Here is a 144,179-nt window from a genome sequence, read left to right as displayed (position 1 = left end):
CATATCAATAAATTTCATCATTTCTTCAGAAATCAGCTGAGTTCCGTTGTCTGTTATTAATCTCACAGGATAACCCTCCTCTCTGAAAATATCAGTCAACAAGTTGATCGTGGATTTAGTAGTTATCTCTAGTAAATTTCACCACCAACCACTTTGAAGTTACATCAACTAAGACAAGCCCAAATCTCATTTCTTGACCCAAAGAATTAAAAGGACCAATAAAATCTAGACACACAGTATGCCAAGCTATATCTGGATCATCAATTTTCCCCACGTTCCCCTGACTACCAACCTTTAACCTTTTCTCGCTCTCAAAGCACTCTGCACACCTCTCAACCCATTCTGAAATGTGTTGGTCCATGCCCGGCCACCAGAAAAATTCCCTAATTCTTCTCTTCGTAAGGGATTGTCCCAGGTGTCCCACGTGTGCTAACTTAAACAGGATGAATCTTAATTCTTGAGGTGGAATACATTTATCATCTTTCATAATGATATTCCCATCATCATCCAGAATTGACAAATCCTCCAAAATCTTCACGTATGGACGTACGGCCATGGGCAAGGTACTCTCCCTTCTGGGGCCTTTTACAATCAAGTCTCTCACTCCTTTCAAAACTTCATCATTCGCCATACATGAGTTCCACCTGTTCCTATTAATCGCCCCGGAACACATGTCCACCAACTCATCAATTGCTGCCACAGATCCTTCAGAATGTAAAGATTCCACTCCTGATTTATCCACCACATCCCACGGTAACGGAAGTCTTGATAACCCATCAGCCTGACCATTCTTCCACCCTGGAATATACTCAACCCTATACAAAAACTCCTGGAGTCTAGCGGCTAACCTTGCCAACCTCGCCGAACCTTTTCCTGCACCACCAGGTGACAATATTTTCACCAATGGTTTATGATCTGTCAACATCTTGAACTCAAATCCCCACAAGTACATTCTAAAGTACTCACAACCCCAAGCAGCTGCCAACGCCTCGCGTTCAATAATGGAATAATTCCTCTCTGAGGTTGTGAGTGTCCGTGAAGCGAAAGCAACCGTTTTCAACCCAGAATCATGTTCTTGCGCGAACACCGCTCCAATGCCTACGGCACTTGCGTCAACTGTCAACACTGACTTCAGCTTGGTATCAAATGGAGACAAGATTTTCGCCTCACAAATCTCCCTCTTAATGTTATCAAAGCACTCATCTTGCTCAATACCCCACACAAACCTACAGCCTTTCCTTAATAACAATCTAATCTTTTCCGTCTTTCCCGCAAAATTCTCCACAAATTGTGCGTAATATTCTATTAATCCAAGGAACGACCTCAATTGATCCTTGTCACCAGGTACAGGCGCTTTCCTAATTGACTCCAAAAGATCCCTTTTTGGTCGCACCCCCTTAGAAGAAAGAGTGTAGCCCAAGTATTCTACTTCCTCCACTGCAAACTTGCACTTCTCTTTCTTTAAAGTTAACCCCGCTTGCTCCATTCTGTTCAAAACCTCCTTCAAGGGGGGCGTGTCCAAGATGGCGGCCTGAACAGACGCAGGTCTCCGGAGCTCCCTGCCCTGATCCCTCCTAACAGCCCCTAATAGCGCCGCCCGATCTCCCTAGAGCACAAAACCCCGGGAGCGGAGACCAGGAAATAGCTGCGGCCCCGGAGAGCTGTCACTGCACCCGCACCCCCCGGGGGAAGCTTTGGACGGCGGAGGAGATTCAGCCGCGACCCTGTAATGGCGGCCGCTCCGGAGCGGTGCCGGCCCGGGTGCTCCCTACCCCTACCCTATTCAGCTGCGGGGCCGCCTGCTCAACTGCGGGGACTGCGAGGATAGCCTGCTGCCTCCGGCCTTTGAGGTAGGACCCCTGCTCGGCGCTGGACGCCGCCACCGCGACCAAGCCGGTGGTGAGGAACAGGACGGCCGGGTGTCGCGAAAATTGAGGCCCCGGCTTAGGGCCTGCTGACTGAGGAACTTGTGGCGTCCTACGGAGCCTTACCGGCCCGCCCCTACTTGCTTGCTTGCTGAACACGCCCCAATCACACGCATTGGGCTGGGCGTGGTGCAGAAACCCAGATTTCGACCTGCACGACCGCAGGACCGAAAAGAAGACGGTGCTGCTGCTCCCCCTGCGGGCCTCGAGGTTGCCGGGGGCCGATCTGCCGGAGTGGTGGACGGAGCCGGAGGGCCGGAGTTGCAGCGGAGGAGGCCTGAGCACCAGCCCGGTGAGTGGAGGTGAGGAGCGTGGAGGTGGGCACTGCGGAGAGGGCTCGGGGGGCACTATCGAGCTCCCGGCGTGGGGACTGCCTGGGCCTACAGGCCGAGCTGCATCGTCGACCGGGTGGCAAGACAGCACGCTTCCCAACACAGCCACTGGGTGCGGTTGCTTGGGTGGAGAAACTCACCTTGTTACGCAGCTTCGCCTAGGCGCTGCTGACTGCCTCTTGGGGTCCCCGGGCCCGGGCTGAGAGACACGGGAAGCCCCCAAGAAATCTTCTGTTGTCTGGGTGCCCCCTGGTGCTGTTAGGCCCGCTGCCACACTGTGGGCCCTTGAACCCTAACTGCTCCACAAAGATTGGCTTAGATATAGCCAGGAGAGATAACACCCGACCCACCAGCTGCGCAGCAGCGGATCGCCTCGTTCCCCATCGAGTCCCCGCACAGGACAGTGAAAGCGCCAACTCTTGGACTGAACAATTCACCTTCATCTTAGGGCCGTCGGACTCCTGCGCTTGCCTCTGGCCCCTGGAGATCGCCGACCGGGCCATCTTGGTGGCTGGACACGACATGGCAAGTCTCAGGGGGAAAAATGGGCCCCAGACAGTCCCCGAAATGCTGGCCAGGTCCCAACCTAAGCCTAGCAAGGATCCACCCTCCCCGGTGACCACAAAACCATCGCCGGAATCGTCCAGTGACCATGTGCCCATCACCAGATCCTTTCTAGAGACATTGTTTAATTCCCTCAGGGATGATTTCAAGTCCCTGAAGCAAGAGGTGGCAGGTGAGGTCCGAGAGCTTCGGCGGGACGTGGAGGGTCTTGGAGAGAGGGTGGTCGCCATCGAAGAAGCTGACCAGGCCAGGAGCGACGAAATTGAGCAGCTCCGGCAGGAGGTTTTGCGACACACGGAACAGCAGGTGGACCTTCAGGCCCACGCGGAGGACCTTGAAAACCGTCCCCGTCGCAACAACATACGGGTCCAGGGGGTCTCTCAGAAGGCAGAGGGGACTGATGTCACGGGCTACCTGCAAACCCTTTTCAGGAACATTTTGGGGGAACCTGCAGACTTAGATAGATAGATGAAGGGGGCCTTGGAGTCCCCAATATACTGCAATATTTCCAAGCGGCTCAACTTTGCTACCTAGTGGAATGGTACAGGCCTGAATCCGAAAAGAGATGGCTCTTCCAGGATAGGGCTATGGCTCAGATGCCCCTCTGGAGGGTTCCTTTCCTTGCCCGAAAGCACCGGCCGCGGTACATTTCAAATTCACCCATCACCGCACCGTTATGCGGTGATGGGTGTTCCGCAAGCCATTTTGCTGCGCCGCGCTGAGTCACTTTCAAAGCACAGGGATGTGGCATCTGGCGCACAAACTGCTGCCTGCATCATGGGGAGATTGTTTTTGCTCAGGAAGGGTTCCCTTGCTGCACAAAAACAATCTGTAAAATGCCTCTTTTCAACTTCTATGTGTGCTGCGTTAGCACACATAAAAGTTGCAAAACGTCATTGTTTCAATGATTGTTTTTGTTCAGGAAGGGAACCCTTCCTGATCACAAACAATCATTAGAGGTGATTTCCTTTTTAGGTCTCCGCCTGCGAAGGCTTCGCTTGCGCAGTCTTGCAGGGGAGATGTTATGTTTTTCAGTAAGGGGCTTAAACCCGCCCCTCTTCTTCATTGACTGGCTTCCTAAACGGAGGCCAGTCATTGGAGGAGAGGGGCATCACTCCGTTGAAGCCCTGTCTTTTGGGGATTCGGGGGGGTGGTTTTTGCGTTCTTTCTCTTTTCTTTCTCTCCTATTCCCATTGGCTGGAATGTTACGTTCCAGCCAATGGGAAGAGGAGAGAAAGAAAACCATGCCCCCAGAATTCGAAAATAACGATGCTTTCTCCGAGGCATTTCTGCTTCGCCTCGGAGAAAGATGGTAGTGTCATGGCGTTGTCTGGCCGCGCAACAGACAGAGATTCCCCCCCCCCCCCGGACCCCCCCCCAAGCAGGTATGTTTTTTGGAGTCTGCTCCCTCGTTGTGCGTCTGTTCCCTCGTGCTTTCCGCCCCCCCTCGTTGTGCTTGCTTTCCGCCTCCCCTCGTTGTGCTTGCTTTCCGCCACCCACTCGTTGTGCGTTACTTACCGGTGGCACCGGGCGGACATCGGCTGTTCACAGCTTCAAAGCCCAGCCCATCTGATTACGTTTTCCGGTCTGGTTGCACAACTTTGTTGTTGAAGACCTGGAAGAGAAACCTCAGCTTCATGGCGAGCGCTTGTTTTTAAACAGCAGTTTGCTAAATACTCTAGGAAGAATCTCAGTCATGCATCAAGCACCTAACTCCTCCGAAGCACCAAATACTCAACAGGGGCACCTATACACCAGCTGGGTGGCACAATGTAGGCAGCGCAGCAGGCTCCCCCTCCTCACCTCAGAGCCGCCCCCTGCAGCAGAGAGGTAAACACACCTCTCCTCTATCGGCATGGGCGGCCATGAGTTGCTGCACGCGCCACGGGCTGTAGTGTGTTCTTGACTCGCTCTGTGCAACAGATGCCTGTGGTGTCATCTGAGCTCCTGTTTAAAGGAAACCTGTGTCATCCTCCTCCTCCACTTTGCTTCATCTTACGAAGCACACATGAGCTGGCTAAGATATTTCCTGCCTCGCCGCTGATTCCCGTTCTGGCAGATTAACAACATCCGTCCGAGCACAGTTCTAAAGGCTCTCGAGTGACTGATTCGGGCATTAGATATGATCGTGTTAGACTGAGCTCCCCGACGCCAGCCGTCAGATGAGTGTGCGCCCTTTTCAGGTTGTCTCACTCTAGCGCTTTCTACAGGCTCAGGGCGGACGGAGGGTGTCCCTTCATAAACTTTCATCTAGCGTGTCTCACTTGAGTGCTTGTTTTTTAAGCTCAGGAAAAAAAACACAGTCGGCTCCTTCTGATCTGGCAGTCGGTGGCCGTACTAATGTGATTGCTGCTTCCTTGTTTGTGAGGAAAAGGTGCAAACGTTGTTGCTCCATCCTTTTACCTTCCAACGAGGAGCCTGTCGTTTTCCACTCCCTGTTGTTTCTTCCGGTTTGAAGGTTATGAAACCCTGCGCTAACAGGCAGCAAGGCAGAGCTTGTGCGTTATACCTACCGTAATTGCTTCAATAAGGAAAGGGGCATGAGAGGCGTTGGATTGTGAACTAAAGCCATCCATATTTCTCCCAAAGTTCAAGTCGACCGGTGCATTGTTTAGTCATTTAAATTAAAAAAATGTTGTGTTTTATTTTTCAGTTTTTAACTTCTTAAATGTATTTTTCCGATTTGGTTCACTGAGGTGGGTCAATAGATACCAGCTGCAGGCTCCGCAACATTTAAGATTTAATTGTGTCATTTCTACCCGCAGTGGCACAACTTAAAATGACAGATCCCTTGCGAAATACACCGAGGTGTCCCTAAGATTCCTGTATGTCACTTACTTAGGTCTTGCGTACACACCAACATTTGAAAGCAGGGAACAGGAATATTTTGAAAAAATTATTGGGGGGGGGGGGCAATTGACTTGTATTGAAGTGTGTGTTTGTGTGAGGTGGGTGGGTAGCTTCAATTTGAATCTGCCAGTCTTCATATATGATCTTAGTTTGGGTGAGGGCTGTCAGGGCCTTTGTTATACATCTGCTTGTTCAGAATCACTTCTCATCCACCACCACATCCACCACCACCACATCCACCACCACATCCACCACATCCACCACCACATCCACCACCACCACATCCACCACCACCACATCCACCACCACCACCACCACATCCACCACCACCACCACATCCACCACCACATCCACCACCACCACCACATCCACCACCACATCCACCACCACCAAATCCACCACCACATCATCCACCACCACATCCACTACAACATCCACCACCACCACCACATCCACCACCACACCACATCCACCACCACCACATCCACCACCACATCCACCACATCCACCACCACCACATCCACCACCACCACATCCACCACCACCACCACATCCACCACCACCACCACATCCACCACCACCACCAGATCCACCGCCGCCACATCCACCACCGCCACATCCACCACCACCGCCACATCCACCACCGCCACCACATCCACCACCACCACCACCACCTCATCCACCAGCACCACCACCACCACATCCACCAGCATCACCACATCCACCACCACATCCACCACCACCACATCCACCAGATCCACCACCACCACCACATCCACCACATCTATGTGTGTGTGTGTGTGTGTGTGGCTCTGTGTGTGTGTGTGTGTGTGTGGCTCTCTGTGTGTGTGCGTGTGGGTGCAAATGCAATAGGTCTCACATTTGCGAGAGATTAAACTATTGGCATTGTAAATGACAATACAATTTATTTATCTGTTTTCAAAACCAAGACAAATAAAAAAATTGTCATTTACAATGCCAATAGCTCTAAATTTGCAAAGGCGAGACCGTTGCATTATAAATGCTTGTTCTATATGTGCTGTAGAATGCAGCACGCATGGAAAGAGAAAAAGAAAACACGGAGAAATGAATACATTTCTCCTCGTTGCTCCTCCCTATGCCTCCCCTGGGGTGGCATAGCATTCACACGCATTTCCAGATTTACGATTCGTCGTAAATCTGGAAATGTGTCTGGTTCCATGTGTGTTACACCCACAACAACACCCATGGATCACCCCTTTCACACAAAGTGCTGCATGCAAAGGGGCCATATTTACAAGGACAGGAAAAGTCATGTAGGGTGGCTTTTCCTGTACTTGTAAATATAGAGCAGTTAAATGCGCCACCAGTATGACTCAAAAAGTGACGCACAGGTGGCGCAAGGGGCTTGTAAATCTGCCCCATGGATGTTAGCCATAGCATGCACCCTAACACCATTGTGTAAAGTGGAGTCTTTTCAGTCTAAAACACTAGAGGTATATGCTCCAGTACAAACTCATGTGAAGCCTACATAAGAAAGGTCATAAGTGTAAGATATATGCTTTGCTTCCAGCACACATGCTACATATTATGATTTTTTTTCCCTTCTCATTCAAAACCAAGATATCTGCTCCAGAACTGCTGGGCTATAGATAGATAAAGCTAAACCTGCCCTTTGCTGAAAATGTCGTGTTCTGAAGAAGTGGAGCTAAGCATAAAGCGAGTAAGGTATCTCTATACCTTACTCGCTGTTTATGATGTAGTCAGAGGACACAGTTCAGCCGCCAGGTGTTTCAGCGATTCCAACAGGCCACATTTTCATTTGCTCTACTTTTCATTTCAAGTTCGGCATAATAGAGAACTCTTGCAAACCGTCGCCTCAAGGGTGATGCAGATGGTTCGGTTCAGTATTTACATTTCATAGTCCTGGCTAAGAGTATCCAGTATAACATCAAAACATACAGTTATGGGGGACCCTAGGACCAGTTTAATGACCAAGCTCTAGATACGCGTCCTTCCAAACCTTTTTATCAACAAAAAGTATCAGAGGGTCAAGGAGAAATGACAAGGATTATCTGGATGTCGACTGGGAATGAGTACCACAGGCCAGATGATTTCAAAAACTGTCAGTAAATGATAAGAATGAGCCAAACATGGGTATGGTCTCGAACACCCATCAGTCACCACTCGGAACCGCCCTTCATCATTTGGGGTTCCAGAGACCCACACAGCAAGAAACTGCCTGATGACACACAGAGAAGGGCCTAGTGGATGGAAAAAGGTACCCTCCTGTGGGCAGTGTGGGGTCACTATTTTGTCAGAAGTAATAAGTTGTATATAAATGAGTGGTGTGACTCATGGGATAACTAGCTACGGTGCAGCGCGAAAAAGCTGTGATAGCAAAAAAAGAAAAGGAAGTGTAATTAAAATTGGTTTAGGAAGCATAAAACTATTTTAATCAGATGTAGCTTCCAATGCCAATGTTAAAAAATAGCAAAGACAGAGAAAATTTATGAACTGTCTAGGAGTAGAACGTGGTCAACATGTTTCAGCAAATGACGGCCATGTGGCCTTGCTTTCTTCAGGACCTAGTCAAGAACGACTACTGCTACTGCACAAACAAGTGAATCAAAATTAGAAGAAACAGTGTTCTAAAGAAATGATACACATTCAGATACTGGTATACAAGTCACCTGCAGCTCCTAGGTGGACCCTTCCGTATCTTCTTACAAATGCGGTTGTATGCTAAAAAAGTCAAAAATAAAGCATGAGTACATCGTACACACTCTATCTCCAAACATCCTCATCCAAATTGAAATGCATGACCTGCATCATCAATTGGGCCTATAAACGCATAAGGCCAATTGCACTGTGTGTACTAGTGACTGCTTATTTATATATACAGCACTTCAACATTTTCAAATTGCACATGATCCATCTTACCCGATGTGTAAGATGTGCTGACCTCACCCCACCTGGCTGCGGCTCAGGAAAGAAATGAAGCACCGCTCTGTTAGGGTGAATAAATGTAAAAACAATCACTCACCATAGAAGTATCAGCGCACAGCAAGGACAAAACTCACTCTCAAAAATTCTGACTAGAAGGTGGATGATTGTCATTGCCTTCTATTCATTTCTTATAGCGTGACCTTCTCAGAGAGTTCTAACGCTACATTGTTTAAACTAAAAACTGCCATGATAGAATCAGCAGTTTCTCTATGACTGCGGTCTATTCCTTGTGATTGTGTGAACCTCAACGTTTGTCAATACTCAAAACCGTGAGGTAGCATGGTAAAGTGCTGCCCTGTGCATGGCGGTCACCAAATCTCACTGATATGGTGAAGTGCTGCCCTACGCATGGCGGTCACCCGACCTCAATGATATTGAGCCATAAACCGTAACAACGAAGCAGCGCTGTCCATATGCTTCAAACGTTCTTACACCAATATCGCAAATATGCCTAAATCGATGTCATAAACATATTGTGCCTGAAATATCCTAGTCGAGCCTCAAATCCTCTCACGATAAGGAGTGGTATGCTATGAACGCCAGAGGAAAATTTAGTAAACAAAGTGAGACCCTACCTCTCCGTCGGTACTTCAAACCGGCATCTTTGCCGTCTGGGGAGGTGGCGCTCGCTCTACAGGAGAGTGTTTTTATTAGAACTTCTATGATAGGCCAAGTGGCCCACGTGATAGGTTCCCAGACAAAGCGTCAGGTCACTACTATACTGGCCGCGTAACGGGTGCTGTGATTGGTTCAGCACTCCATGCTGCAGCCAACCGCAAACGAGGTGTCTATTCGTCAAGATGAAATAAGTAAACAAACCTCGCTCGAACACCGGCCTTACATCAGGAAACGTCCCAGATACCCCCATGATATTATACACCTCCATTTATGCAGTAAATGTAAGATGTTGCGCAGCCTGTTTATAAAACCGAAATCAAAGTGGTTCGATGATCCATGTCTCTGCAGTATATGAAAATTACAAAAAAGTCAGACATGTAAACAAAGCCATGGATCGAGGCAAGAAAGGGCATCCAAGGGCAGAATGTTACCCTCATAGCGAGGACCAAGGTATGTCATCATTAAGCCCTGTCTCATGGGTGCCAAGTCTCAGCACCCATTTTTGTTCCTTGATTAACAGAAAATTGCTCAGATCAGTCACATGTGTGGGAATAAATGGTTTCTCTAGAACCGTCCACTTAAAAGAAGTGGGTGAGTGATTTGAGTTGATGAAGTGGGTAGTGAGTTTGGTCGCCTGGCGTTTACAGTTTATGGTACTTCTGTGTTCAGACAGCCTCACCCTGATCTTCCGGGTTGTCATTCCCACGTACCTTAGTCCGCAGGGGCAGGTGATCAGAAAAACAAGCTTATCACTGTTACAGTTCGTGAATTTTGTTTGCCTCCAAGGTCTCGAGGTGCCAATGTCAATTTCGGTGGTTTTGGAAGTTTGTGCACACGATTGACAGGTACCACATGGATGGTGGCCAGACACTGGAGGCATATCCCACAAAGTGCCTATTAGTCTGGTCGCTTCTTCGCGTGGTCTGGTATGGACCACTCTGTCCCTTAAATTAGGTCCTCTTTTAAAAGCAAACAAGGGCTGTTGGATAGATTGAGGTCCTGAGTTCAGAATGGGCCAACGTTTCTTCACAGCTTTTTTAATGCTGTTGGACAGTGTTCCAAAGGTGTGTACAAATGTGAGCCTTTCCAAAGGTTCCTTAGGAAGGGATGGTTCCAACAATGCCGCTCGGTTATTATTACTTGCTCGTTTCATAGCACGGCGTAGCAGGCGGGGAGGATACTTCCACTCCACCAACTGGTTGTTGAGGGCGGCAGAGTGAGTTTTAAAGGCCAAACTTGTGGAGCAATTTCTTCGAACACGTAAAAATTGTCCAAAGGGCAAATTGTCCCATAACGACTTAGGATGATGACTGTCGTACATCAAAAGGGAATTTCTGGACATGGGCTTTCTATACAGTTCAGATTGTAAACCGTTGGCAGTAGCTATGCTTAAGAGATCAAGAAAAGCCAGATTATCTCCACCAATCTCTATGGTAAACCGTAGGAAGGCATTCCTGCTGTTCATCCAACCTAGGAAGTCCTGGCAACTAGATCTTGAGCCCCGCCATATCACAAATATATCGTCGATATATCGTTTCCAGGTTCTTATCTGGCCGTTGTAGGGGTTGGACTCATTCAGGATGTATTTCTGTTCGAAGGCATGAACATATAGATTCGCCAGGCTGGGGGCATAAACACTCCCCATGCTGGTGCCCGACACTTGCAAGTACATGTCTCCCTCGAACTTAAAAAAGTTATTTTTCATGGCCAGAGTGGCACAGGCCATGATGAAGTGGACTGGAGTAATGGTATCCATTTTGTTAGTGTCCAGCAGGTAATGGATGACTTCCAGGGTTTCGTCCTGCGGTATGGAGGTGTAGAGGGCCTCCACATCGAATGAGACCAACAGGTCAGTTGTAGCGTCAAAGTCCAGGTCTGGCAGTAAACGCAGGACGTCGGTGGTGTCTTTCAGATACGTCGGCATCTTCTGGACCATTGGACGTAGAAAATAATCCACGAAGTCGATAATGGTTCCAGAATAGAGCCAATGCCCGAGATGATGGGTCTTCCAGGCGGAGGGCGTTGTTGCTTGTGCACCTTTGGTAAAATATAAAAATAAGGTGTCACCGGATGTTCTGTATTAAGGAAAAGAGCCTCGGACTCAGTTACCCAGCCCTCAGCTAGAGCTTCCTCAGTCATGTTATGGATTATCCCTTGTAGTTCCAAAGTCGGATCATAGTCCAACAAGCGATAAGATCTTCTGTCACTAAGTTGTCGTAGACACTCTGCTCGATATGTCTCAGTGTCAAGGAGGACTATGGCCCGCCCTTGTCCGCCGGCTTAATGGTTACAGATTTGTCTGTAGATAATGATTTCAAAGCCTGATGTTCGGCTCTCGGGAGATTGCAGAACGCTTTATTGTCCTGTCTGCACATTTCTTCTATATCGCGTTCAATAGCTTGTTCAAACGCCAACACATGGGCCGGCCTAAGATGGGTAGGTGGATTAAACGTCGATTTCCGTTTCAGGCCCGTGTTGGTCAACTGATCACCTTGTTCCGATCCCTGTTTCTCAGCAAAGAAAAAATGCAGTCTTATCTTCCTGATAAATCTAGCCAATTCCAGTCGGGTCTCAAAATGTTCATTCCGATGTGTCGGAACAAAGCCAAGTCCTTTGTCCAAGGCCGCTTGCTCCGTCTGAGTCAAAATATGTTTACTCAAGTTAATTACGATGCCACCTCCGTGTTGTTCTGTTCTTTGCTCTTGGCTGACGTGCTCCGTAGGTTCCTGGTCGAGCTCGATGTTGTTGGAGGGCTGAAATGTACTTGAGGTTGTGCTTGAGGGTGACCTCTCCTCCTGCCCCGTGATCTGCCGTGGCCATGTCCTAAAAAAGGCTGTCCATTAAAGTTGATGGGGAAATTAGGTGGATAGTTCGGAGGAAAGGGGCCCATTGGTGGTTGGAAGGGACCTTGTTGGTTAGGAAAAAACGCCGGACTTCCGAATTGCCAAGGATTTGGTGGCCACCATTGTTGGCCTTGATTTTGTTGATTACCTCTCCAGGACTGATTGAAATTTTTCTTTCCACGACCTCTGCCACGCCTACTTTGCTGATCACTGCCAGAGTCACTTCCAGATGTGCTACCATCTGAACCAGAAGTACCATAACTCGAACTAATGTTATGATTATTTGGACAGTCATCATCCTAAGTCGTTACGGGACAATTTGCCCTTTGGACAATTTTTACGTGTTCAAAGAAATTGCTCCACAACTTTGGCCTTTAAAACTCACTCTGCCGCCCTCAACAACCAGTTGGTGGAGAGGAAGTATCCTCCCCGCCTGATACGCCGTGCTATGAAACGAGCAAGTAATAATAACCGAGCGGCATTGTTGGAACCATCCCTTCCTAAGGAACCTTTGGAAAGGCTCACATTTGTACACACCTTTGGAACACTGTCCAACAGCATTAAAAAAGCTGTGAAGAAACGTTGGCCCATTCTGAACTCAGGACCTCAATCTATCCAACAGCCCTTGTTTGCTTTTAAAAGAGGACCTAATTTAAGGGACAGAGTGGTCCATACCAGACCACGCGAAGAAGCAACCAGACTAATAGGCACTTTGTGGGATATGCCTCCAGTGTCTGGCCACCATCCATGTGGTACCTGTCAATCGTGTGCACAAACTTCCAAAACCACCGAAATTGACATTGGCACCTCGAGACCTTGGAGGCAAACAAAATTCACGAACTGTAACAGTGATAAGCTTGTTTATCTGATCACCTGCCCCTGCGGACTAAGGTACGTGGGAATGACAACCCGGAAGATCAGGGTGAGCTGTCTGAACACAGAAGTACCATAAACTGTAAACGCCAGGCGACCAAACTCACTACTCACTTCATCAACTCAAATCACTCGCCCACTTCTTTTAAGTGGACGGTTCTAGAGAAACCATTTATTCCCACACATGTGACTGATCTGAGCAATTTTCTGTTAATCAAGGAACAAAAATGGGTGCTGAGACTTGGCACCCATGAGACAGGGCTTAATGATGACATACCTTGGTCCTCGCTATGAGGGTAACATTCTGCCCTTGGATGCCCTTTCTTGCCTCGATCCATGGCTTTGTTTACATGTCTGACTTTTTTGTAATTTTCATATACTGCAGAGACATGGATCATCGAACCACTTTGATTTCGGTTTTATAAACAGGCTGCGCAACATCTTACATTTACTGCATAAATGGAGGTGTATAATATCATGGGGGTATCTGGGACGTTTCCTGATGTAAGGCCGGTGTTCGAGCGAGGTTTGTTTACTTATTTCATCTTGACGAATAGACACCTCGTTTGCGATTGGCTGCAGCATGGAGTGCTGAACCAATCACAGCACCCGTTACGCGGCCAGTATAGTAGTGACCTGACGCTTTGTCTGGGAACCTATCACGTGGGCCACTTGGCCTATCATAGAAGTTCTAATAAAAACACTCTCCTGTAGAGCGAGCGCCACCTCCCCAGACGGCAAAGATGCCGGTTTGAAGTACCGACGGAGAGGTAGGGTCTCACTTTGTTTACTAAATTTTCCTCTGGCGTTCATAGCATACCACTCCTTATCGTGAGAGGATTTGAGGCTCGACTAGGATATTTCAGGCACAATATGTTTATGACATTGATTTAGGCATATTTGCGATATTGGTGTAAGAACGTTTGAAGCATATGGACAGTGCTGCTTCGTTGTTACGGTTTACGGCTCAATATCATTGAGGTCGGTGACCGCCATGCGTAGGGCAGCACTTCACCATATCAGTGAGATTTGGTGACCGCCATGCACAGGGCAGCACTTTACCATGCTACCTCACGGTTTTGAGTATTGACAAACGTTGAGGTTCACACAATCACAAGGAATAGACCGCAGTCATAGAGAAACTGCTGATTCTATCATGGCAGTTTTTTGTTTAAACAATGTAGCGTTAGAACTCTCTGAGAAGGTCACGCTATAAGTAATGAATAGAAGGCAATGACAATCATCCACCTTCTAGTCAGAATTTTTGAGAGTGAGTTTTGTCCTTGCTGTGCGCTGATACTTCTATGGTGAGTGATTGTTTTTACATTTATTCACCAGAGCGGTGCTTCATTTCTTTCCTGAGCCGCAGCCAGGTGGGGTGAGGTCAGCACATCTTACACATCGGGTAAGATGGATCATGTGCAATTTGAAAATGTTCAAGTGCTGTATATATAAATAAGTAGTCACTAGTACACACAGTGCAATTGGCCTTATGCGTTTATAGGCCCAATTGATGATGCAGGTCATGCATTTCAATTTGGATGAGGATGTTTGGAGATAGAGTGTGTACGATGTACTCATGCTTTATTTTTGACTTTTTTAGCATACAACCGCATTTGTAAGAAGATACGGAAGGGTCCACCTAGGAGCTGCAGGTGACTTGTATACCAGTATCTGAATGTGTATCATTTCTTTAGAACACTGTTTCTTCTAATTTTGATTCACTTGTTTGTGCAGTAGCAGTAGTCGTTCTTGACTAGGTCCTGAAGAAAGCAAGGCCACATGGCCGTCATTTGCTGAAACATGTTGACCACGTTCTACTCCTAGACAGTTCATAAATTTTCTCTGTCTTTGCTATTTTTTAACATTGGCATTGGAAGCTACATCTGATTAAAATAGTTTTATGCTTCCTAAACCAATTTTAATTACACTTCCTTTTCTTTTTTTGCTATCACAGCTTTTTCGCACTGCACCTTAGCTAGTTATCCCATGAGTCACACCACTCATTTATATACAACTTATTACTTCTGACAAAATAGTGACCCCACACTGCCCACAGGAGGGTACCTTTTTCCATCCACTAGGCCCTTCTCTGTGTGTCATCAGGCAGTTTCTTGCTGTGTGGGTCTCTGGAACCCCAAATGATGAAGGGCGGTTCCGAGTGGTGACTGATGGGTGTTCGAGACCATACCCATGTTTGGCTCATTCTTATCATTTACTGAAAGTTTTTGAAATCTGGCCTGTGGTACTCATTCCCAGTCGACATGCAGATAATCCTTGTCATTTATCCAGTATAACAGCAAGCCTCTGTCTACTCTAGGGGTTGCCAAGCGATACTTGGTGCGGAACTCAGTGGAATGTGGCTGAGTTTTTTGGTAACTCCACTGAATTCTGCAGAGTAAGTTCTGCCCTTCTCTTGTCCAATTCACATATGACGACTCAGGTGGAGATATCCATTCAATTCAATTCAATTCAATAAAGCTTTATTTGATTACTTTCAGGATAATCATAAAAGCAAATGATATCACACATCAGGAGAGCTTTAAGAACATCATTTAAAAATATATTTTTTTTAATTTAAACACCGCCCTGTGGCTAAATATTAATAAATAAGATGAAATTTCATATTATAAAAAAATCATAATGAAATAGTTTTCCTACATTTCACAACCAATTTTAAGAATACAGATAGTGACCTTGTAAAATGTTCGTTCCCTAGAAATTGCAATGATAAAAATGCAGGTCGACATTGTCTGAGGCCGAGTAACTTTAGGATTTGTAAGATCCACCTTTTTCTTTGTACATGATCAAATTTATAGAGCAAAAGAACGTGTAGTGTTGATTGTTGAGAAACATCGTCACATGGACACCTGCACATGTCTCGATCAGTCATTCGTAATAGGGAAACTTGTTAATCTGTGGAAGATACCAAATCTAAATCTGGTCAGTAAGAATATGTTGTATCCGCTGTGAGTATTCTTAAAATACGGCAGGATTCTATAGGTGGTTAATATCATTTAATTCGCCAATATCGTTGGCTTCACTTTTTCTGTGGGAAAACTAATTGTGTCCAAAAGCGCCATACAGTTTCCTTCAAGAACTTTTCTAGAGACAATAATCATGGTGCTGGGGTCATCATAATATTCAGGATGTCCAAGATCGTTCATAAAGTTTTTCACATATTTTAACAATGGTATGGTAGAGACCCGCGCTATCTTAAGACTATCAGTGAAAGTTTCCAGATTAAAAGTGGATTTTGTTGCAGTCCAAATCCTGTTCCACAGTAAAACAGGTTCTGTTTTTATAAGATAGGATATATGCAGCATCCCTAGCTCAGAATGACAAATATAAAAAGATGTACTGCTTGGGGCTGCCAGCAGAAATTTTGAAAAGGTGCTCTCGACGAGCTGTAGGGGCTGTGAATCTGCATAGCCCCAGACGCCTGCACCGTACATAGCAGTAGAGATACATTTTGCCTGGTAAATGTATAATAACTCTAATGTAGGTCGTCTACCAAGCTTTCTAGAGAAACTAGCTAATGCAGAAGTGGCTTTCATAAACATTATTTTCCTAGCTTGGACCGCCTGGTACCATGTCCCCTTCTGATCAAAGAGAATGTCTGAATAAGAAAATATTTTTGTAAATTTGACTTTTTTATTGTCAATTTAAATATCTCTACATTATTCACTACCTCACCGCATTTCATGAAAAACGTTTTTGAGGTATTTACTCTGAGACCCACATTTTGCATAAACGTAGAAAAGCTGGCCAGTACCCTTTGAAGCCCCAATTGCGTACGTGACATTAATACAGCGCTGTCCGCGTACAGCAGGGCAGGTATAGGATGTTTGCTAATTTATAGCAAGTCCTGACACTGATTTACCAGGAATTGACCTAATTCATTAATATAAAGTGTAAATAAAAAGGGAGCCAAGACACAGCCTTGTCCTACACCTCTCTGTATTTTAAACGTGCCGGTGCACTCCCCGCTAATCCCATAGCGCGTCCTTGCCTTTGCATTGCTGTATAATTGCCTTATAAAAAGTATAAGTGAGGTTTCCACACCCATGTCCTCCAAAATCTTCCATAACCTACTGTGTATGACACAAAGGCTGATGTAAGATCTACGAGTGCTAGGTATGGCCTACCCTGTTTAGCAAAGGTGTACTTCCCTAGTAAAATGCTTAGGTTTAGACCCTGCTCGACTGTGCTTAGGCCCTGGCGGAAACCAAATTGCAATTTTGATATAATACTATTATCTTCGGCCCAGTCCTGTAGCCTATTAAGTAAAACGCGCCCCACCACCTTGACCAGGGAGTCTAGCAATGATATGGGCCGGTAGCATGCAGGGTTCTGACAGTCGCCTTTTTTGAAGATTGGGACCAGTATTGATTCAGACCAAGTTGTATTAAAATGAGAAGAGCAGCATGCTGCTATTACTTGTGTTAGAAGCAGGCCTCATAATAGCAGATAAGATTCATAAAGATCTACACGGACACCGTCAGGCCCAGGGGCTTTCCCACCCATGCTTGCTATAATAGCGCAATTAACCTCTTCTAATGTAAACTAAGCATCTAATGGGCAGTAAACAGCTGGCAGTATTTTGTGTTGTGGTTGTTGTTTTTCCATGGATTTCTCATGGGTGGTACAGTTATACATGTTAGTGTAATGCTCCACCGCTTGGTCTTCAGCAATGGTTATCTCAATAGTGGGTATGTCTTGAGTAACAAGGACAGGGATATCCGTTCACATAGGCAGAGTCGGGCAGAGGATTCTGTTCACAGAGGCTGAGTCTGGTAGAGGTATCTGTTCACCCAGTACAAGTCGGTAGAGGATTCTGTTCACAGAGGCTGAGTCTGGTAGAGGTATCTGTTCACCCAGTACAAGTCGGTAGAGGATTCTGTTCACAGAGGCTGAGTCTGGTAGAGGTATCTGTTCACCCAGTACAAGTCGGTAGAGGATTCTGTTCACAGAGGCTGAGTCTGGCAGAGGTATCTGTTCACCCAGTACAAGTCGGTAGAGGATTCTGTTCACAGAGGCTGAGTCTGGTAGAGGTATCTGTTCACCCAGTACAAGTCGGTAGAGGATTCTGTTCACAGAGGCTGAGTCTGGTAGAGGTATCTGTTCACCCAGTACAAGTCGGTAGAGGATTCTGTTCACAGAGGCTGAGTCTGGTAGAGGTATCTGTTCACCCAGTACAAGTCGGTAGAGGATTCTGTTCACAGAGGCTGAGTCTGGTAGAGGTATCTGTTCACCCAGTACAAGTCGGTAGAGGATTCTGTTCACAGAGGCTGAGTCTGGCAGAGGTATCTGTTCACCCAGTACAAGTCGGTAGAGGATTCTGTTCACAGAGGCGGGTAGATGTATTTTTTCTTTATTTTCTTTATTTTAGGGGTTTTGTATAGCGCTTGCTGGACCCGAGGGTATCAGAGCGCTTCACAACAAGTAACTTATGTGCAAATGGGTAGTACAGAGAATACAGGGGAACATAGCAAAAAGGACATATAAGTAGTAGCAGGTACCTAGGCATGGAGACAACGAATACATAATACGTTCCTTTACAGAGACATAGAGCAATTGTCACCATACTGCTGTCGTAATGCACAGGAAGATAAAAGCCTAGTTTCAGCAAGGGTGACTTAGTAATGCAACCTGGTAAATCACAGTCTTTTGGTCGAGAGTCTAGAGGGTTTCTTGACACAACAATGAGTCGCTGGGAGGTTTTCTAGATCGGCCTCAGTGACGTTGGTCACCTAGTTAGGGTTGGCGGGGGTGCCTGTTAAATTACTTCCTCGTCTCCTTTCTGCTCGCTTGAGAACGATCCAGAAAGAGGATTTTGAGCAGGCTTTTGAATTTTGGAAACGAGGGGATCGTTCTGATGTGAGGGGGGATGGAGTTCCAGATTTTGGGAGCGTTTCCAGCAAACGATCTGGTCACTGGTTTTTGTTTGCGAGTTTTTAACGGGATGAGTAGAAGAGTATTGGTCCTTCTGAGGTTCCTGGACTGGCCGGCACTTTTGAGTTTGGTGGCTAGGTATTCTGGTTTGCCTGTGTGGAGGGCTTTGTGCATGAGGCAGGCGGTTCTGAAGTTGGCTCGTAACTCAATTGGTAGCCATTTGAGTTCTCTGAGTGCAGGGGAGATGTGTTTGAATTTGTTAGTTCCGGTGACCAATCTGGCTGCTGCATTGAAGGTTGTTTTCAAGGGGGCCAGGTGGGATTTTGCAGTGCCAGTCAGGGCTGCGATCCCGTAGTCGATTCTGGAGAGCACCAGTGCTTGGGTAGCTTGTTGAAGGTCCTTGGGAGGGAAGAAGGGTTTTATTTTGTACAGTAGTCTCAAGTTGAGAAAGGCGCTTTTAGCGGATCTAGAAATTTGATATTTCATATCCAGTTTTGGGTCAAGGCTGATTCCTAGAGATTTTACCGAGTACTCCAGTGAGATGTTGCCATTGAGGGAGTCGATAGCTTTGAGCCATTCTGTAATTTGGGGGTTATGATCTTTGTTGGAGATATGGAGTATTTCCGTTTTCTCTTGATTGAGTTTCAGGTAGTTACTTGAGAGACACTGTTGTACCTCTCTGAGCATGGCGTTGAGTCTCTGGATGTCCTCAATGGAGGTGGTTTCTAGATACAACTCTGTGTCGTCAGCATATGGGTGGAAAGGGATGTTGGATTTCCTCAGTAGAGAGGTGAGGGGTTCGATGTAAATGTTGAAAAGCTGAGGGGAGAGCACTGACCCTTGTGGAACACCCCTAGTAATGGGGTGGTGGTCGGATTCGAAATTTTTTAATTTTATTCTTTGTGATCGGTTGTGAAGGAAGGAGGAGAACCAGAGGAAGACTGTCTCTTTAATACCAGCCCTTTCTTGAAGAATCTTGAGGAGAAGCTTGTGATTTACTGTATTGAATGCAGCCGATAGGTCCAGGAGGATGAGAAGGCAGCATTGATCTGAGTCATGTGACTTGTGTAGGTCATCTATGACATTGAGGATTGCAGTTTCGGTGCTGCAGCCTTTTCTGAAGCCTGATTGATGGGGATCTAGAAGGTTAATGTTGTCCAGTTCTTGGGTCAGTTGGGGGAGTACACATCTTTCCATGAATTTGGACAGAGAGGTAAGTTCAAGACGGATCTGAAGTTGTTCAAATCCTCCGTATCTAATCCTGGATTTTTCAGCAGAGGTGTGACTTGACCAACTTTGAGGCAATCTGGTACGACACCTGATCTCATTGAGCTGTTATTGATCTTGCACCAAACTGGAGCTAGGACGAGCTTCAAGTCTTTGGTTAGTTGAGGGGGTAGGTAATCAAGGGCATGGGATGAGGGTTTTGCGTTGAAGATTAGTTAAACTATCTCTTCTTCTTGAATGGGAGTGAAGGAAGACCAGTGTTTGGGGGGATTCAAGGAAGCGCTATCGATGGTTCCGGCTGCCTGGATTTCCGTGGAGGGAGTGAGGTTGGAGCCAAGTGAGAGATAGATCTTTGCGAAGTTGTCACATCGTTCTTTGGATGCCTGAGTTGAGGCGGTCATTGGTTAAGAGGTTTGTTTCCTGATGATATTGAAAAGCTCTTTGGGTCTGTTTTTAGCGATGTCCAGCGCCAAGCTGAAGAAAGAAGTCTTTTTGTTCTTAATGTGTTTTTTGTAGTTCCTGCGGGCTGTTTGGAGTTGCTCGCGGTGCAGGGTGGAAGGATTGTTCCTCCGGATACTTTCTGAGGTATCTCTTCAGTGAATCAGATGCAGGATTCTGTTCACAGGGGTGGGTAGGGGTATCTCTTCAGTGAATTAGATGCAGGATTCTGTTCACAGAGGTTGAGTCCCAAACTCCTTCTTTGAGGGCCTGACCTTGGGAGATGGATGATTGAAGAAAGTGGGGTTCAGAGGTCCAGGCCTTGTTGAAGTGGGTTGGGAGCCGCCTCTCCGGTGCAGAGGGAATACAGCCTGGAGTTCTCATTTGTTTGTCTTTGGACAGTATATTTCCATGTTTTGTATCTGCTCCTTCTCTTTACTTGTTCCCAGTTCTTTGGTCCTATTACCCTTCTCACAAATGTTGGTTACATGTTGAATATCGATATGTAATTTACTTGTGTGACATATTTTATTTGTGTCTCCATCAGAATTCACCAGGAGTAATATGATAATATCCTGTGGAATTCTTCGAAGACTTCTTAAGACTTGACTATTTACTCAAGCTTATAACTAATTCCTAGCTCATGACAGATCAATAAGGCTCCAGAATTTCTTAGAATAAGTGCCAAGAAACCAATCGGTATGCATGCACTCTACAAGCAATGTTAACATAACATAACAATTCAGGAAGGACTCAGAGGTAAAAATCTGTAGAGAAGTGGTGTGGATTAAAGACCCTAGGTTGTGCCGTGAAGGCCAGAAAGCCAGGTCCTGCTCCTGAGATTTCCAATTTCAAGTGTGCAGGTGTATTAGTTGCCCAGGGTCACAGGGTCCAGAATTAGAAATGTGGTTATTGCACCTGTAGCTGAGTAAACATTTCAACCACAAAATAATGCAAATGAAATGAGGAGCCTTATAATCTGAGTTACTTGTCTAAAGTTGCCCCTATTACCACGGATGCCGGTACTGGACCTGAGCCCGGATGAAGTGACGTCATGAGCACGGCGTTGTGTTGTGAGAGTATTTTAATCTACCCAAGAAATCTATTTAGAAATCCAAGCCATGAAGCAAAAAGGAAAAAAGAGGCATTGGTATACATGCCAACAGCCCCTATTCACGCAAGAGACTGCCAATTTCTGAGCCCTAAATGGCCTTATTTCAGGTTTCTTCCACCTATAATCGCATCATCTTCAATGTACGTCAATGGGAAAAATCATTTCCCCCAAGTTTATTGTCAAATCTGCCCTTACCAGGTTCAAACTTTGGCATGTACGCATTTGCTTTGCACTTACAAAATTAGTATGGGATCGAAGCAACGTTACCTTAGAGATGAGTGACCATTTAGGAGGAGTTTGAACCGCAGGTGTCCTGTGGAGAGGCTCGTGCAGACTGAGCTAGATTATCAACTGCCCTGTCAGAAATCTACCGCTCCAATCTCAGTGTAAATACCAATAAATATCAATATGGATAAAACCCAGGGCCCTCCAATAGCACTGGACTGGGCCTTATGAGATAGTGGAGAGGATGGGGGAGGGGGAGGCCACCTACCTGGTGGATATCAAGACCCCCCAGACACCCCTTGAGTTCCTCCATATTAACAGTCTCAAGCCACCGAATGAGAGGTCTGAGGTCACTATGCTGTTGGTAACGGGTGATGGGGAGGAGGAGGAGAGTGACTGTCTCCCTGACCTCCTGTCATCAAAACAGAAGAATGGGACAGTGGAGGGTGTCAACCTCTCCCCTACGCTGATCCGGGAGCAGCAGCAGGAATCTTACCAGTTACTGGGAAGGGTCGCCTCTCTGTTTTCAATCACTCCTGTGCTCACACATCTGTGTACCCATGACATTGATACAAGAAAGAGCCCAGTGAAAAACAAAAGATACAGGCTGTCCGACAAAGTGAGGCCCAGCATCAAGGAGGAGGTCTCCAAGATTTTGGAGCTAGCCGTGATTGGGCAATCCAGTAGCCCCAGGTCCAGCCCAGTGGTACTGGTACCAAAGGTTGCCCACTGGGCACACCCCAGAATTCAGGTTCTGTGTGGACTACAGGGGGATCAAGTCAGTTATTAAAACTGATGCTCACCCAATCTCCAGAACTCATCTTATCAATAAGATAGGGGCAGCCAAGTTCCTAAGTACCTTTGACTTTACTTAAGGGTACTGTCAGATTGCTCTCACTAAAGGTGCTAAAGAAGTCAGCCTTTTCCACACCAGAGGGCCACTTTCAGTTTAAGGTGAGCGGATATAGCCTTACGGCTAGAGCGGTCGACGTTGAAGCTGTAGACCCAGGTACGAGTCTCGGCAATGACGCCCAACATTCTGTGATTCTGGGCAAATCGCTTAATCTCCCCGTAAAAAATTAATGTGTCCTTGTGTAATGAAACTGGTTCTATGTAAAGCGCTCTGATACCCGATATCTTTGGGTCTAGTTTGCGCTATATAAAACTCTAAAAAAAATATATTTTCAAAGGTGATGCCCTTTGGTCTGAGAAATGCACCTGCCACCTTCCATAAGCTGGTGAACCAGGTCCTTGCTGGTATGGAGGCCTTCAATGCTGCTTACTTGGATGGCATAGCTGTCTTTAGTAGCAGCTGGAAGGACAACCTCTTTCACCTGCAGGAAGTGCTTCAGGCCCTGTAAAATGCAGGCCTGACTATCAAAGCCAGTAAGTGCTAGATAGGGCAGGGGTCTGTTGTGTACTTGGGATACCTTGTGGGCGGGGGTAAGATGCCCTCCAGGCCTAAATAGAGACCATTTGGTCTGGGTGCGCACCCAAAACTCCAACTGAGGTAAGGTCCTTCCTGGGCCTCACAGGATATTACAGGTGTTTTGTCAAAGGGTATGGCACCATTATTGCCCCCTTGAATTATCTGAGTTCCAAGAAGCAGCCAAGGAAGGTGATCTGGACAGAGACTTGCCAGAAACCTTTGAATTCCTCAACAAGGCCATGTGCACAGCCCCTGTGCTCAATGACCCAGCCTTTTCCAAAGAATTTATAGTTCAAACAGGTGCCTCAGAGCATGGCATAGAGGCAGTCTTATCACAGCGCAATGATGAAAGGCTAGACCAAGTTGTTGCTTTCATCTGTAGGTGACTTCCCAGGGATCAGATGTGAAGCACTATTGAAAGAGAAGTCTTTGCTGTGGACTGAAGGCAATACGACCATATTTGTTTGGGACTCACTTTCGGGTTCAGACAGGCAACCAGCCCCTCAGGTGGCTAATGCAAATTAGGGTTGAACATCCAAAATTATTGCGGTGGTCCATCTCCCTACAGGAAAAAGACTTTATGGTGGAACACAGACCTGGTTTAGACCACTCCATTGCTGATGCTCTCACCAGGTTCTTCCACCTCAGTGATTAGAACTCCCAGAAGGTTGGGTAGTTCTCTCCAATTTCAGCTGCGAGGGCCATTTGTTAGACCTGTCAGCCTCAGGGTGGTCTTCCCCCAAACCTTTTGCCTACTTCCTTCCAATTTATACTAGATTTCGTTTTTGTTGGCCTTAGGACTGCTAACCAGTACTAAATTGCTTGTGCTCACTCCCCTAAACATGGTTTGATTGGCACATACCTAATTGGCATATTTAATTTACTTATAAGTTCTTGATAGAGTGGTGTACCATATACCTAGGGCCTGTAAATTAAATGCTACCAGTGGGCCTGCAGCACTTAAGTAGCCCTCCAAAACATGTCCCAGGCCTGCCATTGGAGCTGAATGCAGTATCATACTGCCATTTCTACTTATCATTTAAATCCCCTTGCCAAGCCTTAAACTCCCCTGTTATTACAAATATAACCCCAAAGGTAGGCTCTAGGTAGTCCATAGGGCAATGTGCTGTGTAAATAAAAGGTTGGATATGTAGTTTTAAGATTTACATGTTTTGGTAGTGAAAAACTCCCAAATTTGATTTTACACTACTGTGAGGCCTATTCTCCACTTATACAATAACATTGGGAATTCCTTATTACATTTAATATGCAGATATTCTTAATTGGGAGCAGGTAGATATTTCATGTCTGGTAGCTATGACATTTTAATGCTAAACCTTCTAAAATGAAATTTTTAGAAAGTTAAACGGGGAAATGGGCAACGCAATAAACCCTTGGAGGCTTAGGTAACACAAATTCAATATCGAGTAACAGTGCCTGCAAGGGATTTTTTTGATGTAGAAGTCATAGGTAGTCTCAGAAACAAATTAACTTAAGCCCTAATTAGTGGCATACTGCAAATGAATTTCAAAGTTAATTATTTTACTTCAAAGCAAATCTATCGCAAAACAGAAGGAAGCACAACAGAAATAAACAATACAATACAGGTGTATACTTTTAGAGTACAAATTTATGTAAAAAAACAGTGTTATACAAAAGGGTACAAAATACAATTCACATATAAACAAAATCGACTGAGATGGACATTCTTGACTGCAACTATTTTCTCATGAGCACTTTTGCCAAAACCCATTTCACATATTAAAAAAACAGGTAAATCATCATTGAGCCTTGAAGGCACTGTTACCCGACCTTTAGAAAGCTGGCATTTCCCTACCCTTTTGTGTCTGAAGCCTGACCTGGGTTACATGATTGGATGTAACTGACAGTTAGACTTTGTGAATTCCTCCTAAAAAGTCACACAATAGAGCAATTAGGTGTGCTTGAATGGGTTATCTGCTGGCAGGATGGGGGGGCTGAGCACAGCCCAACTTACATCTGAATAGCCTCTGCTCTGCCTTCACATAAAGGCCTTAATGACCCTGTATTGTCGCTACAGCCAGCTTGGAGCCAGAGGAGTCAGGAAATTTCATGCACTAGAAAGGACCTTTTCAGTAATGTTTCCCACCATTCAGAAGATGGGCACCAGGGTATAACAAGCATTTGCAATGCAATAGGTCTTGCATTTACACAAGTTTAAGCTATTGGCATTGTAAATGACAATGCATTTCATTTTTATTTTAAAAACCGTAACATAAATAAAAGGCATTGTCATTTACAATGCCAATAGCTTAAATTCGCTTAAATGCGAGACCTATTGCATTGTAAATGCAAGGCAACATGGACAACGGGCGGGCGGAAGAAGGGCGGGTGGGGTGACGAGGAGGGAGAAGGCACAGACGACGGGTGGGAGGGCCACTTGGTAAACAAGGCACTTCAATGGGAGTGAGGGGGGAGGTAAAGAAGGCACCCTAAGTCGGCAGGGTATGCTCAGACGGGGCTCCTTTGCTCACTTTGCCACTGGATTCAAGCTAGCCTGGCTAATGAAGGGTGTTACTCAGAAACCGGTCCCAGAATGGTCGTTTCCAGTTCAGGGAACACTTGGGCTTGGCAGTTCGGGCTGGACTGTTCCCATGAGGCACAGGGTCAAGACTGATTTGCAAATAGCTGGGTCTGAACTGAGGTGGCAAAGTGAGCTAAAGAATGATGATGGATTCAACTCAGATCTGTGACTGGGTTTGAGTGTTTGCATTGTTTCAGCGCTCCGTCGGTCATCTCCTTGTGTGTGCTTTGTTTGCTCTAAATTGGCAGGGTATGCCCAGACGTGGGTCCCTTGCTCACTTTGCCACTGGATTCAAGCTAGCCTGGCTGATGAAGGGTGTTACCCAGAAACCGGTCCCAGGATGCTTGTTTCTGGTTCAGGGAAGACCTAGCTTGGCAGTTCGGGCTGTAATGTTCCCATGAGGCACAGGGTCAAGACTGATTTGCATATAGCTGGGTCTGAACTGAGGTGGCGAAGTGAGCTAAGTAATGATGATGGATTAAACCCAGATCTGTGACTGGGTGTGAATGTCTGCATTGTTTCAGCGCTCCGTCCATCATCTCCTTGTGTTTACAAAAGCACGTTGTGCCTGCAGTAAAAGAAACTGAATAAAGGAAATAGTGCTCACAGTCTAAATAACACATACCATGTAACAACTGAAGTAAAGGGGCCAGTCGCCATGGGAGGTGACAAATGAAAAGGAGTAGGGACTAACATACCTATTTTCAAATTAGAAGCCAGCCTTTAGGATAGATAATGACCCAAGCCAATGGCAAATAAGGGTGGAGAGTGGGCGGGGCTTCTATTCGCTACTCCACCACAACAAGCCTCACAGAGCATCGCTTGCGCGCCGGCTCAGGCTCTTTTTTTGTTTTGTTTTAAAAAAAATTATTGAGCAGAGCATAGTAAGGGTACAATACATATATGAACAATTTGAGCAATGGAGAAGAATACAAAATATTTAAATGCTTCTTCTATTAAAAACTGAATGTAAGGGAGGATTTTTGAATACTTTAAAGCCGTAAGCAGTCAATGTTAATAAAACTATATATATAGATTTTCAAATACAAGCAATGTGCAATATCCGCAAAGTTCGGTCATAAAGTGCAAATGCAATACAGTACAATCAAACCAGAAATAAAGTGCTAGTGCTTAATAATTACTAGTAGTGCAAATACCACAGAAAAAAGTGCACTTGTGACATATTAATAAAACCTACCAACACTTCAAGACTGCTTAAGAATAATTTAGACCTATTATCAGTATTCAGTCCAATTTCTAGCTTAACCCCCCCTTATTTTCTCCAGATTCTCAAAATACTTCCGGTTCCTATGAAATCTCCTAACTGCTCCCACTCTACTAGCATAAGCTTTTTCAAAATTCCATGACCTCCACATTTTGTTAAGCCATTTCAAATGGGATGGAACTTCCTTTGATTTCCAATTTTGGAGTATTAGGGAACGGGCAACAGCGCAAGAAATAAATATAAACATTTCCTCAGCATCTTTAAGCAACCCTCTGTCATTACATATACCAAAGAGGGCCAATTCGGCCGAGGGCATAAGTGTTTTCCCTATAGCCGCCTCAATGTCTGAGAAAATAGCCTCCCAGAAAGGTTTCAGTTGAGTACAAGTGAAAAAGATATGAAGCCAACCACCCTGGCCGTCAGCTTGGCATCTGAAGCACTTATTCCCAACCTCCGGGAATCTTTTCCCAAGTGCCTCCGGAGTCCAATACGCTAGCCAGCGGGACAGGAAAGCCATCCTCTTAAAATTAGCGGCACGCAATGATTTATAGCCCAACAAGCTTACGGTTTCCCAATCTTTGCGTGTTAAATTACATTGTGTTAGGCTACTTATTTTATCTAGAGGGCGGTCTATCATAACTAATTGCCCATCACAATGGAGCCTCTTGTACCAATTTCCTATACCGCTGATTTTAGCTTCATACAGAAGTGTTACCATCTCACTCGTCGAGTCGAGAAGTCCACCTATATGTCTTCTTAGAAAGTGGACAATTTGTAAATATTCAAAAAACGTTGGTCGCCCGGAAGTACTTACTCTAGTCAGCACTTCTTGCCACGAGATAATTCTATTCTGAACAACGAAGTGCCTTAACTCTCGAAATCCCAAATTCTCACAGTTTATTATATGGCTGTTTCTAATTTGGAGGCCCAGACAAGAACATTCTCGTAGGCTTAAAAACTGGGAGGCTGAGGAGCTATGATTTTTCTTAAAAAAGGACTGCAATCTAGATAAATATTCTTTCAAAGTCTTATATCTTGTCCTTTTTGGGAACTTTGCAATCTTTAAAAATACCCGGACTTGAGAATCAGACTCTTGCATCATTTTTGCTAAGAAGAAGCTATCTCGATTATTTTTTTAACTTATCAGACCTGCCACTATATCAAGAAAGGCTGCCTCATAATATGTTTTAAAATGTGGCAGAGCCAGTCCCCCCTGTTCAGTTGGGAGTTGGATCATGGACAACTTAACCCTAGGTGCTTTCCCCCCCAAACAAAACTTCTTATCATAGTTTCCAAGTCTTTAAAAAAGGTAGAATTCAATTTGATTGGAACATTACAAAACAAGAATATTAACAAAGGTAGAACCAACATCTTAATCAAAGATACCCTCCCAATCAAGGTGAGAGGGAGTAAAAGCCATTGGGCGAGAAGACTCTTTTTTTTAATTTTATTTTTTTAATTGAAATATTAACAAGAAACACAACAAATATCACAAGGCTCAAAGACAATTAATCAGTTGGTCATGGGTCCGTGCAGAAGGCGCTCCAGCGTAACGGCATATGTCAAAAAGTCAGTATCCATAATGAGGGGGGGGCAGCGAGGAGACAAGCAATCATTCGTAAAATCAATACATGGAATGTCAATCACGGGGACAAGACAACCTCGGGAAGCAGAGCATGGGGGGGGTGCAAACATTCCCACAATAGGAGTTCCACTGTGACCAAATTCTACTCCATTTCTTGGGTCGACCCCGTGACAAGTAAACAGTTTTCTCCCGAAACATGCACCAGTCCATGTTTTCCTTCCATGACGATACAGTAGGCGGCCTATTGGAGCCCCACAGCTGTGCAATGTCTCGTTTCGCAATCATGTTGCCCAGGGTCGCCCAGGTGGTCTGAGCCGTATTGTAGTCGTTAGGTTCCCAGACATTAAGGAGACAACGCCTGGCTTCGGGCAGTAGTGCAACACCAGTCACCCTTTCCATTACAGCATTTACACGAGACCAAAACTCACACACCACCGGGCATTCCCACAGAATATGGAGGAAGGTGCCAGTCATGCCGCATTCACGCTTACATTGAGCATCCATAGAGTAACCCATGCGAACCAGACTCGGACCAGTGACGTATACACGATGGAGGATCTTAAGTTGAACGAATCGAAGGCGAGCTGGTATGGCGACCTCCTTAGGTTGAGGACAAGGTGGATTGCCAGTCCTCGTCGTCTAATTCTAGGCCATCAGCGGTCCGCAAAGCCCTGAGGCGCACAAGCAGATCAGCTCTATTATTTATTAGTTTCTTATAAATCAAAGAAATTGTGCTATCGGGTACATGTCCGTCAAGGATACGATCCTCAAAGGGAGAGGATTCAGGAATCTCAGTACCCACGGGGAAAACCGATAATAGGGCATGTCGGACCTGGGCATACCGGAAATATTCTCTATCCCCAAGTTCGTACTCAGCCTGTAGCACCGCAAAGGACTTAACGTTCCCTTTGGACCAGAGATCCCCCACCTTGCTGATCCCAATCATGTCCCATTTATCAAATCCTTTCGTCCGCCACAGATTACCCAAACATTCAGAGTCATACAGGGGGGTCGCACAGGTGAGTCTTTCATTCCATCCAAGACCCGCAATCGCATCACGCCACACTCGTACAGCAATCTTAGTGGGTCCTGTCAGCGATTTACAGAGCCTCCGGGAATAAAGCGCCCTGTTAAAATTACCCCCCGGACCGGGAGCATACGTTGCGTGGTTAACCGCACTCAGCTGAGAAGACCAATAGTAGCGCCTAATGTCAGGGAGGGCGATACCGCCGTCGTACCACGGCAATGTGAGTTTAGACAGTGCGATGCGCACACGCCGATCCCAGACTAGTCGCCTTTGTAGACCCTCCACCTCACGAAAGTAACTAGAGGGAACAGGATCAAATGAATTCTGGAGAGCGTACAGAAATCTGGGCAGCGACATCATTTTAAATAGAGCCGCACGTCCAAGCGGGGACAATGGCAACTGACGCCTGCGAGCGACATCCAACTTCAGTCTTTGAAGTGGTGGTAGCAAATTATGTTCATAACGAGCGGTGGCATCCAAGGAAACGTAGATCCCCAGGTATTTAAAGCCGGTCTCAGTCACTTGAATTGGAAATCTACGAGGCAATGGGGGGAGTCCTCCAGCCAAAACGTAGACACAAGATTTAGTCCAATTTATAACGAGACCCGAGTTCTTTCCGAAGGAGGTCAGAACATCGAAAAGCACATTAAGAGATTTCCGAGGGGAGGTAAGGTATAGGAGGATGTCATCCGCGTAGAGCGAGATACGATCCTCAAAATCGGGAGCCCACCGAATACCCCTCATGGAAGGTTCCCAACGGAGCCACTCAGCCAGCGGTTCCAAAGCGAGGGCGAAGAGCAACGGAGACAGCGGGCAACCCTGCCGGGTGCCCCGCCCGAACATAAAGGCTCCGGACACCTTACCATTAACCACCACCTGAGCCAGGGGCTTCTCATATAGAAGTTTAACCCAAGCGATGAATCCCGGTCCGAACCCAAACCTCGAGAGGGCCGCCCAAAGGTAGGGCCATTCTATGGTATCGAAAGCCATCGTAGCATCAAGGGAAACCAAAATGGCCGATTCAGTGAGAGTCGCAGCCCTCGCGAGAACGCCACGGAGCCTCCGTAGATTAAGGGCGGTGTTTCGATGAGGAATGAAACCGGACTGGTCAATGCAACAACACAATCGTTAGTAAAGAATTCAAGCATCCTCATACGGGTAAAGCGATCCAGTTGAAACATAGTGGAGATTGCAATACAACTGGAGTGATTTACGCTATACTATGTCCATGTGGACTCACCTATGTGGGAAGAACATCGCGCAAAATCAAAACCCGAATTATTGAGCATAAGAGCACCATACGTAATAAGTCAACAACATCTTGCTTAGCCACACACTGGAACAATTCCAGTCACACAATACCGCAACTGAGATTTACCATCTTAGAAGTGGTTGAGAAACACAAGGGTGTAGATCATAATATAGCCTTGGCACGAAGAGAGACAAGTTGGATAAAAAAGCTAGGAACACTGACACCAGGTGGGCTTAATGACCAATATGAGATGGCATGTTTTTTATAAATGGAATACATTAGGTGAAATGATCTGCTTATGACGTCATAATGTTCATTGCTTGCTCTCTGGATTACTATTGTACAGGATTGACAATCTATCCCATTCTTCATTAGGTTTTTGCTTTTTATACAGATGGCAATACGTAATCTCATTTGTATATGGTCACTTATGGTTGGTTTGACTGTTCTTCACGTTTTAAATCTTTTTTCTGCGTTTCCATTATGCTTTTATTATGCTTTTATTATTTGCTATCACACGTTTTATTTATTTGTTTTATTTATTTATTTTTTCGCACACGCATTTATTATTATTTTTTCGCACACGCATTTATAACACATATGCGATCTTCGTATTTTACACTACACGTAGTCATCCGCTCTAGGTATACTTAATGTTCACCATTCACTAGCACCGGCACTGTACATGTATATTCAGTAGGTCTTCTATTTCTACAGTGTCTACGTGACACGTAGAGCCACGTCGAGTTTTTACGTTGCGGTTCGGCATTTAATGCTCGTTGCTTTAACCGGATGTTTACACCGGAAGCTAATCAGGAGCCAGTGGCCGCAAATCGCTTGGGAGAGAAGGTAGGCGTTTGTCGAGTAATGGCGTTCGTTTAACAACTCAACTATAGTTCAGGTATCGGGTCTCAACCTTCTTTTCTTGTCCCTTTTAATAGATTGGCTAGCCTGCGGGCTCTGTCAGAACGGGGGAAGAGAGTTTTGGCATTCTGGCAAGAAAGATTTTTGCGGTGAGAACATTTACGTGTGACTTTGTCGGAGAAGGAATTTCATCAGTAATCGTGATTGTAGTCATCATAGCGTTTGTTATATATTTATTTTTTGTAGCGGTTGGATTTTATATCGGTCCCTTCAACACTCGGCTGAGCACTCGGCCATAGAGTAGCTGGTAAGATTAGTTCACCTTTCTGTTGATAATTTTCACAGCACGTTAGCTACACGTATTTTCATGACCACCCACATGATTTTTTCAGGACCGGTCTCGCACATATCCGCACTAAACTTGAGTGATCATCTCGAGGTCGCTGACAGGTATATCCCCCACAGCTTCTACGCATACCTCATGGGCACGTTTGAAATTATTTTTTCTAATCACTAGGGAGTGGTTTCTGTCTGTAAAAATCTTTTTCTTGTTTCTTTTATAATTATGATTTTTGTTGCATGGCACACTCGTTGGTTGTGAGCACGGACTTTCGGGCTGGGTGCCCCACTCACATTCTACTTCACTTGGTATTGGGTTCGGATTATATGAATACTTTTAATGTTTCTTTTTGGGAGTGATTGTTAATTCTAGAGTCATCTTTAAATTGTATAAGCTCATGCGTTTCATAAGCGAACCAACTATTTTTATTAACTTTGCAGTGCCTACCATCGGACTGATGTGCATGAAATTTTCTCGTAATTCACCTCCACAAGTGTAATTCCCCTGAAGAAGGGTCGAATCGACCCGAAATGCATTGGGAAATGTTGAAATTTTGTTTGTTATGTATTTTGCGAATGAGAACAATTTGAGTACTAAATTGATATTATTATTTTTTGTATGCAAACATATTTGTTTTCTTGACATGTTATGAATATAACCGAATCAATGGTTACTAAATAAGTCAATAAATTGGCTCAAATCGAGTCGACACAAATATTTATGTTGAATTTATGATTAAATGCTACTAATGTATTAACTTACCTGAAACCCTAGGGACAATAGGTGAGCTCCCGGTTCTCAGACCTAGCTTATGCTAGGCCTCTACATAGGTTCCCAACGGAGCCACTCAGCCAGCGGTTCCAAAGCGAGGGCGAAGAGCAACGGAGACAGCGGGCAACCCTGCCGGGTGCCCCGCCCGAACATAAAGGCTCCGGACACCTTACCATTAACCACCACCTGAGCCAGGGGCTTCTCATATAGAAGTTTAACCCAAGCGATGAATCCCGGTCCGAACCCAAACCTCGAGAGGGCCGCCCAAAGGTAGGGCCATTCTATGGTATCGAAAGCCATCGTAGCATCAAGGGAAACCAAAATGGCCGATTCAGTGAGAGTCGCAGCCCTCGCGAGAACGCCACGGAGCCTCCGTAGATTAAGGGCGGTGTTTCGATGAGGAATGAAACCGGACTGGTCCGGATGGACCAAGTCCCCGATCACCGTAATCAAACGATTAGCCAACAGTTTGGCGAGAATTTTGGGTTCGGCGTTAAGCAATGAAATGGGTCTATACGAGGCACAGCGATCACGAGGCTTACCCTCCTTGTGGAGAACCACAATGGTAGCAAGCCGCTGATCTGTGGGAAGGGAACCAGATTCCAGAGCCTCCAGGAACATCCCCTTTAGATAGGGCGCCATGTTATCGGGTCGTAGTTTATACAATTCAATGGGTAAACCATTGGGGCCCATTGCTTTGCCAGAGCGGAGGGAACGTATAGCACCCGCGATCTCGTCCACCGTGATGGGCGCATCCATGAGGTCTCTGTCATCCTCTGAAAGACAGGGCAACGCAATGTCCCGAAGAAGTAACCGAGAATCATCCTCGTTTCTGGCAGAGACCGAGGCATACACTGTTTGGAAGTGTTCAATGAAGCAATCAACAATCTCCACTGGATCAGTGACACGCTCACCATCCGGCCTCTCAATCACAGGGACAACACGATTCTCTCTCTCTTTCTTGTCCAGCCACGCAATCAATTTACCAGCCTTGTCCCCCACGTCATACAACCGGCCCCGTTGCTCACTGTACATCGCCTTTGCCGCATCGTTAACAAGGGCTCTGTAATCAGCCTGCTTCAAACTGAGGGAATGCGATGCTAGACGTGTTACTCCAGAACCGAGATCATTCTCAAGTGCAGTGATATCAGTTTCAATGCGTACAATTTCCCCATTTTTAGCCTTCTTTGCAGCAGCAATAAGTAACAGTGACTGCCCACAAATAACCGTCTTAAAAGCCTCCCACAGCGAAACAGAAGAAGAAACAGACCCCACATTGTCATTGAAATAGTGGTCAATAGCCTTCACAAGTTCAGAACGGGTCTTAGGATTACGTTAATACCAAGGGTTGATGGGGGCCACTCTACCCGCATTGCCTACTCCCACCCGAAACCGAAGCCACAAAGGAGAATGGTCTGATATACCCCTAGGCAAATGACGAACCTCATTAATGAAGGAGGATTGGGCTGATGGCATCAGGAAATAGTCCAGCCTAGAGAGACTACCATGTGCCCCGGAATGAAAGGTGTATTGAAGCTGTGTAGGATGCATCAGCCTCCACCTATCAATGAATCCAAAGGTCTCCAGTGGATCACTCAGCCACCTCTGAGATCTGACCAAATCCCGGGGGGGGGAACGATCAACAGTACCAGAGACAACGGAATTAAAGTCCCCACCAAGGATGAGAAGACCCTCAGGTAGCCCTAGTATAACCTTACCCAGATCAGCATAAGTAGAGGCCTGTAGGCCCGGAGGGACAAATATAGAGAGAATGGAGAGCGTCTTCCCCTCCCATCTACCCGTGAGGGCAGCATAGCACCCTCTATCGTCAAGTATCACCTCATCGATCTCGAAAGGGAGAGATGACCGGATGAGAATGCCCACCCCCCTAGAGCCAGAAGTGAAACCAGACTGAGCGACTAAGCGGTATCCACGCCTATTCAAGGCCTGACATACGTTACCAATCAGGTGCGTCTCCTGTAGGAGAACGATATCGGGAAAGTGGCGTCTGAGGAACTGCAAGACCACCCCCCGCTTTATTCTGTCTCCCAACCCATTAACATTCCAGGACAACAGTCTCAACTCACCACCCCCCACCCCCGAGAAGGAAGCAGGGCACCCCACACACGAACCCAATTGGCACGAGCAGGAAGAAACACCAAAATGAAGCCTTGTGACAAGAAACAAACACACACAGTCCCCCCCCACCATCCCCCAACTGATGCCCGTTACAACGCCCCACACCATGCACCCCTGCGTACGACTTAGAAGCCACCCCAGCTTGCAGTGTGCCTGTCGCCCCATAATGAAACTACTCTACACAAAGAACCCAGGAGGAGAAAGAGTCCCCAGTAACCCCTGCCACCCTCAGGCCCCATCATTAAAAGAAAAACAAAAGAACCAAAGTCCAGACTCAGCCGAGAAAGTAGAAAAGTTCAGACGCCAGGATCCACAGTATCATTCCTGCTCAGACAAGCCACCTTCAGCACCGCCGGGGTGCTCAGTTCGATCATCCATTTTAGACAAAGAGTCAAGCCAGTCACTGACACTGTCCGGGTGATCAAAGAAAAACGTTTGTTTCCCATGTTCCACACGAAGTCTGGCTGGGAACAGCATGGCATACTTGAGTCCCAGGTCCCGCAGCCGTCTCTTGACTCCCTAAAATCCCATCCTCTGCCGTTGAACAAATGGAGTAAAGTCGGGATAGAAGTTCACTGTAGAATTTTCTAACTTCACCGGGCCTTTGTCCCGGGAAGCTTGCAGGATAGCGTCCCTGTCCCTAAAGTGGAACAGTCTGGCAACAATGGGTCTCGGGGGGGCCCCCGGCTTACCCTTACCTCCAGGAACCCGATGGGCTCGCTCAACGGCAAAGAATTTGGTAAGCCCGGGGGGAGCAAGATGGTTCGAGACCAGATCTTCCACCAGGAGGTCAGTAGCAGAGATCTCGGAATTCTCAGGAACGCCAACAATGCGCACATTATTGCGACGGGACCGATTTTCATAATCCTCCAGACGACGTGCCATCATGTCGTGAGAGGAACGCAGGTTCCCGATCTCCGTTTGGACTTCTGTAACATCAGTAGTCAGGCTGGAAGCCTTCAAATTTAACTCCTTAACCCTCTCATTGGTCTTCGCCAAGTCCGCTCTGATTAGCGTAAAATCCACAGCCACCGTGTCTATCTTAGAGGCAAGCCCCTCATATTGCTGTCCCATGGAGGTCTTAAGACCGGTGATGGCACCCATGACATCCTGCAACGATAAGTCCGTCGCGGCAGAAACAGCCTTAGGATCGTCAGGCAATCGGCAAGCATTGCCGGGGGATCCCTTTAGTTGAGAATAATGGTCCATAATATTTGTCTGGGATGGGCCCCCACGGAGCGGTGCCTTGGTCTTACGTTTCTCCAGTTCGTGTCTAGCGGCCATATTGGAATAGGGACCCCGGAGGGGCCCGCGCGACCTGGTGAAAATGGCCGGACGTGATGAGGCCAACAAGCCACAAAACTGGACCAAATGAGCACAAACGTCCACAATGTTGAAGACACGGTGATCAAGTGGGATGGCAGGAAACAATGAAGCAAAGCCAGGCAGGAGTAGGAGTCGATCTGAGCCACAGTCCAGTCAATCCATGCCGGGAGTAGGAAGTGAAACCGAAAGTTAGACAGAGGCCGTCCAGGGGAAAACCCCTTTGGCCGATGTTGTTCAACTACTCCCCAGCCAGCAAATCAACCAAGCCCCCGGACTCTCCTCAGGGCGGGGCGTGAAAGTTCCAGACGATGTAAAAGTGGAGCCAAGCGTCCGATTTTGATTTTTCGAAGAATGTTGAAGTCAACCAAAGTTTGTCTTCAAAAGCCCATCGTTAAAGTCAGGATTAAGAAAGGATAAATGCGAAGGGCGGCGCGGCTCTCGGGAGCTCCTCACTCACACGACCATCTTAGATGCCCGCGAAGCTCCTCCTCGGCGAAAAGACTCTTAATTTTATTTTTCGTTCTCACATAATTGAGAGGGTAAAGCTGGTGATAATCGCAGGTCACATATATGCCTAAGTATCTAACAGGGTCCCGGCTTGCAGCCTGGACAAGTAAACATGATGGAGAAAAGGCTGGGGCTGGTGTTTAGAGCGAGAACCTCCGTCTTCTTAGCATTTATTTTGTAACCTCCTATTTGTTCGTATGCTTTAAATTCCCTTAATATGATTTCTATATTCTCTTTATTCAGCTTCAGATAAAGAATGATGTCATCCGCGAAAAGCTTGAGTTTCGCCATCCCAGGGATAGGGGAAAAATGACAGGATTGTTTCTAATTTTGATCACTAGGGGTTCGATAAAAAAAGTAAAAAGTAAAGGAGACAAAGGGCACCCCTGCCTAGTCCCTCGTTTGACTTTGATTGAACTGGCCTTATTCGAGTTTATTATGACCTGCGCCGAAGCACCTTGATAGATGTTCCGCAGCATCTTGATCACTTGCTCTGGAAACCCGAATTGGGCAAGGGAGTGAAACAGGGTTACCCAACTTACCAGGTTGAACGCTTTTTCCGCGTCGACCATTAAAATACAAGCAGGGGTTGAATTGATATTAAAATAATCCAGTGCCTGAATTAAAAATTCAGTGTTGGAAGCCATTGAGCGGCCTGCTATGAGTCCTGACTGATCGCTATGTATGACTTCTTGCGCAGAATACATAAAACGACGGGCCCAGATTTTCATTGGGATTTTGTAGTCTGAATTCAGAAGGCTAATAGGCCTATAAGAGTTAATATCTTCTGGATTTTTATCTTTTTTAACAAAAGATATTATTGTTGCTTATTTAAAGGACGCGGGTACCAATCCTCCTAATTTGATATAATTAAATAAATTCTTAAGAGGTGTCAATAGATCCTTTAGAAACATTTTATAAAATTCGATTGGAAACCCGTCTTGCCCACAAGCTTTCGCCCCTACTGTTGCTTTAATAGCATCTGCTATTTCCCCTGTACTAATTTCAAGCCCTAGTTGTGTAACCCGATAGGCTGTGATCTTTGGAATTTCTATGTTCGCGAAATAATCCTGTATCTGGTCATCCCCCACAAGGTATTCAGTAGTGTATATACGACCAAAGTGCTCCAGGAAGGCCCTTTGAATCAGGTAATTGTCCACTATCTCTTGGCCATTTACAGAACTCTTATTTTAACTATCGAGGCAGATTCCTGTCTTTTTCTCACAGAATTAGCCAGGAGCTTCCCTACCAACTGGCTATCCTCATAAACCCTTTGCTGAAAGGTTCTAGAGCTGTTGATCTCTTCCAGTGTAAAGAAATCTCTTAACTCCGCCTTTGCTTGCTCCAAATGATTCGGGCATAGACAGAACTGTAGGGCATATTCTTTATCTACAGCCTTTTGGAGCATAGATATTTTTTTGTCTCCTCTCTTTAGCCAGGACAGATGTATAGGATATTATCTGGCCACGAGCTTCTGCCTTAAATCCCTCCCAAATCGAAAATGGTTCTGCGTGTCATTATTGGTTTTAAAGTACTCCGTGATCCATTCTCCAAAACCAGCCACCCAGTCCTGATTCTGGAACAGGGTACGGTCCAGCTGCCACCTGGATTGGTTCCTGCCCCCTACTCCTAGATTAACTTCTAGCTCTACCTTCCCATGATTGGAAAAGGGATTACACCCTATAGATGAACCTAGGGTCTGAATAGATCTTGATATCAAGAAAAAAATCGATTCTGGATGCCGTCCAGAAGCGGTGCGAATAGCAGGTAAAGGATTCCCCATCTGGGTTCATAGAGCGCCATGGGTCTATGAGTTGGTATTCTGATATAAAAGCGCCCAAAACTTTTTTAGTATTGGGTTTTAGTTGCTTTTTATTTTTATTGGAGGTATCTTTTTTTAAATCTTGTATATAGTTGAAATCTCCTCCCAAGATAATCTGCCCAGGAGCCCCCCTCAGAAGATCATTGATTTCTAGGATGCTAGACACCTCATCAGATAGCGGATCCCTTCGAATCTTTAAGATTTCCCAAGGTAGTCTTCTGGAAAAGTAAATAGCAACACCTCTCTGGGCTACCCCAGCTGACGCAAAAAGCGCGTGAGAAAAATATTTCGGGATAAATAAATTAGGGGCGTTGGATTTTAGGTGTGTCTCTTGGAGAAATAACACATGGGGATTCTGAGAAATTGACCATTTTATAAGAGCGCCATATCTCTGTTTGTTTAAAACGCCATTGGCATTAACTGATAAGATACTACATTTATTCTACATCCAAAATTAGGTATAGACCCTGCCTAAGACTCCTGTTCTTTTTTACTGCATTCACCCCAACCCCCCCTCTCCTACCCCTGGTGAACCCCCACCCCTCCTGAAAGGTGGAACCTTCCATCCCCCCACGCAGACCACATTTCCCCCCTTCCTACAAAGCTGGGTGTCTTTTTGTCACACCCTGTGTGACCCTGTGGACCCCCAGCCCCCCGACAAAAAAGTGAAATTGATACTATTCCAATACCATTATGATATTAAAGCAGAGCAAGTAAATCACGTAATACATACATAAGTGGAGCCTTATCGCGACCCGAAGGGCCCGCTAGTTTCTATAGTGCCCCATGTTTCAAACATCTAGAGAACTTGCCCTATAGAGAAAGCAACCTGTTTCCCCACTTTTCTCGAACTCCACCATTATGTAACACACTGCTGCATACTGCGCAAACATTTGCCGCTGAAGAGATCTCTTTGAGGAGAGACTGTGCTTCCTCAAGGTCGAAAACATGTAAAACTTTCCCTTCACAAGGACTTTTAACTTTGATTGTTGAGCAATTGAGGCTTGTGCGCCATTTACTTTGAAGAGGTGGAGGATTTTAACGAATTCTTTCCTGCGACGCGCTGCTGTGGCAGTCATATCAGAAAAAATTCTACATTTGATTGTCTCAGTAACTGAAAATTGTCTCTGTTGGAACGCCTTGGATAGAATTTTTTCCTTGATCCTGTAATCCGCAAAGTTCATCAGGATAGTTCTGGGGAGGGTTGAGTTTTCGAATCTCTGTGCCGCAACCCGATGAACTCTCATAATAGTTAAGTCCCCCTCAAATTCTGGTAATACATTTTGATGGATAAAAGAGTTGACCCACTGAAGCGTGTTTGAGCCTTCAAGGCCTTCGGGAACCCCCACTATCCTTAAATTGGATCTCCGGGAGTGATTCTCAAGTTCCTTGAGCTTGTTTTCTAGTTTACTCTCCAGGAGGCTCTTTTTACTTGCTGCCTCTTTAGCTTCTATTCTTGCTTGATTTATGTGATCTTCAAGAGCCGAGATTCTTTCCTCTGCCTCATGTAATCTGATAAGGAGTCCTGACATCGACTCTTCAAATTTTTCCAGCCTGGAGTGCAGGGCGGCTATCTCGACTTTCTGGTTCACCTTTATCTCGCGGATCTCATTGAGGATTAGGTTTAACATCTCTCGAATGTCGATTTGGTAGCTCATTTCCTTTTCAGAGCTGTCATCTTTCCCCTTTTGAGATAACGGGTTTGCAGATGCCGAAATTGCAGATGTTGAGCCCCTTAAAGCCCCTTCATTAAGCAATATAACAGGTGGACGAGAGGGAGATTGCAGAACTGCCACTGATGATGGAATCTGCTTAGATAGTATCTCTATCCTTGATTCTTCGTTGGTTATGCTCAAACTCGCCTCCACTCCAGAAGCTGCACTATTTGATTCAGACCTGGCTGCCACCTCGAGCAATCTGTCCCAGGTAGTTGAGGAGCTTTTGATATAATTTGTATTATATTCTCAGGCAATTTCATGGGAGAGTCTAATTGTTCATGCACTACCACAGCTATTGGGGATGAGGCTAGAGTTACGGAGATCTTTTCGAGCGGGAATACTGGTGTTTGAGGAATATGAGCAATCTCTTTTTCAAATAGGGGAAAGTCTCTAATCTCTTTCACCCCGCTCATATTTTCCTCGCCCGGAGATGGCTCAACCTCTGCCACATTTTCTAAGAAAGCTGAGGTATTTTCCATTGCACCTTTTATGTGGCGCCCCCGTAGCTGCTTCTCCTGCCCCTTCATTTGGTGGAACGGTTAAAGTGACATAGAGTTCGTCTTCTGAGCTTTCCAGCGTTATATCCTTCCCCGGAGCAGGAGATGCCGAACTTCCTTCTCCCTTTTTGCCCTTCTCCCTTTCTTTGGCAGCTATCCTTGCAGCTTTTCTAGCTAGGGCAAGGCGAGTTTTACTCTTAATACGGGCAGTTGTTTCCATCTTGGCAGTATTGCTTGTCTCTTCACTATCTTCACTATCTTTCAGTTGTCTCCCCATTGTCCCAGCGGCAGGCTCGAGATTTTAAACTTAAGGGCAATAAGAACAAACTCTGTGTGTCAATAGTTCCGTCGATCAGCAAAACAGTCTATATGCCCCCTTTCTCTCCCCCTCGCCTCACCTTTCACCTTGCTGAATATCTGGACCGCCTATCTCTCATGAAGGGCTCTTGAGAGCTCGCAAGGACTTCTAGAAAGGAACGATATTTAGATACTGCTCCTGATCTTGCTCCTGTAGCCACGAGACTTCACTGCATACAAGCGCCGCAAAAACAGCACATCAAGGGCGGCAAGGGGCGTCCAAGTTTGCAGTTGCTCCAAGAAGCTCACAGCTCAAGACCGCAAACTTAATTCCCCCAAATTACCGAGCGGTAGCTCCAACACGCCGTTCGTTTATCGTACCGCTCCACTGCACGCCATTACCGCGCTGACTGCCGCTGTCGAGGGTGGGCGGGGCGATGAGTCATGACGGCTATCCGGAGGCGTGGAACTCCGGAGCCATCTCTCTGGGCAGGCTCGACCTAAAAAGCAGTAGTCACATAAACGAAAGGGCCGCTGTACTACTGCAAGGGCATAAATCAAACTTAGAATATGCATTTCTAGTCCCACTGAAACTGTAACTCGAAATAAAGGCAGAACAAGAAAGTGGTATGTCTACAGACCGCAGCCTATCTAAATTTGTCAGATTTGTCCAATCAGAAGTCAGGAATGAGAGAAATATCCAAGTCACACACAATCAACGAGGCAGAGTTTTCAGATAATAGACATTACTCGGTGAGGTAATACAAGCCAATGTATATGTATTGAACTGAAACAAATATCGGAAAAATATTTTTAAAAATGTTTTCACATTTCATCTGTTGTGCACTTAACAAAATTGCATCTCAATAGAGTGGCTTGACGCATGGACCGAGCTCGGATCTCTGACTTTAAACTACTCAATGTAAACATCTCACTCTACAACCAATGCCATATGAAGCTGTAACTACAACTTAGGGCTAAAGCAGTTTGTCCTTCTCCCTCCATGCCACCTTATCTGCGGACGACCCATACCTCACATCGCCCTAAGACACACGTCATCAAGATCAGGGTGTATATTACCTGCCCCAAACTGTCTAGCGATGGAGCACTCTGCATCCACAAGTAACCGACGAAGACACCTTCACCCATCTCCCCACAAACTTCTCCCTTCTATGGACCAATGAGAGTGAAAAGCAAGAGACCTCCTGGATCCATGGAGGGATGGAATTGTAACCATTTATTGGGGTAGTTTATTCCTAACGTCACTTTCAAGGGGCAGTAGTTCTTAGTTTCCACTGTCCACACCGGCCTCTGGATATTTGAAAATAGTAAAAAGACTTTACTTATTTATTTTTTATTTTTGTAGTTTTATATAGCGCTAGCCTGACCCGAGGGTATCGGAGCGCTTTACAGAGGATACATTGCAAAGAATAACAAAGTAAACAGGAGAAAGAGACAAAAGAATGCATGGCGAAGTTGAGGGGTCAGCTTCGTAGTCGAGGGAACATCTGTTTCGAAGTCTCCCTGATGATGGAGCGGAAATTAAGAGTCTGTTCCCCCACTCTGAGAGCTCCTACGACTCCCTGGAGCCCAGAAACCACAGAATCCTACTGGGTATTTAGGAGAACTACTGCAGAATCCTGCTGTCCACTTGTATTCATCTACAGAGTGTATTAGTGATCTAGGCTTCTAGTTCCGAAATAAAAACCCTGCCAAAAAACCCAGTTAAGCAGGTCTCTAGAAAACCCTACTCAGTTCCCTTTAATGTGCACTGGCTCTGGAGGTCACCCTCCAAGCTATTGATGCTTGGCCTTTGTGCTTGCCTCACAAGGACAGTGACCTTTGTGCTCAGGGGTCACTCGCCCTGTTGTATGTGAGCTGCACATCTGAACATGAATCACATGTGTAGGACAAACGCTTCAACTATTGACTCACTGGAAAGCTCCACGGGTTCCTTCAGTACCACTGATTGCACAACCTCAATGGTCAGTGAAGGATCATTATAAACATCTTGAAAATAGTGACAAGCTGCTACAATGCACCAGTCAGAGCTTCCCAAGATTGGTGCATCAGCGACAAACAAGGATGGTACATTTTGAGCTCTCCGCACCCGCACAGTTGGTGGATGACGCGCCCATGTCTATAAAGTGCATAAAAAACCCCTGCACACAGCAGTCTGCACTGAACCGGTCCAAGCATCCTTCCCAATGTCCACTCCTGACCACTGCTGCTGCCCCTAGCATTGCCATAATGCACCGCAGACTACTATAGATTCCTACCGGGAGGGCAAAGGTCGAGACGAGCCCCCTTCACATAGGACTGACAGCTCTCTCCTGAGGTTCGAAGTCGCCCCAGTCTGGGATACCTCTGTATTCAAGTTGGAGAGGGAGGTCTGTAGTGGCGGGTTTTACAGTCCCTTGTCTCCACCCAACGGATCTCATTAGTAGGCCGAGAGCACGAGGGGTTCACAGGGACAGAGATGAGCCCAACAGCCAGCCTTCATTGGGGCCTCTGCTGTTTAGAAGGGACTGCTGCTTTGGAAAAGTAAAATAAACGTGGTTTATTCTAGAGCCTCTACCCGCACGGCTCCAGCAGAGTGCAAGTCTCTGTTACTTTGGAACAGAAGGAAGTCCTGGAGCCCCCATTGTTTTTCTGCTAAGCGAGCAGGGGGTGCTGTGGGAGGGTATAGCATGTGAACAGGCCTTCCCGGCACAGGATGCCCCCGAGCCCAGCAGGATTCACATGCTCCCACCCTCAGCAGTGGGATTCGCAGCACCGGATTAAATCGAGGACCAGACGTAGGACATCAATAAACACTACTTAAAATATTTGATGCTGTACACAATATCATTTATCATGACCGTGGAAATGTAAACAATCAATATTGTTTGGAATGAACTAACTAGCCTTGAGAAAGCCCTGGCTTCACTCGCCAAACAGGGCGACTGTTCTTCTTTTATTTACTCTACAATTTCTATAGAAATTTAATAAAAAGTGAATTGGATTGGAACAAACAGTTAATAAAAAGAATCACCCTCACATGAATCTACCTGTATTTTATTTTATTGCGTCCAAATGAGGAATGATTCCGTGACTGGATGATATACCCTTTGCAAAAGGAGAAACTTCTGCTCACAACCCCTTTCTCACCGGTCCAGTGCACTGTTTGCGTGCCTGACCTGCAGATCAGGTGCAGCGTCTAATCCGCTTCCTGCTAATCCTGGTGGGTGGTTGAGAAGGAATGAGGTGGGCGGAGTCACCTGGAACCCGTCTCCAATGTGCAGGCTCCTTTTGAAACGACTGTAGAGAGCAGTCTATGCGGACACCTGCGGACACCTGCAGCTCAGGTCCGGATTACTAAATAGGCAAAGTAGGCACTGGCCTATGGGCCCCACTTCTTTTAGGGGACCCGTGACAACTCTGGAAAGAATATTACAATCAAGCTTTCTGAAATATTGTTTCCAAACGATATAAAAAAATGAATCACCACAAAGTAACAAAATCTTTACATTAACACAATATTTTTTCTGTAGTCTTTAACCCCTCCCACGCTTGTGACGGAACCGTTCCGTCACGCCCCTCGGGTGGGCTGTGCTGGTGACGGAACCGTTCCATCACGGCCCGCTCGCCCACTTCCAACCGGATCTCCACTACACTCTGCACAGGGCGACAATCAACAGATCTACCCAAGTATTGCCAGGTCTCGAAGAGAGAAAGTAGGCAGATTCCCAGGATGTGTGAGGGACGTCAAAGCTTCAGATCTGTTGTATAGCATTTTAGGACCCTAGTGTAATTTTCCCGATTCATGCCCTTATATAGGTACAAATCACCTTGCCCTTGTATAGGCATAGAAATCATAACCATATTCAGACATAGCCCATGCAGTCCAAATACATTCATGGATACTTCCACTAGTTCCGAAAAGCCACAACGATTTCGTGGAAAAACTCGCCTTCAGCAGTCAGGGACTTCCCCTTGCTTGAATATTGATTTGTCCAAGAACTCATGGAGTTTTCAAAGAACTGCCATTCTTTGATGACGTTATTATGTCCAACCTTACCTCAAACCCGGCACCTTCAAGGTAGAACGACGCAGCTTGGTCCTCCTTTGACACTTACACTGAAGAAGCTATTAGCAAAATCCTCAGTACCTTGAAGCTTGCCAATCACCTCATCGACCCCCTCCCCGCAAACGCGTTTAAAGACTGGTCCCAATTGCTTTTGCCACTCTGGACCAAAATCATTAATAGCTCCCTTCAACAAGGTTGCATCCCGGACACACTTAAAATAGGACAGGTGTCACCCATCCTAAAGAAACCCACAGCTGACCCTAAGGACTTAAACAACTATCATCCTATTTCTAACATTCCTACTTTGGCCATACTGTTTGAAAAATGTGTACACCACCAATTGACAAATCACATTGATCACTTTGACCTCCTTAACATACACCAATCAGGATTACGAGCAGGCCACAGCACAGAATCAGCTATGACTCACATAATTGATGCTGCGCTTCAAATACTTGATCAGAACGGTACATGCCTACTCATCCTCCTAGACCTCTCCTCAGCCTTTGATACGGTCAAACACGAGAACTTGATAGATCTATTGAACCACAGAATGGGGCTATCAGAGTCAGTGCTTAACTGGTTAACTTCTTTTCTTCAAAATCGGACTCAAAAATTCAAGGTCAACAACACCCTGTCCAAACCAGTTCCAGTAACATTGGACCGCAAGGGTCCTCTCTATCCCCGACTATGTTTAATTTATTCATGGAACCACTCACAGATCTCTTGCAATCGTCTAGCCTGCAATATCACATGTATGCTGACGATACCCAACTATACCTTAAGATACACTCCCCTGAAGGCATTCAATTGCTCAACTCAACACTCAGGAACACCCAGACATGGTTGTCAGAGAACCATCTCAATTTGAACACTCTAAAAACTGAATTCCTCTTATTAGCCCCACCCTCCAAAGTCCTCATGATGCAAGACTGGCTCAAACATCTGACTGCATTCAACGTTCAACCAACCCTGGTGGATTCAGAGAAATCACTAGGCATAACCCTCGATTGCAACCTCAATATGCAGAAACACATTAGCAACGCAACAAAGGGAGCAAACTTCCAGATAAATACACTCAGAAAGCTGAACCCCTTCTTGCCCGCCAATGACTTCAAGATGACGGTTCAAGATCTTGTTATCCCTCGGGTGGATTGTGGATTTACCTCGCTCTGCGGACTTCCCAAAACAACAACAGCACCCCTACGAGCCTCCACACTTAAGGCCATACACCACAAATCACCCAGATATCTCACACAGAAGCTGTCAATCGCCGGTGGTATAAGATCCACTAGAAGTGCAGAAAACCTACTACTGAAACCACAAAGATTCAACAAGAAAAAAACATGCAAACGATCCTTCTCAAGGAAGACGCCTAGGATATGGAATGCACTACCACCAGAAACCAGACTTAACTCCTCCACTGCATCGTTCAAAAAGGAAGTAAAATCGATCCTCATGGCTAAATTCACTTGAGCTTAGTCTAAGGAAACTCGGAAGATCAGTAGTACCCACACCAGTACTCGCTCTATGACAAGGGTCCACCTGACAATCTTGATATTATAATCGGCAGTGCACTGCCTTAACAAGACTTAATGTGATGACTTCCTCTTTGCTTTGTTGCACAAGTCGTTATGTATACCTGTTCTATATGCTTTATTTATAGCGCTCTGATATCCGCAAGGGCCTTGTTCGCGCTCTATAAAACTTTAAAAATACATAAATACATAAATAAATAAATAAATATGCTCACACTTGCCCTAGCAAACACACGGTGGTTTGGAGCAGTTCGACCATCTACTTGCCCGACGCAGCCTCAGGGGTACCTCACTTGTAACTGGGCCCTAGGCAGCTAGGATAACCATCACCGGTGGGCGTTTTACATTGCGCATAGTCATTGATTTGATGTGTTCTCAGCCCATTGAGACTGCTCTATAACAGAAGTCTTCCTTCCTAGGAAAGACTTTGAGAGGGAGGAAACCAAGAATCAGGACGAAGGTGAAGAGTCGGGCTCTGGAGGAAGATCTACAACCTGCTGAGCTAACAAGTGATGGAGCAGGGTTTTCACAATATTAAACCTGCTCGGATTGAACACCTTATTGTGTGAATCATTAATCTAATGGTGGGAAAATGAACAGGGAAAAACTAAAAATGGGAAAGATAAAAACTGTGCAAGCGTGTGCTGGGGGGAGTTAGTATAGGCCGCATATGCACACGATTAATGCAGAAAATAACAGCCAAAGGCTGCAAGTTTCTTTTCATTAACTGTTTGAAAATAATGTGCAGTGCGTAATAAAATGCAAACAAAAACATTCATAGAGCATTTAATTGTGGAGCCTTATAAAATATCAATCATAATCATGCTTGTATTTGGGTTTTTTAGAGCGTATTTTTCTACTTTGCAGAGAAGGCCTCAAGAGTCTTTTTAGCTTTCATTTGCTTATTAGAGCGTAGAGAGGGGAAATATGTAAACTGTCCTTCACAAGTTCCTGATGAAAGGCCAAGGTTGTGTAGAGGAGACAATGATTATGAATGGAACATCCTTGCCGAGCGGAATATGTGGACACAAGTGTAACAATATGGATACATTTGCGGGGTGGAGAAATGTACAAGCCGCGCAAGAGTGGTATCACAATTTCCTCTGCTGAAGGTTGATGACATGAGCTGTTAAAAACCAAGGAACTCTTGAAAAGTTAGACATGTCAAGAGTGGAGTGATTAGACACCTCTTGTTTTGAACCAATGAGAGTTAAGAATTCTATGTGTAATGATACATGAGGGTTGGACTTTTAGTAAATTTAGGGTATAACTATTAGTAGTAAGAGGGTGAGGGCTAGGCTCGTTTTCCTTACTTTGCGAGAGGAGAGAGCTGTGTTGCTGTTTCCTAATTCTATGGGCTGGCTGTTCTGCTGATCCTGAGTCTTTTGACTTAGCTCCTCAATTCTTTTTGGGGTGCCCCACCTTCCTCTCATGGCCAAAAGGTAGCTTTTCAGATTCCTAGAACTTTGCGTGATTGGTTAGTATGATATTCTGAATTTGCATAAATCTTATTTGCAAATGACTTTATCCTTTTGTCTCTACGCCTATCCACTCTCTCCTTGCGCTGATATTTGAGATGTGTAATATTGAAATGCTTTGCTATTGTTCTCCTGTGTGATGATCTATGATTCAACCTGTATTGTACTTGCTGAGCAGTCACATTATTTTAGACTAGCAGCCCGTCCCGACGTTGTCCGGGTATGAATTGCTGCTGGCCAGTAGTATATTGTTTTCTTGGATTTCGTTTTGATAGCATTTCTTATCTGTGACAGGCCTGTGAAACGCTCCGATTCACAGTGCACTGCTGATGCACTTAACCCCTTCGATGCTCATGACGGAACGGTTCCGTCATGAGCCCGTTGGCTCATTAGAACGCTCAGCACAGCGCAAAAATTCACGCCGTGCTGAAGCGGTTAAGAGTGCGCGTTCAGTAGTGTGTGTACTCGAGTTTCCCTACTTTATTTTTCCTTGCAATATTATATAGCGCGAACTCGACAACATGGCATGAGCACAATTTACATTACAGAAAAACGCATTCATTTGTGGTAGGCACGGGGAGACAAAGCGATTTGCCTGGAATCACAGGATGTTGAGCTGATGCTGAGATTCGAACGTAGCTCCCCATCTCTAAAGTTCGCAATTCTAGAACTTGTGGCGGGAGGTGTGTCTCAAAGTGTATGTCAGTGCTGCCCATCAATGAGAGAGACCTGTGCATTTTTCAAATGGATGGTTAAAAAATATGAGTATGTTGCTGGAGATGTGGGCCGCCGTGCCACCAATGTACTTAGCGGGGGAGGGTAAACACCCATTATTCCGCAACTTTCTTTCCGCATACCATCACTCCGCATACTTTCATTACGAAAGTACCATGACTCCGCAATGCCATTATAACGCATGGCATTACATTTTATATGCTTTCACCAACCATACATTTACAATGAAATTCGTTGTAAATGCATGAATGGTAAAGGCATTTTTTTTTCACATTTGGATCAGGTAAGTATGGGTATAGGGGTATATGTTTGGGGTACTGAGGTATATGTTTTGGGGTGTTTGGGTATTTTAAGGATTCAGATATAGTTTTGGGTTATGGGGTACAGGGGTAGTTTTAGGGTTTAGGGATAGGTATGGGTTTTGGGGTACAGGGGTATTTTTAGGGTCCAGGGCTGGGTTTTGGGGTATAGGGGTATTTTTAGGGTTATGGGGGTAGGTTTGGGTTTTGGGGTACAGGGGTATTTTAAGGGTTCAGGGCTAGGTTTGGGTTTTGGGGTACAGGGGTATTTTTAGGGTTCAGGGCTAGGTTTGGGTTTTGGGGTACAGTGGTATTTTAGGGTTCAGGGGTAGATTTGGGTTTTGGGGTACAGGGTTATTTTTATGGTTCAGGGCTAGGTTTGGGTTTTGGGGTACAGGGGTATTTTTAGGGTTCAGAGGTAGGTTTGGGTTTTGGGTTACAGGGGTACTTTTAAGGGTTCAGGGCTAGGTTTGGGTTTTGGGGTACAGGGGTATTTTTAGGGTTCAGGGCTAGGTTTGGGTTTTAGGGTACAGGGGTATTTTTAGGGCTATGGGGTAGGTTTGGGTTTTGAGGTACAGGGGTATTTATAGGGTTCAGGGCTAGGTTTGGGTTTTGGGTTACAGGGGTATTTTTAAAGTTTAGGAATAGGTTTGGGTTTTGGGGTACAGGGTATATTTATAGGGTTAAGATGGGTTAGTGTTTAAGGGTGCTGGGGTATTTTAAGGAGTAAGGGTGGGTTATGATTATGGGGTGCAGGAGTACCCGGACACCCGGACACCCGGAGCTGGAATGTACAGAACCTGGGAAGAAAAAACAATGAAACAATGGGCACAGTGCTCGCTTGTTTTTTTCCGTAATCCCGCGCCCCGCACACGCCCACACCCACAGCACACAATATGAGACATGGCATGAAGGGCGGAACGTACCACATGCCCCCAGCGTTTGTCACGCCCACAACGCAGACACGCCCACACGGGACTACTTTGCTGGCACGGTTCTTTTACCTTTTAAATGTATATGGTGGACTCTGCATAGCCTATGTCCTTCTGCTGAAACTGCCCTTTCCAACGCTGTATTGGGTGTTGTGATTGGTGCTGTGGTTCCTGAGATTATCCGCCTCAAAGGTTTGGGCTCTCTCTTTATTATATTAGTATGGATAAATAAACACTGCAAATGGTGTTCCTAATGGAGCACAAAGAACCAAACGATAAGAGGGATAGAGGAGGGCCAAGGAAGAGGAGGGCGGAGCAAGGAACCTTCAAGTGTGCGTGCGATAAAAGTGGCTCAATGAAGAAAAAGTTCACACACTGTGTAACAACCATGTAAAGGGGCCAGTAACCATGGGAGGATACAAATGACGACATGGCTCTACTAAGGAGGGACTAACAAGCCTATTAAGGAATCAAACGCCAGCATTTACGAAGGACAAAGACACAACCCAATGAAAAATATGGGCGGGGCTTCTCCTCGGTACAGTACCTACAACAGATCGCCAGAGCAGCGCTTCTGCATTGACTCAGGCTCGACCTAAAAATAGGACCTTCAGACCCACTCTTCAGTTCACTACTGGATCTGCGTGAGGACTCTCCGAGGACTGCCTGCTACTGTGCACTATGCCAGACTGCTGCTGTAGCTGAAAAGACTGCTTGGCTGCCTAGAGCCTGCGTCGAAAACTCACAGGTCAGTCCTGTTGGTCAGCCCGCATTTTCACTTGCACCCAGGACTACGAGAAGTGACTCTAAGGGCTAGTTTACTAACCTCCTGTTCAGAGCCACAGGGACATAAAAGGCTCCCACCATCTTTAACCTGCACCTGGGCCCAGCCTAAGTGAGCCCTAAACCCCCAAGTGGTGTCCCACCAGTCCTGGGCCCTTGGTTATGGTGTGAAAGGTGCCCAGAAAGCCAGTCGTCAAAACTGAGGACTTGTACTGGTCGGATATACTTAGCAGCTTCTCCCACTGCGTTCTTCTCCGCAGCAGCAAATTTGTTTCAGCGATCCTGCGCCACAGGGGTATCCGTGTAACTATCTTTGGATACAGCCATTCGTCACACTAGAAATGTTTCACTTCCATTTCAGCGACCAAGTCCGAACGTAGACATTTTCATTGCAGCTTCAACCTAAGGCTATCTGACGATGACGCTTCCTCCTCAAACACCTCCTGCAGCCTTGCCCTGCTGAAATGTACCTTCTCAGGCCTTTTTCTTCAAGAAGTTTTTAAAGTCAAAAGGTAAGCACTGACCAGGCCAATCCAATTGTTTTATCTGAGCAACACTGCATCGTAGTCGGCCTTAACTTTCGACTTTGATTCGGTCTCGCGTGGCTGTAAGTCCACAGTTGGCCCTTTAATCTTTTAGGCGCTATTTTGAACCTTAAACATTACAAATTAATAGCTCTGGTTCCACTGACTTGATTTTGTCATTTTGGTGTCAAATCATTTTTTTAAATATTTTCTATGTTAATAAACTGGTTTAGGACTTTTCTTCGGTTGGGTTTTCACTTTAATATTGTTTGTGTGCAACATAAATATTTTCCACATTGCCTCTAAGTAAAGCGTGACTGCTTTTTGTGCCAAGCTACACGAAGTTAAGCACAGCTTACTTTAGTGACTTTTTGTGGTTCACCCAGCAAGGGACTGTGGCTATTGCTTGCCCAGGGCTCCCACCCCAGTCAACCAACAACCACGTTTCTCACACAGGAGGTTTTCACTGTTGTTGCCCCATCTTATAAATACCAGGATATGTTGAATGCCCTTGCCTAACATGCTCCAATCAGCCAGAGCCTTTTATATGACCCTCGGCAAAACTAGCTGTGGGGCCGTGACCCAGAGACAATGGCTCAAATCACATCTTCCCAGCTTGGCCAAACTTTGTGACCTTGAGTAATTACTTTTCTTCCATCTGCCTCCTTTTGAATGATCATATTTTCAAGAGCACCTTGAAATAATTCAGTTCAAGAACTGCACTGTTCTAAATCCTTTCTCATATATGGTTTATCAGACAATAAAGTTGCTCCGTATATAGCAGTAATAAAGGCCTTTCATAGGAGACAAAAGACAACAGATTTGTGTCCGCGAGTCACTGATAAAATCAGTATTCCGAAAGTGTGATAGGTTTGTGCCAGAGGTAAGTACTTGAAAGGCTAAGGCAAGGAAATCCCAAATTCTGGATTGGCGTTGTGGATACAGGAAATGGAGTACTGTGTTTATAGTATTTTCTTCTTTATTCAAATGCAAGTGAACAAAAGAACAGCCAATATGTGTTTCACCCAAGAGGCCAGCGGGCCAAGGGCTTTTTCAAGGCAAGATACGACACTGTAACACAGTACTCCATTTCCTGTATCCACGCCAATCCAGAATTTAGGATTTTCTTACCCTAGGATTTTAAGTACTTGCCTCTGGCACAAACCTATCACACTTTCAGAATACTTATCTTACACCAGGTGGCCCCTGGGTGAAACCACCTGATGGGTATGTGCTATACAAATGATTGGGTCCAGTCCCATAGTGTGTGAACCCTGGCAGCACCCACAACCTGAATGCCCTAACTAATACAATCAGGGCTGAAGGGGAAAGAAGTTGATATCCACCCAGAATCTGGATTGCACATTGTCTTATCAGGAAACCTGGGGCCATATTACCCTGGGGCCAGATTATCGACATCAAACCTGGGCTTCTATTGGAATTCTATAGGGCAAATTATCAAGCCCCTTATTGCCGCTTTAGCTGCAGTTTCCTGCAACTAAAGTGGCGATAATGTTATCGCCCGTTCTTGATAATATGGCCGTAGTTTCAATCCCAGCTTCCCAGCTTAACCAAACAGTGTGTTGCTAGGCAATTACTTTTCTTCACAGTGCCTCCTTTTCATTGAACTGTCTTTAAGCATCTCTCGTTCCCTCTTTAATGTTTTAGCTCTCTGTGTTGTTCCTGTCCTGTATGGGTGACAGATTCATGTGATGTTCCTTCTCCTCCTGCCACTTGCCTGTAACGTATTATTTGTGTTTTGCGAAGGTTGTGCTGTGACTGTCTGTGTTGTACCTTTCTTGTGAAGTGAAGCTCGGCATTAAACCTTCAACCTAATATAGGAGAAAACATTGCACATTACCAATGCTTGTTTTAGTGTATGATGTGAGTGAAACATTGAACATATATGTGCAGTGTTTACTTTTGGTTTTAGATATAAAGCAAGTGATTTTTAAAAAGGACTACATGACTTTGTAAAGTTTTAAGACATAGTTGACATATAGCCAATTCTGTCATTTTAGCCAACAGCACCCTGAGTGCGGGGTTTGAGTCCATAATGAAACTTCTAAAAGCAAACTACAAGACCCACAATGCAACATTCTGTTGACTAAAAAGCCAGGGATGGCATCATGTGTCTTAGTGCCACTTGGTAGACTTGTGAAATGCAAAATAAGCCTTAACTCCTTCCTGTTTGCCTTTCTTCCTGCAGGCAATAATGGGTTAAACAGCCCAGAGATTGAGAGGGCACAGACCTCTTGTACATGTAAACAGCACCACCACCTCCGGCTAATGGGCAAACATTACTCCTCCTTGGGAAATAGACAGGAGACCTCGTTTGCCAGAACCAAGCGAGAAGCCACAGTTAGAAGTGTCTGTGACACAGAGAGAAACAGTAATGGCCTCTCACTGCCTCTTCATGGGCCCTCTTCGGGGGTTCGTGTTTTTGAGGGGGTGTGCACTGAAAACAGCCTTGTGATGTGCCCTGTGTTGAACAGGTGCAGCACGTGCCGTCCCGCGAGAGCCGCTGGTGGTAGTAAGTATATTGTGAGTGGTGAGGAAAGTGACACACCGCACTCTATCCTAACTTGTTCAACCCAAACAACTCTGGCCCCTTCTTTTTAATAACTCCCCCTCTCTGTGGGGCACGTGGCCCAGTCCACTTCCAGTCTAACTTCGGTCTGCTTTAGCGCCTCGCTGGCTGTCCGAAGCGCTATATTAATGCAATCTGAATACAATGTACTGTTTGGCAGTGACCATACCTCTCAGAAAAGACGGGCCTAGTGCCGGAACACTCTCTCGTCCATGCCCAGCGCCTCGCCAGCTGCGTTAGTGGGTATTGTGCTGTGGCATTGATACCAAGGAGAAAGGGGGCAAAGCACTGGCTTTCTACCTCTGTGTTTACTTCTCTGCAGCTAATCTTAAAGCTGCAACGCTGTAGAGGCAGGCACTTCTGTTCATTTGTTTCAAGTTGACCTGGAGATGGAGTCCACTCAAGCTTTTTGTGTCCTGTCTTGGCTTTTCCAATGCTTGTTTTGCTAATGTTGTCTTCATACTCTGGAGACCAAAACAGATTTTTCACGCTTAACTATGGGACATTTTATACTTTTTTTCTGTTCTTCCTTCTTCCCTTTAATGTTTCCATCTTTTAGTCTTTCTTTCTTTTGTTTATTCCCCATTTTGAATGTGTTTCTCCCATTGGTTGTGCAACAATGCATATAGTTCACATCTCTGTCCTCTGCCTGGGGTGTCCATGTTTGTTGTTTCTGTTGAGACCTTATTATTGGGCACCGACCCTACAGGCCTTTGATCACCAGCTTTCTTCTTCTATCGCACGACGCTGCCTCTTTCGATTAAATCCGATCCCCTCTGGATCCCCTCTGGATCCCCTCTGGATCCCCTCCGGATCCCCTCTGGATCCCCTCCGGATCCCCTCTGGATCCCCTCCGGATCCCCTCCGGATCCCCTCTGGATCCCCTCTGGATCCCCTCCGGATCCCCTCTGGATCCCCTCTGGATCCCCTCTGGACCCCCTTCGGATCCCCTCCGGATCCCCTCTGGATCCCCTCCGGATCCCCTCCGGATCCCCTCTGGACCCGCTCCGGATCCCCTCTGGATCCCCTCCGGCTCCCCTCTGGATCCCCTTCGGATCCCCTCGCCTCCTCCATTTTGTTGTCAAGAGAACAGGTAATCACAGGCAGTGGTTACAATCTTCCCTCAAACATAAACCAGTTCCTGTAAAGGCCTCAGCAAGTGAACCTTTACCCGGCCAGGTCATTGACTGGCCTGGCTAGTATTTGTATGCAGGGCTGGAACACATGTTAGAAATGCAGCAATAAAAGGTATTTGACAGGCTTTGAAACATGAACCTAAAATAGCAAATGCAGTGAGAAATTGCCCAAAAAGTTTTAAGCTGTCTGTGCAATTCTTAAACAATTATTATAATCAACATTTTTTTAAAAAGGAGTTTACAGAAAATCGTATTTAGGTGACAGCTTATGGCACACACAGAATCCCAAAACAAAACAAAGTTGACTTTATTTTAGCTGAGAAAGTGTCGAACCTATAAATAAAGCACAAGCAGCAGAGGAGTCAGTTCTCTGCCATGTGACTGTGGGCTGAACCCGGAAGTCCCAGCGCAGCCAGGGGGACAGACGCACAGACACACCCACTGCACACAGACAGGGACAGACGCACAGACACACCCACTGCACACAGAGAGGGGCAGACACACAGACACACCCACTTCACACAGAGAGGGACGGACGCACAGACACACCCACTGCACACAGGGAGGGACAGACGCTCAGACACACCCACTGCACACAGAGAGGGACAGACGCACAGACACACCCACTGCACACAGAGAGGGACAGACGCACAGACACTCCCACTGCACACAGAGAGGGGCAGACGCACAGACACACCCACTGCACACAGAGAGGGACAGACGCACAGACACTCCCACTGCACACAGAGAGGGGCAGACGCATAGACACACCCACTGCATACAGAGAGGGACAGACGCACAGACACACCCACTGCACACAGAGAGGGACAGACGCACAGACACACCCACTGCACACAGAGAGGGACAGACGCACAGACACACCCACTGCACACAGAGAGGGGCAGACGCACAGACACACCCACTGCACACAGAGAGAGAAATGAAACTTAACTTCACTTCCTGCATTTCTGAATCATGGCGGCAGCAGCTCAGCTCGGGAACCTCCAGGAAGAGGCCACTTGTTCCATCTGTCTGGAATATTTTACTGATCCAGTGATGATCGATTGTGGACACAACTTCTGCCGCTCCTGCATCACTCAGAGCTGGGAGGGAAGAGATGGAAACTTCCCCTGTCCACAGTGCAGGGAAATATCTTCTGGGAAAAGCCTCCGACCCAACAGGCAACTGGGGAACATGGTGGAAATGTTAAAACAGCTTCATCTGCCTCCCGTGAAGCCCCCAAAGGAGAATCTGTGTGAGAAACATGAAGAGAAACTGAGACTGTTCTGTGCAGAGGATCAGAGGATGATATGCTGGGTCTGCCAGGAGTCAAACGACCATAAAACTCACTCAGCAAGTCCTATAGAGGAGGCTGCAAAGGAGTACAAGGTATGTGTGTGGTTTCTCTGCAACTACAAGTGAAGATCACAGGGTTTGTCTGTGGAAAGTCAGGGATCACAAAGCCCTCTGTGAACCCCATCAAGGAGGCAGCCTGAGAACACGAGCTATGTGTGCACGTAAATGTGGCGGCAGTGGTATATTTTGGCCAGCACCTCAGCTATGTGTTTGCAAGGGAGTCAATTCGAATCTCTTCTCTTTGTCTGTGTGCTCAATGTCTTTATACTGTGCCACCCAACAGTAATCACTTATATATAGCGGGAACCCCCCTATATATTAATCAATTTTAACATTTAGACAGAGCACAACAACAGATGTTTTAAAGACTGGTTGAGCCCAACCTGTTAAAGTTTTTCCTATTTCAAAATATTTTTATTGAAAATAAATTTTTCATATCCAGAGCAACACATTCGTAATACTTGTACTGTTCTTGCAAGATTGCGGCCTGGCGGGGCCTGAGAGAGAGAGGAAAAGGAAGAGAGAAAGAAAAGAAAGGGGGGGGGGTTCAACGTTCCAAGTATGCGTCGAGAGCTTCCCACATGTTCTCCTTGGCAGTATGATCTGCCGCCTTTTGCTTGGCAGTGATATTGTCTGCCCCCCGGAGGAAGGTTACCCAGTTGAACCAGCGCTTAAAGGTGGCTTTGCTGGTGTCCTTCCAGTTACCCAAAATCGTTTTTACTGCAGCCGTCAGAAGTACATCGACCAGGTCTCGTACTTCTTTGGACTGGAGTTCTGTTGCTAGGAAGGCAGTGGCTATCCCCGCTAGTCCTCTTTGTATCTTACTTCCCGTTATTGTGTCTATGACGTTATAGACCTTGCTCCAGAATGTTTTGACTCTGGTGCATTCGTATAACATGTGAGATAGATCTCCCGTGGCCATCTGGCAGTTCCAACATGTGCTGCTTTCACTGGCTCCAACCCTCCCTAGTTTCGCTGGTGTCCAGTGCAACCTGTGGAGTAGCCAATATTTGGTTTGTGCTAGCTGTGGCGTGATTTTGTTTTTGGACGCTGCCGTCCATAGTTTGGCTCTTTCTACTTCGTTCAGCTGTCTCTGTATGGTCTCCTCCCAGAATGCCAGCGTCTTATTGTTTAGGGTTGTGGTGCGTGGTGTAATTAGCTTGTAGATTTGTGCTATTTGGTGGCCTGTCTTGTTTAAGTTTTGCGCGTATTGTATGATGGTGGGTGTCTGTTTCGTGAGTCCTGCTTTGGTGACAGCTGCTTTGATTTTGAGGAATTCGTAGAACTCCTTGTTAGGTAGGGAGGTTGTCTGCTGTAGTGCCGTGTAGGAGAGTGGGTTGTTCCCTGCCTCTAGTTGTGAAGGCGTTGTGATGCCTCTGCTTCGCCATTCCTTGCTGTCTAGTGTTTTCCCTTTGTATGTGACTTTGGTGTTATGCCACAGAGATTCCCATTTGGTGCCTTTGATACTTACTGCCATTTCCCTGTCTACTCTTAGCAGCGCTGTCTTTGTGTTGTGAATTATTGCGTTTTTGGCTTCTGGGTGCTTGTGAGCCGTGAGGGCCATAATTGGGTCTGCGCCACCCAGAATACACCTTTCCAGGTCTAGCCATACCGGCATGTAGTCTGGCGTGGGGGCTATCCAGTGTAGTCCCTGTTTGGCCAGGGATGCCGTCTGGAAGGCTTTGTAGTTTGTGAGGTTCAGTCCGCCTTGTTCTTTTTTGAGTCTGAGTTTCGCTAAGCTCATTCTTGGTTTTTTCCCTCCCCAGAGGAACATGTTGATGCTTTTGTCTAGGCGTTTGTGGAATTCGGATGTGAGTGTGAGAGGCAGCATGGAGAGCAGGTAGTTTAGCATGGGGGTGACCATCATCTTTATTGTCTCGATTCTTCCCCACCAGCTTATGAATTTGGGGCCCCACGTGTCTAGCTTGGACTTAATTTTTTTTAGCATCGCTTCCTCGTTATGGTCCAGTGTCGATCTTAAGTCCCTACCGAAGAGGAGGCCTAGGTATTTTAGGGGTTTCGTTTGCCATGCTAGGCCGGATGTCCCCAGGACAGTCTTGGTGGTGTGGCAGTTCATAGGTTTGCATTCAGATTTCTCCCTGTTGAGCTTGTAGCCTGAGACATGTGCATACTCCTCTATTGTTTGCACGAGTGCCTTAATTGACTCTTGTGGGTTGTTTGTGGTGATCAGAATATCGTCTGCGTATGCCGCTAGCTTGAAAGCTTGACCCTCTATCTGCACCCCCGTGATCCGGGGGTTTGACCTGATCATGTGGAGGAGTGGTTCCAGGGCAAGCAGGAATAGCCCCGGTGAGAGGGGGCAGCCTTGCCTTGTCCCTCTCCCTAGTGTGAGTGTGTCCGATGTGGCTGCGTTAACCACCACTCGTGCCCGGGGGTTCTTGTACAGGGACATGACCATGCCCCTGTACTTCTCGCCTAGTCCAAACTTGAGCATGCATTGGTTAAGGAAGGGCCATGAGACTCTGTCGAAAGCTTTTTCCGCATCCAATGCGATCATGACCGCCTTCTCCGCGCTGTTGGCCGTGCGGTTAATTAAATGGCATAGCAGTCTGGTGTTGTCTTGCGAGAGTCTGTTTTCCAGGTAGCCCACCTGAGATTTGTGTATGAGAGCGGGGAGAAGTGCATTTAGTCTGGCTGCCATGATTTTTGCATAGATTTTGCAGTCCACGTTAATTAGGGAGATTGGCCTATAGTTGTGTGGGAATTGGGGGTCTTTCCCTTCTTTGGGGATGACAATAATGTTTGCCTCAGCCATTGAGTCTGTCATATTGCCTTTTTCCGCACATGCTTGGAATACTCTGACAAGCGTGTCCTTGAGTAACGGTTGGAATTGTTTATAGAAGGTGGCTGTGAAGCCATCCGGTCCTGGGGCCTTGTTAGGTTTCAGTGAGTCTATGGCCATCCCAACTTCCGCTTTAGTTATGTTTTGGTCTAGGGCCTCTCTTTGTTCGTCGCTTATTCTGGGTAGGTCAAGCCTCTCCAGCAGGCTTGCCCCGCCGTCTGCATCTAGCGATGTGTCCGCGGTGTATAGTTCTTTGTAGAACTTCCTGAATGTTTCGAGGATATGTTTATTAGCTGTGTGTGTCTTGTTGTCTGCGTCTGTTATTGTGGCGACGCAATGCTGCCTTTGCTTGGCTTTCAGGTAGCCTGCCAAGGCTTTCCCTGCTTTATTGGCCGAGCATAAGTTTATGGATTTGTATTTGTTGATCCACGTGGATGCTCTCTCGCTTAGGATTCTGTTTAGCTCATATTTTTTTTTTGTTAGCGTTGTGAGTGTATTCCTGTCTGTTAAGTTGGCCGTGTGGTTCCTTTCTAACCCCTTGATCTGCTCCTCCAGTTCCTTAATTTTCTTGTTTCTGCCCCTGTTCATGCGTGCTTTGATGTTTATGAGTCTCCCTCTTATTGTTGCTTTAAGCGCGTCCCATAGTGTTGCTGCCCCTGTGTCTGCTGTGTCGTTATATTGGAGATATTCTTTGATCGCTTCCTCTATTTCGGTGATGTTGGCGGGGTTTTCGAGTATGTCACTGTTAAGGCGCCACCTCTTGCTAGGCGTTTCGTTATGCTTGCCACTCAGGGAAAGGGATATGTGTGCGTGGTCTGAAATTGTAATGGGTCCTATTTCCGTCGTGTCAGTCAGGTGTGTGTGTGTGTTGGACATGAGTATGTAGTCTATCCTGCTGTATGAGTTGTGGGGGTGCGAGTAGAAAATGTATTCTCTGTCACTTGGGTTTTGTAGCCTCCATGGGTCCGCTAGTGAGAGTTTGGCGCATAGGTTTTTAAGTATGTGCTGTTCTTGTGAGGTATGGCTAGGTCTGTGTGGGTGTCTGTCTGTGGCATTGTCCATCGCCTGGTTCATATCTCCTGCCACAATTAGTAGTTCGCCCAGTGGGATCTTGCTAAGTTCAGTTTCTAGATCCTCCCAGAATTTTTTGTCTCCCGTGTTTGGCCCGTATATGTTGGCTACGTGTACTTTCTCGTCACCTCTATTGATTGATGTAATCAGCCTCCTTCCCATGGTGTCTGTGGCATTGTTGTGAACCTGGAACTTCCCTTTCTTACTGATTAAAGTGATGACTCCTCCCTTTTTGTTGACTGCCGGTGAGCATAGTACCTCGCTTATCCAGCTGGCTTTCATCCTGTTCGCGTCCTCTAAGGACACTCTAGTTTCTTGAAGGACGTATATATCCGCCTTCAATCTGTTTAGGTAGTCTAGTGTTTTCCGTCGCTTGACGGGGTGGTTGAGTCCCTTGACGTTAAGTGACACTATTTTTATGTCCGAGGCTATCTGTGCCTGGCCCCTATTGTCGGGTAACATCATGGTGTGATATTTGTGTCGCTGTGTCTGAGTGCAACGGTTATGTAGCGCCTCTTTGCTCTATGCTTGCTAGCTAACAGCCACCACTCATAAGTCCCCCCCTGGGGTGATGGATGGGATGAGGTGTTGTGTGTGGGTATAGGAAAGAGGAGAAAGAAGAGAAAGAAAGAAGCGTACTTCCGCCAGGCACCGATTGTCCATGCTACAGGGCCTCCCCCCCAGCCCTCTCCCCCCCTCCGCCCCCCCTCCCCCCTCCCCCCTGTCAACGTACTGTAAACGTGAGACAGCAACGGTTCCCGCCCTCCGCTTCCCCGGTTCATTAAAAGTCAGAAAGACCCTCTCACCCCCCTCCCTGTCCCCGTGCTGCGCTTTTAGGCAAAGGATATGGTTGTCAAGTGTCCAAGGCCCTGTTATTCTCTATGTGTGGTAGTCCATGTTCCGCTGGGCTTGCTATGCCTAACAGGGTAGGAGAGTTCTGTGTTCCTACACATGTCCAAAGATCACATTCCCATTGTTGAGGTAGTTCCTTCTTCCGGTGCGGTAGCACCCTTTTATTTATTTGGTTTTTTTTTTTTCCTTGAGGTAGTTGTTGTTCGCCTTCCGCTGTGGAGTGTTATTTGCCGCCTGCTGCCCCCTTCTCTTCCGTCTCTGAGCTATCTGATGAGGCTCTTCTTTTTGCTGTCCCGGGCGTTGTTTGTTCCATCTCCTCCAGCTCTGGCTTCCTGAGGTACCTGCGTAGTTCCGCTGGGTCATCGAACATACGTGTGTCCTGCCCGTCTGTTATCCTCATTCTTGCTGGACCAACAAAGCTGAACGTTATCTTTGCTCTCTTCATAGTGTCTCTCAGCGCGAGGAACCCTTTCCTTGCTTCCACTGTGCCCCTTGAAAGGTCTTGGGTAAAGATTATCTTCTTGCCTTTCCAGATGGGGGTTTGACCTCTGCGGGCGAAGGCGAAGATCGCATCGGTGTGGCTCGATCTTAAGGGTTTGCAGATGATCGTTCTAGACCCTTTCGTGTGCGCTTGTTTTGTGGCAGGGATCCTGTAGGCTTTGTCGATCTCCAAGGCTCTTTCGAATTTTATGCCTGTCAGCTTGGGTATCAGTGTCTCGAGTAGTGCTGCGCATGATCCCAAACCCTCTTCCTCATCTTCTGGTATGCCTAGAATCCTGATGTTCCCCCTCCGGTTTTTGTCTTCTTGTTCTGCGAGCCTTTTCTGCAACTCACTGGAGACTTTGGAGATGTAGCAAATGTCTTTATCCATGATGCCTGATTTATCCTCTATGTCGCTGATCCTTCTCTCTGTCTCCGCTACTCTGCTTGCTGTTTTGTTCTGATCTGCTCGTATGGCTGTGAGCTCTAGCTGGACGTTGTCCATTGAGATCTTTGTGGCCTTAGCTAGGTCGTTGGCTTCAGTTATTTTTTTGGCGAGCTGGTCCATCGCAGACTCTGTGCCTTGCAGGTTTTTCATTTTGATCGGTGATTCCAGATCTTTCCTAATTTTTTTGTTGTCACCGTTCATTGTCTCTAGGCCTCTTCTTCCTTGATGTATGGACAGTCTCTCCTTCTTCTGCAGGTTATATTGTGCTTCCTTTGGTGGGGTGTTTTTGGCAGTCGTGACTGTGTCTGCTTTTGCAGTGCTACCGAAGGTGAACCTGCTTGGCCACCTTATCGACCTTGTCCTGGTTTTCCCGGACGCCAGGGCTACCGCTCAGAGCCAGGTGCTGATCCCTGGTATTTGGTCTTAGCGCTCCCTCCTCTCTGTCGCCGCTCGTTTGACTGTGCCTCCCCTGCGCCTCGCTCGCTTCGCTGTACCTAACCTGTGCCTCACCTAGGCAGGCGGCTAGGTGTGTCCCACTATGGCTAGGGAGCTGCACTGACGCGGTCTGGTGCTGGGTTGCTGTCTGGCTAGCTGTCGCACCGTGGCTGAGAAGCACCGAGGCTGATTGTACCGCTGTTTCTGCTGTCTCTGTCCGTTGTTTTGCTTCCTTGTGATGCCTCGCTGGGTCCCTTCCCGCCCTGGCCACCATAGACCATTTGCGCCCTGAGCCGCACCGTTCCTCTCTTGCGTTCGGCTTGTATTTCTTCTTGCTCCAGGCTTTGTGCGTGCTAGGACTGCCTTATATTGCGGTGTTTCGCGTTGGCACAGACTGTTCTTCCTTTTTTCTTTTTTTTTTTTCCCCCCGCTGTGGTGTGGTCTAGTGTGATGTTCCCCCTTCCAAGATGGCCGCCACCTTTGTTCGTCTTCCTATACGGGCCTTGGTTCTCCCCTATTTGGTGGACGATGGTCGGCGCTCGCAGAGGGCCGCCTGAATGGCGGATGGATGGCGCCGCCTTTGCGTTGGCTTACTTGCACGTCTGCGTCTCAGACCTCCGTGCTGTTGTGTGGTCCGCCCCTCTCAAGATGGCTGCCGCCTTGCTCACCTCTTCTCCGGGACCGTCACACTTTGTTCGCCGGCTGCCACTCTGGTGCTCCCTGGCTTCGGTGGACGGCGCTTTGTGAGAGACCTTTGTAGGAGGTACAACGATGCTGCGCTGCCCTCTGCCCTGGGCCTGCTTTGCAGCGCTGTGACTCTTGCCCTTCCCAAGATGGCCGCCGCCGTTGGTCCCCGGTTCCCGGTGGGCGCTGCTCAGAATACCGTCTGCCTCACCGGCGCCGCGTGGGATGAAACAGGCGTCGCTTCTACCTCTTGGGGGTTACACTCGTGCTTCTTTTACAGAGCAGGGTTCACCATACGATTCTGCCCCGCCTTGCTACCGCTCTGCTGCACCGCCCTCGTGGGTGATCGCTTGCTCCGCTAGCCCCGCTCTTACGCTTCCATGCGGCAGCTGGCTTCCTGGTGAGGGAGCCGGCGGGGGGGCCTGCTGGGCTGCTTGCCTTGCCTCCGTAGTTGCGCCTTCTTGTTGCGCTTCAGGATGTGGTCAAGATGGCCGCCTCTGTTTTGCCTTCACGCTCTGCTTGTGTCTCTTATGCGCGTATACAGCCTCCTCGCTCTCCGGTGCTGCCGTACTTTGCCTCCGCTGCGACTTGTTCTTCACCGTGTCCACCACGTGTGTCTTGCCTCCGGAGCACCTTACGGTCTTCACAGCGTTGTGGCGTCGCCTTGTCCTTTTTTATTGCCCCGCCATCTTGGGCTCGCCTTCGCTTCCCTCGCTTCCCTTAAATGTGGGCTTTTGATGCCTTTGTCTTTGTGCCGCTTGCTTCGGCTCCTCACCTCCGCTGCTCAGCACATTCCCCCACACTACCCTCCGTTTCGTGTGCGGGACCGAGGGCTATCGCTGGTTGTCTCGCCGTTCTTCTCCCCGGGGTCGCGGAGCTCTCGAACTTAGGCGACCGCCTTCGTTGCCATCCAAGCCACGCCCCAACCTGTTAAAGTTTTTAATACAAAAATTCTTCCAGGTACGAGGAACTCAGATTTTAATACAATGTCACAGCGTATATCTTCGGTTATGCTCCTTAATAAGTCGAAGGGAATCTACACGGGTTTTGCTCAACGTTATATCGATGTCCAAACGGCGGGACAAAATTTCAGTTCCGGCCCATGTTTCAAGTTCAGTCCTGGGCTCCAGTGTTAGTGGTAGTTCGGTCCACGCTGGTTCCCTTTCTGCTAGTAGCAGTCGCGCCGTTTGGACATCGATATAACGTTGAGCAAAACCCGTGTAGATTCCTTTCGACTTATTAAGGAGCATAACCGAAGATATACGCTGTGACATTGTATTAAAATCTGAGTTCCTCGTACCTGGAACCAGTAACTACTTCATTTTTTCGAACTTCAACAAAGATTTAAGAGTAATCCTTCACGGACGTGAAAACGCCAGATCGGTTCGTCTGGACTATTATATCCAGCTACATCATGTTGGACGAAACATTCCGGACACGTGATTTTGACATTAAAATTATAGATTTCTTTTGAAGCCTTGAGAAAGTTGCGGAACGCGACGAAACACGTGTCGGCTGTGGCTGCGTCAATATTGGGACTGTGTGTGCACGTGTTCAGAGGTGACCAGTCATTCTGTGTAGAGGAGGAGGAGCCTGCAGAAGAGCTCAAGCTATGTGGAGGGAGTTCAGAGTTCACTAATGAAGACACAATGAGTCCCACAAGGGAATGAAAGGTATTCAAGTCGGATTTTAGGGATCACCGGTTGTTCAAGCCTCATAGAAGGGGCTGGAAAAGAGGACAAGGTGCGCTGTGGGCATTCAGGGTTCACAAACTCACACAGTGAGCCCCACTGAGGAACCTGCAGAGGAGCACAAGGTGTGTGGGTGGGTGGGTGTTCTGGAACAGCAAGAGAAGTGCACAAGGTATATCTGTGAAAATTGAAAGATTTCAAATTCACTTGATAAGCCACATCATAGGGTAGTGGAAGAGTACACGCTATGTTCGTGAGGGTTTAGAGATCACGAGTCACCCTTTTATATGGTGACAAGATCGCTCCATGTCACTGGGAGACCGCTTTCCCATTCCTGGACTTTGCCTTCACATATCACAGGTGACCACAACTCCCAGAATGCACTGATATTTTCAATCAAAAGCGGATAACTGGAATAGTTGTGTCCACGTGGCATGGAGTCATCTGGTCACCCTACCTGTGTCAGGAGGCTGCAGAAGAGAACCGGGTGTGTCTGTAGATGTTCAGGGAATCAAAAGGCAAACCACGGAGAGTCCATAGACGCGGCTGATAATGAGTTCCAGGGATGTGTGAGGATGTTGTAGGATCATGGGCCGTTATAAGGAGTGTATGTGTGCAGGTTCCACAGAGGAAGAATCAACAGACGGGCGTTTCGGGACCACACGTGAATTCCCGCGTGAAATCTTTAGGAGGATACAAAGTATGCTTTGCGGCGTTATGGGATCAAACGTCACCCTGTACATCCCATAGAGAAGGGTGCCCAAAAGCACATGGTGGTTATGTGGGTGTCCAGGGTTGTCAAGAAAAGATACAGGTACATATGTCCACTTTCAGGGATCACAGGTTGTACACTATGGGCCTCATCGAAGAGGCTGCAGAAGAGCACAAGATGTGTCGGTGGGTATTGAGGGACCACTATGCAACCTGTGGAGCCAACCCAAACTCACAAAGTAAGTTTGTGGATGTTTAGGGATTATATAAGTGAATACACTCTGTGAGACCTATATAAGAATCTGCAAAAGAGCACAACGTGTGTCTGTTAGAGCGCTGAGATCACAAGCCACATGGTCCTGTTACACAGCAGAAGAGGTGCAGCAATGCAGGGTGTAGCACACAGGCTCACATGCTCTTCAACACAGCAGACGCAGTGCAGTAATGCAGGGTTTTGCACACGGGCTCATATACTCATCGAAGACAGTAGAAGGTGTTGCAGAAGAGCTGGATAGGTGCATTGTGGAGCACACGGGGTCACGAGGGGTTTGATGCTGATGACTCACCAGCAATGCAGGGTTTATCAGCTACAAAGGGAAGTGCAGGGTCCAGGCATGGCAGGCTTGCATCTTTATTAGGCCCAAAGTGCATTTCTCCTATAGCATTTGTTGCATAAAGTACACAGGCTTTGGGGATCCCTCAAAGGATGAATGAACGTCAGGCTGGCCTATGATCACAGGCTCAGAGTCTTCGGCCTCCTCACCTCCAGTTGCTGAACACTGAACCCTCTACTCGCATTCAGTCCATCTCCTGGGACCTTCGGTAGCAGTCCTTCCTCGGTCCTGGGGTTCACCGCCTCCTGTAGAAGGGAGACGGCCATCATTCCCGTCTCTGGTCTTCAGCGTTCTCTTCAGTAGAGGTCCTTCCTCGATCCTGGAGTCTAGCGCCTCTTGTAGAAGGGAGACGGCCATCATTCCCGTCTCTGGTCTTCAGCGTTCTCTTCAGTGCTGTGCAGAGCTCCATAAAGTTAAAAGGGGACAGTTTATATCCTGTCCTAGTATAGTTTGCTCCAATCCAACTGTCCGGCCAGAGTCATAACTAGCCCCAGACTTTTGGAGGGAACCAGTGAACTTGAGAGTGAACCACAAACCATCGCTCCTTCCATCAGGATAGACATTAAATCCAGACTGTTCACTTGACCTTAAAATATTCTATTGGAGGGCGGGGGGTGTGAGGAGCAGTGAAGGTGGACTGTAGGCACTGACTACAACTAAGACTGATTCACTCTACAACAGAAAGCGTTTCAAACACACCGAGGCCCCCATCGCTGCACTTGGAGACCTCAGCTCACATGGTTCCAAGCACAGCATCCTATAGACCTGGGCCTGAGGGTACCTGAGCCTGACAGCATTGTGAAGCCCTGATAATTGTAATACAACGCTACACACATTGTACCAAAACATGCATCCTGCACATACAATGAGATGGAACCCAGATATGACATACTACACCGAGTCAGAAGGTAGTGTCAGTAGGCGCTCTCCTCTCCGGGTTTATAAGTGATGCAAATGATCTTAAAGGTCATCTGGGCTGGAAGAGGGAGCCAGTGTGGGTCCTTTAATGCGCAGGTGATATGATTTCTTCGAGCCCTTGATGAGCTGCGCCGCTTCATGTATGCTCCCTTCCAGGGGTGCTAGGGTGGTGTTGGGGAGACCAGGGCCTTGTCTCTGCCCCCATGGAGAGAACTTTTACGTTTGTTCTGAAGTCGTCTTCCAGGAGAAACATCTTCACTTTCTTCAAGAGAACTGGAACCAGGCGTTCTTGGTCCTCTTTGCAATGTGTTGCTTGAATGAGAGGTCTGTGTCGCGGGTCGGGGTAAACAGGCTTGACTCTGGGGGTATTTTGAGCTGTTGGCATACAGGAAGTATTCAGTCTGTGGGGTTTAACTTTAGTAAATTAGTTGACAAGATTGCAGGATGTTGTTGATTAAAATTTTTCGCTAGAGTTGAGTATCATCTGCATATTGATGGGTCTTGATGCTGCTGTCTGTGAGGATGGATCAGAGAGATCCCTTGTAGAGGTTAAAGATGAAGAGAGAAAGGAAGGAGCCCTGGGGTACTCTGCAGGAGACGGGGAATGTTGATGATCTTGTAGAACCTATTTGCATGAACTGGTGTCAGTTAATGAGGTTGGATGTGAACCATTTCAAGACAGTGTCTTAGAATCCCATCGTGTTTTTTGTGCGTTGATCAGGGCCAGCTGGTCGCCTGTGTCGAAGGCTGCAGAGAGAACCAGGGAGTCAGGGGTCATTCTTGTAGTTAAGGAGGAGGGTGTTGTCGACTAGTTGGAGTGTGGCTGTGTCAGGCTCCATACAGTTATTGTGTTTATAAAACGTGCTAGCTTCGATATTTTCACTTGGTTCTGTGTTGTTTTCGAATGTTCGATAATGTCTCTAGGACAAACTTTCTTCTTTAGTGTCAAGTCTAAATGTGTACATGCTTTGGGCATAATGTGTGCACAATGTCCAGTCGCAGTAAGTGCCAGTGAGGAAGCTTGTTTCCATGGACCAGGGATTCTGATCCTTCTAGGCAAGAACCGGTACAAACAAGCATTGGCATAGCCAATAGGTCTCGCCTCTGGGACCTTAAGGATGTTTTGCCAGAGGTGTTTGGAAGTTTGGAAAGAGATGCAATTTAACATGAAGGGATCCCACACCTCATTGATACATTCAGTACCTGCAGTTTAATCAAACGAGAAGAGGGAATGTGGGAACCTCTAATAATATCTCAATCACTGGAAAAGGCACGCTTTACTGCAACTTGTGCGTGCTTTCACCTTATAAATATTTAACACACGATCCGAGGCAGTTGAATGCTAGAAGCGAGAAGTGAGGGAGAGAGGAAGAGATGGAGAGAGTAAGGGAAGGAGAGAGTGAGGGAAAGAGTGAGAGAGGAAGGGACAGAGAGAGGAAGGGACGGAGAGAGGGAGGGAGGGAGGGGGAGAGAAACGGAAGGAGAGAGTTTGAGGAAGGGATGGAGAGAGGGAGGGAGAGAGGGAAGAAGAGCAGAAGAGCGGAAGGGAGAGAGGGAGAGAGGAAGGGATGGAGAGAGGGAGAGAGTGAGGAAGAGAGGGAGGGAGGGAAGGAGAGTGGCAAGGAGGGAGAGAGGAAGGAATAGATGGAGGGAGAAAGGAAGGGATGGCGGGAGTAAGAGAGGTAGGGACAGAGGAAGGGAGGGAGAGCAGGAGAGAGGTGGAAAGGAGGGAGAGAGGAAGGGACGGAGGGAGGGAGAGGGGAAAGGCCGGAGGGAGAGTGAGTGAAAAAAAGAAAGAATGAGAAATAGCAATGAAGAGAGGGGTGAGAACGAGAAAGTAGACAAGAGTTAAAGAGAGAATAGAGAAATCAGAAGAGAAGAAATATGAGAGGAAGAGAGACACACATGTAGCGCAGGATCAAGACTATGTGAAAGAGAGAACGAGTGACCGAAAGAGAGGGAGTACGAGAGAGCGAGCGGGAAACAGGGTGAATAAGAGAGATGAATAGCTAGAGAGGGAGAGAGAGATGGGCAGAGACTGTGTGAGAGAGGCAGGTAGATGTCACCGGCAGCAGAGCTGTCGCTGTCCCCTTGGGTCAGTAAGTACTCACACAGGTCAGGGTGAGGGGCGAGCCTTTCAAGCGCTATGTTACACAGTCTAACTAAATGAAAACTAAACTGTTTAAGTAAAACAAATCGGACATTAAAATGAAGCGTAAATAAGAGAAACGAATGCTAATCCGAAATGCAGTTTTAGCAGGACCCCCTTGAAGCACTGACATTTTACTGTAGCGCGGACTGTGGCGCTGGTGTTTCAACCTCCTAATGTACAAATTGGCATGGTCATGATCTGCACTATAGAGCAGTTTGTAGCAGTGGCGCAATGAAACTTGAGGGCGGACCCCCCCTGCAAAATACTTTGAGAAGCCCCCCTCCGGACTCACTCAAGCTCTCAGGCCTGGGTGCCGGGCTGAGAGGGCTTCTGGCGCTTGGAGCCCCCATCCCCCGCGCTGCGGGGACTTTGTAGCCACCATTCAGAAGTTAACATAAAAGGCTGAAAACATCCCAAATACGCCTTTGTATCGAACCGGCAATTCAAAGCAGTAAAGATTTCACAACTAAGTAGCAGCAGCCACAGATTAGCAATATTTTCTCTAACATCATGTTAACAAATCCATGGACATACACATACATACATACATACATTCCTAAATCCAGTGTAGCATTTGCCGTTTATACTGAAGGTAGAAGCAAAGAGGGACCCGTTTATTAAAAGTTTGTAAATGTAAAAAAACACTAAACATTTTATCAATAGGAACAGTACAGATTTCCAGTATTTTTTTGATTCACACAAAAAAACAACAAACCAAGAGCACGCAAGCGCATCCATGATCGCAGTTTTCCATTCATACTCCTCGGAATGAGTGCGTGTGCACGTGATTTGCCCATTGCTGGTTAGCTACATATTTTTCAGACTTATAGACAATCCATATGAGAAACTTTGGCAAATGTACACAAATTGTTCCCCATGGAAAAATCCCATCCACTACACCCAATGACATAGGGGAGGTGTTCAATCCCAACAAAGCATATCACTTTCGTGAACCAGTAGTTATGTGCTTTGCAGGTTGTAAAACTGTGCACACAATAGATTAGACTACTAGCAAGATTTCAAGTTTGTGGGTGTTTTTGCACGTCCTTTGGTTACTCCTAGCCATAACTTTGAACACAGTCCACAGTACGAGTAGACTCTGCAGTCCAATGTAATCTACAAAAGTGACTGTCTGCAAATCTTGAATCCGTAGATCGAGTAATTTGTGTACACAGGAAAGCAAAGATGCAGAAGGGCGAAAAAGCAAACAAAAGGTAAGAGAAAAAAGTGAAAAGAGGCTCAGAGGGGATAGAAAAACGTAGAAAAGGAGCAGATGAGAGGCAAGAGTAACAAGCAGGAAGTGGAATAAGAGAGGGGGTGGCAAATGGTGAGCACTTTCGCGGCCTCTTTGATGAACTTCAAAGCGGCCGCGAAAGTGCTCCCAGAGGCTGCAGGCTGACAAATGGTGCGCGCGCCAGGCACACATGCACTGTACCTCATCCGCCTGCAGCCTTTGGGAGCACTTTTGAAAGCCCCTTACTTAACTCTCGCAGAGCAACGCATGCGCGTTGGCTCAGCGAGACCTAAAAAGGGACATCATTGTCTGTGATACTTGGGGCTGGTGCTCACAAAGCAGAAATACTTATTTTTAAAATTATGATCCAGTCATCTGTAATATGGACAGGGGCTATAGTTTACAGACCCCCAGGCCAAAAAAGCTAATTTTGTAAACCTTTTACTGGAACTCATTGCGCCTTATGTTCTAGGCGCAAATAATTTCATTCTCGTAGGAGATTTTAATTATCATGCGGATTTATCACAGGAGTTCGATACCGACCAATTGGTAACTTCACTGCAGACATTAGAACTGGAGCAATTGGTAGTAGGTCCTACCCATCAGGACAGACATACCTTGGATTTACTGTGCACCAACTCCACTAAACTCACAGTTGAGCAACCCCTACTTCTACTTTGGTCGGATTATCATCTGCTAAAATGTGGCTTTCATGTGGATGCTCCAATAACTAGCCAGGATAATAACTGTGCCTTAATTAGGCTCTGGCGAAAAGTCACCCCTACATCCTTTTCTACCCACTTTAATGCGTAAGCCTCACTACATACAGATAATGTAGATCAAGCAACAACGGCCTTTGAAGAGGCCATAACTTTTCTTTGAACACAGTAGCACCCATGTCAAGGGTCAAGACTAAAGGTAAAGTGTCTTCATGGTTTACATTTGCATTAAAAACCGAGAAATTGTCCAGTAGAACTGCCGAACGGCATTGGAGGAAAACCAAAACTACTATAGATCGAAACAAATATAAAGAAATCCACCGTACCTATTGAAATAATATTAAACAGGCTAAAAAGTCTTATTTAACAGAGAGGATAAATAATGCTGCTAATTCGAGCAAAGAGCTATATAAAATTCTGAAGGAGTTTACCACTCCTCAGGCCAACCAGCGCACCCTTCACCCCACACAATAATGGGTCGATAGAGTATCCTCCTATTTTGACGAAAAGGTTAAAGCTATTTATTGATCTTTTCCCCAGGACAATGCCAACAATATTGATGTGCACTCAGCTGCGAAGAGCCAACCATTGTTGCCTCTGCTGGTTTAATTTAAAACTGTGACCTGCGAACAGGTGTCAGAAGCTATTGCTAAGATCAAATCAGGCTCCCCAGCTGATCCTCTTTCCCCTCGCTTTTTCATGCAATTAGCACCCCTGTCGATCACAAAATTGACAGAGATTTTTAATATGTCATTAGACCAAGCGATGGTGCAGATAAGATGGAAAACAGCTCACATCAGACCTATCCTGAAGAAGCCCACCCTAGATTCCAGGGAACCAGGCAATTACCGTCCCATCTCGCTGCTGCCTTATTTCGGGAAGGCGCTTGAATCCTTGGTAAACAAACAACTTACTATCCGTTTGGAAAGTCCTGGACTTCTCGGCCCATCGCAATCAGGATTCCGGTCGGCGCAGAGCACCGAAACGGCAGTAGTAGAGATGGTTGATAACAACAGCTGGCTTTGGATAAAAGAGAATCAGCTATGCTGGTTCTCTTGGACCTGTCAGCCGCCTTCGACACCATCTCCCATGACATTTTAGAACAACGGCTCTGGGAGATGGGGGTCCGAGGGAAAGCTCTGGACTGGTTTAAAAACTATCTAAAGGACCGTTCTACGACTGTGCATTTAGGTTCCCTGGCCTCATGCAGCAGTGTAGAAAAATACAAACTGGGGGGCACTACCAACCAGAATATAAGATCCTTAATTATTGCCCGGCGGTGTCGCCTCTTGAACCCACAAAGAAGTTAAACTATTGAAGAGGCAGGCGCTGGAGACTGGAAGGCAGGAAACAAGGTTTTTATTCGCTCCGGAGGAGAACACAACGAAAACGGACAGAAGGTATCGTTCTGAGGTGCTCTAACTGCATCCCTGAGGCCTGGCCTCTTATACACACGTTTATCTGTTTATTGCATGTAACACATTCTCGTTGATACTTTGAAGTACGGAAAGACATCCTCAGAATCCCCCCCTTTCCCAGCCCGTTCCCACGCAAGGTTACAGTGGAAGTCCCCGCCCCGTTCACAACAGGTGATGATCATCGCGCAGCTGGATATTCCGTCGATTCACGGAGTGTGTGGGTTTCGATCGGATCTCGTGGGATGGGGGCTTTGATCATCTCGGGGGTCCTTTGAGGAGGGAAGCTTTCTATTGTATGGGGAGGGGCAAGGGATTGGTATCGGCAGAGCTAGGTGTCGGCCTGGGAACGGGGAAGACAAACGGGCACACGGGGAAAAGGGGTTTGCGTCAAAAGGGCCGGAGATCATGAAAGGGGAAGCAGGGAGGTGTCGCGCTGGGAACAGGATGAGGGCCTGGGGCAGAGCAGCGCCGAAGAGGGGTTTATGACTCAAGGCAGGTGCAAGCAGGGGGGGTTGCCAGCGAAGTTAGGAGAGAGAGAGAGAGAGACGCGCTGGCTCTCGGCGAGAGCAGGGAAGCCATGGTGTCCAAAATGGTGGCTGTTTTACGCGCACAAAAGGTTTAAGGAGAGCAAGAGGGCGCCGATAATGTTGACGGTTTTCAGCCTAACTTTTAACAGTCCTCCCTTTTCAACATATCTAGCCAACTTGCTTACTCAATGTCAATTTTCATCAAATTCCTAACTTCGGTATCATACAATGCCCTCATATGTTCGCTTCCAATGTCCACAGTTTTGGGAAAAATACAACTCGCACATAAAGAACACATAGGTGGCAAACATTGAATTCCTAAGCATAGGCCACATATTACAACTACGGGAATCAGGATAATGGTGAGCAGTCTCCAGCCCCAGCTTTTGACGGTGTCCCAGAACCAACCACCAAGCGACCATTCTTCTTGCTCTTGGTGAACTTCCGAAGAGAGTCTGTGAAGATGTTCGATGGCTTTGTACACTGAGGGTGAGTTGTCCGGTATGTATGTACAGCAGCTGGCCCCAATAATGCGGCATGCTCCTCCACGGTCCGCCAGAACCACATCTAGAACGAGGCGGTTCTGAAGAGCCACCAAACGGACCGCTTGGAGCTCGGCAGTGTTGTTGGCAAAGATGCCCGCTGTGATGTTCATGGTTGTCTCGACTGCCTGAGTCAAATGTCGGATGGCACGGCTGTTTGCCATCGGGCCCCAGAGGGGGACGAGTCCTTTCATAGCATCGAGGAACTGTGCTCCTGTTGAGTCGGCTTGCTCAACGTCTTTGGCTCGTTTTTGTCTGTGGTGATTCGCTGGGGCCACATAAGTTGGAGGAAGGACGAAGGAGATGTAGCAAGTGCCCCCCCAGCCTTTGGGGAGCCAGGTGTAGGCCTTCGTGCCACAGATGAAATACATGTTTGGGGATGACACGAAGGAAGGTGGATACGTGGAGTCCAAAGTTCTGGTAAAGTGGCAAGCGCTGTGACCCACCAGCTGTGTCCCAAGTCCTTCTACACACATGTGGCCTGTGACGTTGATGACCGTCAGGGCCACAGTCAGAGTGGCAGCCGTTCGTTTCCGCAGATAGGAGAAGGTGGGTCTGGTTGGATTGTTGAACACCTGCATTTCGATTCGTTCTTTGGCCGGAATGTCCATTTGGATTGAGTCGCTGGGGGTCAGCGGGCAGAAGTGTGTCTTTGTCTTGTTTCGCCCGGCCCCATGAGAAGAATGTGCTGCAGTTCTGCTGGAGGTGGCATTTCCCGTATAGCTCTCTTGCAGGAGGATCAGCCAGGCAAGGCAGGAGCCGTGGACGGAGAAGGGTGAAGGGATGAATGGTATTGAATGTCCAGTGGCGTGGGGTAGCAACCCACAGATCCAGCAGTTGGTGGCGTTGGTGGCAAGATTGTGCTGGTGAAGTAGCTGCACGAAAGAGTTGTTCCAAAACTCCTTTCGCCTCTCTCTTAGTTGAGGAGAGAGCGAAATTAGATAATGTTCCTTCATGGTGGTAGGCTGAGCAGTGGTTAGAAATGTTTCGTGAGCAGGTGCGTGTTCTTCCATAATCCAGAGCGTAGTCATGAGGAGAAAACAGAGGAGGATTACGATGAAGAGTGCAATTGTCCTTGAGCTATGGAGTCTGTCTGTTCTCGGATTTCTGTAGTGGGTATTTCCTGCTGTCTCCGTCGGCTTCTTGTTTGGCGCTTCCATCATCTTCTTATCTGGCGCTTCCATCATCTTCGTCTTCAAGGTGCTCGGTAGTGGGCAGGACCACAGACTTAGTTTTAGCTTCTCTCCAGGTAACCCGTGGTAGTTTGGGTCACCGTGCTGAGATTCTTTAACCTAGTCCGTGGCCTACTTAGCCGAAGCTCCCTCCTTTCGCCGCAGGAAATACCCTTCTCGAGATGGCACAGTGGGGTCAGGATGTTTTGAAAGTTCAAGTGTCTCTGTGTCAGGATAGCAGTTCAACGATGGTCGGTCCTGGTTCAGGAGCTCTTCTTGGGTGTTGACGGTGTCTGTCGTGGCCAGGGTTGGAGAGACCTTTTTGCAGTGATGGGCGTGCAGCCAATGTTTCTTCCCCTCCACTCGAAGTGCGGTCCGAGTGGTGATTAGCACTTGCCAGGGGCCCGTCCACCGGGGTTCCAAACTCTTTGATCGCTGAAAATTTCGGATCAGCACGAAGTCCCCCGGCTGGATGGCGTGGCCCGGACCCCTGGAAGCATCGGGGATGGCCTGCTGCACCTGCTGATGAAGGACAGACAAAGTTTCAGTCAATTTGTACAGATAATCAGACATTAGGACATCCGGAACGTCATGAATGGAAGTTGGTTTCGGGGCAGACCAGACGCTCATGGGTCGACCGAAGACAACTTCATAAGGGGTTAAGTGATGTCGGGTGGGGGTGGAGCGCATCGATAGCAATGCCAGTGGGAGGGCGTCTGGCCATTTCAGGCCCGTCGTAGCCACTATTTTGGCCAGTTTAAGCTTGAGTGTGGCGTTGTGTCGTTCGACAAGCCCAGCAGATTGAGGGTGGAAGACTGCGTGGAATTTCTGTTTAATACCCAGCCCATTTAGGATGAGCTGGATAACGTTGGCTACAAAGTGGGGGCCATTATCACTCCATAAAACACGACAGAGGCCATAACGGGGGAAAAACTCCTTTAACAGGACCTTTGCAGTGGCCATAGCGGTGTTGTCACGGGTTGGATATGCTTCCACCCATTTGCTAAATGCGCACACCACGACAAGTACATATTTCAGGCCTTGGCATCTGTCTAGCTGGATGTAGTCCATCTGCAGGACTTCAAATGGGTGGTTTGGGACCCCAAATCCCCCCCGGGGTACTACAGTTCCCTTCCCGGGGTTGTGTTGCAGGCATATTAAGCATTGTTGGACCAGGCGTTTGGCGGAATCTGGGATCTTGCCATTGTGCCAAACCCTGGAGACAAGTTCGATCATGGGGGCTGATCCTATGTGGGCAGGGGAGTGTGCCATGGTTAATATGGGAATCAAGTATGAATCAGGTAGCAACCATCTGTTCGTGTCTTTTGTCCGCCAGCAGCCTTCATCGTCTTTCAATCCCACCCGTGCCCATTCAGTCAATTCGTGTTGTGTGCTAGCCGTTTGTATGTCTCTAATTGTGTCCTTGGCGTCAGTCCAGTTTTCTGCTTGTGACCTGGTCACGTACATACGTGTTGTCGTTCTATTTTCAGCTGTCGTTCGGGCGGTGATGTCGGCTAGTGCATTTCCCTGTCCAATAATGTCTGTCACCTTCTTGTGTGCCTGACATTTGATAACGGCAAGTTTGTTGGGGAGGAGGACAGCTTCGATTAAGGCGGAGACTAAATCCCCGTGCAAAATGGGTGTGCCGTGTGAGGTCAAGTATCCTCTCTCCCTCCAGAGGAGCCCAAAATGGTGAACCACCCCGAAGGCATACTGGCTGTCGGTGTAAATGTTCGCCGTGGTTCCTGTTGCCAGGATGCAGGCTCTCGTCAAAGCAATCAGTTCCGCTGCCTGGGCAGATCGCTGGGTGATGCGGGCTGTTTCTACTACAGTTCGAGCCGTGGTGACTGCATAGGCAGCGGAAGTGGTACCATCGGAGAGTTTGATGCAAGAACCGTCCACCCACAACTCCCCGTCGGGGTCAGGGAAAGCTGTGTCTCTGAGATCGACCCTACTCCTGGTCTGTTCGTCCGTAAGAGTCACGCAGTCATGTACGGGGTGCACATTGGGGTCGTTCTCTGGCAAGGGTAACAGAGTTGCTGGGTTCAGTGTGGTGCATCTTTTCAGGGTGATATGGGGGGCAAGCAAGGTTAGTTCGTATCCAGTCAGTCGTGCACTCGTCAGATGTTGCGTCTTGGTTTGGTTCAGGAGGGTGTCGACTGCATGGGGTACCAGTACCGTGAGGGAATTCGAGAGTACAATCCCCTCACTCTGTCGGATAGAGACTGCAGCAGCAGCTACAGCTCGAAGGCAGGCAGGCAAGGCTCTGGCGACAGGGTCAAGAGTGGCAGAGAAGTAAGCGCACGGTCGTTGCTTAGGACCGATGGCCTGGGTCAGGACAGATAAAGCGCACCCCTCCCTTTCGTGAGTGTAAAGGGAGAAGGGCTTTCTGTAATCAGGGGTACCCAGGACAGGGGCTGAGCAAAGGGCATCTCGTAGTTCTGTGAAGGAAGTTTGACACTCAGGAGTCCAAGGGAGTGGGAAAGGGACGTCTTTGTTTAGGAGAGAGAGCAGTGGTTTTACAACGAGGCTGAAGTTTGGCAACCATTGTCGGCAGAAGGAGGTGAGGCCTAATAGGGAGCGAACCTGCTTCTGGGTTTTAGGGACAGGGGTGTCTAGAATGGTCTGGATTCGATCAGGGGTGAGTTTCCGTCCATCTTTGGACAGAAGGTGACCCAGGTAAGTGACCTGGGGTAGGCAGAATTGCAACTTCTTCTTGGAGACCTTGTGGCCATTTTCCGCAAGGAAGTGCAAGAGTTGAATGGTGGCGGTAACCGCTAGAGGGGTTGTGTCGGCTGCCAAAAGGATGTCATCGACATATTGTACCAACACCACCCCGTCGGGTAACCGGACTTGGTCTAGTTGCCTTTTGAGGGCCTGGCTGTAGATGCTAGGGCTCTCCGTGTAGCCTTGAGGGGCTCGGCAAAACCTATATGAGCGGGATTTTAGGGTAAAGCCGAAGAGATATCGGCTGTCTGGGTGGATGGGGATGGAGAAGAATGCGTTCTTGAGGTCGATGACGGAAAAGGTGGTGGCAGTGGATGGAATCAAGGTCAGGATGGTGGTGATGTCTGAGACCACAGGGTACTGGGGTACCACCACTTTGTTGATCTCTCGGAGGTCGATGATGAAACGGTATGCTTTCTCATCTCCCTCTCCCTGCTTCTTGATAATGGGCAAGATAGGGCTGTTGCAAACGTTGCTAACCACTTCCTCTACCACTCCTGCGTCTATCAGTGACTGGATAATCATTACCAATGCCTTCTCGCCCTCTGGCGATATCCGATATTGTGGGAGTTTTGGGAGTGTTGCGTCTGGTCGGACAGTAATGTGCACTGGGTCAATTAACATACGCCCTACGTCCGAATCCGCTTTGGCCCACAGATACGGAGGTAGGGTGTCAAGCAGGGACGCGTCGACGTCGGTGATGGAAAACATGTGTCGGGGGGAACAATGTTTAAGCAGAACGGGGTTGTCGTAAAGAAACACTCGAACTCCATCTTGAGAACACCTAATCGTCGCTCGGAAGTGTTTCAGTAAGTCAAGTCCCATAATGGCGTCAGGGCTATTGGAGGAAAGCAAGAACGTGGTGTCGGTGGTGTTGTTTTCTACGTCAAAGAGAATCGGGGCAGACAAAGGGTTGGTGGAGGGCGTTCCATCGAAACCTGTCGATGTTATGAGTGAGCCAGACAAGGGTGCCCTTGGAATCAGTCGTTTAGATAACGCACTACGTGTTGCGCCAGTGTCTACCAGAAATGGAGACTTGGTACCCAGGACCTTAGCAGTGACATAAGGGCCCTGCTGGTCAACATAGAGCTCGACTGGATCCCTCCCTCGCCCTTGGCTGTCCTATGCAAAGGTGTGAGTGTCGTCATAGTCAGATTGTTGATATTGGTTCTGTCTGGGTCGATCGAACGTATTCGGTCTGCTTGATCTGTCATTAGTCGCGTCATTTGGGGGCCCTCGTTGTGGTCCCTTAGGTCTCGGTCCGTTTGCTACATCCCTGGGGTCTCTGTTCCTGATCATTTCCAGGAGAACTGGGCACTGGGATTTCCAATGGCCAGTCCCTTTGCAGAAAGCGCACTGGTCATCTCTAAGGTCTGTGCGTCCACTGTAGGGAGTCAGAGTGCGGTCCTGGGGAAATGCAGTCTTAGGGACGTTTGTCTGGTAGTTTCCCCGGTATTGGTCTCGTCCTATAGTCACCCCTTGCAGTTTGGCAATCATCACCCTCTCTTTTAAGTCTTTCTTCTTTTTCTCTGTCGCCCTATCGTTTTCATTTTTCTGATGCTCATAATATTGGGCCATTTGGAGAATCGCCGTAGGTTTGGAGGCTGCCCAACTACTCTCGCTGGCCTGTAGTTTCTGGGAGATGTCCAATGATAGGCCCTTAACATAATTCTGGACAAACAGATGGTGTCCGGTTGCAGTGGTCATGTCCTGGCCGCTGTAATCGGAGAACACCGTTTCAAACCGGGAGAAGTATTCCGATACATCCTCCTGGGGTTTTTGGCGACAGGCTGTTACTATCGACCAGTCCACTTTCTTTTCTGGGATTAGGGTTTTTAATTTCTCTACAATTTTATCTGGGAGGTCTAGAATGGATTTCAACGGCTTTTGTCCTGGTCCCCGTTGTTTGTCCAAGTCATCGAGTTGTGACCAGGTATGTCCGAACAGCTCAAGGTGGTCGACTTTCCGGATTTGCTTCCACACATCAGCTGGTAGACATAACCCGAAGAACAAGTCGATGTCAGCCAGGGTCATGATAGTTGAACCCAGGGCTGTACCCAATTCAGTATAGAAGGCAGTGGGGTTTTTACGTAGGTCGGGTAGAGATTTCCGGAATGTCAGTATCTCTTGCCGGTCCCATGGCTGGTAGACCCAGTTGTATACTACCCTTCCCTTTGCATCTTGGTTGTTTGCATCATCGTGAGTCCCTGTACCTCGAGGGGGAACCCAGTAAGGGGCAGCCTCACGTATCGGCATCATGGTGTTAGATTGCTCGGTTGGTGGTTCGGTCACTACGGGGGCCGCGGATTTAGCTCCCGGCTTTCGTTCAGTGAGGTGGCGGAAAACCTCAAGCGTACGCGTAAGGAGGTCCGACACATCACACTCGCCCTCATCCCCGATATCGACCTTCCGGTACAGAGTCCTTAGGCTCTCGGGACCTTTGTCTCGATATCGGTCCTCGTATGCATTCAAGACATGATAACACAGTCGTACGGTAAAATGTCGTCTGTGACTCCCTGTATACGAGCTGAACATATCTGTGATGTACTCTTCATCATCCTTCCTTTCTACCAGTGTCCTTGCTATTTTGTCGATCCCCGCTCGCTCATCTTTGTCTAGCCTGTTTGTTCTTGCAAGGCCAGCCCCTCGAGTCTCATGCTCGTCTAACGTTGTCGTTGATGCGGGTTTTAATACAAGGGGTTCGGCTGGCACAGAGGCCATTGGGGCCGACGCTGTGGCGGTACCTTCGTTTGTACCTGGGGGTGGCGCGTGCTGCGCCAAGGGTTGAGAAGGGGCATATGGAGGGGGCATGTAGATGATAGGGGGACCTAACAGCAGGTCCTCATTGGCTTGTCGTTTCGAGGGTAAATCAGGGTAGAGCATGGAGGGGGTTCTAACCGGACACTGGCTTGGCGTTTCCCTTTCTAGTTTCTGTTTAGCTTTCTCTCTTTCCTCTATCTCCTTTTTTAGTTTCTGAGCAGCTAGGTGGGCTGCTTTTTGCAGCTCTTTTTCCAACCTACTCTCAGTTTTCTTTTTACGCTGTTCAGTTTCTTTTCGCCACATGCCGAAGCTATCAAGCATAGTAGGTGTTGTCTTGCTTTTACCTAGGGCAGTTTCTAGCGTTTTTATTTTATCATCATCGAAGGATCCTATCAGGGGCCATTGACTTTCTTGACCCTGTTTTGTATATTTATGCCATAGTTTACTATAGGCAATAGCGGTCAATCCATGCTTCATGAACATGTCCTTATTAGGGGTGCCTTCCAGTGGGGCTGGATGGTCCATCTCTAATAAGCGGTCCGGGCTAAACAGGCTACTAATCAGTGGGGAGAAGACAGACATGACGGCTCGTAACGAGGGACTAAAAAGTCAGCACTGCCTATCTTATCACTAGGTGCAAAGACTAGACAGAATATTTCTATTCTACGTTGTTTGCAGGCAGTGAATACCTCATGGATCACAATAACCAAAGACCGATAAATAACAATGGGGAGAATGAGTAGGTCCGCAAAGATCTGCGTTACCTACCTTTTTCACTATCTGCAAAAAGGGTGGTCTCTTCCCTGTTTGCAGACAGGGAATCTCCAGGAAACAATAATTTTGCGAACAACAGTTCAGTTTCAAGCAATTATAGGGTGGGGGAGAAAAAAATAAGCACGGCTGCTACCCTACCTATCCTCCACTGCTTGCAAAGGGAGAGACCTTTGTTTCTCCGTTTGCAGACAGTGAATCCCTCATAGATCAAGATAACAAAAGACCGACAAATAGCAATGGGGAGAATGAGTAGGTCCGCAAAGATTTGCGTTACCTACCTTTTTCACTATCTGCAAAAAGGGTGGTCTCTTCCCTGTTTGCAGACAGGGAATCTCCAGGAAACAATAGTTTGTGAACAACAGCTCAGTTTCAGGTGATTATTGAGTGGGGGAGAAAAATAAGCACGGTTGTCTGCCCTACCTATCCTCCACTGCTTGCAAAGAGAGAGCCTGTTGTTTCTCCGTTTGCAGACAGTGAATCTCCAAATAAACAAAAAGAGCAATACTAGTATTTAACAAACAAGCAATCAAGCAATTTTTTCGCAATTTGTCGTGGTAACACGACCTTACCCGGACCGCATGGACAGTTTCCTGACTTCCGAATCCAGCGCCCGATCGTCCTCTCTTCTTCGTTATCCTCACGGCACTCCTGATGGTTCCCAGTCAGGACCGTAGATCACTCGAGAGAGGTCTGTTCGGAACCAGTGAAGTTCGGATGATCGGCTGTCAGACGAGGGTCTATCGGACAGACGCGTTCCCGATCGTTGCAGTCGTTCACTTTGTCGTCAGGACCTCTCCCACTGGATCCATAGGTCGCTGATGGGCCCCACGCTTGGGACGCCAATTGTAGAAAAATACAAACTGGGGGGCACTACCAACCAGAATATAAGATCCTTAATTATTGCCCGGCGGTGTCGCCTCTTGAACCCACAAAGAAGTTAAACTATTGAAGAGGCAGGCGCTGGAGACTGGAAGGCAGGAAACAAGGTTTTTATTCGCTCCGGAGGAGAACACAACGAAAACGGACAGAAGGTATCGTTCTGAGGTGCTCTAACTGCATCCCTGAGGCCTGGCCTCTTATACACACGTTTATCTGTTTATTGCATGTAACACATTCTCGTTGATACTTTGAAGTACGGAAAGACATCCTCAGAATCCCCCCCTTTCCCAGCCCGTTCCCACGCAAGGTTACAGTGGAAGTCCCCGCCCCGTTCACAACAGGTGATGATCATCGCGCAGCTGGATATTCCGTCGATTCACGGAGTGTGTGGGTTTCGATCGGATCTCGTGGGATGGGGGCTTTGATCATCTCGGGGGTCCTTTGAGGAGGGAAGCTTTCTATTGTATGGGGAGGGGCAAGGGATTGGTATCGGCAGAGCTAGGTGTCGGCCTGGGAACGGGGAAGACAAACGGGCACACGGGGAAAAGGGGTTTGCGTCAAAAGGGCCGGAGATCATGAAAGGGGAAGCAGGGAGGTGTCGCGCTGGGAACAGGATGAGGGCCTGGGGCAGAGCAGCGCCGAAGAGGGGTTTATGACTCAAGGCAGGTGCAAGCAGGGGGGTTGCCAGCGAAGTTAGGAGAGAGAGAGAGAGAGACGCGCTGGCTCTCGGCGAGAGCAGGGAAGCCATGGTGTCCAAAATGGCGGCTGTTTTACGCGCACAAAAGGTTTAAGGAGAGCAAGAGGGCGCCGATAATGTTGACGGTTTTCAGCCTAACTTTTAACAGCAGACCAGTAAGCATTGGAGTTCCCCAGGGGTCAATCCTGAGCCCTATGCTTTTTAATCTTTATGTAACACCGCTGGCCAGGATAATCAGGTCTTATGGATTCGAGATAGTGTCATATGCTGATGACCCTCAGCTGTTGATCATATTTGGTCCTGACCCTACAGATACAATGATCCGGTTTAAAAACTGTCTGACCCACATTAACAGCTGGATGGGCGACAACAAATTACAGCTAAACAGCAGTAACACTGAGATTATTCTGTTCGGCAGGGCCGGAGAGTATTGGTCTAGCAGCTGGTGGCGTCAGGCATTGGGCCCATGCCCGTCCCCAAAACAAGCAGTCTGCAACCTTGGAATAACGATTGACAACAAGCTATCCATGACAAATCATGTCAATCTTGTGCTGGGTACTTTGTATGGAATCCTGCGGAAGATACGTAAGATCTTTAAATGGCTCCCTATTGAAGCCAGGAAGCCACTGGTCCAGGGCTTAATTGTAAGCCGCATGGATTACGGGAATGTCTTATTAGTCTCCCTAAATGAAGATATCTTTTCTAAACTGCCAATCTTGCAGAATACTGCGGCCAGATTGATCCTAAATCTACCTCCAAGATCTCCCTCAGTCCCTAGTCTGAGGTTTCTCCACTGGCTTCAAGAGGTCATTTTAAAATCTTGTGCCTAACTCATAGACGTATCTTTGGCACTGGGCCTGGTTATTTAGCGAACAAAACTCAAAAGATATCAGCCAAAAAGAACACTAAGGTCCAGTTCAAAATCTCTTCTTACCCCACTACGAGTCCGCACCGTACGCAATGGTCGATCTTTTTCTTTTCTCGCCCCTCATTTCTGGAACAAGCTGCTGTTTCATCTTCTGTCTATTGCGGATAACCAGCGTTTCCGCAAATAATTGAAAACGTGGTTGCTTGATCAGAAATAACGGAATTGGATATGACCCTCAGTCACTGGAATCTCCGCATGCGCCACGAGACCTACCGGTGATATGTGCGCTATATAAGATTCTCTGACTTGACAATCCCGATATGTGCGGCTGGTACTTACAATACTAATGTATGACTGTTAAGTACAGTCTGGACATGTGTGGCAGGTACTGTAGTGACTCCTTTTTTTGTAATTAAGACCACACTCTACATATCTTTATTTGTTGCACTCTCATCCCTGCAGGTGAAACTTCAAGAGTGGCTGCTTGTCCTGAAGAAAGAGGAGGTATATTTTCTGGAGTCTAAACTCAAGGAAGAGGATCAATATAAAACCATGAGGGTGAGTGGCTGCAGTGAGTGCTGTCTCTGTACATGTCTGTGCCAATGTCTTTGTGTGGCCTCTTAAAGTTCAAGACACACAGAGGCTGATGAGTCACACTACAGACTGGGTCATGGTCCCCACCAAATAAATATACTGACCGGAGTCACTGCACCTGGATATTGGGGCTGAAATCAGACCAGGGCTCGTCCTAAAAAAACATAAAATCAAGTATTACTCTTCTGACCTTAATACTCACATGTGTATGGTGTGTGTTAGAGTATGTGTGCAGTGGTGTGGCAATATCTGTCTGTGAGTATGTGAGCATGTTCACGCTTAGGTGTACGTGTCTAAGTATGTGTTTATGTATGGATGGTCCTGGAGTTATCTTTGGGAGTACATGCATGTTTGCGCGTCCCTATATCTGTCTGTTTATTCTGCATGTGTGTGTGTCTGCATATTCATATCTAGATTTTGAGCCCGAGAGTCTACAAATACATGTCCTTATCTTTATGCATGCGTGTTTGAGGGTTGTGTTTGCTTAAGTCTGGATTTATTGGCTGTGAGTTTGTTCCTACATATGTGAATGTTTGCCTATGAGCTTGTATATCACAAGGTCTGGTGGCATTTGTGTGTGAGTATATATGGATGGATGTGTGTCTATGCATGCATGGACTGAAGATATCCATCTGTGAGTTTGTACAAGGTTTGTGTGTGAGTCTGCAAATCAATGTGTGCATCTGTATGAGTGTGTATCTCTGTGGGTGTGTGTATGCATGGATCTGGAGTTATCTATCCATCCATCAGACTGAGCAAGCCTGGTGTAAGCCCCTTCCTAAACCAAGGTTTTAGCAATGTAATCATTCTACGGTATTGTATATACAACATCAAACCACAGAACATCCAACAGAGTTCATCTAAGTGATAAAGCGAGCATGGAAGCTCCACCATTGTGCAGATGAGTTTTAACCTGCAAATAGTTCATCCTAACCAAATGCCCTCTAATCAATCTTAACACGTTTCAGGACATGTACAGTCCCTTCTTCAGAACAAATACATTTCTAATTCTAGAGATTACATGGGCACAGCTGAGCATCAGCCACTGACCTTGGGCATTCTCTGTTCTGCTCAAGCCTCGTTGCAAGGTTTCCCTGCAACAGTCTAATTAATCATCAATAACTAGTGCACTTTTATTGTTTTAATATCATTTATTGATTTTTCAGAGGTTTGTACATAGATCCTTGACAATAGTGAGTGTACATATTATCTTTCATACAGGTATATATAGAACATTGATGGGGTACAAGGATATAATAACAGCATTACAAATACTATAGAATTGTGGTTTGATGTCAATGTCCCAACGGGAACTCAAGATCATATTAATTGTGCAAATATATCACCATAAGCATTGTTAACAATAACAAAAACAACTGTCTGTAATTTACCATTCATCTTTGACGATTATCCATCTCGTGCGCAGGTCTGATCTTGATCGGGTGTGTATGCGTACTTAGCGACATGAGGTTTAGGTTATGTCTGCAGTGTGTGCGCCACAGTGTGCGACCTCATGAGTTGGGCCTGGAGATTCCTGTTACCACATGTGCTGGACATCCACCGTACCTACATGTACTGGGCATGCACACGGAAGGTTAGTGCAAGGGTCTGGGGCTCACACCAAAGCAGGACAGTAGACTGCACTCTCACCAAACACAGGAAAGAGGTCTGGGGGTACACTGCCTCCACCACTTTAGGTGGCTAACTTAGGACCCGGGAAGTAGTGTCATCTCGGTTATGAGGGCACGCTTGGTACGCCTTTCCAGGTCACCAAACAGGTACGGTTCTGGGCTTCAGGGAGCTATAACATTACAGTTTTGCACAACAAAGGAACACATTCCTTATTAACACTGGTGATACAAGGACACAACCCTGTACCAAGGAGAGAGCTAAAATGCGCAACCCTCTGCCAGGACTAGTGACACAATACAAGAGCACAACACTACCAGGACTGGTATCACATCACAGGAGCACAACGCTCTACCAGCAGTGGAGACATACCCGAATCCACAAAATGTCTGACTCCAGTCATTTTTGGTGATGCAAGAGAAACGCACCTCCCTCCACTGCTGAAACCTCCTATTCCTACTGGGACGAGACATGCCTTGCCTGATAACACACAGGATCCTGCTCTAAGCTACAGTGTGACATACCTCACCTGATTACTCACAGCCTCATATCTTAGGATAGGACAAGATGTCTAACCATTCTCATCACTCATCTTTTACAGAAATGCCTGAATTACCTTCAGAAACATTGATTTGTCTGGTAATTAATGATTCTGAACGTAAAATTCCCACATCAGTGAATCTCCTTCACACTGAATGAGGGCCATTGTAGGACACCCCCTCAGCGCCTCCGTCTGGGCAAACACATCCATTGTGCTGGCAGGACAGGGGCAGCCCGCACTCCCCAAATCGTATGTCTTCCATCCAAATGGGCTGAAACGTCCTGGCCCACCTATTACATCATCTTTTGACTTCAGCCCATGTCTGGGTCTTTGAGTGTCTCTGCCTGCGGTGGGTCCTCTTACTTGCACTCGCTCCATAGATCGAGCGTCCCTGCCTGCAGTGTGTTCTCTTCCTTGCACTCGCTCCATGAATCGAGCGTCTCTGCCTGCAGGGGGTTCGCTTCCTTGCACTCTCCGTGGAACGAGCTTCTCTGCAGCTTTACGACCTCTCTACAGTTCATGAAGTGCCTCAGGGAAGGGGGAGGGCAGGAGTGTGAAGAGGACAGAAGATGGTAGAATGGAAGGTAGTAAGAGGCTGCAGTTCAGAAATTAGGAAAAGCACATTAGTGGTCTGATTTTTGAAGGATCTATCAACCCCTCCAACCTCCTCCTGGACTTCGACTCTAAAGATGGCTTGTAGGAAGCTTTTTAATATCTAAACAGCTTTTCTTTGCTTCTGACAGAACAAGCTAAGAGCTGAGAAGAATAAAATTGAATCTGGGCTTGAAAAGCTGCGGCAGCTTCTGAAAGAAAATGAGCAAACACTGCACAGAAGACTGGAGGAGATGGAGAAGAAAATGACCATGATAGAAAATGCAAATATCACCAAACTGTCCAATCAAATCACCGCTCTCAAGGCCCTGATAACGGAGATAGAAAAGAAGTGTGAGGCACCGGCATGGGAACTCCTGAAGGTGAGATACTGCTTGGGAAATAAAACAGAAGGAAGAAGTGAAATATTCATATTCTGTGTGCATTAATAAATGTATGAGCGGAACACATATGATCTCCTGGCTGGGTCAATGCACAGTGACCCCACGCACTCTATACGCACAATATACAGACATTGATAATTTACATTGTCCCTCTTGATGCTGTGAGTCCAACTCAATATACAAACTGTGAAATGTACAGGGACCGGTTACAGCGTGATATACAAGTTAATAACCCATCTATATACAAAATATTTATTCATTTTATCTATTAGGGAGAATGCATTACACCAAGCAATTGAACTGACAGTAAATAATATATGAAGACCAAGGAGAAAAATGTGTTAAAAGTTAGATAGAAATGGAAAGCTTAATGAGAGATAACACCTGAGAGAATTGGAAAGAAATCACATTTCTCCATTTCTAAGAAATTTGAAAACATTTCTATTCTAATGCGGTTACTTTTCTCCTGATGTAGGTGGTCACCAAACCTCTTGTTTGGATGAACAGCTATATAACTAGGAATCTGGAATAGGTGATGGCAAGCTCACTGTTTTTTTTGTCACCCAAGGTAAAGATAGAGATTGCCACAGAAAACTATTTCGTTTGACGACTAGTGACAATTTAATATGACGGGTAACCCTTGGTTATATTAAAGAGTGTGCAAAATGAATGTCCGCAAATTGCTGCCCGCCAGCAAAAGAAATGTGATTTATGACTGTATTATCTTGACACCCTGAACGGCAAACAAATTCCTCACCAATATGGTTTAGGGAGGGATTAGAGGTATAAACCTCCTTATTGTGGTCATGCGCTGTCACTTTAACAGTGATGCTCTGCTCAGGTAGGTTGATTAGTTTACAGACAAGAAGCTTCCAAAGAAGTAGCTCCATGTAAAGCGCACTAGATGATGGTGACAGAGAACATACAGGACATCCCTCCCAGCGTGACAGAGAGCACCCCTCCCAGGGTGACAGAGAGCACCCCTCCCAGGGTGACAGAGAGCATCCCTCCCAGAGTGACAGAGAGCATCCCTCCCAGGGTGACAGAGAGCATCCCTGCGAGGGTGACAGAGAGCACCGCTCGCAGGGTGACAGAGAGCATCCCTCGCAGGGTGACAGAGAGCATCCCTCGCAGGGTGACAGAGAGCATCCCTCGCAGGGTGACAGAGAGCAGCCCTCTTAGTGTGACAGAGAGCATCCCTCCATCTCAGCCCCTTCAATCCACCAGCTCACCCCATGTTGGGATGAATGAATCCAGTAACTGGCCGGAGCTTCAAACAAGCAGATCCTTTAACCCCTTAATTGCTGCCGTCGGCCAACGGTCGTCACGGCCACTACCTCCCCAGTGCTGCGCACGACCGTTGGACGTCCATTCAGCACTAGTTCCAATGGACAGCGCAGCACTGGGGAGGGATTTACAACGCTTTAAAGGGGTTAAAAGTCCAGAACAGCACAAGAGGTGGTCACGGGTCTTTGTCCTTCCTGGGCAGCTGTGATCTCATTTCCTAGATGGCTTCCACTTACACAGACTCCTCTAGTACTCCTTCTGCCTGTACCTCCTTCCCCTACAGGGCACCTTCTAGCCTCCCTTCTACTCATACCTCCTCTTGCTGGGCGCTCTTCAAGTGCCTCTTCCTTGTACCTCCTCCTGCAGGGCACTCTTCTAGTACCCCTTCTTCTCGTACCTCCTCCTGCAGGGCACTCTTCTAGTGCCCCTTCCTTGTACCTCCTCCTGCAGGGCACTCTTCTAGTACCCCTTCTGCTAGTACCTCCTCCTGCAGGACACTCTTCTAGTACCCCTTCCTTGTACCTCCTCCCCTGCAGGGCACTCTTCTAGGACCCCTTCCTTGTACCTCCTCCTGCGGGGCGCTCTTCTAGTACCCCTTCCCTGTACCTCCTCCTGCAGGGCACTCTTCTAGTACCCCTTCCTTGTACCTCCTCCTGCAGGGCACTCTTCTAGTACCCCTTCCTTGTACGTCCTCCTGCGGGGCACTCTTCTAGTACCCCTTCTTTGTTCCTCATCCTGCAGGGCACTCTTCTAGTACCCCTTCTTCTCGTACCTCCGCCTGCAGGGCACTCTTCTAGTACCCCTTCCTTGTACCTCCTCCTGCAGGACACTCTTCTAGTACCCCTTCCTTGTACCTCCTCCTGCGGGGCACTCTTCTAGTACCCCTTCCTTGTACCTCCTCCTGCAGGGCACTCTTCTAGTACCCCTTCCTTGTACCTCCTCTTGCAGGGCACTCTTCTAGTACCCCTTCCTTGTACCTCCTCCTGCGGGGCACTCTTCTTGTACCTCCTCTAGAAGGGCACCCTTGTAGCCCCCCCTTGTACCTCCTTCTCGGCACTCTTCTAGCCCTTCTGCTCGTACCTCCTCCTGTAGGGGATTCTTCTGGTACCCCTTCCTTGTACCTCCTCCTGCAGGGCACTGTTCTAGTACCCCTTCCTTGTACCTCCTCCTGCGGGGCACTCTTCTAGTACCCCTTCCTTGTACCTCCTCCTGCGGGGCACTCTTCTAGTACCCCTTCCTTGTACCTCCTCTTGCGGGGCACTCTTTTAGTACCCCTTCCTTGTACCTCCTCCTGCAGGGCACTCTTCTAGTACCCCTTCCTTGTACGTCCTCCTGCGGGGCACTCTTCTAGTACCCCTTCCTTGTACCGCCTCCTGCAGGGCACTCTTCTAGTACCCCTTCCTTGTACCTCCTCCTGCGGGGCACTCTTCTAGTACCCCTTCCTTGTACCTCCTCCTGCGGGGCACTCTTCTAGTACCCCTTCCTTGTACCTCCTCTTGCGGGGCACTCTTCTAGTACCCCTTCCTTGTACCTCCTCCTGCAGGGCACTCTTCTAGTACCCCTTCCTTGTACCTCCTCCTGCAGGGCACTCTTCTAGTACCCCTTCTTCTTGTACCTCCTCCTCCGGGGCACTCTTCTAGTACCCCTTCCTTGTACCTCCTCCTGCAGGGCACTCTTCTAGTACCCCTTCCTTGTACCTCCTCCTGCGGGGCACTCTTCTAGTACCCCTTCCTTGTACCTCCTCCTGCAGGGCACTCCTCTAGTACCCCTTCTTCTTGTACCTCCTCCTCCGGGGCAGTCTTCTAGTACCCCTTCCTTGTACCTCCTCCTGCAGGGCACTCTTCTAGTACCCCTTCTTCTCGTAGCTCCTCCTGCAGGACACTCTTCTAGTACCCCTTCTTCTTGTACCTCCTCCTGCGGGGCACTCTTCTAGCCCCCCCTTCTTCTTGTACCTCCTCCTGTAGGGCACTGTTCTACCCCTTCGGCTCTTAACTACTCCTTCATGGCACTCTTTTAGTAATCCTTCTGTTCGTTCCTTACTCTTCTGAAGAACACTCTTCTAGTATCCCTGCTCTTCATACTTCCTCCTGCAACGCCTGTTACCTGTAATACTATTAGTATAATAAAACATGGCACACCAGGATCAACAACAAGGACTTCTGGCAGATTATTCACTGTTAATTTAATAAAAAAGTGGCAGAAAATGAAGGTGGAGCACAACTCTCATAAGGGCGAGCTGCCTCGGTCTTCTTGGCACTGATTTTACTACCTCTGAAGCCAGGGGTCGCACAAGCAGTGACAGGGCTGATTTGCATATGGCCATGTCTGAACTGGGGTGGTGTGGAGTGCAAAAAAACGATGGATTTAGGCCCAGATCTCTGTACTGGGGTGAACATTGTTCTGCATTCTGTCCATCAACTGTTTTTGCATCTGTCACCCCGAGTGGGATGGGTATGCTCAGATGTGAGTCCCATGCTCTCCACACCACTGGAGTCAGGCTATCCTGGCTGAAGACGGCTGATAGCCAGAAACCGGTCCTTGGATGCTTGATTCCGGTCCAGGAAAGACATGGCTTGGCAGTTCGGGCTGGACTGTTCCTATGAGGCACAGGGTCAAGGCTGATTTGCATATGGCCATGTCTGAACTGGGGTGGTGTGGAGTGCAAAAAAAACGATGTATTTAGGCCCAGATCTCTGAACTGGGGTGAATGAATGACATTGTTCTGCATTCTGTCCATCAACTGTTGTTTTTGCAGGGGTCACAAGGGGCAATCCAGGAGTCGCCGCTGCGTCCCCTGTCAATCCCTAAATGATGTCCATGCATGAGACCCTGTTGAGAACATGATACAATATGTCAAGTGACTCCATTCAGAATATCAGAATGTGCTGTGTTTTGTGACTCCATTCAGAATGACTCTGTGCTGTGTCATTACCATTCAGAATATCAGTTTCTGCTATGTGATTTGACGTCATTCTGAATGTCACATTTTGTGCTTGGTCATGCGATGCCGCAGAATGTGCTGTGTTACGTGGCCCCAGCCACTGTTTTCTAATCGTAGATAGATCGAAGTTTGTCACTCCTAAAAATACTGCCATAACTTTAACATCTTCTCTGGAAACTGATTTCTCTGTGTTTGTTTCTCTGTTTTGCAGGATCTCAGAGGCACTCTAAGCAGGTAAGGCTGGTTTATTATCCTCCTCTCAGTGTGTAATGAGCAGGTCTCATTACTGCAGTGTGTAAATTCCACTACTAAGCTCACACAAAGTGCTAGGAAGCTTTCAGATCCTCCTAAAATCACTTTGTTTCCTAAAAAAAACGTAAGTCCTCAGAAAATACCTTTGATTCTCCTGAAAACTTAAGTCCTCTGAAAACTCCCTTGTGTCATCAGGAAATGCTCTTAAATTGTCCTAAATCCCTGCGAGTCATCAGAAAACTCCTTTGAGTCTTGAGATATTTGCTACAGAAATGAGCTGCTGTCTTCACAAAACCTATTTGTATCAATAAAACCTACCTGAAGTCCTCAGAAGGGTTCCCTGAACACACAGAAAACTAATGCACATTCTGGAAACTTCCCCTCCGGTTTCTTCAATTAGGAGTTGTGGAAAATCTAATTCTAAGTTTCCCAACTACGATGCCAGTCTTCAAAACATCCCTTCTCTGCTTCCAAACAGCATTGAAATGTAATTAAAGCCATGTTCAGGCCTCATTCTTTAGTAAATTCCCTCCAATTAGAGGAGGTCTAGTCTAGTTCTCATAAACGTCACTGCAATCCTCAGATCTGCTCCTGGTCCTACGAAATCTCTCTCCAGTCTGCAGTGACCTCCCTCTAGTCCGTAGCATCCTCTTGAGTCTTCAGAAGCCTCATTTCAAACCTCAAACCTCTGCCCAGGTCCATGACCACTCATTCCAGACACCACATCCTTCTTCAAGTCCTCAGAGACTTCCTTGTGTGTCTTCCAAAGCCTCATTTCAATCATCCTTTTCTTTTACGGTCTTTATGTATCATTTTTGGTAGCAATACAGATTCAAACAATAAACATCAGTGGCTCAGCATCTTGTCGTACTTCATTGAAAACATGGGGTGTGGCTCGGGGGCCTCAGATCATTGTCATTTTTCATTTCTGAAATAAGATAAAGAGACAATTGTTTACAACTATTGCACCGTGGTCACACCATTGGCGAGGATGTCACTCAACACGTCTCCGTCCCTGTGGGATGAGGGGAGTGAGGCTGACCCTAGCTCTCTCAGCCACCTTCCCTCACCTGCAGAGACTGCCCCCACATCTAAATTTCCTGTGGAGTGTCTCCATTCCATTTCTGTGCCCTGCAAGAGTCCTTCCAGTTCTGACACATTGGGCTTATGAACAGATGAATCCAGAATAAACAAGAACAACCAAAACAATGACCTGCCCGTAGTAACATATCTCTTCATCTTCGGGCATAATTGCGTAATGTTTCCTTGCTGCTGTGTTACTCAACGTTCCCTTTGCGTAGTGTCCACGCTTATTCACATTCTTAAGTGGTCTGCGGACACCCATGGAATATCATGGTACGCCCGTTAGCGGTATGCATGATTTGCTACATCTATTCGCCCACGTCTCGACCAGGTGAATCCTCAGGGTCACCGCCCTCTATCTGTTGCAGCTCATTTAGGAGGTTGTCCCAACATGCTGCTATGGGTTCTCGACACAGTCCTAACATTTCTTCATGCTTGATGGAGATGCTTTCTGCCTGGGCCCATGCTAACAATGAGTGACGCCATGCCTGTACATGTGGTGGGTCTGCCACATTCCACCATCTAGCTAGGAGCCTTTTAGCTACTATTATCCCCAAGTCTAGGAACCTAGACACTACTTTGGTGGCAGGCGTCCTCCTGAATTGATGCAGGAGGTATATGGACCATTCAAAAGGTAGTGCTAGACCTGTGCATGTGTGTAATATCCTGGTTATCGTATTCCAGTACACCCCTATTCGGGGGCAGCTCCATAACGTGTACTGGTTCAGCTCCTGTGTTTGTTTCTTGGGGTTGGTAGGATTCCTCAGGGCGACTATATCAGCTCTTGCTGTGATGCATTTAGTGAAGTTGTCCACTGCTTGTTCCGTGTCCAGGTGGAGGTAGGTAGGTGAAAGTTGAGGGTGTTGATCCAGCGTTGTTCTGATGCTTTGGACCGTCTGTGGCATGTTTAGCTGGCAGTGGAGGTGGGTGTTTTGAGGGACTCTGAGATGATGAAGTGGACGCAGTGGTGGTCGGTCCAGGTAAGCTCTTCACTGTGGGTGTAAAGATAGGGTCAAGTGGGGTCGGTGACTAATTGCTCGAGTTTGAGGTTGGCCATACTTCCTAGGATGTCAGTCGTGTTGGTGTCATCAATGTTTCCAAGGTGAAAGTTGAGGTCTCCTAGGAAGATAGTTTCACCTCAATGGTGATAGGAGCTATGAAGTCGGAGACGGGGTTGCAGAAGGGAGGGCAGAGTACGCGCGGTCTGTAGGCGAGGGTTTATCCGATCGTGGGTTTGCTGTTCGTTTGGAGTTGGAAGTTGAAGTGCTCCATGAAGGGGGTGGTGTTGTCTGTGGTGGTTGCACATTTGAGAGTATCTATGTGGATTATGGCTGTGATGCTGCCGTTTCTATTGGAACTATTTGAACTTGCATCCGTTTGGTATGGCTGTGGCAATACTGGGTGCTTATGTGGGGTTCAGCCAGGTCTCTGTGATGAAGACGGTGTCTGGGATGGTGATGGTTTACCAGATCTCTGTGGCGTCTTTTCCAAGAGATCGTGCGTTGTTCAGCAGGCAGTTGATCTCTCTGAAGGGGTTGGCCACGGACCTGCTGTTAAGTGTGAGTGACTTGTTGTGGCTGATGGTGTCAGTTGTTTGTCTTCTGGTGAAGGTAAATCGGCAGTTCCGGCAGGAGAAAAGGCCATTTGTGGTCCTGGATGAGGCCTGGGCGCAGCAGTTGTTCTGGCATCCGGAGTCCAAGGCTCTAAGTGCGTCTGATGTGAAGCACAGGTAGTCCGTGGTGGGTGGAGACCTAGTGCAGAGCAAGGTCCATGCACGGCATACCCACTGTGCGCGTCTGCTGCATGAGTGCGCTGTGGTCTCCATGCCAGAGGACTGGATTACTGCCAATGGTACCCATAGGGGGAGATAGCAGGCACGACGCTGAGCAACGCAGGAGGCGAGGTGTAGGGAGCCGCAGGGCTGCAGACAGCAGAAGGGAGATCCCAGCAGAGCCTGGGGGCAAGGGATCGGTCGGGCAGGCAGGGAGAAAGGGAAGGGGAAGAAGCCAGACTGCAAGGTCAAGTGCAGCTGGCCCAGGCTACGAGGGGTGCAGCTGGACAGTAACTACTGGGAGTCTGGTGCAGGTTGGGCTGAGGGGAGAGCGCTGGGCATGGTGTCAGGGGGGACAATACCACAGAGCACTGTAACTGAAACTGTGGTCGTAAGAGGGGTGGCCCAGCCTCCTCCTGTTTCTGACGGGCTCACCCTTTGTCTAGTTATGCTCGGGCACTGATCGCACAACTCCCGCGAGGCGGTAGACGCAAAGGAATTAATCTGTTGCGGAGGTGCGAAAACGGGCCAGGCCCGCCTCCTTGAGGTTTCTGGGAACTTTAGTTCCCCGAGTCTGATGGGGATGCTTGCTTAGGCTCCCAAGTGGAGCTGGGAGAGTCGTGAGGCAGGAATCTGGGGCCTGGAGAAGCAGGTGAGGGAGCGGCAGATACTGCGGTGTCCCATCCTTGGTCTGTTGAAACTCTATCTACCCTCTATGACCATTGCTTGACATCAGTCTTTGTAAGTGCCTGGGTTAGATCCGTAAAGGCTATGAAGATCTTTGCTAACTTACCACAGTATGTCATCATGCCTAGGAAACGTCTTACTCCTGTCATGAAAGTTGCTTTGAGTACAGATTTCTTGTCTTTGACTTTGTTGGGATTCGGAATCACCATTTCTGCAGAAAATTTCTGTTTGAAGATACTGATGTGTTGCTTTAGAAAGTCACACTTGCAGGGTTTAGCCTGAGGCCGCTTGAAGGCACTGTAGGACTTTTTGGACACAATAATGACTGTCACATTGTGTGCCTACACCAAGATGTCAACTCTGATGTTAATTACTCCAGTCAAGCCGTATAGAACTTCTGGGATGGTGTTCTGAAAAACATCAGCGACACTGGAGATTCCGAAGTCTAATCTTGTGTATAGTCTCAGACCCAGGTGTGTGGAGAAGGCTGTTATATAAAATAAATGGGGTCTTGCGTCAGCAGTTGATACCATCACTTAAGATCTGTTGTGAAGAACAAGCTAGCTCCTTTGATCTCATTTATTAGTCCATCCTTTGTAGGCGTGATATGTTGTTCTCTTTGGCATGCCTGATTTAGGAGGTGCATGGCCACACACAGCCACACCTCTCCTGGCTGTTTGGGCTTCTGGGTGACAACAGTTGTGAAAACCCAGGGAGTGGCCCATAATCTCGCTCGATGATGTCAGCCTCTTCCAGCCTCATAGCTCCTCTTCCACTTTTGCCTGAAGATGAGTTGCTTAAACAAAAAATATATTCAGGCCTAAATACTTCAACATAGCTCTATAAAATTGACCCATTTAAGAGTTATCTAGCTCTCCAGCCAAGAGCCGGGAATTCTTGCACGGGAAAGCATAACAATGGGCTTGAAAATACAGCAGAGCCAGCCCCCCCTTGCTTTCGTCACCTCCAGATCTTGTTTCATGAGATCCTGCCTCCCCTGGATGCCCATTTAAAGCTGCTGACCCTCCCTTGTGATTTCTGCAAAAGCTTTTTGGGTAAAGGAAGTGGTTTAGTGTTAAACAAGACGATCACCTTATGAATAACCAGCATCTTAATGATGTTCACCCTCCCACAGATACCGAGGGGCAGATTTTCCCTCCATCTAGTAAGAATGGCATCCATATCATGGTGTTGCTTGAACATGAAAGATATTTGAAAAACAAGAGGCAAGAGGCGTTTGGCAAAACAGGTTCAGTTAGTTTGATTAAACATAGCGCCGGGAGAACAGTTACAAGCACATTGTCAAATTTCAATCGATTTGTAACAGTCTTATATAAAGTTCATTATTGGCAGAATTTTTTTTCTGGCGATCCTTTGATGATGAGGAATATAAATTGCTGCCTCTAGAGTCATTCATTATTATTAATGGATAATCCAGGTGAGCCTCGACCTTGCATGGGCACAATGCAGCCAGTGGGTAACGTGTCCAGATGTCCGGCATGGGGAGTGCCTGATCACTGCGTGTGCTGTGTTCTAATTTACTCTATGGTCCTAACTCATGTGGCATCTGACTTTATGGTGTTTTTGGAGTGCATGTACCCCCTCCGGTCATGCGTGCCACTCTCCCTTGACCATTGAAGTGTCCCTTCGCCTTTCTGTGGGATTGATCCAAGGTTTCCTGTCCATGCATTTGTCTGCCAGTTACGTGCCACCCCACCTGTGACCTGTCAATCAATAAACTCAGCCCTAGCTCTCAGTCCTTGCTTGACTACGTATTTGCGTGTCGGGTTGATGTGGAGTTCACAACTGGCAAATTCATTAATTAGGACACAATTTTGTTGGCACAAATGAATGTGTTGTTTCTCATATCAGCATTGATTTTTTTTCCATATTAACAATGGGATACCTTAGTTAGGTTTACAGCCAGTATTTCCTCCAAACTCTGGATTACCATGATCCTTAGATACCTAATCTGGTTTCTGGTTTGAAGCCCTCCTTTCTCTTTGGCCCAAGTCATAATCTCTGTCTTCCCCTTGTTGATTAGATACCCTGACAGACTCCCAAAATCTCCGGCATGCATCTGGAGCTGTGGAAAAGAGACCTCTGGGTTCAATGCATACAGAACTATGTCATCAGCATACAGTGCTATTCTGGTTGGTAACCCTGCAGCTTCAAAGGGAAGAATGGTCTTATCTTGCCGATTTCCTGGAAAAAGGGCTCAATATATAGATAGAACCAGAATTAGCGACAAAGGACACCCCTGCCTAGTTACCCTGCATATTTGAGACAAAACAGTAAGTTTGCCATAAACCAAAATCTTGCCTGCCGGCACCTTATATAAAATTTGAACAACTCCAGTAACATTGCTGCTGAAACCATAATTCTGCAATACCTCCCAAAGATAGATCCAAATACCGCTATCAAATGCTTTAGCAGCATCAGTTCTTGTGATTGTTAACAGGAGATTAAAGGCCTCGACCATATCATTTGCATTGATAATTCAATGGGTTAATTCGTACAGCTGTCTGTCAGGCACAAACCCCTTTTGATTGAAATAGATCAACGTTTGAAGGACATCTGACAACCTCTTATCCAAGATTCCTATGATCATTTTGTAATCACAGTTCTACAACAATATAGGTGTTTAGAAATCTGCCACCCTAGCATCTTTACCCGGCTTAATGATCATAACTACAGTTGCCTCATACCAGGAGGGTGGAATTTAACAGCTCTCCAGAGAGATCTCATTAAAACAAGACACCCAGAAAGGGACCAAAGAGTTTATCAATTTTTATAGTTTTCAGATGGGATCCCGTCTGGGCCCGCAGCTTTCCCTTTACTGAGCCTCCTAACCTGTTCTCTTATCTCTCCCTCTGTGATCCTTCCCCTAAGGCTTTAAATCTGCTGTTTCGTAAGATGTGGGAAATCTTTGTTTTGCAACTAATCTTTCATTTCTAAGGGGTCTGGGTTAAAATTTTCCTAATATATCTTACTAAGGCAACCCAACATCTTGGTTGTAGAGGATGTTGACACGGTTTACACTGGTAGGGGTTGGGTGTGGTAATGTTGTGTTGTGGGTACTGGTAGGAATGCACGTGGACCTCAGTTAAAAAGGTATTTATTAAGTATATACACAAGACTCCACCAGAAGCAGATGCAACCTGTCTCTGCCCACCTCTCACTGAGCTAACCGCCGCTCCTAGAAGTACCACGCCGAGGCACTCCATAGCATCACATGAAGCACGCTGGTCTCATTGAGCTATCTGCCTTAGAACACCCAGATCCTGTCATAAGATGTCAAAGGTACTTTTGGATATCGTTCGAGCTTTGACTGTTGTGTATGAACAGTAACTCACACTGAGCTCTAGTCCGCAGACGCTGCTCTTAATACTGAATCTTATTTCAAATACGGGTCTTATGTGATGTTCATCCTTTGTTCCTGTAGCTGTCATTGCTCTTTAATACAAAGATGATGTCTCTGTTATTACAGGTGTATTAATGTGAAGATTCAGAGCCCAGAGATGGCGGTGAAGAGTTATAAAGGTAAATATCATTGTGATGAGTAGCTCTGTATGTTACTGTTCATGAAAAGTGTGGTATGGTATGGTTTTGTGTGGTATGGTATGGAATGTTATGTTCGTATTGTATGGGACAGTGTGTATGTGATGGTATTGTATGGTTTGAAACGTTATGATTGGATGGGGTGGTGTGGTGTGCTATGGGTTGGCATCATGGTATAATATGGTATGATGGGATGGGATGGTGTGGGGTGGTATTAAATGGTCATTTGCTTTCAATGGGATGGCATGGATTGGTGTGGTGTGGAATGTTATGGTGGTATGGTATGGGGTAGGAAGGGATTAGATGTGATTGGATGATGTGTTATGGAGGTATGGTGTGGAACGTTATGATGGGATGGTGTGATGTGCTATGGGGTGGGATCATAATATAATATGGGATGACGTGGAATTGCACCTCAGAATTCTGACTTTACTGCATAACACATTCTGTGTTCCAGAGTTCGAGCTCCAACAGTGACCTAACACATGCTTCTGCAATGACCCAGCGCATGCACATACACATACCTAGCTCATGCACCTACACCGAGCTAGTGCATGCACTTACACTGACCCAGCGCGTGCACCTACACTGACCCAGCGCGTGCACCTACACTGACCTAGTGTATGCACCTACACTGACCCAGCACATGCACCTACACTGGCTCAGCGCATGCACCTACACTGACCTAGCACATGCACCTACACTGACCCAGCACATGCACCTACACTGGCTCAGCGCATGCACCTACACTGACCTAGCACATGCACCTACACTGACCCAGCGCATGCACCTACACTGGCTCAGCGCATGCACCTACACTGACCTAGCACATGCACCTACACTGACCCAGCACATGCACCTACACTGGCTCAGCGCATGCACCTACACTGACCCAGCGCATGCACCTACACTGACCCATCGCATGCACCTACACTGACCTAGCACATGCATCTACACTGACCTAGCACATGCATCTACACTGACCCAGTGCATGCACCTACACTGAGCTAGGGCATGCACCTACACTGACCTAGCACATGCATCTACAATGACCCAGCACATGCACCTACACTGAGCTAGGGAATGCACCTACACTGACCCAGCACATGCATCTACAATGACCAAGTGTATGCACCTACACTGGCCTAGCGCATGCACCTACACTGGCCTAGCGCATGCACCTACACTGGCCTAGCGCATGCACCTACACTGGCTTAGCACATGCACCTACACTGACCTAACGCATGCATCAACACTTACCTAGCACATGCATCTACACTGACCCAGCACATGTACCTACACTGACCCAGCGCATGCACCTACACTGACACAGCGCATGCACCTACACTGACCCAGCACATGTACCTACACTGACCCAGCGCATGCACCTACACTGACCCAGCACATGTACCTGCACTGACCCAGCGCATGCACCTACACTGACCCAGCACATGCACCTACACTGACCCAGCGCATGCACCTACACTGACCCAGCACATGTACCTGCACTGACCCAGCGCATGCACCCACACTGACCCAGCACATGTACCTACACTGACCTAGCACATGCACCTACACTGACCTAGGGCATGCACCTACACTGACCCAGCACATGCACCTACACTGACCTAGCACATGCCCCTACACTGACCCAGCGCATGCACCTACACTGACCCAGCACATGCATCTACAATGACCAAGTGTATGCACCTACACTGACCCAGCGCATGCACCTACACTTACCTAGGGCATGCACCAACACTGACCTAGTGGATGGACCTACACTAACCTAACGTATGCGCCTACACTGACCTAGCGCATGCATCCACACTGACCTAGCACATATACCTACGCTATTAATGCTTTCACCTACAATGCAGTGTAGTATGTGACTAGTACTCTATACCTTGGAGAAGATATGTTACTCTTCACCACCTAATACAGTGTACTGACTAGTATACCTTCTAATAGCTTTCCTACTCTGCACCATCCAATGCAGTTCATTGACTAGTACTGTATACCTTGGAGTATCTCTGTCACTCTGTGTCATCTAATGTAGTGTACTAACTAGTACTGTATACCTTCTAGTAGATCTCTTGCTCGGTATCATCTAATATAGAGTAATAACTAATACAGTAGGCCTTGGATTGACTTTGTTTTCTGTACAAGCTAATGCAGTGTACTGACTAGTAAAAGTACCTTCTAGTAGCTTTCTTACTCTTTTCCATCCAATGCAGTATACTGACTGCTGCTGCATACCTTCTAGTAGCTCTGCCTCAGATATAGAGTACTGATTAGTACAGCATACCTTGGAGTAGCTGTCTTACTGTGCCATCTAATGCAGTGTACTGACTAGTACAGTACACGTTCTAGTAGCTCTATCACTCTGTACCATCTAAAGCAGTGTACTGACTAGTACTGTATACCTTCTAATAACTCTTACTATGTACCATCTAACAGTGTACTGACTAGTACTGTATACCTTCCAGTAGCCCTGTCACTCTGTACCAACTAACACAGTGTACTGACTAGTACTGTATACCTTCTTATAACTCTTACTCTGTAACATCTAACACAGTGTACTGACTCGTACTGTATACCTTCCAGTAGCCCTGTCACTCTGTACCATGTAACGCAGTGTACTGACCAGCACTGTATACCTCCTAATAACTCTCTTACTCTGTACCATCTAAGGCAGTGTACTGACCAGTACTGTATACCTTCTAATAATTATTTTACTCTGTACTATCCAACGCAGTGTACTGACTAGTACTGTATACCTTCTAATAACTCCCTTACTCTGTACCATCTAACGCAGTGTACTGACTAGTACTGTATACCTTCTAATAACTCTTACTCTGTACCATCTAACAGAGTACTGACTAGTACTGTATACCTTCCAGTAACCATGTCACTCTGTACCAACTAACACAGTGTACTGACTAGTACTGTATACCTTCTTATAACTCTTACTCTGTAACAACTAACACAGTGTACTGACTCATACTGTATACCTTCCAGTAGCCCTGTCACTCTGTACCATGTAACGCAGTGTACTGACCAGTACTGTATACCTCCTAATAACTCTCTTACTCTGTACCATCTAAGGCAGTGTACTGACCAGTACTGCATACCTTCTAATAATTATTTTACTCTGTACTATATAACTCAGTGTCCTGACTAGTACTGTATACCTTCTAGTTGCTCACCTTCCCTGCACCATCCATTGTGGTGCACTGATTACTACTGTATACCTTTGAAGTAGCTTTGTCACTCTGTACCATCTAATCTAGTGTACTGACTAGTACAGATCACCTTCTAGTACCTCTGAGATGCACCCCCCCTTGCAGAACATTCGCCCCAAGATTTCTCATCCTTTTTTTACCTGAAGGAGAGCCGTCGAAGCCTGGTTTCTTTTTAAGAAGCAGCTTCACCACTTGTACGCCTATTGTTTCCTCCTAGTTCTTGCTTCTTCTGTACCTTTGCTGCTTTAAGACTCTTATTTTCCAGTAGCGCGGGAGCTTCCAGTAGCAAGCTTGGATCAAATTGTAGTAAGGATTCACTTATATTACTTGTGATGTCACTATTTACTCAACTGTGGTCCGCTTTGATCACTGTGTGAGTATCTGCTGCCTCGATATGGCCCGGCTCCTCTCCAAGCGTGTTAACTGATTCTGTTGTGTTAGTGGTTATTATTTTTAAATAGGGTAGACTTTACCAGACTGACCAGCATGTGATCCACTCCCAAATTGGACTTTTTGTTATGTGCTTTGCTAAGCCTTTTACGCTGTCTTCAAGTGGGTCTGACCATCGTGCCAGTACAGTCTGAGCTGCCACCACCCAGGGAACTACCAATCCCAGCCTGCTTGGCAGCTGCAACTGCGGCCTACGTCCCGTGACCATGCCAGGAGGCGCTTATAATCTGCTCAGGGCTCCCACGCCGCAGGAACCCCTCATCGAGCCAGTTCAGTCACCTCTACCACCACACAGGGGACTGCCAATCACAGCCTGCTTTGCAGCCAGAAGCGCCGCCAACGACCTGTGGCCGCACCAGGAGGCGCTTATGATCTGCTTGAGGATCCCGTGGCGTGCGGGTGTGCCAGGGCCAAGGGCGGTCCCGTCTGCGCCTGTCAGAGATCGGAGGAAACCGGGCTGAGCCAGGTCCCTAGGTTCCACGTTCCTGGCCGCTAAAACTAAGGTACTGTTTATGTAGTAATTTTTATACTCCTTCCCAGTTAGTAAGAACATATAATTGCTAATTATCCAATCATGGGAAAAAGAAAAAAAAACTGTTGGAGGAGTGGGGGCAACAATGCAACGACTATTGACACTTTTTTAACAAGGGCGGCCAGTGTTCTCTCCAAGGAGATAGCTCTTACTGAAGGAAAGCTATCGCTGGAGATAGGTAAATCAACCACTATACAACCACTATTGACAGCTGTGGAGCAGAAGCAGCCAATCCCGGACCAATGTCAGCTCCCGGGGCAAATATAATCATAATAGATCCTACGCTAGAGACGGCTATAAGATTGGTGGAGGATCCTTTGCCCAGCATCCCTACTAAGAGGAAGAAAATAGGCTGTAAAAGACCCATTCGTAACCCTCTGCCCAAAAGTCTCGCAACACCAACTGAGTCTGATCTAAAACATATCACTGACCTACTTTTACCTAAACTGAAATCCATAGTTGAAAATTTCTTAAGGCCTATACGGGAAAAGTTGGAGGGGTTGGTTGCAGTAATCAATGCCGCTCTCCCATTAATAGCCTCTCAACTCACTGTAGTGGAGTCAGTGGGGGTGGTCACTCTGGCCCTGTTGGGAACACCAAACGACAGATGCCGAGCAGTTATTGGCGCCCCTCCTGTTTTTCCTCATCCCTTAGTGGGACTATCAACCACGCTATTCTGAGTATCTAAATTGATGGAGTAAATATAATAGCTGTCATGTGGTGAGTACCTTCACGGGTTTTCCACTTCATGCGCTGTCAGGGGTTTAAAGATTGCAGTGTAAATGTAAATGTACATGTATGTGTCTTGTAAAGCGCACTGCTGCCCTGAGGCGTCGTGGCGCTGTAGACCGCTGGGGAACCCGTCCTGGCTATCCCTGTGAGATGGTCCCTACTGGGTATCTCCAAGGTGAAACCAGGCATCCCCGGCGAATGTGGGGGACCGTTGTAGAGATGAGGCAAGCTAATACCCAGAGTTGCCGAGTGTGATCCCTGGTTAGAGTAGGCACCGAGGCGAGAATTATCGAGTCCGCTGACCCTGGTCCACGACCCTGCCGCGTCGGGAATTGAACCCTGGTCCCGGGCCGTTCTCTGCTTCCGGGTCTGATGCCTCTAACCAGTGAGCCACACCACTCCACTGGTTACCCCACGTACTCACACAATGGTTACTTGAACGCGCAAAGTCACACACAAGTCTTTGCCACAGCAAGGCTATTAGTGGGAGATTTTTTTTTCTGGGCCACTGGCGTGTTGGACGGTCAGCTACAGGTGCGGACCTCTGAAGGAGCAACCTGCAACGGTCTTGTGCAAGCCTCTTCCGTGCCTTTCGGAAATTACCCGAGCACAAGCCTTACCTGCAACCAGTGGTGTAATGAAAGTTGAGGGGGCCCCCATGCAAGGTATATGGTGGGGCACCGTTCTGAATATAATCTGGAGCTCTCAGGCCTGAGTACTATGCTGAGGGAGCCCCCTGGAGCCCGGGGTCCTCCTGCACCGTGGGGGCTGCGGGGGCCTGCGTTACACCACTGCCTACAACCGCCTGCCTCCTGGGTTCTTGAGTATAATACCCAGCTCTATTTGCTTCCAGTGTCACTAACTTCTCTTTGCCCGTGTCCTCGCTGGTTCACAAGCCGAACTCCTTGACTTAGCCTGAATATCCCAGCTGCAAAGGGGCAGATGCAGAATGGAGTGTGCCTGAGCGTGGCAAATGTCCCACGCAGGGCCACGCTACCGCCACTATGGCCCACAACGGAGTCTTGCTGGCGGAGCCCCGCTGCTGAAAACTCACTGCCAAGGGACCATTAGGGCCCCACAGGCAACTTCCTCTTCGGAGGGGAGCCGTGGGGATGCCAGCGCAGGCTGGTACAAGCTCTGAGCTCTAGCAATTCTCCAAGGCCGCAGTAAGGGCTGGAGCCTCGCAGTGCCTCACAGGAGCTGAGCCTCTCCGATCCACTCCAAGAATTTTGGTGCATTCTCGCATCACTCATGTCACTTCCGTGTCCCTAGGGATCGAATCGCTAGTAACACTCCAGATAGCTCTGTCACTCATTACCGTCTAATACAGTGCATTGACTAGCATTGCATACCTTCTAGTAGCTCCCCTACTGTGCGCCATACCTTTGGAGTAGCTCTTTTACTCTGTGCCATATAACGCAGTGTACTGAGTAGTACAGTACACTTCTTGTATCTCTGTCACTCTTTGCCATCTAATGCAGAGTACTGACTAGTACAGTATACCTTCTTGTAGCTCTCTTACTCTGTACCATCCAATGCAGTGTACTGACTTGTACTGTATACCTTGGAGTAACTCTGTAACTCTGTGCCATCCAATGCAGTGTACTGACTTGTACTGTATACCTTGGAGTAGCTCTGTAACTCTGTGCCATCTAATGCAGTGTAGTAACTAGTACTATATGACTTCTAGTAGGCTTGTCTCGCTGTACCATCTAATGCAGTGTAATGACTAGCACTGTATATGTTGAAGTAGCTTTGTCACACTGTACTGAGTAGAACTGTATACCTTGGAGTAGCTGTGTCACTATGTGTCATCTAATGAAGTGTACTGGCTCTTGCATTTACCTTGGAGTAGCTCTGTTACTCTGTCCCATCTTAAGCAGTGTACAGAGTAGTACTGTATACCTTGAAGTACTTCTCTCAATCTGTGCCATCAAATACAATGTCCTGACTAGTACTGTACACTATCTAGTATCTTTCTTGCTCTCTACCATCTAATATAGAGTAATAATTTGTATAGTATGCCTTGTAGTGACTCTGTTACTCTGTAGATCTATTGCAATATACTTACCTCTGCAGTTTACCTTGGAGTAGCTCTGTTATTGTGTACCATCTAATACAGTGTACTGACTAGTACAATATGCCTTGGAGTAGCTATGTCACTCTGTACTATCTAATGCTGTGCACTGGCTGGTACAGTATACACTGGAGTAGCCTTCTCTCTTTGTACCATATAATGCAGTGTACTGAGCAGTAATGTATACCTTGGAGTAGCTTTGTCACTCTGTGCTGTCTAATCATTCAGGGATTTGTAAAACACACTACTCACCCGTTAGGGTGTCAAGGGGCTGGGTATGAGCAGCTCCGTTAGGGTCATTCGAAGAGCCAGGTCTTGAGGTCCTTCCTGAATTGGTGTTGTGTCGGGCTCCGGCGGAGGTGAAGGGGGAGTTCGTTTCAGGTCTTGGCTGCGAGGTAGGAGAAGGATCTTCCACCTGGTCTGGTCCTGTAGAAGCGTGGGATGGCGGCAGGGGCGAGATTGGCTCAACGGAGGTTTCTCTTGGGGGCGTGGAAGGAGAAACGGTTGTTGAGGTATTGTGGTCCGATGTTGTAGAGGGCCTTGTACATGTGCGTGAGCAGCTTGAAAGTTATCCTTATTGTGACGGGGAACCAGTGTCGATCATGGAGGGGTTGGGTGATGTGGTTGTGCCTTGGGATGTCAAGGATTAGCCTGGCTGCGGCGTTCTGGATGGTCTGGAGCTTGCGTTGCCATAGTCTAGTCTGCAGGTGATGAGAGCATGTGCGACCGTTTTTCTGGGTTCTGAGGGGATCCGTTTGAATGTTTTGCAGAGTATGCGGAGGGTGTTGGCACAGGCTGAGGAGGCGGCGTTGTTATGGCGAATCATTGTGAGCGATGAATCCAGTATGATGCCGAGGTTACGTGCATGGTCTGTGGGGTGGGTGGGTTTCCAATGGCAGGGGGCCACCAGGTGTCAGCCAATTTCATGGGGTGGAGCAGAGAAGAGGATGAGAACTTCTGATTACTCTGAGTTGAGTTTCAAGCAGCTGTTCTTCATCCAGGTTGCGACGGCTTTCATCCCATCTTGGAAGGGTTGGCTGCCCAACTCATCCAGGGAAAGTGAGCACCCCCACCCACAGGCAGCGACATGTGTCCGACATGTAAAGCAAAGCCAACCGGTGCCCCCGTCCAGAGCCAGGGGGCACTGCCCCGACCCGTCCCCGTCAATGCAGCACCCCCCACCAGGACAATGACTGCCCCCACCCGAAGCCAGGAAGAGACCCCCTTCCCAGCAAGTACAGCTGCCAATGAGAAGCGATGAAAGGCAACACCCTCCTCCAGCCCTGGCAACTACACCCCCCCCTTCAGAACCAGTGACCGATAACAACCCGCCCCTCCCAGAGAACTCACGGGGGCACCCAGAAGCACTGACAGGAACAAGCCCTCCGCATTCCTACACACAGGACTACTGCCCCCTCCCCCACAAGCAAGTACTGCTAATAGCGCCCCTGAAAAGTAGCACCCTCCCTCCCCCCCCGGCAACTACTAAGCCCACGCGATACCAGGTAAGGAGACCCCCCACACACACACACACGCCCCAGAAAGTACCTCTGCCAATTGTTCCACTGTATTTGTATTTGTACTGTAATTGTTCAATTGTAACACCGCACAGCCTGGCAACTACTGCCCCCACCTGATGACAGGTCCCCCCACCCCTCCCAGACAACTACTGCCCCCACCCAGAACCAGAGAACTGTGACAACCTCCCCAACCAAGATTCGGTGAAGTGTGACAGCCCCCCCTCCCCAACCGCCCCCGAGAACGAGCGAACTGTAACAGCCAGCAGCCGCCAGCGCACAGATGCAGCGCAAGGAGATCCGTGCCTGCACACCGCCCAGACATGTGGACTGTAGGCAACTGGTGCCCACAACCAGGCACTGAACGTGCCAACGCTGCGACCCACCCCCTGCACCAACAGGATGCTAGCACCAAGACTACACACATTATCCCTGTCTACCAGGGGCGGACAGACAAACCGTTGGATCCCCCACAGAGAGCAATGAACAGGGCGTCCTCCTCAGTACTTGCAATGAGGATACCAGACAACCCGAAGATGACCCAGGTAGGCAGGTTTCTAATCTTTCTTAAATTCCTTTCGAGTGCAGTCAGTCCTTCGGCGTGTGATGCTCAGACGAAGCTCAGGAGGAGCCAATTCCAACATGGCTGCCCGGAGCTTCAGCTCCGTGAAAACCCCGCGCACAACATCCTAACGCGGCCCTCCAAGCCCCACTAAATTATCTGTAAGGGACAATCTGCAGCGTCTGCCACGGGGGGCGCCGATAATACTTCCAGCGGCTGCTCTGCTGTGATATCGGCAATATCCACCCCTGGCGATAACACCTCAAGATGGCGCCTGAGGTGAAATGGAGGTAGAAGTGGCGGGGCCGTGGTGAAATGGACCCCCGTTATGCAGTAACAATGCAGGGGCCCCGACATCAGGAGCGGGCACCCTGCTGCCCTTTCATCTTCCCCGGCGGGCGCCCGCAGCTGTTTCAGCCCGTGATCGCCGGATCTGCAGCCTCCATCCGCCAGTGTGGCCCGACCACAGTGTGTAGATGGGGGCCTGTGGCCACAGAGGACGGGCGGGACAGGTTAAACGTCTGGGAGAGGATTTTAATTACACCGCTCACCCCCTACCATGATGAAGCCGCTACCGCCCCCCTGGGAGAGCCAAGATAGCATGAAAGCTGGGAGGAGACCTGGGGATTTGTTTTAACACCCCTCCAGCTAATGACATGGGTGGACTGTGGTGCCTAATACAGGAGCGTGGGAGCATTTAGACCAGGGATCATGTGTGTGCAGCAGTGGTGAAAGGAGGTGCAAATACTGAAGATGCTCCTCCTTTTGACTGTCTGGCTCCTTTTCCCCTCTTGTTCTGCCTCCGTTGGGTCGGCTCCCTGGTTTTCTTTGGACTTGGCCTCATAACTTTTGGACTGGAACTCGTGTACTCCCCGACATTTTGGGATCCTCTCCTGTTGTCGCTCTTGTCCTGGGTGCATCTTGCCATGTTGAGATGGTTCCCATCGATGCCCACGACCCGGGTCCACATTTTGTGGAATCTTGTCCTTTCCTTTGGTCCCTTGGATTCCATCCTGCTGACCTTCAGACATTTCACTTACGCTGGACTGCCTTATTTCTTTCTCTCCCTCAGGTCCCTCTCTCTCCTCTCACCAATCTCAGCCTCCAACTCTTTCTCCCCCACATACTGCACTCTATCCCTTTTTATTTTAATTTTATTGCATTTTTTTTTGTTTTATTTCTCTTTTCACTCGCTGGTAAGATGGAATCCTGAGCAAATCTACTATTTGTATATATGTGCATATAGAGATAACTCTAACCGCTAGTATATGTAGTAGACCTTAGTACTCACTACCATTCCTATGTGATTCTTAGAGTTTATCCATTTGTATCTCTTCCCTGTGTGACGTTACAACTTGTACATTTGCAATTTTTTTTCCTGTTTGTATCTTTTATGTAACTCATTTAATTCGCAAGTCCTTATGTATCGCAACTGGTTCTTTTGTAAAGCGCTCTGACACCTTTGGGAATGTACGCGCTATAGAAAATCGTATTAAATAAATGAATAAACAAATAAAATGATAGGATCGCCCCTAACCTGGCCACTCCAAACCTGCCTACATCCTGTCCTCGCCAGCTGCCCACAGCGTCCATACTGTAAAGCAGGTGATCGTGTCTGTAGGGGCTGTACAAAAAGCGGACAGGGCGACAACTGAAAACACTCCTTTACATTGGTAAGCCAGCGTTTACCCTAAACGCTGACGCTACCCAATGAAAAGGAGGGGCGGGGCTTACAGAATCCCTTTTCTTACAATATCTCTCACAGGCTGTGGCAGCAGCTTCGCTGCTCCGCCCACGCCTCTGCGAGACCTAAAAAGGGACAACCTATGTTCAACGAAGATAACAACCATCTTGATCTGATCAATAATCTGACACTTCCCTTCATTTCATAGTCCAATCATCCACAGCAACAAGATGCAAATACTCAACCTACCTCTCCTCCCACAGATTCATACAGAGCCTGATCTCTCAGCCATAAAGTTTGCCCCCGCCAAACCCCACCTGGAACTCTAAACTTGTGCGCTGCGGTCCCAACTCATGGTCCATGAAGTACCCAGAAAATTCAACTACTAATGCTCAAAAGAACCTAAAGCACAGTACCTGAAAACAGTATCCAGAAACACTTATAGTAGACAACTACAACACCGCCACTAATGGCAACACGAAAACTAACTTAATCTTTTACACAAATCACCCAACTTAGTGGAAAAACACCTTCCTTCTTCACTTTCAAGTCACCAATCTCTCCACAACAGACATCCCTACCTTTAAAGGGGAACTCACAATCTCTGTCTTCAGAACAGGAAACATTCTCGTACAGACCACCGACCCCCACCTCACCATTTTTTATCGGTACTTCCCAACATTACTCCTCTCTAACCCACCAATACCATGAAACCCAATATCCCCCCGCACCCTGACAAAAAAAACCAGAAACCATCCAATCTCCCGCCCCGGACAACCCACGCTACAACTTATGGACATCCACCATCACTAATTACAATCGCACTATTCCCATCATCACACTCTGCCGCCAAACAACCTCTACAATGGCCTCAACGGCTACCACCAGGTACAGCACACGCTCTGTTATTAAACACCACAAGGTTGAACCGGACTTAGCCAGATGGGACTTTAATGACTTTAACGACTACCTGAAGGAGGTTCGTCATGGAATTCCATGACCGAACCTTTTTCGGGTACCCCTGTCTCGTCCTCGGGAGACCCGACCCTACCCTCGCAAACCATCCCCAACTCCACGACTGTCCCCACTGATTGGAGCTAGCCAGATCGGACTCTAACGACTTTTGTTCCATGACTGAACCTACTACAGGCACCCCCCCTCGACCACTGGTGAATCGACTCTACCCTCGCGTACTATCCCCAACTTCACTGCTGTCCCTACTCCGCCTGCCCTAACCATCGCCATACCCAACATCACCGTTAATACCTCAGACACTGACCTCCCGCTAGCCACTGCTCACTCCCCCTCCCCGACCCTCCGCCACATGCCCTAACCGCCCCCACTGCTAATCACACCGCCAATCCCCCAGACTTACACCATACCACTGCTCACTCCCCTCCCTCGGACGCAAGACCCACAACACCTCCTCCTAACCTCCTGACGGGAAGCATCAACGAACTGACCCCTTGTGTCCCAACTATCTCCACTCCTAACCCCAAGAATGCCACCCAATCCCACAACCCAGTACCCTCTTCCTCCACAGACCCTGATCATACACTGCCCCTGACAAAGATGTCATGCCCTCTCAGCGCACTCTCCCAGGTACTGACCTAAAGGGAGCAGAAAATAGACTCCCTAGCGGCAGATATCCTTCAGCCTCCCCAACCGAGTTAATCCTCCTTGCTCACACACTGCGGGTAACTACACACCTTCCCCCCAGACTGCCTCCTCCATGGCCTCACTTGGCACCCCATGGCCCACCAATCCTTTGAGGAATCAGGCTCATCGTCCCAGCCGAACACTCTGACCCATTTCAGAATGCGAAGCTGATGTTATCAATGACTCTTAACTCGAAATTAGCCAGAACTCGGCCGCATTGACAATCCCAGTTTTAGTGAGCACTAATAGAATACCTAGACCTGTCCTATCGATCAGACTCCCTGCTCAATACACTTCCATTCACACAGCACACACCACCTCTGAGGCGCTCCGGCCTCTATTGTGCATGCTCCTCAATTGTAGATCAGCAGTACAACATGCCACAGACGTTGCTGAAGCCATACTCGCAGAAGATTTAGACATTGCATTCCTCACAGAATCCTGGCTCAGTGACCACTCTACTTCCATCCTAGACCTTCTCCCCCCCCCCTCCCCCAGGCTACAACAGCATTAGACACGACAGACCGATCAAAACTGGTGGCGGCCTTGCACACCATCATCCATAAAGAAGGAATACAGTTTACCAGATTAAAACCACAGAATACCTGACTCTTGAGCATCTAGTGTTGAATTTACAGCCAAAGGCTCCACACCCATTACATTTCACACCATCTATCACCCTCCGGGAGATTGTACCCTCTTAACGGGAGAACTAACCGACCTAATAACTCGTTTCTCCCTCACTGACACGGAAGACGTGTTCCCGGGGGACTTCAATATCCACTGGAACAACCCAGAAGACACCACAACCCAGAACCTCTCCAACCTGCTTGAAATTACCAACCTCAAACAACTCTGCAATGAACCAACGCAAATCAAAGGAGCAACTCTGGATACTATCATTACCAAAAATTAGCTGGTCTCCTTGAGATCGATTTCTCCCATTGACTGGTCCGACCCCTCCTCATACTGTTTAATATTGACACGCATGTCAGAAACCAACCAACACGACCTGACAAACCTAAGCACTGGACCAGGAACATCAAAGGAGTCCCCATAACTGAACTAGAATCCAGGGTTCACGACCATCTACAACCTCAGCCTTCCACTATGACGACCAATGAACTCACAGCCCACTTTAATTCCACAATGACAGAGGTGTTAGACCATGTAACTCCACTCAAACTCAAACATTTGAGATCTACTATTGGAACCGGAGGTCTCTGGTTGGCACAGGTATGCACTTGTGACAAACAGGGACCCTCTCTTCCAGTCAGGGCAAGGGAACTACTCCTTCGAATAACCCCTGCTCACCCTCTAGGTGCGTGGTGCGAGCAGACAAGACTAATCCTCAGGGCGATAGTTAGTTAAGCATTTATGACCACGCACAGTAAACCCACTGACCCACCACAAAGGGACACCAGTCGTAAGGTTGTATCAAAAATACGTATACTTTATATAAAAGGTATATTCAAATGCAGGATTAACACAAGACCATATAACGTTTAGCGATTTGAGGCCACCAGATTTAAATAGGCAAATAGTCTTTAAATGTTCGTTGGTCAGCAAGGTACAATGACAGGGAAAACAGAACGTTGCGGACCCTGGATCCGATGTGAACTAGAGACGGTGTTCAAGTGTACCTTGCTGTGGAAGTCCGAGGCGTTTCAGGCGCGGCTAGTGGTGAGGGCTTTACCCGGGACGAGGCCAACGGTTCTCCAGAGGATCTCTCTGGCTCGGGCCCCCTCGAGGTGCGAGGCGGGTGAGCAGGACTGTGGAGGGTTGTGGCGATCCGGGGTCGATGCCACTCACAGGGCGAGGCGCAGTTCAGGACTGCGGGGCGTACTACTTCTTAGCACGCCAGGTCGTACTCGTGGATCTGTGAGGGGCATCGCGTTCTCAGGCAGACGGGTGCAGCACCAGGTTTCCAGTACCACTGTACGGGGAGGCCTTTCTTGAGGTGCGGCACGAGCCTTGGTATGCAGGAGGGCAAAGCGAGACAGTCGGGTACGTTACGACGTACGGACCGTCCGAGGCTATGGAATGCGCTCCGTGCAGATTCCGGCTGGAGAAGATGAGAGGCGCACAACACGCTCCGTTAGCAGGCGAGGTGACAGGAGAGCGGGTGGCCGGGCACTGAAGCGAAGAGCGACTCAGGGATGAGCGGGGCTCTCTGCGGCGGGGTGACCAGGCTACGAGCTGTCACGACCTTGGGAGGGGCGAAGGTACCCGAGTCACAACTCTGGCGAGGGAATAAGAACTAAGGCCCAAAAGCAGACGGGCACAAGCAGAATAGAACCCAATGGTCCTGGGGTTCCGTTCAGGGGGCAAGCTCGCAATCAAGCCCTTGGAGATCGTTTCAGGCACAAGTCTACAAAGTCCTCTCTGGTCCTTTCCTCTCCGTTCTCAGCAAGGCTCCACTTACAGGATACAGACTGGTTTCCGTCCTTCAGCTTCTCTTGGTCCTTCTAGTCAGGCAGAGGTTCTTCGTGGTCAAAACTGGATCTGATTTGTAAGGAGCGGAGCTCCTATATTTATACTGCATTTCTTTTGTCTTTGCAGGCCAGGGGGCCTGAGCCTAGTTCAACCCGGTTTTGGAGCACTCTGTTGACAGGAAGCTGCCGCCTTCTTTCAGGGCGCAGGGCAGAGACATCAGACGCTCCGCAGGAAGTGGAGCCAGCATTGTGGTGGTGGATCACAACCCTATTCAGTCAAGGACTACTCCGCCCACCCATCCTGGAGTAAGCACCCTATTCACCACCTGGTAACCCCGAATGTCCCCGGGAATCTCCCAGCCCTGTCACTCACACAAACCCAGACAGCAGATACACATCCTGGCAGAGGCGGGCTGAAACAGTTAGGCGAGCAAAGGCTAACTTTCTAAAAGTAGCATTTGCAAACCCAGGATATTAAAATAAACTTTACTAAAGGAAGTATTTTATTATTCTGAGTTCAGGCATACTAAACTAGACGTGCTACCGTGTTGCCTGAGCATGCCGGGATTATAGCGTGTAATAATTCCGCCAGCTCATCTTGGCCTAAGAGAACAGGTTGCCCTTCAATAGTGAAGAACGAAAAGGGCGGCAATTCACTACTAGGACATGCCACACTCTAGGCTTGTCCTACCTTACGCTTACAATGCACCCTGCCCATAGGCCTACCATATGGGTGACTGATATGAAGGTTAGGGAAGATTCAGGGACTGGCTAGTGTGGGCACTTGCGCAGTCAGCGTGACAGTCCGAGACCGTACGCGGGGTCTGCAATGGCGGACCGGAGACACATCTTACGAGGCCGCTTCTGTGGGTGGCGCAACCAGCGCTACAGGCCCACTAGCAGCATTTGTATCTACAAGCCCCGGTACTCCTCGTGCACGTTACTGGGGACTGACAGTAAACCAAATAAGCCAATCTTGGAAATCAATTACGTATACACTTTACGTTGGGTGCACTTGCGCTGCGGCACGGATTGGCTGTGGCGTAGTGCCATGAGCATCGAATACCAGCAAAACATCTGAGGCACATCAGCAAAAAGTGGAAGGGAGACTCACGCCAAGGTGCCAGGTTTAATCTACCAAATCTAAATCTTGGTTCAATATGCATCTTAATAACAAAAGAAGACAACTCCGACAATCAGAACGGACTTGGAGACTTAACCCTTTAACTCCACCTAGCACAACTTCGTTCAACCTGGCCGGCCTATTAAAAAAACAAATTTTTAGAGAAAAGGCCTCTTTCTTCCGCACAAAACTAGACCAGGCAAAGAATAGACGTAGTGCCTCTTCAACGTTGTCAAAAGTCAAACAAACCGCACCCCCCCACTAGAAATAAACGCCAACAAAGATCGATGCGTAGAAATCGCCTGCTTCTTCACTGATAAAATCACAAAAATTGAGCAATCCTTCACCGTAACCGCAAATCCTCCCTCCCTTGCAACCTGCCCCCCGTTAACCATCCCGGACCACACAGATCGAAATCCTACCTCGGACAATCAGACCCGCCTCCAACTGAAAAATGACGCTAATTGGTCGAGCTTCGAAACCATGTCGGAAACTGAAGTCTTCAATATATTGCAATCTTAAACCCTTCTTCTCACACTATGGACCCTCTCCCATCCACAATAGTAAAAAACTCAACCACATCATTGCCCCTGTCTGGACAAAAATCATCAACCCCTCTCTCACATCAGGTTGTGTCTCAGACTCCCTTCAACTAGGACTAATCACACCTTAACTCAAGAAACCAGGGGCCGACCCCAACAAGCTCAACAACCTCAGACCTATCTCCAACCTCCCTTTCCTAGCTAAAACTTTGGAGAAGTGCTTTCTCCAGCAACTTAACAAACATATTGACAACTTCAACCTCCTCGACACCTTTCAGTCAGGTTTCAGGAAATTGTAGCACCGAAACAGCAATGCTCAATGTTGCAGATGATATCCACAGAGCCTTAGACGATGGTTCTGTCTGCCTCCTCATCCTTATTGACTTATCAGTGGCATTTGACACAGTAAACCATTGAGCTTTACTTGAGACTCTGAGTACTAGAATGGTTCACTTCCTTCCTTCAGCACCGTTCGCAACAGATTAAAATCAACTCCTGTCTCTTGGTACCAACACAAGTCAAACTTGGAGTCCCGCAAGGATCGATCCTATAACCATCTCTCTTCATGGAACCCCTTGCAATTATATTACCACCTACATGCTGATGACACACAAATATACTACAAAATCAATTCGCCCAGTGACGTCCGACACCTCAACGTCACGCTTACCAAGATCCCAACCTGGTTTAACGCAAACCACTAAAAACTGAACCCGGATAAAAGTGAATTAATACTGTTCTCTCCGAAAAGTAACTTCCAACCAACTCAAGTCTGGCTCAAGGAACTGGATGCTCTAAACTGCTCCCTCGTCCTATCCGACTCAGTAAAGTCACTAGGCATTACCCTGGACAAGAACTTGTCAATGAAGGACCACCTAAAGAACTCTGCAAAAGCTCTACTCCCTAAAACACCTCAAGAAAATGAAACCTTTCAGTCCTCAAGATGACCTCAAGACAATTGTACAATCCCTAGTCCTTTCTAAACTGGACTACAGGAACACCATTCTAACAAGTACTCCAAAAGCTCACCTAGCCCCACTAAGGTCAGTCCTTAACATGGCGGCCTGACACATAACTGGCGGAAAAAGATTTGAACACATCTCACCAAACCCTCAACGCACTCACTGGCTTCCCATGGAAGGTAGATGTATTTACAAACTGGCCTGCATTACACACAAGGCCCTCCACGCCCAATCCCTCAATTACCTGAACAGCAAACTGGTAAAAGCAGGAAAATCTCTGAGATGCACCAACTCACTGCTTCTCATCCCCCGAAATTGAAAAGGAAAGCGACCCAATGCCGATCCTTCTCTGGTAATGTTACCAGTGTATGGAACACACTCCCTACGGACCTCAGATGCAACCCCTCCTTCCCTAGTTCAAAAAGGACCTGAAACTCCTGCTCCTCAACCAATACTTTTCTGACCAAGCCAACCAACCTAGGCATCAATAGACTAATGGACTCCCCTCTCACGCTGTCTTTCAATGATGGGGGGTTATCTGGCTGTTCCAACCACCTGCGTTTTTCACTCCTTCACTGTATACTTAAGTGTTATGTCTTTGCTTATATATTTATACATCCTCATGTCTTGTGATGTAGTGCAATTTTTCTTTTCCTTTGTGTTTGTAAAGCGCTCTGATACCCACGTGTCTAGCTAGCGCTATATAAAACTTTAGAATAAATGAAATAAATAAATACTCACCCTTAGGGTCTCAATGGGCTGGGGGTGGGTATGAGCAGCTCCCTTAGGGTCTTTCGAAGAGCCAGGTCTTGAGGTCCTTCCTGAATTGGTGTTGTGTCCGGCGGAGGTGAAGGGGGAATTTGTTCCAGGTCTTGGCTGCGAGGTAGGAGAAGGATCATCCTCCTGCTCTGGTCCTGTAGAAGCGAGAGATGGCGGCCAGGGCGAGATTGGCTCAACTGAGACTTGTCTTGGGGACGTGGAACGAGAAATGGTTGTTGAGATATTGTGGCCCGATGCTGTAGAAGGTCCTGTACACGTGCATAAGCAGCTTGAAAGGGAACCAGTGTCGATCATGATGGTGTTGGGTGATGTGGTTGTGCCTGGGGATGTCAAGGATTAGCCTGGCCGCGGTGTTCTGGATGGTCTCGAGCATGCGTTGCCATAGTCTAGTCTGCTGGTAATGAGGGCTTGTGCGACCATTTTTCTGGATTCGGAGGGGATCCGTTTGAATGTTATGCAGAGGGTGTTGAAACAGGCTGAGGAGACGGCGTAGATCTGGCGAATCATTGTGAGCGATGAATCCAGTATAATGTTGAGGTTACGTGCATGGTCTGTGGGGTGGGTGGGTTTCCAATGGCAGGGGGCCACCAGGTGTTGTCCCAATTTCAGGGGGTGGAGCAGAGGATGAGAACTTCTGATTTCTCTCAGTTGAGTTTCAGGCAGCTGTTCTTCTTCCAGGTTGCGACGGCTTTCATCCCATCTTGGAAGTGTTGCCTGGTGATGTTGGGTTCTTTGGTGAGGTAGAGGATGAGCTGGGTTTCATCGGCCTAGGAGCCCGTGTTGAGCCTGTGGTTTCTGACAATGGTAGTGAGGGGGGACCATGTAGATGTTGAAGAAGAAGGTGGGAGGCTACGGATGTCATCAGTGGCGGTGAGGAGGGTGGTCTCTGTGCTGTGGTTGCTGAGGAAACCCGATTGGGAAGTGTCTCGGGCATTGTTGGGTTCAATGAAGCATGCTAGCTGGGTGTTGACTGCCTGTTCAATGACTTTCGCTGCAAATGAAAACAGCAAGATGGGCCTGACATTCTTGAGGTCTGTCAGATCTGTGGAGGGTTTCTTGAGGAGGGGGTTGACTTCAGCAGCGCGCTTCTATTCATCGGGGAATGTGGCAGCCTCGAGGGAGCAGTTGACCGTTGGCGTAGCTCTGGTGCGATGGCTGTGGTGGCCATGTGGAAGCTGTGGGGCGGACATGAGTCTAAGGGTGCCCCTATGTGGGTACTCTTCATGATCTTTAAGGTGTCTTCTGACGTGAGCAGGGTCCAGGTGAGTGTGGTCTGTTCGGTGGCGTTGCTGAGGGTGGGAGTTGAGGTGGTGCAGAGGTCTTGTTCGTCGAAGTTATCGTAGAGTGTCTTGATCTTGAGGTGAGAGAAGGAGCTGAGTCTGTTGCAGAGATCTTGGAAGGATGGGACTTCTGTGGTTTCGCTGCCTGGTTTGGCAAATTCTTGTATGATGGAGAAGAGTTGTTTGGAGTTGTGGAGGTTGGTGAGGATTCTGTCTTGGAGGAAACTTTTCTTTGTGGCTTTGATGAGTTGGTGGTGTGCTGTGGTGGCTGCTTTGTAGGCTGTGCATGTTTCCGGAGTTTTGCTGTTTCTCCAAGTCATTTCAAGTCATTGGCAGGAGCGCTTGGATTCTTGGAGTGCCGTGGTAAACCAGCTTGCTTTCTTGTTGCGTCATCCTGAAGCCTTCCGGAGGGGGGGTGAGTGTGTTGACGCAGTTGGTGATCCATCGGTGGATGTTGCTTTCCACAGTGTTGACGTCTGGCGTGGTTAGGAGTAAAGTGCTAGTGAGAGCAGATATGAGGTGTTCTTAGGTGACTTTGTTCCTGCATATGTGTGGGATGTGGCACGCGTGCATGTTTGTAGTGGGTTTTCTAAAGGAGAAATGTATGCAGTGGTGGTCAGTCCAGAGTAGTTCCGTGGTGCGGCTGAAGGAGACGCTGTTTCCTCCTGCAAAGACAGGGTCGAGTGTGTCCTGCTGTGTAAGTGGAGACCGAGACAAGTTGCTTCAGTCCTATGTTGGTGAGATTCTGTAGGAGGGCGGTGGTGTTGGGGTCGTCGTGGTTGTCCAGGTGGAAGTTTAGATCTCCGAGTAGCATGTAGTCCATGGAGGCAGGGGCGTGGGGTGCAATGCGGTCAGCGATGATGTTGATGAACGGAGTGCAGGGGCCAGGCGGTCTGTAGACGAGGGTTCCACGGAGCGTCATTTTGGGTTTGGTCTGGATCTGGAAATGGAGATGTTCCATGGTGGGCGAGGCGTCGTCCGGGTCGCTGGTTGTTATGCGGAGGGAGTTTTTGTGGGTGATGGTGATGCCTCCTCCTGGGCGGGTGGCGGTCTTTTCTCAGGATCTTGTATCCGTCGGGGATCGCGGTTGCGATGTCGGGTGTGGAGCTGGCGTTGATACAGGTCTCTGTATTGAAGATGACATCGGGCGTGTGAGTGTTGACGAGGTCCCAAATTTCAATGTCATGTCTGTGCAGTGAGAGCACATTGAGGAGGATGCAGTTCAGTGGTTTGTGTGCGCCGGCATCCGGTGGGCAGGGGGCTGATGCTGGGGCCCGGAGCTGTGTGAAAGTGCGGTGGCACTGTCGGCAAGAGATCAGGCCCTGGGTGTTACTTGGCGTCGAGAGCTTGCCATTGTTGCTGCGTCCGAGGTTTAGAGCATGGAGGTGCTGGGGTCATACCGGCGGAGGGTCGGGGACCAGGGGCCTTGACGCTGGTCGCAAACGGGAGAAGATGGACTTGCCTTTGGTGTGCCAGTGGGACCCTCGCTGTGCGCGGTGGCAGCGGCTGCTATTAAGTGGGGGGAGGGTGGTCAGCTGGTAGCGACACGCTGGGGAGGAGGGTCCTTCAGGCAGCAGCAGCAGGGAGCACAGGAAAAGGAACTAAACCGAAGCAAAGAGAGAGAAAAGCAAAAACAGAAAGAGCAAAAGATAAAGGGCAAAACAGATAGAGCACAAAGAGGGAAACAGGCACAGAGAACAGAGCGGAATAGCAGAAGAGCAGAGTGCTCTTCCACTAGACCACCAGGGATGTGGTGTAGGTGGAGTCTGTGGGTGAATGTCGGCCTCGAACACCTGCTTTGCACGGAGCTCGGGCTCAAGGGCAGTCCCTCAATGGTGGAGCTGCACGAGGGAGAGCAGTGATACTGACCAGGAAGGTCCGTGGCCTTGTTCTGTCACTCTGTACCATCTAATGCCATGTACGGACTAGTACTGTACACCTATTGGCTCTCTCACTCTCACCATTTAATGCAATCTACTGACTGCACTTATACCTTCTTGTAGCTCTTCTACTCTTCACCATCCAATGCAGTGTACTGAGTAGTACTGTATACCATGGTATAGCTCTGTTACTCTGTGGCATTTAACGCAGTGCATGTGTAATGTATACCTTCTAGTACCTCTGTCACTCTGTACCATCTTGTACTGACATGTACATTAGACTTCAGTAGCTCTGTCACTCTGTGCCATCTTATGCAGTGTACTGACTAGTACTGTATACCTTGGAGTAGCTCTTCGACTCTGTGCCATCTAGTACTGATTATTACAGTACACCTTTGAGTAGATCTGTGGCTCTGTACCATCTGATGCATTGTACTGACTAGTACAGTATGCCATGGAGTGGCTCTGTTTGTTACATTAAATACAATGTACTGACTAGTACAGTACACCTTCTGGTAGGTCTTTTGCTCTGTACTATCTAATGCAGTGTACGGACTAGTACTGTATACCTTTCAGTAGCTTTGTCACTCTGTGCCATCTAGTCTAGTGTACCGACTAGTACAGTGCCCTATCTGATGCAGGGTTCGGTGTAGTATAGTGTACGGAGTGTCTGTGTCTAGTGTGGTGCAGTATAGTGTGTAGTAGAATGCCCTATGTAGTGCAGTGTGCTGTTTGGTGTAGTGTGTGCTCTAGATGAATGCGTGCTTTAGTGTAGTGAGCAGTCTAGTGCTGTACGTTTTAGTGTAGTGAGCAGTCTAGTGCCATGCATTTTAGTGTAGTGCGCAGTACATTGCCGTTCGCTTTAGTGTAGTGAGCAGTTTAGTGCTGTGTGCTTTAGTGTAGTGAGCAGTCTAGTGCCATGCGTTTTAGTGTAGTGAGCAGTCTAGTGCTATGCGTTTTTGTGTAGTGGGCAGTCTAGTGCCTCATGCTTTAGTGTAGTGATCAGTCTAGTTCCGCACACTTTAGTGTCGTGCTGTGTGTTTTAGTGTAGTGAGCGGCCTAGTGCTGTGTGTTTTAGTGTAGTGAGCAGTCGTGTGTCTTGTGCTTTAGTGTAGTGAGCAGTCTACTGCTGTGAGCTTTAGTGTACTGCGCAGTCTAGTGCTGCGCGCTTTAGTGTAGTGAGCAGTCTAGTGCTGTGCGCTTTAGTGTAGTGAGCAGTCTAGTGCCATGCGTTTTAGTGTAGTGTGCAGTACATTGCCGTTCGCTTTAGTGTAGTGAGCAGTTTAGTGCTGTGTGCTTTAGTGTAGTGAGCAGTCTAGTGCCATGCGTTTTAGTGTAGTGAGCAGTCTAGTGCTATGCGTTCTAGTGTAGTGAGCAGTCTAGTGCCTCATGCTTTAGTGTAGTGATCAGTCTAGTTCCGCGCACTTTAGTGTCGTGCTCTGTGTTTTAGTGTAGTGAGCGGCCTAGTGCTGTGTGTTTTAGTGTAGTGAGCAGTCGTGTGTCTTGTGCTTTAGTGTAGTGAGCCGTCTACTGGTATGAGCTTTAGTGTACTGACCAGTCTAGTGCTGTGCGCTTTAGTGTAGTGAGCAGTCTAGTGCTGTGGGTTCTAGTGTAGTGAGCAGTCTAGTGCTGTGCGTTCTAGTGTAGTGAGCAGTCTAGTGCTGTGCATTTTAGTGTAGTGAGCAGTCTAATGCTGCTCGCTTTAGTGTAGTGCTGTACGCTTTAGTGTAGTGAGCAGTCTAGTGCTGTGTGTTTTAGTGCAGTGAGCAGTCTAGTGCTATGCTTTTCAGTGTAGTGCGCAGTCTAGTGCTGTGTGTTTTAGTGCAGTGAGCAGTCTAGTGCTATGCTTTTCAGTGTAGTGAGCAGTCTAGTGCTGTGTGTTTTAGTGTAGTGAGCAGTCTAGTGCTGTATGCTCTCTAGCTCCGCACGCATTAGTGTAGTGAGCAGTTTAGTATGGCGCGCTTTAGTGTAGTGAGTAGTCTAGTGCGGCGCGCTTTAGTGTAGTGAGCAGTCTAGTGCTGCGCGCTGTAGTGTAGTCAGCGGTCTAGTGCTGCGCGCTTTAGTGTAGTGATCAGTCTAGTGCTGTGCGCTTTAGTGTAATGAGCAGTCTAGTGCTGTGCGCTTTAGTGTAGTGATCAGTCCTGTGCCGCGCTCTCTAGCGCCGTGTGCTCCTTGCAGATGTGGTGTAAATTAATCTTATGTAAAACAGAAGCAGTAATTACAGCCTTTCTTTGTGTCTTTAAATCTCTAATTGTGAATCTCTTCTCTGCAGTGATGGTGACTCTGGATCCTGACACGGCTCAACCTCGGCTCCTCCTGTCTGAGGGGCGGAGACGAGTGAGAGGGACGAGCACAGCACAGCCCCTGCCGGACACCCCCAAGAGATTCACCCACTGGCCCTGTGTGTTGGGGAGCGAGGGGTTCACCTCCGGCAGACATTACTGGGAGGTGCAGCCGCTGCAGGAGGGGGTAGGGTGGTGCGTGGGGGTCGCAGCAGAGTCTGTGGACAGGAAGGGAGACTTCACATGGTCACCTGAGGGGGGAGTCTGGGCTGTGCTGGAGTCGAAGGGTCAGTACAAGGCTCTCACCTCCCCTGAGACCCCTCTGTCCCCTCGTGAGAAGCCCCTGAAGCTGGGGGTGTATCTGGACTACGAGGGGGGGCGGCTGTCCCTGTACAATGCTGACTCCATGGAGCTTCTCTACTCCTTCCCGCAGGCCCCCTTCACACAGAGGCTCTTCCCGATCTTCTGTCTCGGGGACGGAGCGGAGCTGAGGCTGGTGTGAGAGCTGCAGGGAGCTTCAGCCCCTCATCCTTCCATCGCACCACCCCTGCAGTGATAATGTGACCAGAAGCACAAGCAGAGACGCTTTTAAATAATAAAACTCTCCCTTTGGGGATAAATCCCTGGGGAGAGGGGGGGAGGGGGGCAGTGACTGGAAAAGGTTTCTTTCATGTACATTTATTAATGTATAGATGTCAGCCCACCCGATGTGCAGAGCCCCCCTCAACTGTCATCCACAGTTTAAACCCCAAAATTCCAAAGAATCTTCAAACACCAACATTCCAAAGAATCTTCTTCACAACGACCCTCCCACCTGTTACCACATATCTCTTTTTAAAACAAGGGCAGGAAATGTTTGCTGTTTGAATCATGCACCAGACATCATGTAACATATGATAAAGTCTCTGTAAAATTCAAAAATGTGTATTTCTTTCACACGTGGATCTTTGACATTAATATGCACATTATAGCGCTGCGCTGAGAAGTGATTGTTTTTAAACATTACCCTAGACACCATTCCTGCCCCGCCCAACAACAGGCTATTATTAATGACCTCAGACACAAGACAGTTGACACTTGAACCCTGTATGTAACCCAGATTCAGGGCGGCTTTAGAACAGTGCGACCGGTGCAGCCGCACCTGCTCTAACCTGTGAGCGGCTCTGTGTGCAGAAATAACTTTGGGTTTTAAAAGCATCTGCTGCGTCCTTGTGTGTCCAGCAGGTTTCAGGCAACAATAAAAATGTCAAGATAACGCAGGTGATTAATGTTTCTGCTGGAGAGAGATCACAGTTTTGACTCAAAGTAGCACAGAGGGTTAATATGCCAGCTGCAAAGAACATGTACATGCAGATCACAGAACAGTAATCCTCATTGGTTTGTGTAACATTTCCTATAGACCTATTTACACATTTAAGATTCATTGCTTCTATAAAAGGTATGTTTAGTGTAAAGTGCTCTGACACCCTAGAGTTGGCATGAGTAGCGCTATAAAACAAAAGACACGCATGTGAGGGAGGAGCTAGGTAGAGATGAGTGCCACTATTGGAAGGTGGGGCTGAGGGAATATTTGGAAATGGCGGTCATGGGCGGAGGGGCGCGTAAAAATATTGTCACACCTGGCGCTCTAACTCTAAAGCCGGCTCTGCCCAGAATCCTTTAAATCCATTCATTCAAACGTGATAGGTTTTTGTAGCGCTGGTATTCTAAACTCAGGGTTTTGAAGGTGCTTTCATATGTGATAGGGAAGAAAATGGACCATCGCTGAAGTCAATTATTTGTCTATGATCACAAAATTTGGTTACGCGGTGCAGCCGCAATTAATCCAGGTGTTCTAGTTTCCTTTCAGACAAATTACCTACTAAATGGGTATCTATTTGTCTCTCCTTTTGGACAACGTGAACATGACGAGGCCAGGTGAGATATATCACAATACAGAACTATGTTTTAAACATTGCAGTTCCTAAACTGCAAAGATTCCATCACTTTTACGGACCACCATATATAACTTGTTTTCTTGTGAAACATCTGCCCTGCTGCACAAACCACTATTGTAATTTATGAAATGTGTATTGTGCAAAGATAGGCAGATTCTGTGAACAATTTGCAATAAGATTATATCCCAGCAGCACAAAGCACAAATACAACACAATAGCCTCGTGCAGGGCTTTCATGACTCCACAAACATTTCAAGGTCCTGCAAACATATTCGGTATAATTAACTTGTCTGCAACATTTTTTCCAGATGTTATTGTGTATTTACAGGCCATCCTGTATTAAAAGCAGAATCTATTTTTGTCATGAAACCTTAAGAAGAGCAGCTGCATGTGTGACCCTCGGAAGCAACCCTGCCTTTCAAGCCGACGCCAGTGCATGCTGGGACTGAGATAACAAGGTACTTAATAGAAAGCAACAAACCACATGTCCGAAAATGACAAATTATATTGACACAAAACATCAGGGGTTGGGTGGCGGGTCACTTGGAGTGAGGTTTTGACACCAGGTCAATCAAAGCAGAATGATTTTGCTACGAGTTTTAAATGCTGCTTCCTGGGAGAGCAGGAATGATGTGTAACACTCATCACCTCTTCATCCCTTTTTGGGGTTTCTGCTTCCTAATATCCTTGTCTTTGCTTCATGGAGATTGGATGTAATTCTTGTTTCTTGAGTAAGACATGAGCTGAGTATGTTCTCTTTCAGCTTTAGTGTCATGACATCTATTTATAAGGTAGCTCAGTAGGTTGAGGCACATCTGCAGACCCAAGATCTAAAGGTCACAGATTAAACTTCTGTCAGGTGCTTCTTAGACTTTCTAATGATTGCACAGTATTTTATCATTTATATAAACCTGGACCTGGCCTCGTGGCGTGGTTCCCCCTGTTCCTCAGCACCCTGTTAGCGTAGCCCTGCACCCAGAAGCCCCTGGTCGTCCTGCTCCCTGTACGCCCAAACTCCCTGCACGACCCCGCCAGCCGACGACCAGCCCCGCATGCCCCCGGCCTCCTTCCCGGCTCCGAGCGCCCAGAACCTGCATCACCCCACAGGGCCCCCGGCAGCCATTTTCCCTTCCCGAGATCCCTGACTCCTTGGGCCTAAGCATGACCCCAGCCCCAGTGAAACTTAGACTCCAAGGCGCGCCAGTCCCGGCTGGGGGGTAAAGGGATCCCCGAGTGAGATAAGACAGGGAGTTTCGATTGCCCCTCCGGCCTCCCCTGAGAGACTGGTTTCTCTCACACCTCTGGCCTTCCCCTGTGGGCCGGTTTCGATCACACCTATGGCCTCCCCGAGTGCTGGCTCCAGACCCTGCTGGGCGTCTCGGTATCCCCGGACGCATCTTCGAAAGGATCAAAGAGCCAACCGCCGGACCTCTCCAACGACCAGCCCCCAAGGCATGAGACTGCCGCCTGCGAGGGTACGGACATCAAAGGGCCACTGGACTATATCAAGGCTCGCCCAACAACTAGCGGGCAGTTGTATCCTGGACAAGAAAGCCCTGCTGATCTGATCGTGGCTGACCCTTAGGGAGAACTGAACCGCCGAACTCTTTGAGCCCTGCTGACGCTGTCGCGGCTCCTCCTCGTAACACGGAACTGGAAACATCGGAGCCCTGCTGACGCTGTCGCGGCTCGTCCTCCTAAAGACCGAACTAACATCACGGAGCCCTGCTGCCCTCGTCGCGGCTTGAGCTTGAACCCTAAAGAGACCTTTGTGAAACCTCCTGAGCCCTGCTGACGCTGTTGCGGCTCCTCAAGAACACCTCCGGATCGAGCCCTGCTGACCTCGTCGCGGCTCGAGGAGTACTCTGGTCCGTCTGGACCATCGACGCTACCAACACGACCTGAGCCGACTCGAAGTGAGTGAAGCAACTAGTACGACTACCATCTTCCGTACCCCCCGGCTCGAGGATTGAGAGCTGTGCGCAGGGTACGCTTTGTACTGGCCTAAAGACTAAGACTGTCCCGCTTCCCTCTTCCCGAATTCCTGAGACTTTACGATCCCTCGATCGCTTGTTAAGAGTGCTGAAACCTTTCTTTTATTGTTGATAAAGAACTTGTTACTGAAAACCTACGGTGTGGTGTCCGTTCGGAAGTGTGGTGTGAGCTCAGTGTGTACGATCCTAGGCTCTAAGTCCTCCCCGGCAGGGATCTCACGTTAAGACTCGGCAGTACTGGTGGGAGAGGTGGGTCCCGGGGTGGTCGGGTGGGTATAACCCGGCCCTCTGAGATCGCCCCTTCTAACATTGGTGGCAAGCGACAGGATTAGAGCCTACGTCTAGGGATCGTACAGTAAAACGACTGACACACTACCTAAACGAGGAACAACCATGAGCCTCATTGTAACCAGCGAGAAGACCACATTCCAGCAAGAACTTCTAGAAGAGTACACCCACCGGGAACTGAAGCAATTTTGTAAAGATCTCCATATCGCTACCACTGGGTAAAGTACCAAAGAGGACTTCCAAAAAGCCCTGACAGCACGAGTAGAGACGGGAGCCCATCTTCCCCCGCCGGAAGAAGACGGTGGAGAGGGAGGGTCACCGACCGAAACCCGCGTTCAAGAAGGTGAGGGAACAGAGTCCCTGACCCGGAGTCCCAGCACGGAGAGAGGTCTGTCACCGGAAGAGATGACAGACCGAGACGCAACCGAAGCCACGAGCTAGAACTGGCACGCCTTAAAATGGAAGGGGAACTCAAGTTGGCTGAGAAGAAACTGGCCATCGAGCAGTTACGACTGCAAGGAGAACTGGAGGAGAAGAAACTCCAGAGAGAACATGAAGGCAAGAGACTCCAGCTGGAGCACGAGCGGGGCCTGAAGGAGATTGAACTAAAGGCCCGGAGTGGAGACAACCGAACATCGGAGAACCGGAAGGCCGTTCCCCCGACGGAACAAAAAGTCCACATCCCCAAAGAGGTAGTAAAAGAGTACTACAAGAACGATGATATCCAGCAATGGTTCAAGGCCTACGAAGTCGCCATGACCTCCCACCGAGTTCCTCAGAAGGATTGGGGAGCCGGGTTGTGGGGTCGATTCCTGAGCGAGGGGAGAGACACCCTGCTCGATCTACCATCCTCCGAACAAACATCCTACAGCCACATGAAAGAGGCCCTCCTCACGCGATATGGGCTCACCCCAGAGATGTATCGACAGCGGTTTAGAGACTGCAAGAAGATCCCCGGCACCACATGGGTAGAATATGTGAATTCATGCAGCCGGGCCTTGGAAGGGTGGATCAAGGGCAGCAAAGTGACCACTTTTGAAGGACTCATTGATCTCATCGCCTATGAACACTTATCATCCAATTGCTTTGTGGAACTGAGACAGCACCTGCTGGACAGCAAGTTGGCCGATCCCCGGAAGCTAGCTGTTGAAGCAGACCGCTGGGTGAGCACCAGAGTCCCCCGGGGGAGACTATGGCCGAAACGAGCAAGGATCTTCCCGCCAGAGGGGAGAGGGAGGTCAGGGTAGACAGAGGGGGTCCCAGGCAGGGCCCCAACGAAGCCCCCCCAGAAACCAGCCCGGAACATTTCCCCCCGCAGTAAGGGCCGGGTTTCCCTCAGCTAGACAAGGACCCAGAATCAGGAACGCCTGCTACAGATGCCAGCAAACAGTGCATTATGCCAGTGCCCCCTTGTGCCCCATGCTCAAGAAACCCAATGCTGCAAGTCCCCAAGCGCGCCAGCTAGCCACAGTAGCCTTAGAAGAGGAAGAGTTCGAGGACCCAGAAGGGTGGGCACCAGCAGCCATGATCTTAGTCTCCCTGGGTGATAGGGAAATGGTCCCCGGAGCCCCCTTACCAGACAACACGGAAAAATACCGACAGCAGGTGACCGTCAACGGGCACTGCATAGGGGCGCTCCGAGACACCGGGGCCAGCATTACTGCAGTAAGGTGTCACCTAGTCACAGAGGACCAAATTGTACCCCACGCCTCCTGCAGAGTGATCTCGGCAGACAATTCAGTCCGCACCTGCCGAAAAGCCCAGGTTCCCTTCGAGTGGGGGGGCGTCTCCGGGGAATTACGAGTAGCGGTCCGCACCGACATGCCCGTGGACTGCCTACTGGGTAACGACCTGGAGAGCTCCCCGTGGAAGCAGGTAGAGCGAAGACCTCTCCTAGAGATGCCCGAGTGGGCCTGCGTGAACACCCGCTCCATGACCGCCCGACTGTCCACCCCGAGGGGGTGGAACCCGAGAACCCTCGCCCGGTCACTGATGACCCGGAGGGCACCGGGCAGTCCGAAGTCCCCGAGCCGCCCCCCAGTGAGAGCATCGACCCAGACGCAGATCCCCTAAGCCCTGTCGTTGAACAGGCCCCGAACTTGGACGACCTCCCTGAGCTAACCCAGTGGCGCCAGGAAGGAGGACCTTCCCGAGAAGAGTTCTGCCTGGAGCAGACCTCCTGTCCTTCCCTGGTTGGGCCGCGGCAGCAGGCCGCTGCCCAGGCCGCCGGTGACCAGTCCGGCTCCCACCTTGTCTATTGGGAAAACGGCCTCTTGTACAGTGAACAGAAGTCCGCCGAGCTAGGGTCAGCCCGGGTGCTGGTGGTACCCCTACGCTTCCGCGGCTTCCTCCTGAACCTGGCCCATGATGTGCCCCTGGCGGGACACCTGGGACAGGACAAAACCTACCACCGCCTGGTCACTCACTTTTACTGGCCCGGCATGCGCTCCGATGTGGAGGCCCACTGCAAATCCTGCCCCACGTGTCAGGCCAGCGGGAAGAGCGGAGGGAGACGCAAGGCTCCCCTCCAACCCTTCCCCGTGGTCAGTACCCCCTTTGAACGGGTGGGAATAGATATTGTGGGGCCTCTAGACCCCCGGACCTCCTTAGGCCACCGATTTATCCTCGTCCTGGTGGACCATGCCACCCGATACCCCGAGGCCATTCCCCTCCGAACGGTGACGGCCCCCGTAGTGGGGCGGGCCTTCATGGGGACCTTCTCCCGGGTGGGATTCCTGCGAGAAGTGGTGAGCGATCGAGGGACTAACTTCATCTCCAAGTACATGAAGTCCCTCTGGCAGCAGTGTGGGGTGACGTACAAGTTCACCACCCCATACCACCCCCAAGGTAACGGCCTGGTTGAGCGATTCAACCGAACCCTCATGGGAATGATCATGGGTCTCGAAGAGCCCCTGAGGCGCAAGTGGGACGTCCTCCTTCCCTGTCTCCTGTTCGCGTACAGAGAAGTCCCCCAGAAATCCTTGGGATTTAGCCCCTTCGAGCTGCTCTATGGGCACCCCGTCCGGGGGCCCCTCAGCCTGGTCAAAGAAGGTTGGAAAACGGCAGCCCCCGAGCCCCCTCCAGATGTGTTTCGATACATCCTGGCCCTCCGAAATCAGACTCGGAAATTCCGAGAACTGGCCGAGGCAAACCTCGAGGCCAGTCAGGAAGAAATGAAATGCTGGTATGACCAGAATGCCACTCTGGTCGAGTTTCAGCCCGGACAGTAGGTCTGGGTGATGGCCCCCGTAGAACCGTGTGCCCTGCAAGACAAGCGACAGGGCCCTTCAAGGTGGTAGAACGCAAGAGCCAGGTGACATACCTCATAGATGTGCAGTCTCCCAGGAACCCCTTGAGGGTCCTTCACGTGAACCGCCTCAAACCCCACTCGGTGCGGTCCGAGTTGAGTCTGCTCCTCGCCACCGACGACGGAGCGGAAGAGGACACGGAGCCCCTCCCCAATCTCCTGTGTACGAAAGAAAAAGATGGCTCCGTAGAGGGAGTGAGTCTCTCCTCCTCCCTCACGCTCAAGCAGCGTGAGGACTGTCGCCAGTTACTGGGATAGTTCTCTGACTTCTTCTCTCTCGTCCCCGGCATCACCAGCTGGTGCGTCCACGACGTGGACACCGGGGACAGCCCTCCAGTACAGCACAGAGCCTACCGAGTCCCTGACAGAGTCCGGGCCTGCATCAAGGCCGAAGTCTCCAAGATGCTAGCCCTAGGAGTGGTCGAGGCCTCTGACAGCCCATGGGCCAGCCCTGTGGTCCTGGTTCCGAAGGCGGCCGCCCCCGGCGCTGTTCCCGAGCTGAGGTTCTGTGTGGACTACCGGGGGCTTAACGCCGTCACCAGACCCGACGCCCACCCCATTCCCCAAGCAGAGGAGCTCATTGACCGCCTAGGAGCGGCTCACTATCTCAGCACGTTCGACTTGACAAGCGGATACTGGCAGACTGCCCTCACCGAGGGGGCCAGAGGAGATCCGCCTTCTCCACCCCGGATGGTCACTACCACTTTTGGGTGATGCCCTTCGGAATGAAAAATGCCCCCGCCACCTTCCAGAGGCTGGTTAACCAGGTACTGGCGGGGTTGGAAGAATTAAGTGCCGCCTATCTCGACGATCTCGCGGTGTTCAGCTCCCGCTGGTCCGAGCACCTCCAACACCTCGGGGAGGTGTTGGCCCTGCAGAGGGCGGGCCTCACAATTAAAGCAAGCAAATGCCAAATCAGACAAGGGTCCGTGGTCTACCTGGGGCACCAGGTCGGAAGCGGCCTAGTAGCTCCCCTCCAGCCCAAGATCGATGCGATCGTGGCTTGGGAGGCCCCCACGACACAGACAGAAGTGCAGGCATTCCTAGCGCTCACGGGGTACTACCGGAGATTCATAAAAGGGTCCAGCAGCATTGTGGTCCCCCTCACGGAGTTGACCTCCAAAAAACAGCCGAAGAAAGTTAGCTGGACCCCCGCCTGCCAAGAGGCGTTCGAAGCATTGAAAGACGTCATGTGCACTGCCCCAGTACTACAGGCCCCCGACTACTCCCGAGAGTTCGTGGTCCAGACGGACGCGTCCGAACATGGCATCGGAGCGGTCCTGTCCCAGATGAACGAAAAAGGCCTAGACCAGCCCGTGGCATTTATTAGCCGGAGGCTACTCCCTCGAGAGCAAAGGTGGAGCACCATCGAGCGGGAGGCCTTTGCGGTGGTTTGGGCCCTGAAGAAGCTGAGTCCCTACCTGTTCGGCACTCACTTCTGGGTCCAAACCGGCCACCGACCCCTCCGGTGGCTAATGCAAATGAGAGGGGAGAACCCCAAACTGTTGCGATGGTCCATCTCCCTCCAAGGGATGGATTTCACTGTTGAACACCGGCCTGGTGTTGCCCACGCCAACGCAGACGGCCTGTCCCGATTCTTCCGCCTCAGTGAAGAGAACCCCCAAGGGGATGGGTAGTTCTCTCTGCCTTTCAGCTGGGGGGGACGCGTGTTGGACCTGGCCTCGTGGTGTGGTTCCCCCCTCCCCCGTTCCTCAGCACCCTGTAAGCGTAGCCCTGCACCCAGAAGCCCCTGGTCGTCCTGCTCCCTGTACGCCGAAACTCCCTGCACGACCCCGCCAGCCGACGACCAGCCCCGCATGCCTCCGGCCTCCTTCCCGGCTCCGAGCGCCCAGAACCTGCATCACCCCACAGGGCCCCCGGCAGCCATTTTCCCTTCCGAGATCCCTGACTCCTTGGGCCTAAGCATGACCCCAGCCCCAGTGAAACTTAGACTCCAAGGCGCGCCAGTCCCGGCTGGGGGGTAAAGGGATCCCCGAGTGAGATAAGACAGGGAGTTTCGATTGCCCCTCCGGCCTCCCCTGAGAGACTGGTTTCTCTCACCCTCTGGCCTTCCCCTGTGGGCCGGTTTCGATCACACCTATGGCCTCCCCGAGTGCTGGCTCCAGACCCTGCTGGGCGTCTGGGAATCCCCGGACGCATCTTCGAAAGGATCAAAGAGCCAACCGCCGGACCTCTCCAACGACCAGCCCCCAAGGCATGAGACCGCCTCCTGCGAGGGTCCGGACATCAAAGGGCAACTGGACTATATCAAGGCTCGCCCAACAACTAGCAGGCAGTTGTATCCTGGACAAGAAAGCCCTGCTGATCTGGTCGCGGCTGACCCTTGGGGAGAACTGAACCTCCGAACTCTTTGAGCCCTGCTGACGCTGTCGCGGCTCCTTCTCGTAACACGGAACTGGAAACATCGGAGCCCTGCTGACGCTGTCGCGGCTCATCCTCGTAAAGACGGAACTAACATCACAGAGCCCTGCTGACCTCGTCGCGGCTCGAGCTTGAACCCTAAAGAGACCTTCATGAAACCTCCTGAGCCCTGCTGACGCTGTCGCAGCTCGAGGAGTACTCTGGTCCGGCTGGACCATCGACGCTACCAACACGACCTGAGCCGACTCGAAGTGAGTGAAGCAACTAGTACGACTACCATCTTCCGTACCCCCCGGCTCGAGGATTGAGAGCTGTGCGCAGGGTACGCTTCGTACTGGCCTAAAGACTGAGACTGTCCCGCTTCCCTCTTCCCGAATTCCTGAGACTTTACGATCCCCCAATCGCTTGTAAATAAGAGTGCTGAAACCTTTCTTTTATTGTTGATAAAGAACTTGCTACTGAAAACCTACGGTGTTGTGTCCGTTTGTAAGTGTGGTGTGAGCTCAGTGTGTCCGATCCTAGGCTCTAAGTCCTCCCCGGCGGGGATCTCACGTTAAGACTCGGCAGTACTCGTGGGAGAGGTGGGTACCGGGGTGGTCGGGTGAGTGTAACCCGGCCCTCTGAGATCGCCCCTTCTAACACCTTCATGTTGTTACCAATGGCTGCAGCTGACGTCACTTTGAGGTACCGGGTTTTTAGGAACCCGGGGTGCCAGGGGATAACACCCGAAGACCTCTGAGTTCTCCCTTGTTCCGGACCACAGAAACACGGAGTCTTCTAGTTACCGTCAAGGATCAAGTTTTATTGGTAGCTACCAAGTAACACGTGTCCCAGAAGTACACCTCACGGAGAGTAGGTTCTCGGGAGACTGTTCGTTTTTACAGAACCAGCCGTCTCCTTATATACAAAGATAATAGCTGCAAGCAAGAATTCCTGTGTTTATGATATGGCTATACACATATTTCTACAATAATATGTCGTGTATTTCTATAGGTTCTGAATCAGTCCCCCTATTCCTGGCCCTATTCTGGTTAAACTAACTATCAAGTTAACTAACAGTCAGCCCATGAGGCAAGAACAGCCCCCATGATGCAGATACCGTTATCTGACGCAGTCACACTACGGCACAGGAACGTATTATCTGATTAGGTCATAACGCTTGAGATCTAATTAGACAAGCGACATTCCTCCAGCCCCTGATAAGGCATACGACGTTCTCATAACAAATCAAACCTATGACAACCTGGGAAAAACCCTGCGGCCATTGTTTTGATTTCACCGAGAACTTTAGTAAAGAATGTGCTAACGAGCAAGTCGTATGACATCTTTATTGACGTACCTATGTCCATCCTTACGTCAATCCCGGCACCTTTAAGGTATAAATATTGCCGACCTTGCCCTATGCAAACACACGCGTGGTGACAAGACGGAGCAGCCATACTTGCCGAAGCCGAGAGCAGAAGCAGACCCCGCTGGCAGCAGCCCCGCCTTCCTGACGCGCTGAGAGACGCGCTGCTATCTCAAGCCGAGAGACCCAGCACCGACGCTTCTGGGCAGCCCTCGCAGGCAGCCTGGAATATCGAGAGCAGAGAAAGAGATACCATTCCTCATTCATCCAAACTTCCAGGTACAGAACTGAATAACCCCTCACAGAGAATTCTTTAGTTATTCACTTGGCAAAAACAAACTTAACTTAAACTGTAACTTTCTATTCCCGCCCACGCATTAGACTTAGGTCAGGTACACGGGGTAGGCGTATTTAGAAACACCAGTTGAGTACGTTTAGTCAAATGTATATGTGTATGTAAATATATTTTAATCATTTTAAAACATCATATGGCTCAGAAACCATATCAATGTTTTTACAGTATTATTTTATACTATTGCTTTCAATGTATGCACTTTACTTAACTATAAGTATTGCAATAATATCGATCCATTTCTCATGTATGAGAAAAGAGACTGATCAATAAATAACACCTTTTATTGAACACGCCCGTCTCTTCCTTTTCTCTACATTCTGATGAGACTAAGAATGCACGTACTGACTGAGTAAAATAATTGCCTTGTGCTCACACGACTCTGGAGATTGACTCTTGATTAGGGGAGAGCAAAGTTGTCATGTTCTATGGTTGTCAGAAACTAAATCCCTTCTTGTCTAATCAGGGAAGTTAATCCTTCCTTGAACATTCGAGAAAGTTTCTAGCGAACTCTGAGCTTAGCTGGCAAACCCAAAAATTAAGTCTAGTATCGACAGTAGTAGACCTAGTTAACGTCTGGCCTAGGCCTTTACTGCCGTAGGTACTATTCCAATGCGCAGAGCCTATTGGGAAAATAGGAGCTACACTACATGGCGCCCAACGTGTTTGGAAAGGGCGATAAAACTAACGTAAGACATTTAGAGTAACTCAGTCGTGCTTTCTCACTCAGACCCCTTTTCCCAAATACTCCAAAGACGTCTGGAGTGGGTGAAAGGTAATATCCTCCAAAACCTCGCAGGAGGGAACTCCTATGTATGGTTCTTGGTATAGTCAACGTTGAAGGATAAACAGTGTTCCAAATATTGTGCATCTAATCTCTGTTTCCATAAAGAAACCTGATCTGCAAACAAACATAATACCATCCTGTCGGTAAAATGGGAGACAGTGATGAAGAAAGAGAAGCAGTTAGATTAGCAGCTGAAATAGCAGCAGCTGATACTACAGCACTCAAAGCGGACCCGGATATAATACTCATCCAGGTCGCCAAAAGGAGATCTATAACCTTGAAACTTATAGAAAATGGACTGACACCTAGAGGTGGCACAGTCATATTCGTAATCGAGGCACACGAATATCGGCAGACAGAGGTATACTATTCATGGATACATTTTCCAGCAGCTAATGCTGTAACAAAGTACTTCCACTATTACAAAGTAGAGGAACCTCCTGAAATTTACACTCCTTTCGAGGAGGTGGAAGTACCACTCAAATTCCAAGAGCATTTGCTCTTATTTGATGGCGCCCTAAAACATAACAATCACATTACAAGGCTCGGTCCTTTAGGTAGACCAGGAGCAACGTGGCCGGTCCTAGCCGGATACACACCACATCCAGACATCGACGAGATGCCTGCACCACAGCTGTTAATACAGCTAAAACAATTAATAAAAATTCATAGACAATTAGTACAGTATGTGATGCGGACTTCAACAATTCAGCCAGCGATTAAACTACCACAGCTGACCCCTCATCAGGGGAACACAAACAAAATTACACCACAGAACATCCAATCCTGCCTAGGTAAAGTTCCAGCTAAACGGGAACAAATACCATTCTGGTTGGCACAAAAAATCACCCAAATAGAGGCGGTGTTTCCTGACACCACCCCATTAGAAAAACACAGGATTCTGACTATATGTCTCCCAATGGGAATCGCACCACACATTGAGGACTGTGACACTTGGGGTACAGTCTTTGCTTCCATCTATACAAAAACGCACGGTGTCCCATCCATTTCGGTGATACCAGATGTGCTAAAACAAATTCAGGATGAATACGGTCCAGAACCTGCTTTAACTCTTGGTATGAAATTACTGAAAGACTTCAAGCAGGTCTCGGCTATATTATTAGCCAACATAAAAGGTGAAGCAGCAAACGTGGCGATCCGCCAGAGGTTAAAAGAGACAGATATAGCAGACCAACCAGCTGAAATAGCCAGAATCATAGAAAAATCCTATGAAGAACTAGGCAGAGATAGTCTAGGTGGAATACCAGTAAAACCGCAACTGACTAATAGTCCAGAAAAAATATTTTTTAATAATAATTCACCAAAAAAGAACTGGGATGGAAACAAACAATCCAATCCTAAAGAAAAGAAATTCCAGTCCCGAGGAAGGTCTCCTAGGCGAAGAGAGAAATCTCCGAACCAAAGACAGAGGTCACCGCAGAGTGACCCCTCTGGGAATAGATATAACCTTAGAAATAGGGATAATATTAAAAAACCTGATAGATATCAAGACATTGATACACGTCCCTCTCAATCTTTTCAGAATTCCTCGCAAAAATCGGAAAGAAGAGGACGATCAGAAGAGCACGCCAAGTCCAAAGACAAGGAACCTGCTCAACTGAAAAAGAAATTACAATTTCCAAAAAAGAAGGTAGCCAGTATCAAGGTAGTTAACAATGCCGAGAATACTGAGGACACAACTGAAAAACGGAGAGTGGGCTCAGACAATGCTAGACAGCGCAGCAGAGGTGAGCATAGCTCGCAAAGTCCTTATGAATCATCTGGAGACAGTGGACACGAATGAATATCTTCAAGTGGAAACTGCAGACACCAGAGTTAGCAAGCCCCACAAGATATACGAGATAACATTACGTATAGAGGGAGATAAGACTAGGAAAATAAGGGGACTATTTTGGGATAACCTCTCCAAGGGCTATGACATCCTTCTAGCTGAAAAAGACTGGCCACCAGAGTTTGTCAGGGAGTGCCCTCATGGCGAAGAAGTAATTATGCCTGCCTTCTCGAATCATATCCCGATTCATAAAAAATATACACTTGCTAGAAAGTGGGCAGTGGCCTTAGCACCTGCTTTATATAAAAATCATGTAGGATGGGATGAGGATTCTCCTCCTCACAAAATCCAGTTAAAATCACAACCAACTGCACAAAGGCAGTACCCAATTAAGCAAGAAGCTAAAAAACAAGTAAATGAAATACTAGATCAGCTAGAATACCAGGGGGTGATTGAAACTTGCACCTCACAAATGAACAATCCTTTGTTTCCGGTCTCCAAACCAGACAATTCATATCGTCTAGTTTTGGATTACCGACACCTCAACACATGTTGCAAAACTTTTGCAGTGCAAAACTCACACAGTGCTGCACTAATGAATAACATAGTGCGCAAAAAATACAAAACAACCTTGGACATCTCCAATGGATTCTTTTGTCAAAACATAGCACCAGAGAGCAGACATTTAACTGCATTCTCAGTAAATGGCACTCAAAAACAATTCTGTCGGTTAGCCCAGGGGTACAAGAACAGCCCGGGGGTATTCTCAGCGAGAGTAACAGAATTACTACAACTATATGATGATGAAGCATTATCTTATGTCGATGACATTTACTTAACAGATGATGACTTGGAGACTCACTTGAAAAGAGTGAACACCATAATACTTGGTTTCGCTGCAGAGGGTTACAAATTGAACTTCAAAAAATCCAGAATTGCCCATCTGACAGTCCTATTCTTAGGATATGAGTTATCAAGTGAAGGCAAAAGCCTGGCAGACAATTTCCTAGAGAAATGTGCCGTTATCCAAGCTCCTAAAACACTAAAAAACTTACAGTCAATTCTAGGCTTCCTAAATTTCGGAAGAACATACATTGCAAATTACGCAGAAAGGGTCAAACCCCTTTATGATCTAATTAAGCCAGACTTTAAAAGATCCAGTTGGACTCAAACACACACAGAAATTTTGAGATCCTTACAAACAGACATGCTAATTAAGACAAAATTAGAAACCCGTGATAATACACGCAACCTTGTGATCCGAGTCATCCCAGGGAGATGCGGATTCACATACCTAACCTCTAATGAGGGAGATAAGGTACCAATTGCTTTCAAATCACACATGTACACAGAAGCTGAACAGAAATTCAGTAATACAGAAAAAATCATTCGTGCAGTTCAAACCGCAATAGCTAGAGAAAAAGACATAGCTGACGGTAGACATATCACAGTCAGAACAGCTGAATCAGCCTTTGAGGCATTAACAACACCGTGTAATTTACCAACAACAACATTGAATCCGGAATGGATACAATGGGTGAATTCAATCACAACGGACAAAGTAGACTACTACTTTGATCCAGAACTGGAAGAATTAAAAAATCTAAAATATGAAAAGACGTATCCTCTGCCAATCGACATTCTGCCTCTACGACATTACGCCTGTGTAATCTACACAGACGGACATGCTCAACCGTCCGTTTGGGGAGAACATGCATACAACCCCACATGTGAGATTACAAAAGAAGTGTGGCGCGGAGGTAAATTAAAACCTCTATTAACAAAATCACACTCAGTAGAAACTGACTCAGAAAAACAAACTGAAATAATCGCATTGAAAATGGCGCTAGATAATGCGGATCGCGAATTCCCAACACTTATAGTGTCAGATTCATATTACTGCGTCAAATCATATAACAGCGATTTGCAGACATGGATTCAGAATGGTTACAAAGATGACACAGATGCACCAATAAAGCAGAAACTGCTCTGGGAACAAGTAGCTCTTTTGAAAAAAGAACTACCAAAGACTCACGTGACTCACTCACTGAGTCATCAGCGTGATGGCGTTCACGTTGTAGGGAATTCATTGGCTGAAGCAGCCGCAGCGGCAGCCACTAAACCGGCTCCCGTAGATCGAAAAAAGCGTACATTAAAATACATTGACGGTGAAACATTGCTGGCGGTGAAAACGTCATCAAAAGGCGACTGCTCAGCGTTACCGATCAACTATCCACTCAATTATACATACATAATCGATGCAAACTCCGTTCCTTTTGCTCGAATCCCTGGAGTGGGGGATAGAGTGATTCCAAACATGGACAGGAGAAGCTTGTTAATCGCAGACGCACATATGGGTGAGGGTCTTGGACACCTCAAACTAAAAAATTCTCTGGAAGATTTACAATCACGGTATTGGTGGCCAGGCATGAGCTTGCATCATACCATGTTTGTAAAAAACTGCCCAAACTGCAATAGAGATCGCAGTGGGGAGAGAAAGAGTTTGATACCTCGTCGTATTACGGCAGATAATATCAGCAGTAAAAATCAGGGCTTGCGATTAACATATACAGGCTAGTTACCACTTATAATGTAGATCACCAGCGCTCGGCTGACATCCGGACTGTTATACAAGATTTGCGAGTCTAAATGGCATATACGCTAAGAGCATGCTACGTTCGACCATTGTTTTCACTCAGGCAAACCAGCCTGGGGGGGAAACATGGCCAAATGAGCACAGCCCAGCGGGAATCTTCTCACTTCCTTCCTGAGGGTACGGGATGGTGTAAAGAAAAAACCAAGGCAGAAAGCAATCTATTATAGAAAGGATATTAGGTTCGGGAGCTGGGTGGGTCAAACATCTAATAAGTGTCCAACGTAGTCTAAATAACTTGCCAAGAAATTCTCTGAAGGGATTCAGTCCGTACGAATTATTATTCGGAACTAGGATGTTGATCTCTGACCTTGATAGTCAGACTTCAGTGGTAATAGAAAAAACCTTTGATGTCAAAGACCGTTTGGCTATTTTACAGGACTTAAACAAAACAAGAAAAGACCTGAGCAACATACAGTTGAAACAACAGCCAACAACCACTGAAGAATCACCACCTGTCCCAGCAAGACCTGTCTGGATTCCAAAAGTCGGGGATCTAGTCAGGGAGAAGATCGCGGTAAAGAAGGAATTTGGGCCTTCTTACAGAAAAGCAGTTCCTGTCTTGTCTGTCAACGGGACAAGATCAGTTGTACTACCGCCACTTGCTGGAAAAAAGGAGAACCGAGTTGTATCCATCGACCTGGTAAAACCACAACATGTGGCCGATAACAAACAGTAGGCCAAGTGGACTCCCAATAAGTAGCAGAACACCAAGGTTTGCTACCAGTACAGAGGTCCTAACAAAGAGGCTCATCACATTCGAAACACCTACAGAAGAACAACAAGGACTATGCAACAATGCAATAGAACTAAGACCTCTGAAAACCCAAATAAAAACATTTAGCAGAGACACACCAATCTACAATGAAGTATCAAGTGAAAATGCAAGAAACAAAAATCCTGAACCAATTGGAACAATTGACAGAACTGCATCTGGTTACTTCATCAACTTCGATGATTCCTCTGAAGGTTTCAGCGAACAAAAGACACAGCCATCATCAAAATCCTTTAAAGACAAAGCTAAGGAACTTTTGAAACAACTGAAAGAAACATATCTGATTTCACCATGGATTGAATTTTGGGTGGGTTTTGGTGCATTTATCCTCATACTTTGGCTCATCATGGTATTTACTTTGGGACGCTTCATTGAGGGAAAATATGCTAAAATGGACACAGCAAGTCAGAACATCAACTTGGTCCTCAAACCACAAACATCTTCACACGTCGAGAAAAGAGAACTTTCTTCAGAACTTTCTTCAGCCAACTTCACAGCAAATCCAATACCTGGTGGGGTAGCCTGGGACAACACTGACTATGAAATTTATGGTCCGGTCGAGATCCTGAAATATCCACACCAAATCAAGATCTCCTTGAGTGACTTTGCAAAACCAAACTCATTTGCTGATGATTGGGACTTCGAGAGTATTAACAACATGATGTCTGATTTAGTAATGTCTGCTAAATTTACAAAACATGATTATTTGCAAGGTTCTACAAATTATGATAGTATGTATTGCTATAACCATTTTGGTAACCATTTTTTACATAAATCTGCACAACCTAGAAATGTTTTAAATTATAATCAATGGGAACATTGTGCAACACCTCCAAAAGGGAGTTCAAGAACCGTTTATGACAAATATTCATACTTTCAAGGTTTTAACACAAGTAATGCTGAAACATTTTATTACAAATTGTCAAACAAGACAGGGATGAAAACCATGATAACCAACACAAAATTGATATATTCAGATTCATTCTTTGAAAAAATGAATACTTTTGGATTTGATTATTGGGACAAAAATGTTGATTTGAAAAGTGTTTGGGGTACAAAAGAATGGCAAGTACAGGGTTTAGAAGCTTTGTTTAGAGCCTGCATGATCCCAGAACAAATGATATTTTTAAATGACACTGTTCAACAAACCACCTGTCTTGGCTTAGCTAAAATCAAAGATTTAAATAACCCGTCTATTCCAAAGCCAACAATGTTTAGCAATAACTCTGATACAGATGAAGAGATAGACGTAAACCAGATATTAAACCAAAACAGAACACATCCTGATTGGAAACAATGGTTGATCTGGCCCACAGATACAAATAACTGTCAAGATAGATTCCTGAATAAAACACAGGGTTTCAAAATGACCAGGCCAGACCCTAGATATCCTCAAAGACATCACCCAGGGATAATAACAACCTACAGTGTGGGCAAATTATGCCTTCAATGGCTACAGACTTCCACACTGTCTGAAATTAAGCAACACCTAACTTTACTTACTGATGGTGCTGACTTGCGTGATTTCATAATGGGACCGCGCAAACAGCGTCAGAAGCGTTTCATAGCAGCCTCTGTATATGCAGGATACAATGAGGCCTGGAAGGTTACTCAAATTGAAACAGCAGAGAGAATACGTGAAATTGATCGTATTAATTTGGAAAAATCACTTTCTGTAGTGGACAATGGGTTAATGACTCTGTCCTCCAGAATATTTTCATTGGACAGCATTGTGTCTTCAGCAATCGATATATTATCGCAAGACTTACTGTTATTACAACATGGTCAGTCACAATTGCGTTCTATTGTACAGCTTGGCTGGACGTTACAAAATCTGCGTTCAGGCTATGTGCCTTGGCGTTTAATCAACACAACGTCACTATTCCAAATCTTTAACCTTACTGATAGACAAATCGGTATGGCGCAAAAGGGTGCTGATTATACAATCTTGAGCATTGAAAAACTCGAAAGATTACCAATGACAATGTCAGAACGACCTGTCAGTGAATGGATAATCCACGGAATCATAAATATTCCAATCTCAACCTTCAGGTTTCAATACTGCCAAAAATATATACAGGCTGGCATGTACGAGAAATTGGGAAAGGGGTACCTTAAAACAACATGGAACCTGCCCTATTCACATGCATGTGTCAGTAACAAAGGACAGAAAGTGTTTCTTAGTGACAACAATTGTGCTATGTCACTAAGCGGCACGCTTCTGTGTAACGGTATTAGTTTGCACGGAGCCTGTGAAGGGAATTCATACAACCTTTCATGTCACCAGCAAGGCGCACCTGCAACTGAAATAGAACCATTCTTTCAAAGACTCTATAATGGGAGTTACATTCTTATTGTAGACCGCAGATGTTGTAGTCTTATGCCCGGGACTCCTTATCTCGTCACTACGACGGCGAAGGTCAAGTGCTGTGGACGTTCTTTGTTCCCCAGCTCCTTTCCAGACAGGGAGGCAAGGGCATGGCCCAGTTTGAAAATTACTTCTATTCGAATAGACACTTTAAGCAGAATGAAAACAGTGCTTCTTCAGACGCCTACAAGGCTCACGTCATCTAAAGAAACGTATGATCTACAAGTCGCAAGGACGACTGCAGAGATACATACATTATTATCAACCAATTCCCCCGTACATTTCGCGGAAATCCTGAGCGAAATCTTAAATATTTCTGATACCAATGGGATCTCAGGGGTATTTAAGACAGTATTTTCGATGGCATTAACACCATTCAAAGCCATACTGGGTATTTTTCCAGACTTCGTCCATTCGATTTTTGGCGGACTTCCCTTGATCCTGGGACTAATTGCAGGAATCCTATTCCTAGTCCTTATTTTTCGTTATGGCAACCCATGTCACAGATCAAACTCTCGCGACAATGGAAGATACGATCCTAGCCATTGGATACCGGGACCGGATATCAAAAATCCCTGGACTCTCCCGGCTTAGAGACCTGAATATGACTTGGTTTCTATCATTTCGACCAATGTGGCAAAGGTGTGTTTTACCTGTACTAAGGTGTCTGCTATGCGGAGAAGAATGCGTGTTAGACACCTGTCTGACGCTACAATCGGATGCGCCAGTGGATGCAGATACACTGTTGGTTCCTACCAAGGTTCACGCTTTGTGCTGCCCTCAAAGGCTGCCAATCCTGATGACGGCATTCCTGGAATCTTCACCACTACGATTGAAGAGTAGTGAAGTTCATGATGAAAGCAGCATCGAACAGGTACGACCCTCTGTCAGTGATGCAAATCAGAATGTCAATGCAGACAATCATGCGCATGAATGCATGGTTACACCTATTTCCGACTTAGAGGAACTTTCTCATGAAGCTGTTGACAGTTTTTTCGAAAGCCTGAATGATATGATGTTCTCTCCAGAACAGAAATAGAGACTTTTGAGTAAACTCGCACACGGCGTTCCCTGAATTCGGCCTTCAACTTTTAAAAATAAAGTCACATGAACAATTTCACTCCAGTTCACGGACAGCAATTTTTTCAGCAAGCCCCTGAAATATTTTTCTATATATTTTTTTTCCGGGACACTGATCTTCTGCTTAAAGTAAGAAGCTATTCCTAGAGAACTAAGATTTCTA

At 47.8% G+C, this 144,179-nt stretch overlaps 1 protein-coding gene across 1 annotated transcript; it reads left to right on the top strand.

The window, feature by feature from the left end:
• The first annotated feature begins 56,290 nt into the window (after window positions 1-56,290).
• On the top strand, window positions 56,291-123,549 carry LOC144754163 (E3 ubiquitin-protein ligase TRIM39-like). Its single transcript, XM_078641745.1, has 6 exons — window positions 56,291-56,727; window positions 84,333-84,428; window positions 87,378-87,608; window positions 92,069-92,091; window positions 99,141-99,193; window positions 122,944-123,549. Exons 1-6 carry the CDS (start codon window positions 56,314-56,316, stop codon window positions 123,453-123,455), a joined length of 1,329 nt encoding a protein of 442 aa, XP_078497871.1. The 5' UTR covers window positions 56,291-56,313; the 3' UTR covers window positions 123,456-123,549.
• The last annotated feature ends 20,630 nt before the right edge of the window (window positions 123,550-144,179 follow it).

Source organism: Lissotriton helveticus, chromosome 5_1 (genome assembly GCF_964261635.1).
Source record: "Lissotriton helveticus chromosome 5_1, aLisHel1.1, whole genome shotgun sequence".
Taxonomy (NCBI): domain Eukaryota; kingdom Metazoa; phylum Chordata; class Amphibia; order Caudata; family Salamandridae; genus Lissotriton; species Lissotriton helveticus.
The sequence above is the reverse complement of the archived record's forward strand: the minus strand, read 5'-3'. Positions and strand labels throughout refer to the sequence as shown.

Bases quoted from the DNA above. Each gene is read 5' to 3' on its own strand.
- LOC144754163 (XM_078641745.1), top strand. From the start codon at position 56,314: ATGGCGGCAGCAGCTCAGCTCGGGAACCTCCAGGAAGAGGCCACTTGT. The intron at 56,728-84,332 runs GTATGTGTGTGG...TCATCCCTGCAG, and splicing joins AGGCTGCAAAGGAGTACAAG to GTGAAACTTCAAGAGTGGCT. The intron at 87,609-92,068 runs GTGAGATACTGC...TCTGTTTTGCAG, and splicing joins CGGCATGGGAACTCCTGAAG to GATCTCAGAGGCACTCTAAG.